Raw genomic sequence first — 111,695 nt, 5'->3', positions numbered from 1 at the left:
TCCCAATTCTTGGGGAGAAATTGGACCTAGGTCTACCAGACGCTGATGCAGTTTCTCATTGAAACAATTACTTAAAAGATGTTATTTCATAAACAAGTTATTCAGCCCATCATAATCATTTACATCACTGCCATTTATCCAACCATCTAGTGTTTTGACTGAGAAGTCAACAAAATCAACCCAGGTCTGGCTCGAGGATTTTTGAGCCCCCCTGAACCTAATCCTGTACTCCTCAGTTGAGAATCCAAAGCCCTCAATCAGGGTAGCCTTCATGAGGTCATAGGATTCAGCATCTTTACCAGAGAGTCTATCCCTACACTTTCCAGTGAACATTTCCCAAAGGAGAGCACCCTAGTGAGATTTGTTTACTTTTCTGGTTGCACAAGCCCTCTCAAAAGCTGTGAACCATTTGGTGATATCATCACCATCTTCATATTTTGTTACAATCCCTTTGGGGATTTTTAGGATGTCAGTATCTTCTCTGACCCTAGTTATGTTGCTGCTACCATTGATGGGAGCTAAACCCATCTCTTTTTTTCCCTTTCTATGGCTAGGAGCTGTCTCTCCAAAGCCAATCTTTTGGCCATCCTGGCTAACAGGAGGTCATCTTCATTGAGGCTGCCCTCAATGCTTCCAGAGTTACTGGTCTCCCCTGTGGAAGAACCAGGTTCTCTGACTATTATTTGTGGAGTCAGGGTTTAAGAGACCCTGTTCTCCCTAGTTAGGACAGGAGGGGGGAAATCATCCTCCTGCTCACTAACTTCCCCCTTTGTAAGATTATCTTCAGAGGTGTGGTCCTTTGCAAACTCTGCCAAAAGCTCCTGGAGCTTTACTTTGGTAGGGTTGGACCCAGTCTTTTTATTTTTTAGCTTACAGAGAGTCTTTAACTCTGACATCACTAGATGCAGGTAAGGGGTGAGGTTGAGTTCCACCACCATCTCATCTGTGCTAGACATTATTTCTCTAAAAGTTGGGATAGCTTTTTAAGGATCTAAAAACTACTTCTAGAACTTAAATCCAAACTTTTACAAACTTTTAAACTCTAAAAGAAATGCTAACAGGGACTTACACAAGGCCCTAGTAGGACTTTTACAAATTTAGAAAAATAGCTCAAAAATCAGTTTCTAATGACAATTTTTGGAATTTAGTCATGTGATCAGGTATTGGCTGAGTAGTCCAGCAAATGCAAAGTCTTAGACCCCACTGCTGATCTACCAATGTAGGAAGTTGGCTCTGTATATACGATCTTAAAGTAAGAGATAGTGTGCACAGAGTCCAAGGATTCCCCTTAGAGGTAACATAGTGGCAAAATTAGATCATTCTAATGCACTATTTTGTGGTAGTGTGGTCGAGCAGTAGGCTTATCATAGGGTAGTGTTAAGCATTTGTTGTACACACACAGGCAATAAATGAGGAACACATACTCAAAGACTTAACTCCAGGCCAATAGTTTTTTATATAGAAAAATATATTTTCTTAATTTATTTTTAGAACCACAAGTTCAAGATTTGAAGTAAATACATAAAATGCAAGGTACTTCACACAGGTAAGTTAGGAACTTTGAATAAGAGCAATAACATATACAGTTTTTTGTTAAAATGGCAATAAGCTATTTTAAAAGTAGACAGTGCAAAAATCAATAGTTCCTGGGGGAGGTAAGTATTGGTTAGATTGTGAGGTAAGTAAGTAAGTAAGTCTCAGTTCCTGGGCATAGGCAGCCCACCGTTGGGGGTTCAAGGCAACCCCAAAGTTACCACACCAGCAGCTCAGGGCCGGCCAGGTGCAGCGGTCAAAGAGGTGCCCAAAACACAGAGGCGCCTATGGAGAACAGGGGTGCTCCGGTTCCAGTCTGCCAGCAGGTAAGTACCCGCGTCCCAGGAGGCCTGACCAAGGGGGTTTTGTAGAGCACTGGGGGAGACACAAGTAGGCACACAAAACTCATCCCAGCGGCACAGGGGTGGCCGGTCCAGTGTGCAAAGCACGCATCGGATTTTGTATTGGTTTCAATGGAGGGACCCAGGGGACACTCTGGAGGTGCAGGCAGGGCACAGGGGGGCTACTCGGGTCAGCCACCGACTGGGCAAGGCAGAGGGTCACCTGAGGCTCACTCCTGCACTGAGGTTCGGTTCCTTCTGGTCCTTCGGGGCTGCGGGTTCAGTGCTTGGTCCAGGCGTCGGGTTCGTTGTTACAGGCAGTCGTGGTCAGGGGGAGCCTCTGGATTCTCTCTGCATGTGTCGCTGTGGGGGTATAGGGGGGTGGTCTTGGGCTACTCACGAGGTCGCAGTCGCCTGGGAGTCCTCCCTGTGGTGTTGGTTCTCTGGATCTCGAGCCGGGGGCGTCGGGTGCAGAGGGTGAAGTCTCACGCTTCCGGCGTGAAGAGTGAAGTCTTTGGAAGTTGTAGAAAAGTTGCAATTTTGTTGCTGGTTGTTGAGCAGAGCCGTTGCTCACGGGAGTTTCTTGGTCCTTATATGCAGGGCAGTCCTCTCCCTGTTGGATGTGTCGCTGTTGTAGGTTTTCGAGTCAGGAGACAGGCCGGTGGGGCTGGGGCCAAAGTAGTTGTCGTCTCCATCGTCTCTGCAGGGGTTCAGGTCAGCAGTCCTTCAGGTTGCAGGAATCCGTTTTCCTGGGTTCTGGGGTGCCCCTAAAAACTAAACTTCAAGGCACAGAACACGAGTCACAAATAAACAAAGGCACAGTAATTCAAGGCACAGAACGCGAGTCACAATCACTTAAGACGGTACAAAGCACAAGTCTAGTGAAGCTTACCAGAGCCCACTAGACACCAGGGATGAGGCGCAGGTGGATGCCTGCGGGTGGAGGAGGGCCTCGAACGCGCGATTGGCAGCGCGTGCAGGGTCAAGGGCAGGGGGACAGCTTGGTGGTGCTGCGGGTGTGGGGGAGCGGTCTCCTGACCAAAGGCTATGGATGAGAGCCTCTCACCCGGTGTCCTACGCAATCGCCATCTTGCCCCCCGACCTCAGTTTCATCTTAACATTCCTCTTGTGCACATTATTTGAGCCACTACATAGCTGTTCCCTACACCTACTAACAATCAGAACTTCCATTCTCATTCCGATCACTTTAGCACACCACATGAATGACCTGCAGGTGCTGTTGTTGCAGCCTCCCTATTAAACTTTTTTTCTAAATTGGTGCAGAGGACTTGGGCTGCCTTCCTGGAAAAACCTTTGTCGCCCTTTCATACCAGACAATTGATAAACCTACCACTCATTTTTGCTGTGCCTCATCCTTCAAAAGAGGAGGTGAAGCTACATCCGCTTGAACTTTAAAGACCCTAAAAGACCTTAAAGACACCGTTATATACATTATAATATGTACAAGGGACCACCACCGGATGGATGACCAGCTCTTTGTTGGTTTTCCTGGCACCAAGAAAGACAGAGCACTACATATGAGGACATTTTGATGTGGAAAGTAATTGGGTGTAAAAATATGTCATGCGTTGTCTGCAAAAGAGCACCTAAAAGGCCTGTTGATCCATTCCACCAAGGTCAACTTTGCAGCAACTGTGTTGGCTAGGGAATTGGCTGCCCTTGACATCTGCCAGACTGCAGCATGGGCTTGGTGCATGTTTTTACAAAGCACTACTGGCACGACAGCCAGGTTTGTGGGGAGGGTCATTTTACCTACTCGATTTTACAAGACTTCCTGCTTTTGGTCCACTCCTCAGACCCTTCATCTTTAGGAGATGATTTGGTATATTTTCTAAAGTTGAGGAATCTACTGTTAGAAATATCCATCAGAAGAACAAGTTGCTTACCTTTGGTAACGTTCTTTCTGGTGGATAATTGAATTACGTTTTTCTCACTTCCATCCCTCCTTGGCTATGTGAAACGGACACCTGCACAGCATAATAAGATCTCAAGCTGGATTTTGTCACATTCTCACCTACAATTTGTGTAAAATTATATATTTCCGAGGATGTGGAAGGAGAAAGGATTATAAACTGTCAATGTGTAGGACCCCACTCTGTCACACAGCAACACATGACAGTGTGCAGGAGACACTGCTGGAAGCATTTTCCGGATCCAGTCCGGTGCCTGGGATATTCTAAAGGTGATGAATCTGTGGTTGGATAGAGTATCCACCAGAAAGAATGTTACCAAAGGTAAATAACTTGTTCTTCTAGTGTTGTTTGACGGCTGAGTATCCTTCGGGTATTATCACCTAACGAGCCGTCATGAACATCCTATCAACGTGCATGGGATTCACCAAAACGATACACCATTGATTCTGCCACACCAATTAATCAAAGGACATTAGGATAAGCACATTCCACTCCCCATGCCCCTATGGGTCCTGGAGACCCCATTCCCCGGGGCCTTTTATCTATTTTTAGGTGGGTGCCCTTGTGTCCACATAAGGCACCAACCAAACTCTATGTTGGGGGTTGCGGGGGAGAGACAGGCCCCTGAAGCCCCAGTCAGCTCCCTGCATGCATGCATCCTGTGTGCATTGGAAGCTGGTATTGTTCTCAGCAGACAGCGGCAGCTATTTTTGTTTGCTCCCTCTTGGCGTTAGCAATTTGAGTTTCTCTGTTCACAGGGAAAACTGGACTTTGGGGGCCATGCGGGGAGCCTGAGGGCCACAGTGGCCCCTAGGTTGCTAGTATTCTGGTTCAGGTAGGACCTGGCTTAGCAGTTCAGGCTGGACTGTTTGCATGAGGACAAGGGTGAAGAGTGATTTACATATAGTTGAGTACAATATGAGGAGGCATGGTGGACGAACAATTATGGTGTGCGATGCAGTCTGTGCAACTGCCAGTGGGTGAAATTAATTCAAGCATTCAAACCATCACCTTGTTGCTGCAGTTGACACCCTAAATGCAACGGTTAGGCAGTGTGTATGTGGTGAGTGAGGGGTCCCCAGGATGGCATAAGACATGCTGCAGTCCTTAGAGACCTTCCCTGGCATCAGGGACCTTGGTACGAGGGGTACCATTTACAAGAAACTTATCTGAGTGCCAGGTCTGTGCCAATTGTGGAAGCAAAGGTACAGTTTAGGGACAGAACACTGGTGCTGGGGCCTGGTTAGCAGGGTCCCAGCACACTTTCAATCATAACTTGGCACCAGCAAAAGGCAAAAAGTCAGGGGGTAACCATGCCAAGGAGGCATTTCCTTACACCTGAGAGAGCATGCCCAGATGTCAGAAGGACTCATGATGGCCAAACCTTTTTTGTCTGCCCAGACTTTTGTCCCGTCACAGTAGAAAGAATATGGCGCCTGAGACAGCTTATTAAATCTTACCAGAATTTGGGTGAAGAGGCCTTTCTATTGAGCCCAGCCTGCCTGAAAGTTACTGTGAAAGGCCTAACATGAGGTCAAAGCCTTAGAGTACTTGAGGGAGATCTCCTGTGGGACTAGGAAAGATATGTATTGTACTTGGAGGAAGTTAGACAATACTTTTTAAGGGGTCAGAATTTCTGATAGATGCACTCTGCTAAACTGTGACCAGGTTGGGCGGTGATATGCTCTTGATTTGTTTGGAAGACAGGGGGGGTGTCAGGGTACTGGGGGAAAAGCAAGGGAATGGAGCAAAATAAGTTGACAAGGAAATAGGGTGCAAGGGGTGGGGTACTTTTTCTATATTCAAGTTGGACGCATGGATACTCTGGGGGATGATAAGGGGTATGCGTTTCTTCTTTTTCTCTCCCTCCGGGGTACGGGTTAAGGGTTAGGTATGTATTGAGGATTGATTTTGGTCAAAGGTGGAAGCACGGGAGGGGTGTTTTTCTGATGGTCATCCCTCAGGCCCTGGGGGGGCCCAACTGCTTCCAGTAGGTGGTAGGCAAAGGTGAGGTTGGGTCGGGTGTTTGAGGAGGCTTGCAGTAACGTGGGCTTTGGTGATGGAGGGATGGTGAGTGGTGAGGTGCGGAGAGTAGGGCTGGTTGGAGTGGGGGTCTGGAGGTGGGAGGTTGGAGGGGGGAAGATGGGGGCAGTACACTGACAGAAAGATGGACCCTTTAAGGGTTTGGATGCGGAGAATATAGATCTCTTAATTGTTTTGCAAGGCAGCATGGGGTTGGGACTAGTGAAGATGGGTAAGATAAGAATAGCATCTATCAATATTGGTGGTCTAAATGACAGCAATAAAAGGAGAAGGGTGGCACTCGATTTGAAGACATTGCAGGCCACTATCCTTGTCTACAAGAGACGCATATTAAGGTGTCTTGGAAGCACCTCCTAGAATATTTTGGCTTTAACTTAGTCAGGAGTACTACGCAGGAGGTGTGAACTTGTGGGTTTGCTATTCTGGCTTGAGGCAAGGCTTATACGTTTAATCGAACAAGTGTGGATAAATTTGGGAGATGGGTGATCAGGTAGTGTCAATATGGGAGTGGTGGTTTTACTTTAGCAACAATTTATGGGTCAATTGTTGATAATCCTACAACTTTGATTGACTTAATAACGAGTTAGCCATCCGGCCTAACCAGATTGTTTGCTGTGGTGATTTTAATTTTAATGGATTTGGCTTATGGCTAGAGAAAGGTGCACGGGCATATATGGGTCGAAAGCCAAGAGTCTGACAGTCTTTGATTCACTTAGTGGGCAATCATGGTTTAAGTGATGTCTGGAGCAAGTTAAAAGCACCAGATACAGGGGAAACGTACTTTTCCTCCCCACACAGTTCCCATAGTCGCTTGGATTATATGTTGGTGTCACATACTTTGCTGCATGTGGCGAATATAGAAAAACTTCCTAGAGTGATGTGTGATCATAACCCCCTGGTGCTGGAATTAGATGGGAGTGGCTTTCAACCCAAAGAGGTCAATTGGACTTTTGACAGGTGCAATCTAACTATGTTATCTGTCTGGTGCCCCAAAAAGGCCTCAGAGTGTCACACCACCAATGACACAGCAGGCCAGGACTGGAGCCACGTTGGGCACCAGGGCTCATATTACAAATGTACCCCAGTGGCGCAACAGGCTTTTGCCTCCACTTTGTGCACCACCAGGGCACTGTGTTGTTACAGAAGGGGCAGCAGAAGCTTGTGCGGCCTCTTCTGTAATAGAGATAGTGCTGGCGCAACATGTGGCACAGTGCTATCTTAAGAGGGTGTTCCCTCATTTGCCTGGGGAAATGGCCCCGTGCAAATGAGGGGATGCCTTTACCTCTGTGCCCGCGCAGTATTATGAACGCAGATGCAGAGGTAAAGAAGCTGTCAGGAGGTGCACTGACAGAGTGCCACAAAATGGTGGCGCATTGTCAGTGTGCCCCCCTGTTGGAAGCTGGCCTGGTGTGTGGCTGGTACTTAAGGTACTTACACCTTATACCAAGTCCAGGTATCCCCTATTAGTGTAGTGCAGGCAGTGTCTAGAAGCCAGGCTCTCTAGAGGTAGCTGTGGATGAGCTGCCAAGGTTTATCTAGGAGACATGGAAAGCTCATGCAATACTACTGTAGTCACACAGCATTTACACACATGAAAACACTCAGTGTTACAAAAATAAAAGTACTTTATTTTAGTGACAGAATACCAAAAAGTACTAGAGAGGCAACCCTCCAATAGGAGGTAAGTAACACACTAAGGGCCAGATGTAGGTAGCAAAAAAATTGCGACTCGTAATTTCCGACTCTCAAACAGGTATCCAACAAGAAAAAGCGACTTCATTTTGTGACTCGCAAATGAAGTCGCACCGCAGATTGCGAGTCCGCTGTTTGCGAGGTCGCTTTTTGCGACCTCGCTAAAAACGAACACGCAAATTGCGAGTGGGTGTCGCAAATTGCGACTGTGTCGCAAATTGCATGCAGGTGCAGCAGAACACTCTGTAAAACACTCCCTGGCTCTTGATGATGACATCACAGCCAGGAAGGTTACAAATACATCTGGGAGGAGGGAGGACCACGCCCATTTCCAACGGCTGAACAATCACCAGGAGGAACAGCAGCAACAATGGAGGAATCAGGCAGGAAGAGGAAAATCAAATTTTCTGAAAAGGAACTCGAGGTGCTGACAGATGAATGCTGCCAGCACCATGATCAACTTTTTGGAAGAGCAGCCCTCAGTGTGCCTGAGTCGGACAAAAGGAGAATTTGGACGGACATCCAGGAGAAGGTGAATGCAATTGGGGTGAGCCACAGGAGCATAGACGAACTGAAAAAAAGATGGTATGACCTGCGCTCCAGGACGAAGGAGAGGGTGGCAGAGCGCCTCCGGGAGATGAGGGGCACAGGAGGAGGCCCATCTACCGTCCCACCACCCACACCCATGGAGGAACGAGTGCAAGAGACCCTGGAGCCAGAGGCAGTGGCTGGAATAGGAGATCTAGACACGTCAGCGCCAGGACCATCAACCAGTGAGTACCATGAAACATGCATGTACACCCATATCTGCCATTCCCCCACCCACCCAGTACACAGCAGCATGCACAACCAAATTAGCTCCATTTCAGAGTAGCAACCACCAGAATGGTGCATTATGGGCAATGTAGTCCAGTGGGCAGCTGATAGGCAACTGTTTATTAGGAAGCATACAACAGATGGTAGATACTGACAGTGTGTTCCCTATGTCCCAAAGGTCTCCAACAAGACACCACCACCAGCCACACCGTCCAGGGTGCAGAGGTCAGCCAACAGGCAGCACTGGACCCAGGAGCAGCCACCACAGGGCCCTGCACCACCCGACCACAGTCCCCTCCAGATGCACCAGTGGCCATAGTCGAGATTGACACAAAACACGGTCCCAGCCACAGTGCCAGCCAACAGGACCCTGATGCTCCACCGCGTCGCAGACAACATGTGCATGTCCCTGCACTGTCCAAGGGAGATGTAGGGGACTCCTCCATGTCCGCCGCTGAGGCAGCACTCATCGAAGGTCAGCGCCTGCAGACAAGGCAAATGAGACTGATATCAGGGGCCATGCGGCGAATGGAGAGGAATCACACAACAGGGCTGGCACAGGTCCACACAGACCTTCAAAACCTGAACAGTCATGTAGGTGACCTTGCACTCTCCATCAGGCAACTAGTGACTGAACTTGTTACAGAGAGAGAGAGTGCAAGGCGCCGTGAACGCCAACTAATCCACCGTTTAGACCGCATGGCTGCCTCCATCGTCCGCCTGGCTGTGAATACTACAGGGCTGTCACGCCGCACAGTCAGTCTACAAGTTGACATGGGCCACTTTGCCAGCGATGTGGCTCGCGGTCTGAGACGGATAAGCCACGCTTTGGACATGATGGAGGCAAGACAGGTGGCTAGGGGCGCGGCAGACACGCCACAAGATAGTGAGGAGGGCTCTACTATCAGTAGTGCATCTGCCACAGACACCAGGGTCTTGCGGAGTGGCAGTGCACGGCAGGGATCTGCAGACGCTCCAGGCACTAGCCATGCTTGGCGTTCCAGGCGTAGGATTTGAGCTACACACTTACAAACAATTGAGGCACATGAGGTTAATGTGTCCTCATAGCAGGTGGACATTTACAGCCCCTGACCAATAGTTCAGTTCTATAGTTTTTTGGTTCACTTAATTAAAGTTCTTGTTTGTTCCACTTCACACCTGGGCTCTTTGTGTGTGACATTTGTGTGTGTGGTGACAGTTACCACATACCTTCCAAAGTATTGGTTTGCAATGTGGTCCCGTCTCTGTCTGCCTTGATTTGCAATGCTTGTATCCCCATGATGGCGATGTGGTAGCTCTTGCTCGTCGTCCTCCAAATCTGGGTCTTCAGGGGTGAGATGTAGCCCACGTCTGGTGGCAATGTTGTGCAGTATAGCGCTTGCGCCAACGATCTTGAAGGCTGTTATTGGGGCATACTGGAAGGCACCTCCACTTCTGTGGAGGCATCTGAATCTTGCCTTCAACAGTCCAAAGGTCCTCTCTTTAACATTTCGGGTCCTCCTATGTGCACTGTTGTATCGCCTCTCTGTCTCATTGCTGGGTGTTAAGTACGGGGTAAGTATCCATGGTCGTAGTGCATATGCACTGTCACCTGTTTGGCAAAAATGAACAATGTTAGCAGGGCATGGATGGGTTCCACATTGACCTGTGTGTATGTCTGCAAGGTGTATTCAGCTATACCTAGGAGATATCCGTCTCCAAACTCCCCACGTTCTAGGCGTTGGTGTATCCCACTGTGCCTGAAAATGTAAGAGTCATGTGTACTCCCTGGAAATTTGGCTACCATGTCAGTGATAACATAATGGGCGTCACATACCACCTGGATGTTCAGTGAGTTGGTACACTTCCGGTTGCGGAACAGATATTCCAGATTTGCAGGAGGGCATATTTGTATATGTGTCCCGTCTACACACCCTATTACATGCGGGAAGTTGGCAATCCTGTAGAATTCCAACTTGGTGCTGTTGATTTCTGCCTCATTCCTGGGTAGTATATGTATCTGGACATGTGTGTGAGTATGGCATCTAGGAATGATCAGAAGAACCGTGAGAGTGCACTTTGAGATACCCCACCTGCCACAACAATGACCCCCTGATAGCTACCCGAGGCCAAGAGGTGCAGTGAGCATAGCACTAGCACATGTGTGGGGATGGCGCTGCCGCGCACATTCTGGCGTTGAAGCTGTGGATTGAGTAGATCTATTAATTCTAATATTGCTGCACTGCTGAGTCTGTATTTATCATATATCTCCTCCTCAGTTTGTTGGAAAAGTGTCTGTCTGGTTCTGTGTATCTTCTCCTGTCTCTGGCTCCTCCTCCTCATCTGCTGTGCGGCGTGGGCTCTCCTCCTCCTTGCGATCACATATATCTCCTCCATCTTGAGTAACCCAGGTGCCTTCTGGGTCTCCTTTTATACTTTGGTTCTGGTTACCACCTGCTCTGAGTTAGTGGTAAATTGGGTGTGCAAAATGGGCTTTTTGCGACTAGTCGCAATTTGCGAGTGGCTTTTTCATATGGTTTGCGACTCGCAAATTGCAACTTCCTATTTGCGGGTCGCACAATGGGGTCACAATTTTTGCGAGTCAGTAATGGCTCGCGGCGCAATTTGCGATTCGGAAATGGGGTTTTTGCATCCCATTTCTGATTTTGCGGGGTCGCAAATTGCGATTCGGGCCATTTGCGACTCACAAAATTTTGCTACATCTGGCCCTAAATATATACACTAGCAATTAGCAATAAGCATAGAAAGTGAAAACAGTGTAAATGCAAATAGACAATACTGACCCTAGGGGGAGCCCAAACCATATACTAAAAAATTGTAATGCGAACACAGGGCCCCCACCCAGGTAAGTGGAATGTGTAGAGGGGAGCTAGGGGTACTAGGAAACCCCAAAGGTAAGTACCACAGTGCCCCTTAGCGACCAGGAGGATGAAGACGGTCAGGATTGCAGCCCTGGAGCAGGTGAAGAGTTCCTGCAGGATGTAGTCAACGTCCCACGCCGGATGGATGATTGCAGTCGGTCAGTGGCGTAGAAAAACCACCAGCAAGCCTTGGCAAAGGCAGAAGTCACGGTGTAGCAAAAGTGAAGCAGATGTTCCCAGAGGTCCCTGTCAACCCTGGGACCCTCTGGAGGAGCTCTGAGCACCAGGACTGAAGGTCCCTGAACCGGAGTAGACTGGTTTGTGCATGAGGGCACCAAATGTGCCCTTCAAAGCATACCAGTGGCTTGGGAGTCTACCCCTCCCAAGCCATGTAACACCTATTTCCACAGGGAGAGGGTGTTACCCCCCTCTTCCAAAGAAAATCCTATGTTCTGCCTTCCTGGGCTTGAGCTGCTCAAGCAGCAGGAGGGCAGAAACCTGTCAGAGGGGTGGCAGCAGCTTGGGCTGCCCGCAAAACCCCAGAAGGCTGGTAGGAGTAATGTTGGGGGTCCTCTAAGGAGCCCCTAGAGTGCATGGAATCATACTTCTAATACTGTCAACAGTATTGGGGTATGATTCTGACATGTTTGATACCAAACATGCCTAGGTTCGGAGTTACCTATGTCCAGTAGTGACCGATGTCAAGTACACACATAAAATGGCATCCCCGCACTCATGAAGTCCATGAAAGTAGAACTGGAGTTCGTGGAGGGACCTCTGCTAGTGCAGGGGTGCCCTCACACACAGGTACTTGCACCATGCATTCTGGACTAGGAGGGCCTGCCATAGGGGTGACTTACAGTGACCTGGTGCAGTGACCTGTAGTGAAAAAGGGTGCATGTACCCTTTCACGCAGGCTGCCATGGCAGGCCTCCAGAACACTTTGCTTGGTTTCCCCATGGGTGGCATAATACATGCTTCAGCCCATAGGGATCCCCCGGTACGCCAATGCCCTGGGTACCATATACTAGGGACTTACATGGGGGCACCAGTATGCCAAATGTGGGGTGAAAATGGTACAGTTACCAAGTTTGAAGGGAGAGAACATAATCACTGGGGTCCTGGTTAGCAGGATCCCAGTGAACACAGTCAAACACACTGACAACAGGCAGCAAATGGGGGTCAAAGGGGGTCCTATGGTCCCCCCAGACATCCCTTTGCAGTTGGGTGCAGTCACTCACTGCACCTGCCTGCAAGGGGATCTCTCTCCCCTCTTTAAAGTGTGGACAGGTCCTGCCTGCACAGTGAAACACGGAGCGGCTCTGAAGCCGGTCTGTATTTCACTCGAATGCAATGCCCCCTGGGCAGCATGAGTTTGCTGCTGCCCTGAGGGCAGTGCATTCAACCCAATACTGGGCACTTGCTCTGTTTGCACGCCTGTTTCCAGGTACGCCTTGGTGCAATCATGGAAATACATCTCATATGCAGTAAGCCCCCTGGGGTAGGGAGAAGTATTAGCTGACTGGGACAGGCCCGACAGGCCACATGTAGTGTGATGGCTGACAGGGAGTGATCAACTTCTGAGAAGACATTGCAACATGTCAGCAGATCAAGACCGGAGTGCAAGAGTGTAGTCCAGTCCACTAACAAAACAAAGGAGGGGGAACCAAGTGTCTTGGAGCCATGGAAAGCCCAAACATGAGGGGATACAGCAGGCAGAGAGAGCTGACCGCAGCAGTGCTGAGGGTGGCCCTGTGCCTCACTCATCCTCCCCTCTATCTGTGGTGATTACTCAACGCAACATAACAAGCACAGCTGAGCCCACAGCAAATGCACCGGGGCGCCCCAGCTCAACAAGTGAGAAACTCCACAATAGGTTGGAGGAACCCTATCTGGCTGAGATGGCAAGGAAGAAGGCAGGTCTAGATCTATCCTCTAAGTTGCACTTTGTCACACTAAACTACTGAACCTAGACTGCAAAATCTTTCTGAAAGTATATATTGAATAGGATACAAAAGGTACTCTGGCACCTGATACATCCAGTTCAAAGGGAGTTTGTCCTGGGGAGAAGCACATCACCTAATGTCTGCAGACTCTTCCATGTTATGGACTGCCCTCCAACTGATTACACAGAAGTAGTGGTAGTCTTAAAGATATTGAGAAGACATTTGACATGCTCAACTAGGGTACTTATTAAAGTCCTCAAGGCAAAGGGTTTTGGGAAAGATGTCTCAGCATGTATCACATTGTTATATACCGACTCTACTACCAGAGTCAACACCTGCAAAATGATTTCAATGTGACATTGGTGTAGAGGGCAAAACGACAGAGGTTCCTGGTCCCCACTGTGGTTTGCATATTCATGGAACCTCTAGCCAACCATATGAGGCACTTTGGAGGCAGGCAGGGGTTGAATGTACTGTTTCATATACATGTTTGTTACAAATTGGGTCTTTGGTTGGCAGTCAGGTTGACCCTGTCCAAGCAAAGACCCTCACTCTAGTCAGGGCAAAGGAGAACCACACCCGGTACCCCCACTCACCCCCTTGGTAGCTTGGCACGAGCAGAAAGGCTTAACCCAGAGACAATGTGTAAAGTATTTGTACCAACACACACAGTAATTCAGTAAGAACACTACAAATGACAACAGCAGGTTAGAAAAATAGCCAATATTTTATCTAAATAACACAAGACCAAAACAACAAAAATCCAACATACACAAGTCAAGTTATGACTTTTTAAAGATTAAACTTCAATATAGCGCTTAGAAAAACAAATGTTTTCATTAGGTGATATCGCGGCGTCGTGATGGAGTCGTTCCCAACAATACAACGCTAATGGCACCTGTCACGGAGTCACACGGACCCCAAGGTACAGTAGCTTGTGAAAGTGAGGAAACAACTCGGTGCATGGAGTCGAGGATCGCGGTGGCGTTGCTTCCGGTGCTGCAGAGCGGAGGCGTCACAGAGAGGCATTGGATCATTGCTGCGGAGCAGTGACGGTAATACGGGATCAGTGCGAAGCGCTAGATACGCGCACTTCGGGCGGGGTCAATATCATGCAGTCACGGCGTGGTGTGGCAAAGTCGGGTGTCACAGACATCGGTGACACAGCACTTTTGGACTCATGGAGTCGTGGACTTCAGCAGGGCTGCTGCAGCATCAGGTCTGCAGTTTCGTCACATTCCAGTGAGGACCACGGCTTCAGGTGCAGGTGGCGTCGCGGAGTCTGGCAGCGGCATCAGTCCGGGGTCGTCTGAAGTCGGTACACTTGGTTTTTCTTGATTTTCCACCAGCTTCTCCTTTCAAGTGCCCCGGGACTGGATTAGGTACCACTTGGCAGGGCGTGAGTCTCAGCAGAGAGTCCATGTGCTGGCAGAGGAAGTCTTTGATGGCCCTGAGACTTCAGAACAGGGGACAAGATTGGTCCAAGCCCTGGGAGATTCTTCTCAAGTTTGAAATATACCACAAAGTCCAGTCTTTGTCCTCTTTCACAGGCCGAATCAGCAACTGCAGGATAGCCCAACAAAGCACAGTCACAGGCAGGGGCAGCACTCCTCCTCAGCTCTTCTCCTTGGCAGAGGTTCCTCTTGGTTCCAGATGCAAATCTTGAAGAAATCTAAAGTCTGGGGTTTTGGGTCCAATACTTATATCCCTTTCTGCCTTTGAAGTTTCCCAACTTCAAAGAAAAGTCTCTGTTGTTTATAGGGTCCTGCCTTGCCCAGGCCAGGCCCAAGACACACACCAGGAGGTTGGAAAGTGTATTGTGTGAGGGCAAGCACAGCCCATTCAGGTGTAAGTGACCACTCCTCCCTTCACTCTAGCCCAGATGGCTCATCAGGATATGCAGGCTACACCCCGGCTCCTTTTGTGACTCTGTCTAAAGGAGATGCACAAACAGCCCAACTGTCAGTCTGACCTAGACATGGAATCCACAAACAGGCAGAGTCACAGAATGGTTTAAGCAAGAAAATGCCTGCTTTCTGAAAGTGGCATTTTCAAACTAACAATCTAAAAACCAACTTCACTAAAGGATATATTTTAAAAGTATGACTTCAGAGACCCAAACACCATTTCTCTATCTGCTCTCAAAGAGAAACTGCACTTTAAGAATATTTAAAGGCAGCCCCCATGTTAACCTATGAGAGAGATAGGCCTTGCAACAGTGAAAAATGAATTTGGCAGTATTTCACTGTTAGGACATGTAAAACACATCAGTACATGTCCCATCTTTAACACAAACTGCACCCTGCCCCTGGGGCTACCTAGGGCCAACCTTAGGTGTGCCTTACATGTATAAAAAGGGAAGGTTTAGGCCTGGCAAGTGGCTACACTTGCCAAGTCGAATTGGCAGTTTAAAACTGCACACACAGACACTGCAGTGGCAGGTCTGAGCCATGTATACATGGCTACTCATGTGGATGGCACAATCATTGCTGCAGGCCCACTAGTAGCATTTGAATAACAGGCCCTGGGCACCTCTAGTGCACTTTACTAGGGACTTAATAGTAAATCAAATATGCCAATCATGGATAAACCAATACACAAAACAATTTACACAGAGAGCATATGCACTTTAGCACTGGTTAGCGGTGGTAAAGTACCCAGAGTCCTAAAACTGGTCAGAAACATTAGGAGGAAGGAGGCAAAAAGTTTGAGGATGACCCTGCAAAAACGGCCAGGTCCAACCTTGTTATTGTGCTATGCACGGATGATATGTTGTTATATCTGCAAGATGTGACAGGGGGCTGATGCCAGCACATGAGGCACCGAACAAGTTTGAAAAAAAGTCTCAGGACTAACAGTAAACAGAGCTGCATGTCTCTTCCTGTTGACAGATAAAGGTGCACGAGTCATTAGCTCAATAGACGCCTGATTTCACTCTTGAACTACACTCCTTCAAATACCTAGGAGTCAGACTTTACAATTAGCAGATGTGACAGCCAGAAACCTAAGCATGTCCTTGGCTCTAGCTATATCATTGGTTAGTTTCTGTAAAAAAGCTGCACATATAGACTTTGATGAGGGTTGCATTCTCAAAAATCTTGCTCTCACCTCTTTTTGAGCTCTTATCTTACTGACAGAGTGCACATGGGGATTCAGTAGACACAGAGTGGTCTTAGACAAACTCTTCCTGCAAGTGGACGAGGCTCATCTGGTCGCACCTGATTTAACAGCATAATACTACTAGGACAGCTTCAGAGGGTGATGGCATGGTCTAGTCAAACCGGAAAACTGTAGGTAAGATAAGTAACAATTCTGCCATCAACTGAACTTTCTATTGCTGAGGTCAGGAAAACAATGTTGGAAAATGTAATTGCAAAAAACTATATAACACAATGTATTTTCCATTGAGGTACCTCTGTGGTGTCTCATCGCGCCTAAGCATACTGAGCCTCTATCAAATTGCATCATATGAGCAAGAGCTTTGATTACTAAGCCAGGGAAAATAAATGAGATTGGTACCCCTAGATCGTTTGCAGATCTAAGGGAGGAGTATAAGATATAGCCTGGACAATTCCTGACATACACCGCCCTTCAAAGAGCAAGCTAAAAACATGGGATAAAACTGCCAATGAGCCAGAAGCTGACAGGGTCACATAGATATTACTGACAAGGGGAAGAAGTGCCAGACATTAACAATTCTACATATGGTGATCAAGGAGGCAAGTAAATGGGAGAGACCTAAGCAAGGAGCACACTGACATTGAACAGGCCCATAGCTCTTCAAAATGCCCCCAAGGACATCCAGAATGCAAGGTTCAAACTCATCCAATTCAGTTATGTATACTGCACATACCTGTGACCACTGTGATTGCACTCCAAGATCCTAGCATGCCACACATAGGCCTCAGAGGTAAGGCTGAGGAGACTACTTTCGCCTAAGTGCTTTATCTGAGAAAGCTGTTGCAGGAAGAGCTTACTGGCACTCAGTTTTGTTGACCGGCGCTTATATTTTCCTCATCAGACTTTGACCCAGAGCACGGGAAGAGAAAATAAGGAAGCAGAGAAAGGTGGAAAAATAGTGGCTATGAAAAAAAGCAGGGAAGAACCTAGAGTGAGATAAAGGGGCAGGTGGTGTATGAAATAGGCATGAGGTGTAAGGTAGACTACAAGGTCTTGTATTCGGCACTACCAACATGTGCAGTGGGCTTCTCATAAAAACCCTGGAGCCTAGCTCTTGTTCTGTCACACATTAAGCCCTGATTCTACCACATGGTTTGGTGGTGCCTGGTGATCCAGAATTACTGGAGCAGGATCACGGACCATGTAACAAACCTAATAGGGAGGTGAAATCTACATTGGTTAAAAGTATATCTTTTAAGACTCAGGCCCAGACCGAAGTCAGAAAATCTAATTTAAATTGTAAAACCTTAGCCAGGCTCTTGACTAAAAGTGAAATATCTAATAATCAAATCCACGATTGTCCTAGAATCTTGGTCATGGAATTTACAACTTCACAAACGGGCAGACAGTGATACAGCTAGGCATCTCAGATGTGCAAAAGAGGAGAAAAAACAGGTGCAGTGTGTAGAAACTCTTTGCTGCTATCCCTCTACGCCAAGTCTGACGACAAGCCATCAAAGAGACATAGCACTGGACTAAACATTTTTTATGCAATACAATATGCCTTACATGGGTATTGCGTAACAAGTTCAGATCCAAGAAAACCGAAATTTGCAATGTGTTTAGGTCTGTAGTGAACATGACGTACCAAATTTATTGTGAATGCAAACATTGACCCCCCACTAAGTTTACACCAATTTATTTCAATATTGTATTACTTAATGCAAACATTGTGAGAAATTGGGTTGCTGATTGAGGAGGGTGAAATCCTACTCAAGCAACAGCCACAATAGTTGTCAGGGTGAACCACAAGTGTCACTAAATTGAATTAACCTGTGCTCAATCCTCTAGTAGCTTGGCACAAAGGCAGTCAGGCTTAACTTAGCAGCAATGTGTAAAGCATTTATGCAGCACACAAACAGTAATAAAGTGAAAACACAATGCAAGAAAAATCCTACTCCAATGTAGAAATAGAGAGTAAAATGTAATAAAATATTTGTCAGAAAAGCAACCAAAATAATCAGTAGAACTGGAGATATGCCATTTCTAAGTTTCAAGGTAAGTATAGAGCCTAAAAGTGCAAAGCACCACTCACGGTTATGTGGTCATGGAAGACCGGATGAAAATCACAAGTTCAGACCTCCACTTATATCCAGCAGGTAGTCATAGTTAGAAACTAGTTTCCATAGGAAAAGCGTTTTTGTTTTGCCAATAACTTTTGGGCAGTTTGACAAATCTTCACTCGCAAAATTGTCCAAACACCTAAGTTCAGCTGCTGTCTTGAAAGTTTTGGGATGATTCATCAAGTGGGAAATAATTAAAAAGCAAGGGGGGTTGCAAAATGTGTTTTCCTCATGCAATATCCCATAGGGATTTTAGATACAACTACAGCCCCACCGCTGGATGGAATTACACCAAATTTGGCAGAACGCTAGCTCTTGGTCCAGAAAGAGACCTTTTTGTGATTTTGTGATGCAAATCGGTCCAGTAGTTTTTAAGTAATTGAAGAAAAAACAAAATTGTATATCTAGGGGCATAGATCCTCTGCGGATCCAACAGATCTCATTCTAATTGGCTACTAACACTTCAACCAGGAATTGTTGGCAGCCACTTTGGCACTCAGACTCAGCCTAGTCAAAAAGATGAAAGTATTGCTCCTTGAGGCTCTCCCCACAGTCCCAAATGATTTTTTTTGGGTGCCCTGGGTTGGGCCAGGGCTCCTGGGAGGAGGTGGCTAGGCCCTGGGAGTGGTCTCTGGGTGGGGCAAAATCAGCCTAGGAGGGGAACCATGTGGCCTCCCACCCATTTGAAAATAATTATTTTGCCCAGGGTACCTGGTGCAGGACAGGCCCCGTATCCAACACCTGCGGGGGTTTGGAGCTTAAAAGGAGTTGCCCACAGGGCCTGGCTGCAGGCCAAAGGCTGCGCGTGGTGCAGGGTTGGGTTTTTATAGGAGGTTGGCTGCAGGGCCCTGCCACAGGCCCTGCCCTGCAGCCAACACCCGCTGCGGCTTGGTTGGTGGGGTAATAGGGGGATGGCCACAGGGCCTAGCTGCAGGCCAAACCCTGCGTCCAACTCCAGCCGCACTCAGCCAGAGGCTGTGCATGGTGTGGGGTGAGTGGTTATTGGGGGCTGTCCACAGGCCAGGCCCTGAGGCCAACCCCTGCCGCGCACTGCCAAAGGCTGTGCGCAACAGATGTTGAATTTACATATAGTAATTAAAATTACTTTACGTTAATAAAACATAAAAATTCACTAAAAAAAAAATGAACGTTACAGGGATGGTATAGTTACGAAATAGATTTTTTTTTTTAAACATAGAACTTCACTTGAAAAAACAAAGATTACAGGGAAGTTATAGTTAGGTTCACATGTAAACCTACAAAACCATGGAAATTCAGCTGTTATAGTTGTAGTTATTTCAAGTAACTATAGCTCAAGCTCTAAGGTAACTATAACTCGCACCCTTGCCATGCACTGCTAATTACCCCAGATACTACAGCACTCACTACATCTTTTATAACACCATTGATAATGTCACTGTAACATCTGCAGTAAAATTATTGATGAGAAAACTAGACATGGTGGGGGCGCGAGTTATAGTTACCTTAGTGCATGAGTTATAGTTACCTGAGATAACTAACTATAACATCTGAATTTCTGTGGTTTTGTATGTTTACATGTGAGCCTAACTATGAAGTACCTGTAACCTTTGTTTTCTTAAGAGAATATATATATATATGTTCTACCTCCCCATGCTTTGGTGACTGGCTCCCTAAAAGCGGATTTATTCTTCATCAAATCCTGCTGTGCTACCTGAACGACCGGAGACATTACAGCTGCTGTCTCTAAACAAGTGAACTTCTGTCTCTGGTTTGATGAGAGGGCTGGTTGAAAAATGAGCATACACAACACTGTGATTAATGTGTTCGGTCAACCCGACCCAGTCTAAAAAAAAAAAAAAGCTAAACAAAAAGGACATATATTTATTTTCAACAAAAAGTTTCGAGATGCTGGAACAGTCCATTATAATTGTTTTAATCCATGACGTCCGGTCACATACCCTTGGCATCAATGGAACTTTACAGACGTCTCAAAGTACAAATGGCAACTATTATTCAGATTTGGCAAGAAAAACAAATCCTGCCAGCCTTACCTGTGTTGCTCGCAGTGCTTAATTTGTGCTTATTGTTTCCGGTGCGGAGCACCGGCACTTATTTTTGAGGGCCGGCACTTATTTTTCTGCCTCAGGCATTTACTGCGAGCAAAAGACACAGATGGGAAAGGCGGAGGAAGAGAAAAACGAAAAAGCGTCACAAAGGGCGAAAGCAGGAAACTGCAAGAGTGAGCTGAAGGGACAGGGAGTGGCTGTAAATGGATTGAAGAGGTCCGAGATGGCTTCAGGATTACCCTTCCTCAGTATTCTGTGCTCGCACATTGAATTGCAGCAGCCGGGTGTTCAAGTGGTGGGCTTAGGGCACCGGCACGGTTTTAGTTACAAATTAAGCACTGGTTGCTCATTATCATTAGGACCCTGGTCTTCGGGGAAAATACAAGAAGACAAGGGAATGTTTGATTTTGCAGGGGGTGGAGGATGCAGGGCTTCCAAAGGGAGTAGAGGGAGAGCCTCAAGCCACACAATGCTCTTTGGGGTGGGAGGGCTCCTTATGTATGTAGTGTGTCCTATTTAAGTGCAGTCATCCATCCATCCATCCATCCTGTTAAAACCCTCTCCTTGAGCTGCTTAAATCAGTTTATTGTGGGTGCACTGCTACATGGGCCTATGGAGACTGTACACTCTCCACCTTCTGGTTAATTTAACAAACCAGTTTATTGGCCAACTCATGAGATTATTGTGGTTTTGCTGTCACTTTCCAGGTAATTTAATACAGAAGTTGAAGGGAACGCAGCTGTGGCCCTGTTTCTAACTAGAATGAGCTCTTCCTAGAGCCAAGACATGCCAGTGATGCAGTGGTACAAAATGCACACCACTTTGCTTTATCATCAGTTGGCATTTATGTGCTATAATCTGTGAATAATTGTCAGTAACCCTTTCTACCATAGCCTAAATGGAACCAGTTTTCTAAACTTTTGGGTCCTGGTAATAAATATTAACTGTGCCTGGTAGCTGAGACTATGAATTAGTTTGAGTCTAGTTTTTCAGCGCAGGTGGCTGGTGATCAGGTTTAGCGGGTAACTAACTGGCTGAAAACAGGAGAATTCATGCGCGGAGAGAAGGTGGGGCAACTGAAGGGGAACCTCAAGACTCATGACACACTATGAAGGCCAAGTTGTTGTGTCTGGAGTAGACATCTGAGAGCCAATGGGGGCTCTTCATGGGAATAACTGTAGGGTTTGAGGTCAGTCAGTGGGATCTCTAAGGGGGAGTTTATGAACAAACCGAAGGTTTCTGAAGAAAGTCCGAGAGTCTTTTGAGGTCATATCCCATTTTATTCTCAAAGCCTGCTATTAGATGTTCCCAACGACAGAATATGTATCACAGCTTTAATCTTGTGCAGAAGACGTGACCTGCTTTGATTTGGGTCCAGCATCTGTTGGAACACTAAATGACTTAAGATAGAACAATCCTACTTGCCAAGTGGCCACCTCATGTTATCTGTGACATGCTCTGAAAATACCAACAAATATGTGGCAAAGAAGCTAACAATTAGTGCAATTCCAATCCAGAAGACATTTTAAAACAGAAAACATTTTATACTGTTTGTGACCACGTTATAGCAGTGATATGTAAAAGGCCTAAGGTTTATCCCCGAAACATGATGAGAGATTGGGTCCATCATATTTCAATTAGGTTGGTATTCAAGAGTTTGAGATTGCTGCCTCTGTTCTTTGCCTTCTGTTTCTTAGTCTGGAGATGTTCATGCTGTGCAGCATCCATGTTCCACCCGAGGCCTTGATTTTGGCTGAGAGCTATGGTGGGGTATTGATGTTGATGGATTAGTAGATGATGCAGAGTGTTCTGAATGTGACACATACTCACAGAGGTCCTTCAAATGTGGGAGGAATTCTATCACAATTGTAAAGGATTTCTAGCAGCAGCTGCTCCTTCAAGTCACTCCACAGAGGAGTTAGGTGGGTCATGGATACACCTCTCAGTAATGATTTGCTCTCACTGAGAAAGGACAAGACCAATATCTGTACAGCGGGACCAGAGTCACTTTCTGATGTGAAGTAGGGCAAGGTGGTGCACGGCACTCTTTGCTTTGGGTGCAATGTAGCTCTTGAGGCTGAGGTTAGAATCAATGTGGAAGCACGTGCACTTTGTAGCATAGCAAGTTATGGAGAAAACTGTCAAATTTTTTCTCCAAGTTTCCCTAACTGTACGGTTTGTTGCTTTGTATTGTTGGAAATGATACGAATTGGGTCTTCATGGTATTCAGTGTGAGGAAAGACTTGGGTATTCAACCTTGGAAGTGTAAAAAAAACAACATTAGGTAGGTTGGTGCTGTGGTCAGAGGAGAACTGAAGATATAGGCTCTGTTAGGTAATCAAAGGAACTCATGTAGAGGCTGAAGATGATAGTTGTGAGGAAGAACCCTTGGTGCACCACAGCAGATTGATCTGATTTCGAATTTGGATGTCTTCACTTGGGCTAACTGGGTTCTGTTCTTCAAGTAAGAGGTAACCATTGATTCTTTAGGCAGGCATCTTCCACAGAGGGTGGTCATCCTGCAAGAAACTGCTTTCAGCATCTTGGCATGTAATCAGGGACTGCTAATGCTTCAACTCATTATCATGCAGTCTTGAAACTCATCTTGGCTACCGTCTATCTAACTCCAGCGGTCACAGTCATGTGGTGTAGTTTGAGGAGACTTGGGATAACATGCTTCGAGTGTGAAACTCATAACATTCAAACAACTTGGTTCCATGCAACCTGAAGCCTTCACAGCTGCCTCCCTTCTAGGGTACTTAGGGGGTGCTTCCTCAGCTCCTCAAGTCAACATGAAGGCATCAAAAATGTATTCTAGAAAACACTTTGTTATGGCAAAAGCCAACTTCTAAATCACCACTAATCAATAGTGGGGGGTCTAACAACAGCCTAAGATGCCTTCAGTGGCTCTAGATTTAAGAAAGATCTTGCCAATAACTAATAAGTACAATGATCATGTGCCACCTGCTTTCCCACTCAGCCCTAATACTGATTTTTTTGTGTGTTAATTCTGAAATTCACATGTTTATTCAGTGATTAAATAGTGGACTCAATCATATAAATCTTATATTTCTATCACTTCACATGAGTTAGTAACATCGTTTTCAGATTCTTACACAAAGGTGAATGATAGGTAAGTTTGACATTACAGATTCTAAGACATAAAAAGGCCATTAACTGAAAATGTGCAAGCGTGTGGACCTAATTATTTTATGATTTATTCAGTCAGTCTCTGAACATATTTACCAACATGGTATTGATAATTTTTTTTAGGAGGAGTTCTCGACTAGGTCTGCTTTTGGTTTTCAAATATTTTGGAAATTATCCCTTGTGGGAACAATCTTTTTTTGTGACTTTGCCCTAGTTTCCAAAAGCTACAGGCAAGTGACCATTTTTTGGTAAGGGCCTTATGTACAGTTTGGAAGCCTGAGGGCTCTGAAGGTTGATCTGTTGTATTTAGAACTGGGCAAACCATCATGTTTCTGTGGGAAGAGACTCCACTGGCTCTGCCCGTGGAAACCTTTGACTGAAAGCCTGATTACCATCAGGCCATCAATCGAAGTACCTCAGACTGTCCACTCAAATTAGGGTGGACCTTCCCACAAACTCTTCCGTGTTTAGGGCCTCAGGGGAAAGCCCGGTGATACCAAATAGGATAATTAATAACTGACCCCCACATGCCAGGAGAAAACTCCTAGTGTAGGAACATTTATTTTTTGTTTTTGAAAAAAACCGACACTTTTGGGATTTGGTTTAGAATAACAACAAAAAAACACACAAAAAAAGGCAGCTTTGCTGTTACGCAATAATGAACATGGTGACCAACCATACAACAAAGCTTCAGTGTCTCCAGGTGATCTGCCAGGCCAGATGAGAACATCTGTCGGCTGTCGTAGTTGAACAAGGTACAACCAGTAGCGAAATAGCTGATTTCTGGTGGATCAGGAAAAGTCAAAACAATAAATAAAGATGCATCTAAATTCTGCATTTACCTTGTCACATTTGCTGTGCCTCACAGACAGAGGTCAAATGTCAGGCTATGTCTCCGCATACATTGCTGCTTACTGTTTTTTAACATGGAGATGTGGTGTTTACAAACTCCTTTGTGGTAAGAGAAAGAAAAGCAAATTGAATCAAGTGACAGAAAGAGTTCCGAAGAAAGGGATTGACAGGTCATGGCGCTCATGCCAGGATAAATTATTGGATGTCAGTGGCCCTTTGACAAAAATCCTGGACTTAGCGGAAGAGGCTAAGGCCTCCAATTCTCCCATTTCCCCAGAGGTCCTCTCGGATTGGGCCGAGAGGGCAATTAATTTCTTGGGCAACGCCAAATGTGCCCTCTCTATGGAGAGGAGGTGCTCCTTCCTTCTGAAGGGAAACCCGAAATTGGGCGATTTAGCATCCACAGAGGCGGGCCTGGTGGAGCAAGGGGAGCTCTTCAGTGAGCCTGTCATCAAGGAACTGGGCAAGTTTGTTGCAACCTTTACCTCCCTCTATAAAGTTCAGACCTCAATTTAAACATTTTCATCAGGCCGGTCGTGGCAGAGGGCGCTCGGCCAGCCGCTTCTTCATCCAGAGCCTTCCCAAAGGGTTTCGTCGCCCGCAAGATTTGCCCTTCCAGGGCAAATTCTTCAATTCCCGCAGACCCTACAGGGGTAGGGGCTCTCAAGGCTCCTTCAGACCACAACTACAGACTGGCTTGTATACCACCATTTCAAGATGGAAGGTATCCACCCTCTTCAGGATCTTCTACGACTTGACGACTGGATGATTCATCTGGATTTGCCGGACGCCTGTCTGGCGATCCCGATTTTTCCCCCCCAATCGCAGATTCTTGCAATTTTGATAGAGGCATCAGGTCTACGAATTCAGAAACCTACCTTTCGGACTGTCCTCAGCTCATTGGTGTTTTACCAAGGTCCTCAAGCCGGTGACGGAGACCCTGAAAGCTCAAGGTTTTCTCCTGATAGTGTACTTGGACGATATCCTTTTAATGGATCAATGTCCATGTCGCCTGTCCGACCAACTGCAAGTGGCAGTCAACTTGCTGGAAGACCTGGGCTTCATCATCAACAAACACAAGTGCCTGTTACTCCCTGCCCGTCAGACTATTTTTCTAGGCTTCATGATAGACTCAGTGGCAAGATCCTTGAGCCTTCCGGCGCAGAAGATCGCCAAGATCCATCGGGAGCTTTGGATGACTGTGACAGAAACCTCCACTTCCCTGTGACAGATAGTCACGATAGTAGGCTTGTGGTCTTCATCCATCCAGGCGATCTTCCCGGGGCCCCTCCACTACAGGGCCCTTCAGCAGCTGAAAGCCTTTCATCTTCGCAAGGGTCTCCAGTACTCGGAGCAGGTTCACCTAACCGACGAGGTCGTGGATAAGATAAATTGGTGGCTACTGCACATGGAGGCCTGGAACAGCCGTGCCATTTTTGGTCTGACCCCGATCTAGTAATAGAATCGGATGCCATCAAAGCAGGCTGGGGTGCGTGTTGCGGGGCTTCTTGTACAGGCAGAAGAGGGTCCGCCGCAGAACAGACGTTGCATATCAACTGCCTGGAGCTCATGGTGGGTGCTGGACGAAAGACCGCATTCGCTGTTCAGTCCTCTTGAAGATGGACAATCGCTCATCTGTCAGATATATCAACAAACTGGGCGGTTCATGATCCAAAATTTTGGCGATTTTAGCCAAAGATCTATGGGAGTTTTGCCTCTGCAGTAATATCTCGGTTATTGCGGAATATCTGCCGGGAGCTTCCAATTCCGTGGCAGATTGGTACTCCAGACAGTGGTCAGATTCCAGTCTGTGGCGGTTGGACACGGTGATCTTCAACCGTTCGAATTCCCAGTGGGGTCCCATCACAATAGATCTGTTTGCGTCCAGGCTGGATCATCAGCTACCACTATTCTTCAGCTGGAAGCCGGACCCTCTGGCGATGGCGACAGATGCTTTCCTCCAGGACTGGTCAAAGGAGCAGGGTTATGCGTTTCCTCCCTTTGCGATGATCACACGGTTGTCAGCACAAGTGCGCAGACAAGGAACCAAGGTGGTTCTGATCACTCCGTACTGGAGGTCACAAGTTTGGTTTCCAGTTCTTCTGGAACTTTCTTGTGATTCTCCAATCCTTCTACCCAGTGTTCCGCATCTCCTTCGAGATCCACAGGGCGGCTATCACCCTCTGGTAACGGGCGGTCAACTGCAACTCACGGCCTGGGAGATTTCTGGCAACACTGGAGAGACCCAGGCTTTTCAGAAGAAGCTGGGTGCTTATCGGCAGCGGCATGGGCCGAGGGAACAAATACATGATATCGTTCAGCCTGGATTGGATTGGTTTGTTCAAAACGGCCAAGATCCCCTGGGGTGCCAGGTGGTCCCCATCCCGAATTCTTGGCTTCCCTGGCATCCAGGGGTTTGGCATATAGAAATGTGAACTCGTACAAATCAGCGATCTCAGCTGGTCAATTTCCCCTGGAGGGTGCCCCGGTTGGGGAACATCCCCTGGTCTGCAAGCTGATGCGGGGTATACTTCTGTCTTTACCACCAGAGCCGCGATACTCGACTTTGTGGGACATGAATCTGGTCCTTAACTTTTTCCTTTCGTGGCAACAAAATGAGTCCTTATCCCACAAGGAGCTATCAGCCAAGCTAGCCATGCTTCTGTGTTTGGTCTCATGTCGTCGGGTATCGGATGTGAGGGCCCTGGATATTTCAGGCCACTCCTTCACTCCAGAGGGGGTGATGTTCACCATTTCCAGACGTACAAAAACAACTCAAAAATGTTTTCTTAGCCATCCTTTCAGGGTTTCCCTAAGCTTTGTATAGTGCATTGCCATAAAGCTTATGAGTTGATGATGGAAGTGTTCAGGCCTCCTGGGGGGAGACAGTTGCTTATCTCTTTTAAGAAACCTCATAAGGCTGTGTTGTTTCCCGCCATTGCAAGATGGGTCTGTTTCATCATGCAGGAGGCAGGAATTAGCACTGCAATCTTTGGGGCTCATTCAGTACAAGGCAGGATGGCCTTGAAAGTGTTCCGCTTAGGTGCCCGATTGGGGGATATTATCAATGCGGCAGACTGGTCTTCGGACTCTATGTTCAAGCGGTTTTGTTTCAAGCCTGCTCTGGATATGGCTTCGCTGGTCGTGAACAATCTTTGAACGGGCATAATCCTCGCCTCCGGTCCTGCCATAGAATGGAAAAGTTCCTAGTAAACATGAAGGAATGTTTCAATTCTATTAAGGACACGGAGGCGAGGATTATTCCCACCTGTGTTTTTTCTTTAAAATCATCTCCCAACCCTTCTCTATCTTATCCTTTTGCTCGAGGAGTGCTTATCATAAGGTCTAAGGAATCCTTATGTTCTTTCCTGAAATGGCATGCCTTCCGGGAGGGGCAGATATATAAAGTTAACAATATGTTCATGCTGTATACCTGTTTCTCGCTTTGTTGTTGTCACATGAAGACTAGTTGTTCTGTTTGTTTGGTCTTTAGCGACAATTAGATTACCAGTTTTTTTTCTTTATCAGGGAACGATGGATCCAAACAAGAGTGACGGATGCCTATCCTTATCCTCGCAGTCAAGAAAGAGGACGTCACAAAAGGCAGCAACCCGGATGTCGTTGATTGGCCCAGCAAGGAATCATGGGAACTGTAGTTTTTCTCCCTTTGTTTATTGGAAGTTGTAGTTCTGTTATCGCAAAGTTGAAGCTGTTGTCGATAAATAAAGAAAGAAAGAAGGCATATTCCTCGCCTCCGTGTCCTTAATAGAACTGAAACTTTCCTTTGTGTTTACTAGGACATTTTTTATTGTATCTTACTTCTGCTAATCACCCAGCAAACCTGGAAAAGCATTTTCTGCAGTATATCATGGTAGCTACAGATCTGCAAGCAGATTGACTCTGTGCAAATTTTATCCTGACGGAACTTAAATATACAATATAGCAGTTTAAGTGTACTTCATGAAAACTAATAGAAGCAATATTTTCTGTCCTGAGTAACAAACACAGGATCTAAGTGTGAGGAGCTCTGCCACCGCTCATTAATCCCTACTGCATGAAGAGGTCATGAAAGATCCTACTAATTAGAGTTGGGCAAGTAAGCTGAATGGTTGCTGTGAGATACTAACAAACAGGATCCTGGCTTGAGGTCTAATAGTATTCGTGGGGCATTACATTAATCAGCAAATGCTATGCTAACTTTATGTGTCAAATGTAATTCAGTTGAATGTAATAGTTAGTAAATTATACTAATGGGCTAGGGATGTGTGATGAGTCATATATGACATGTATTTAGCTTTCACCCTTATTTTACTTTAATTTGCTGAGAAGTTTATAATCATGATGACAATTCTTGAGTACATTATTTAGGTTTCAATAATTGGTATTGTAGTTTTGAACTTGTGATTACGTTATCTATGCAAGATTATCACTACATAAACTGAAATACACTATAAAATACCATTATTTGTGTGTTCTAATTCTAGAGCTGTGGGTGGGGCGCTGCAAAATCAACTACAGATATAAGAGTCTCCGACAGGTTTGTCTTACTGCTAACAAATACACTTTAAATATGCATAATACACTGGAAAGGGTGAGAGACACCTGCTAGTTTTTATTTCCTTTGAAAAGCACATACTCTTTTTGAGGTTTGAATGTGCTCTTAAAATATCAGGGTACACTACAGGTTGTTGCTTTTAGCTAACAGCTGGTGGTAATTATCTGTGTAAACACAAGGTATGTTCAACTCCTAATATAGTTTGCATCTGATTTTTGCAATAGCGTCGAGGTTTAAATAACCCAGTCCTCTGGCAAAACAATGCTCCACAATAGTCCAACCACTTCCTCATCCCACCATTGGTAACAGAGCATGTTTGACAGGCTTCACACTTCCAGCAGAGCAACAAAGACATACACTGATGAACAACTGATCCACAACAGTAAAACATGTTAATCACAAAACGATGTTCACAAATACAACTGAAAGCAACATACTTTCCACGTGCACTCTCAAGAACACACAGTGATTACAAATTGCATATATATTAACATGCAACTTTCTAAGTAATGGACAACCATTCAACCCACTTCAAACAAAATAAGGCAAACTCCTATGGCTCCTTCATTTAGACACAAAACACAGAGCTTAAATACTCAATGCATTTTCAAGACAAAACAGGGCGACTCGTAGTATCTTAATTAAACCAACTAAAACCATTTGTAAGCACCACACCAAAGAGATCCATGGTTAAATACACACTGAGTTAGCAATTATGTCCTAGGTCCTAATGCAAAAAAGGAAAATAGCCCCCATACCCTATGTTAAGACATTAAAAGAAAGTCAGAAATTGGATAGTGTCCGCCCTACACACCCAAGCCCTCCAACTGCCTCACGAACGATACCTATGCCCCAGGTTGGACAATCTGACAGTAAAATGCCCAATTACCATGACTCCTGTACTACATTCAGAACTGCAGTGAGGCACCTCTGATCTGCTAAGAGGACTGTAAAGTAAGAAACTTGAGACAACTCTGTGTAAAGGTGCTCCAAGTGTTAAATAAGTAACCAATTCATTATAAAATCTGCAGCATATTTTAAGAGTGATATGTCTAAGAAACATGCAAATTGGCAGGAATGTGTGATCCTCTATGCTTGCCGGGCCCAATCAATTTAGTTTGTCAACCAATTTTAAACATCTAAAAGTCACATGAAAGATGACTGTAACGCAAACCAACCAGGTAGATCGCCGTTGCTCCACCCTTTCTCCTACCCTACTTTGTCCTCATTCAGGTCTTACAAAAGATCCAGAGGTGTTGACCCACTTGCTTCAGTCAGCACATGGAATGGAATAAAAGTTTGATTAAAACTAGGAGCTTGTGTTAAAAAAAAAAAAAAAATTGTGACTCGCAAACCAGGCATCAACAGGTTTGCGACCACTAAGACACATTGGTATGTTTCAAGTGTAAGCATTTCTTGTTTTAGCGCTGCGACCTAAATGGTTACCAATTCACATTTTTGCGGTCAACATTTTCCAAACAAAAAAAGGTAATCACAAAATCAATTTAGCGATTCGGTATTTGTATGTCCAAAGGATTTGCAACCTGCGATTAGTCACAAAATTCGCTTTTTGCACTCACAATTTACCACCAAGTGGATTCAGGTGGTAATCAGGTGCAAACTACAAAAGGAAGCCCAGAATGCTTCATTTATTTTCAGAATGGCTGCGTTGTATGCTGCGGTGAGGCGGAGGCGCGTTCTGGCGGCAGTACACAGAAGAAGGACCATGCAAGAGGGGATATAGGGTCAGAGTTGCACCAAGGAGGTATCAAGCCTTTGTGGCTGATGCACGAGGCATTTCGGAGTGCCCCATCTTGGGTTTTCAAAACTTTTCTCAAAGCCACGTTGCTTAAAATCAAAACTTACATTGTGTTTTCTCATACAACAGGTGACCTACTAGACACCAAGGTAGCACTTTTCAGGGTAGCAGAATTCACTCAGGTAACTGGCTGCATTGATGGAACACACATTGCAATTTCTGCACAACTCAGTTCTGAATTTTTATACCAAAACGCAAAAATGACCACTCTTTAAATATACAGGTAGTGGGTAGTAGTGATTGTGTACTAACGGACATTGTAGCAACAATCCAGACAGTGCCTGTGGTTCCTATATATTCCACCACTGTGGTCTGTACACCTGTCTGGCTGCAGGACAGCTTCGAGATCCTTTTCTTTTGACTATGCAAAACAATATAGTTTTACAAATATGTATATACCTTCATCATTTATGACATGTGCAGGGTTTCTTAAAATGCATAATGTACTTTTAGGTGACAGTGCAAATGCACTTTGCCTATGGATTATGGCATCCTTCCTACATCCTCATTCAGCCAGGCTGTGAAAATATAATCTAGCACACCGGCAGATCAGGACCATTTTAGAGAGGACATTTGGACTCCTGAAAAGATGCTTCAGATGCCTGCATCATAGTCAGGGACCATTCCAGCTTGCACCAGACGTTCCTTGATAGATAGTTGCATGTTGTGCAATGTTCCATAATGTAGCAGCACAAAGAGGCCTTTCGATGGCAATATTAGAGAACAAGAGTGATGATGGACACAACACATGACAACATCAAGATGCATGTGCCAACAGAGCCACTGATGGTTAGAGCACAGATCACTGACAACTACTTTTAAAGTACATTTTCAACTATTCCTGCTTTCCACAAAGTATCATTTTTAAATTTGAAAAATATTTATTTACGTTTTTTCACAGGCTGTGGAAGAACAAAGTTAGCTTCGCTATCAAGTAACGTGTTGCAAATAAAAAGACAACTATAAACAAATCTTGTTCAGACATTTTTTCCAGTTGAAATTGTATTAACAAAATAAACAATGAGGTAGTACAATAACAGGTATAGCTCTACTGCCTAGCTGTTTTTCTTCTTTCATTCCTGTAACTCTGACACTATGTAATGATGTACTACTTGCATGCACATCTGGGGCTTCTCTACAACTGTGTCTTGGAGTACCCTGCTCTTGCACAAACAAACTGATGTGGCTGATATATCTTTACTTTCTTCGAGTACATCTCCCTCTGAACTTCTTGCGTGTCTATTTTCCATTTCATCAGGCACTTTACTAATTTTGTCTAGGCCATTTGCAACACCTCCACTATAATGTCTTAGTTCTACTTGGAAATTCGGGGACCTTTGAGATAGAAGACTTTCAGTGGTAGCAAGGCCATCTACAGATCTACCATAGCCTCGTAGTCTGGTAGTTAAATGTTTACGCTGATGTTGGCCATCACATCTATCAGCATCCATTAGTCAACATTGTCTGTTTACGCCTCTGGTACACAGACATATAGCCTCATGTGACTCACTAATGTACATGAGACCAGATGGCATGGTTTCCTAAATAGCACTTAATTTTGTCCCAAAATAACGCTTTTACCTTAGTTGCTGTTTTTGTACTTTCAGTACAGATTCTTCAATACTTTGAAATGCATGAGCAGACTGCAATTCTGCTTCTAAATTAAGAGGCATTGCTGTGTTTGGCCTTGGATTGGCTCTGTGATTTTGCGACAATTTGCTACACATAAGGTGTCTTGTTGATGGAGTAATAGTTCTAATTATCTGCGCAGTTGGATAGGCAGATCTTATAAGTCCATGGGGGGGGGTCATCTGGCATTTCCGATGGTTCTTCTGCTTGTAAATTGCTGCTGATAAGTTGCACAGCAGATGTTTCATCCATCTTCTTAGCAACAATATTTTCAACATTGTCGTTTCATTTTCAATACTCTCTGCTGCAGTAGGTTTTTGCATGAGAAAAAACACATATATATATACATACATATACACACACACATATATTAGGTGTGCTGAAAATTGTTTGTTATGGTTTGACTTGTATATAGTAAAACTACACTATCCATAATGCATTGTTGTGCATCCAAAAATACACAGAACGACGTATGTTGAGGTTTTTTTTAAAAATGTTTAGCTTTTTTGAGTATTAATCTACTGAGTAGAAAATTTAAAAAGGTCTATTCATTAAACGATTGCTTTAACATAGCATCATGGGATTTGTAGTTCTCATTTTGTGGATATTGTTAAGGACTAATTGAAAGCTCATTTACATCTCCAATTACGTTCAAAATACATGTTGCACAAAGTGAATAAACATTATTTTATGATAAATCCACCCAATTGTTTGTGCTTTTATATTTTTTATTACGGTGACTTTCTAACCTGTGTTTGATGGTGAAAGATTCCATGTGTGGATGTCTGTTACTCCCGAGACTTCTTTTGGTGCAAAGGTACTTTCTACCATCTCCTTCATCGGATTTGCAGGGTGCGGTGGGATAAAAAACCATCTCCTATATGTCATATATGTTAAGCATCGGACATTCTTTGCATTAGCTTCTCTTTTGTGCAAGACCGTAGATCATACCAGATCTTATAGATTTCATCAATGGTTCACTCGGTCACAACAACAGCATTCATTCCTTCTTCCATTAACACCAAAATTATCTTTTTGGTTGACCCCAGCAGAGTCAAAGATGTTTTCCCAAAAACTTTGTGAATGTTGGAGACACATTTTTTACACCAAAATCTCCAATTCAACATCAGGAAACTTCTGCTTTCATTTGCATCCACCATCGTCCTTGCCTTTATCTTGGCTGCACACCACAACAACTCTCCAATGCTCACCTGCTCTACAGAGTTGCGTGCCTTCAAAGTGCTACCCAAGCAATGTGAGACTGGTAACTCACTTTCTGGTTCCTACTTATGAGGTCATCAAATACAGTCTCTGCGACATTCGGAATTTGGTATTTTCTATTTGCAATGATCGCTATTTGAGAAAACTAACAGTTTCAACGTATGATTTACTGATATGAATTTGCGATTTGTTACTTATCGCAAATAACTAATTTGTAAATTATATTAACAAACATAAAGCCCAGGAAACACAGCATGGTACCTGGGGATTGAATTATAAACACTAGGTAGCTACAATTATGGCTTGCGGGTCTTCCTTTAAAACCTGTTCCCTCCATCACGCTGCAGGTGCTGTGTCACCCCTGAAGACAAGATAAGAGCAAGACTCTTGACTTCCTCACCGTGCCACTTGCTCGATAAATCGCTATGGAGCTGAGTAATGGAATATCCTAATGTAATTGCATTTATATAGTGCTTACTACCATGAAGAGGCATTGACGTACTTTGTGGCGAGTAGCACACTACTCCGGAACCAAAGGTTTGTGGTTAATCCAGTGGTTTTGGTTGGGTATTGGTGTTCGTCTTGTGCTTTCAAGGAAACCATTCCCTGCATTTACCAGAGTTTGTCAGTGGTAGAATACATTTATAGGGTTTAGGTGTGATCATCAGCAGGAGGGTGTGTGAGTTCATGCAGCTGGTTAGTGAAGGGAATAGATGAGCTACAGAAGATGACGTATCGTTAGGATGCAGTAATCTTTCGAAGAAGGAAAAGTGATCCGTGAACTGAGGTGAGGATACTTTGCAGAAACACAATAATAGAGAATAATATATGGCAATCATACGAATGAACGTAGGGTTTATTCAAAGGAAGATGGAGAGTAAGGAGTGGGTCATGTGACAGGAATGAGAGGAAAGGATTGGATAGTTTTGGGTCAAAGGCAATTCTTCATGCATGGTGATATAGCAGGAGGAGGCTTTTCAAGACAGAATGCAATCTGAGAATGTAAAACTGAAGTAAGAAACATTATTTGGTTGTGAGACACTGTACAGCGTAGGGACATTTTTATAGCACACACTGCTTCTACGTGCTTAGCACGCTACACCAGGGGCAGCACCTCTGTTAGGGCATAGGAGCATTGCGCCACCCACTCCCCCACCGCCAGAAGCAGAAATGCAAACCTTTCGAATGAAAGGATAATAAGCTATGTTTATTATCCTTTTGTTATGAAAGGGGCGGGGCCATGGGGGTGACTAGCAGTGAGGGGGATTGCACAGCACTCCCCCTCAGAGTGCATGTGTGTTTGGCTGACTGTCTTGGGCCAGCCAAACACAAATGCGCGGTAGGCTCTCTCCAGCCCAGCAACACAGCTGCCGGGCTGCAGAGAGCCAACACAGGCTTCCAGTCTGCCTGACAGCGCCCTGGCTGGGCGCTCCCAGCCAATCCTGACACTTCTCTCAGCAGCGTCAGCATTGGCCGTAGGGCAGGCTGGGAGCCTGGGCCTGCAGCGATGATGGAAAGGAGAGCGGCGTGGCGCTTGTTGGCGGTCAGATTTTTTATTTATTAAATGTACCACCTGCCCCCTCATGCCACACCGCCCCATCCCTTTTTAGCGCTACAAGCCACAACTGCGCTGCACTATGTATGCATGCATGCGGTTAGAAGTATGTTGTCTTTGCTTTGAGCCTATGTGGAAAGTGGTGCTATGTTGCGCATGACGACCACCGAGTTGTATCGGTTTACGAGGCGCGCCACTTAGGAGTGCAAGGGATGAGGACTTGTGGGAGGTCTATTTGGTGGCATGCTGGTCTCCGATTATTTCTGCAGGTCCCTTTACTGAGTTAGTCATTTTTCTTTACATTCTCAATTCAATTTTCTATGCTGGTTGTGGCAGGCAGTCGTCCACGCTGTGATCTTATGGATGTGGGGGAGGGAACAGGTCTGGAGAAAGAATGAGTGGGAATCAGATCTGCCTGAATAAGTTGGATCGGAGTTCTCTTTTATAGGACTGTCAAAATGGACACCAATTAAGGAGATTTGCCAAGATGTCCTGTGTTACAAGCATCCTTTTGTCATAATAGCATGTTGGTGTTCACTGCACGTGACCTTTTGGGAACTGCAGAATGGACTATGTCAAAGTCCTCTGCTGACTAGCAATGTGTGCAATATCTCTCCAACCTCGGCATCCGTCTGGTTAGTACTGAGTGGTTAGTTAGGATATAAGTTGCTATACTGCTCACTAAAATACAGAATTCAGTGCTCATAACATTATAGTATCATATAAAACTGTCTCGTGTACCTCAATCTTCGTAATTGCCAAAACAAGAGAACTCTGAAACAGACTAAACAGATACTAAGTACTGTACAGTCAGTAGAATGAGTGCTGCGGTTACAGGTGCCGGGAGTTCACACACGTTAGACCAGACCTGCTAGTTTCACTTTCCAACCCGGAAGCTGGAAAAATAAAATCAAAGCGTACCTTGACTGAAGTGAAAAGGAAACACACCCTCCGCATTCCGCAGCACACTTACTGAAACCTCTGGCCAGGATGCCTCGATTACCCCCATGCCCATCCCAGTGCCAGTCGTTGGGGAACCAGCCAGCCTTGGACCCCTGAAGGCGCCCCTCGCCCACCCCGCAGCAATGGAGAGTTTTGTGAGGAAGCATATGGGCTTTCTGGACTGCCTGTGGGACCAGATATGGCTGAACTCTCCGCCGCGGCCGCCTACGCCCCCGGAACCCAGTGGCAGCCCCAAGGTCCCGGTCTTCATCGTCCTATACGACTTCCAGGCCAGGACCGCCGAGGAGCTGACGGTGAGCGCCGACGAGCAGGTGCGCCTCGTCGCCCACGAGGGAGACTACGTGCTGGTCAGCAGGGTGACGGGGCCGCCGGGCATGGGTCTGGTGCCCACCACCTACGTAACCTCCAGCCACCGGCAGGGCTTCTCCGAACAGTAAGTGCCCGAGTTACTTCTAAGCGGTCCCCACCATAGGGTCATGGATCAGCTGTCAAGGGGCCCGCTTCATGCGTGACACCGTCAGCAAGTCCCTCTCCTAACCTGGAGCAAGAGAAACAAACTACTATTCCCGAAATGCAACGTTTTGATGGCTTAGAAATGTTCACACGTGATGCAGGGGCGCTTGACAGCTATGTGGCACAGTCTCTCTGGCTCTGCTGCTTATTTAACATACTAAAGTCATGTTCGCATCACGGGATAGGTGGTTTTTGCCTTGATCTGTGCCCCCCATGGCGACACTTTCCCAATGTACATTTAATGCTTTTAAATCTTACTAGAACACCTGGGAAAGTTTGATTTAGGTCTGCCCTAATTATTCTAAACCCGGAGTTAGAATAAATATGGAATATTTCAGGGAAAGTGGCGCTCTCCCCAAATATTGAGGTACTGGAGTTAGATCGTACTCTTGCCAGCGGTCGCTAAACCGTCCGGAGGACGCGGTTTAAGTTAAGAAACACTCAAGCCCGTGTTTCTATCTGTTAACCTAATGTATTCTGGGAGTTTTCACACCTGAATGGAATGTTTAGTAACAAAAGTGCCCAGGCCTGAAAACATTATCTTAAGCGAGTTAAACATTGTAGTAAAGGCATTGCCTTAAATGGGCCGGTACTGACCACGGACACTTTTTTATTTTGAAAGGGAGAGTACCTACACTTCTCAAGAAAACCGTAATAATTTTAATTGGAGGTTACCGGCACGTCTAAGAAACAAGCAAACATGCACTCTATTTTTCTATTTCAAGCACTGAGTAAACGTCCCTGGTCCAATTAAGTAAAGCACTGAGTAAACGTCCCTGGTCTAATTACATTTACGATTGTTAAGTCCCTCCCGCATCTGTAGTGAGCCGAAGAATTGTCTGCTATCACCAATTGCTACTTCTATGTTGTAGTCTGGTTCTTTGTGTTTTGTTGGTGTGATGTTTTGTACTTCCGCTCTCTTTGTAAACTTAAGTTTTTCCAGACCGGGTCTTACTTAAAAAAAAAAAATCCAAAGCATGCTGGGAGTTGGAGTCCTGGTTCAACTCACTTTAACTATTGGGACTGAAATATTACATTTTAAAGTTTGTGAAATCGAAAACTGGACTGGCGCATGGTGTTCTCAGCGACACCCCTAAACCTTATCTAAACTGTTCTCGGGTTTTGAGCCCACCTTATTTCAGAAAAACTAGTGGCATGATTAAATGCGTAATGGACCTCCTACAACCATCATATGTAACCTACATGACACAGGTTCGAATCACAACAGAGAGCCAAGGAGATGGGTGTAGCAGTCAAGGTTCCCAGGCCTAGTCAAGGTATTTTTTCTTTGAATTCTGGGACTTGTAGTCCTGTTTATAATGGAGTAAAGAAAACTGCAAGCCCCAGAATTCAAAGAAGACGTACTGGATTAGAGCAGCACATCACCTAGGAAACAAGGCACGGCTGTTTGGGGTGCACTACGGTGGCCATGCTCGGCCCATCGTCCCATACAGCTTTGAGCTGGGCTGACTCACTTTATTGTTAGGGGTGTTTTACCACATTTTTTTGGAAGTGCCTTTTTGCATTTTCCTCCAGCAGAGACCAATATGTTATTCTTCCAGCATACACAATAAAGCCCCAGCGTACTGGCCTCTAATTTAGAAAGTCTGATGGGCGATCTAACGTGAATGACATATTTTAAAACTCAGTGACCCTCTGCAGAGATTACTTGTGGGCTGATCAGGACCTGCTCGTGGTTCCCTAAGGCTGTGTTGGGTGGGCTGGTGGGTAGTGAGGATCTTATGACCAGGGAAGCCAGTCAGGTGTGCTCCAGCCCCGTGTGTCCTTTTTTCTTGTTCATGTATCCACAGTGTACCCACACCCCCATTAATGTGATTGCCCCTTTCTACCTGATCTCCACTGTACCCTTGACTATTGTGCAGACGTCTCCCCTTCATGTGAATTGTGACACTTCCTGTTGTGTCCAGCTGCAAACTGCTGCCCCAGGTGTGCCCTTCCCGCCTGTTCCCATTGCTTGTTCGCTCTCAGTGGGTGCCTGGTTTCGGTGAGGCTGTTTTTCCGCTTGAGACCTTCACAAGGTTGCCCCTTCCTTTTAGATGTTGGCTAGCTGCTCTGGCCAGATGCTTCCAGCAAGCTATGTGGCACTGCTCTAGTAAGAAGTCCTTCTCAAGTTCTAGGACAAGTGTCAGCAAAGGACTTTTGTTTTGGTCAGAAAGGTATAACTCCTTAGTATGAAGCCGTTCACCTGCGCTACGACCTGTTTTTGTAAAGATGACCCAATGTCTTTGAAAACACAGGGTCCCAGTAACAGGTCACTGACCTCAAAGAATTGCTTGCATCCAGTTCTGATAGCTCAGCTTCAAGGAGGGGATTTATGTATCTCCTCCATGCTGCCTCCTCCGAGGCCACATAGCTCCAGGCTGTTGAACAGGCTACAAGAAATGTCCCCTGGTAAAAAGTTTCCATGTGGTGTCCTTGAAACCGTTCATGCCTGAGGTCTATAGACACACTGCCAACTCCATCACTTACAGGATGCTGAGCGTAGATATTAGTTGCAGGTAGAGGCCCTCAGGGGTAGTTACTCATGCCAGAATTTCCATTCCTGCTGAAACACAGCTGACTTACACTTTTATTAGTTTTCAACTTTCCTGTGCTCTTACAATATGATTACTCGCAGGTCCAAATTCTCTTTCTTGACTCCCGTCTAAGAGGGCTTTGGTCTGACTTTGCCAACTTTGGTGACTTTCTCCGAGTCGTCACCGCAAGTGACGGACCCTCATTCACATCCCATAAAAGAAGTCTTGGAAATCAATAGGGGAATTAGCTGCACATTTAAAGATCCCCTAGTGGAGGTTTTGGGGAGTGGGGCAGGTCCCACAGATTTGCTCCAGCAGAGGCCGCTGCTTGATAAATTTGTTGAATGAAGGATTGGGGACGAGAACCAGTTTTCAGAAGAATTATAGCGCGGTTAATTGCGCGTTCATTTGTGAAAAGAGAAACATTTCTTTGGGTAAAACGAAATGGGGTATTTGAAGGTCGCACAACGGTGTGCCTGCCCACGCTGCACGATCAGAGACGTTTTAACTAAGGTTTGGGCAACGTGTGCCATGGCCCAGGGCACCAACCTTTCGGGGGGTGGAGGGGTGAGGGGGGATGTTCTAGTTAGAGCCCGCTCTGCTCTGCAAAGTGTCTGGCCCTAATGACCTTGAATAATAGTTAAACAGTCTATTACAGATATTTTTCAGATAAATGCTTATGTTTTTCAACACCATATTATTACATCAATAAACAAAATTATTTTAGATCGGAACAGCACTTCACACATGAGAAATGTGAGCGGTCACAAAAAATACCGAAAATTATATGACTTAGCTGCTGCTGTATTATAATACAAAGACACGTCACTATCTTTGAATATTAGATGTAAACAGATTTAGAATTTGGACCAGGATGCCTGGGCACTGCCAGTGACCTTGCCAAGGAGGGCATGAAAGAGCTGAAATTGGATCATAAATTCAAAGGTGTTCTGAACAGGGCCCCCCAAAATACGCTTGTCCCGGGGCCCCGAAATCCTTAGATGTCCTTTTGCACAGTCTCTGTGCAGAGGGTACAGTGAGATGATCATTTTTGTCCGACAGACTCTGTGGCACAGGCAGCTGCTTTAGAGGATGGGAGGAGAGCATCTGTGACAGAGCCCATGCTCCGCAGGAGTACTGGTACCTATGCAGGAACAGCAGACTGGGCCACATCCCTCACTTAGTCTGCTTGATGCCCTTCCCCAGCACAGGGCACAGCGAACCCACTGCTTTAGCAGCTACAGAAGGCTGGTGCGGTTTCTAGGGCTCTTCTCTCTCCAGCTTGGCAGACAGAAGCTCACCATTAACGCTAGAATACAGTGTCAAAGAAGAGCTAGCAGGAGCCAGGAAAAACGACAGATGGCTAAATAGAACAGGGGAAGAAAGAAGGGATGTTGTAAGAAACGGCGAAGAGAAGGATGTATGGATGAATGGGCGGATGAATGAGAATGTGAATGACTGAGTGAATGATACGGGGATGGACAGGTGGAAGGATGGCAAAGTAAAAGGATGGGTGGATGGATGAGTGAGTGAATGGATAGGTGGATGGATAACTGAAAGAATGTCAGAGTAAAGGAACAGATGAGTGAATAGATAGATGGATGAGTAGCTGAAAGGTTGGCATGATAAAGAGATGGATAGGTGGATGGACAAGTGAAGGGATGGCAGAGTAAAGGGATAGGTGAGTGAATGGATTGCATTATAGATTGATAGATGGCAGAGTGGCTGGATAGATGGCAGGGTGGATGGATGGCAGAGTGACTGGATAGATGGCAGAGTGGCTAGATAGATGGCTGGGAGGGCGGATGGCTTAGTGGTTGAGTATATGGTAGAGATGATGAATGGACAGATGGCAGAGTGAATGGATGAAGGACGGATGTATGGATGGCAGAGCAGATGGCTTGCAGAGTGGATTGATGGATGGCAGAGTGGATGAATGGATGGACGGCAGAGTGGATAGATGGATGGATGGCAAAGTGAATGAATGGACTGATAGAGAAGTGGATGGATGGCAGTGTGGATGGATAGATGGCACAGTGTAAGGATGGATGAATAGCAGAGTGTCTAGATGGATGGCAGGATGGATGGTAGAGTGGATGGGAGAATGAACAGATGGATGGATTGGTGACAGAGTGGATGGGTAGCAGAGTGGATGGATAGTAGATTGGATGGATGGATGGCAGAGTGAATGGATGGATTGCAGAGTGGATTGATGGATGGATGGATGGCTAAGTGGATGGATGGATGGATGGATGGCAGGATGGGTGAATGGTAGAGTGAATGGGAGAATGAACTGATGGATGGATTGATGACAGAGTGGATGGATGGCACAGTGGGTGGATGGGTAGTAGAGTGGATGGAAGGATGGCAGAGTGGATGGATAGTTGATTGTATGGATGGATGGATGACAGATTGCAAATTAGATGGGTGGGTGAATGGATAGAATAGGGAAAGACTGAATGATGGATGACAGACTGTAAAGGTGAAATAGTGTATATTTGCAGGTGGATGGTACGGTAAAGGAATGAATGGATAGATGCATGGATGGAAGACACAAGGAAGCTGTTCTAGCGAGTTTTTGGCTCACGTGCTACACTTGCTTGGTGTCATCAGTGCTTCACTTCAAAGTGGGGGGTATTTTAATTTTGTTGCTACTCCCCTATGCCCCTCTTTGTAGTTATTCCAGGCCCTTTTGTTTGCTGGTCCTGACTGTGCCCTCACCACTCACAAAGGAAAGAGATTCCATTATCGCCCTTCACACTTCCTTATGTTACCTTACCACCACCTTCAATAAATATTGTCTGACAATGAGGAAGGAGAACATGCAATTCATTGTATTTGCATTTATATTGTTAATTATACATAAATCTCGCCTCCTGATATTGCTTGTTCCTGTTTAGGGCGGATGTGGCTATCAGCATCCCATGCCCCCTCATCTGTTTCTTCTTTCCCGCTCAAACTCCCCCTCTCACTCTCTCTCACCTCTTGACGAAGTCACACCCTATTTCCCACCCCGCACCACTCACGTACGACATACTCTTTACCCCACCAATTGACTCATTCCACATTTTCCTTTTTTCCTTTTATTCTTCACCCCGTGTTCATCATCATCAAATTGTACTACGTCTGGTTTATAGGAAGGTTCATGCAAAACATAATGATAACCGTTCAGCGAGTTATAAACTTCCCTACACATTCCAGTCACCATATTCATTGCCTCTAAAATGTCTCAGTAGTATTTAAAAAACACAATTTTTAAAGGTAACACTTTACCTTCTGCTTTCTGACAGAATTAGGTTCAATACACGATCTTACTGACTCGACTCGTGCTGTACAAATCAACACCAGGGCCTCCTTACTTCATTCACCCCGAGAACGAAAAAAGAATGGAGACGTGCAACAAAGATGAATACAAAATTAAAAAATGATAATCATTTTCTAAATTCAAATTCAGGAAGCAATAAACGACATCACCTTATACATAACCCTTACACATATCCTTTACACTTAACCAAAAACAGTGCACTTAACCTTTACTCTCCAGTGCTTTACATGGCAAAAGAGAAGTGCCGGCACTCACCAACTTGATTGGGGTGGGTCTGCAAGGGGCGTGTCTGGGGGGCGTGTCTTCGAGGCAGGCATTTACAGTATCAACATTTTCTTTTTAATGTAAAGTATTCTACTCCCCTTCCGTCAAGTTCAGCTCATAAGTACAGGGCGTAATTGGTATTTGTTTGTAGTTTTATATGGCTTGAACTTGGCCTGAGGGCATTAAAACCTGTTACATGAGAAGCATATTTTTTACGTGAAGGCATGTTTTTACGGCATTGGGAGATTAAGGGGGTCATTCAGACCTTGGCGGACGGCGGAGGCCGTCCGCCAAGGTACCGCCGACAAATGACCGCACTGCGGTCAAAAGGCCGCGGCGGCCATTCAAACATTTCCGCTGGGCCGGCGGGCCCTCTCCAAAAGAGCGCCCGCCGGCCCAGCGGAAATGCCCCTGCAACGTGGACGCCGGCTCAGAATTGAGCCGGCGTAGTTGCAGGGGTGCGACGGGTGCAGTTGCACCCGTCGCGTATTTCAGTGTCTGCAACGCAGACCCTGAAATACTTTGTGGGGCCCTCTTACGGGGGCCCCTGCAGTGCCCATGCCATTGGCATGGGCACTGCAGGGGCCCCCAGGGGCCCCGCGGCACCCCCTACCGCCATCCTGTTCGTGGCGGGTTTCCCGCCATGAACAGGATGGCGGTAGGGGGTGTCTGAATCCCCATGGCGGCGGAGCGCGCTCCGCCGCCATGGAGGATTCAATGGGGCAGCGGTAAACCGGCGGGAGACCGCCGGTTTACCCTTTCTGACCGCGGCTGAACCGCCGCGGTCAGAATGCCCTTGGGAGCACTGCCAGCCTGTTGGCGGTGCTCCCGTGGTCGGTGACCCTGGCGGTCACCGGCCGCCAGGGTCAGAATGACCCCCTAAGTGATTTGCCCAGAATCACAGGATGTTGAGTCAAAGTTTGGACTTCACCTCCTGGTGCCGTAAACACAACAAACATTTGCAATGCAATCGGTCTCCCATTTGCTCCAGTTAAAGCTGTTGGTGTTGTAAATTCCTCACAGAACTTTACTTACCAGATACATTGAAAATGAAAAGTAAAAAGTTAGTTGACAAAAGTGAGCAGATTCAAAGCGCCATGGCTGCCATGAGCATGAGCGCGAAGAAGAGAGACAAAAGGAAAAAGAAGCTTGCTTACAGTCAAACATATCAACAATCGTGCAATTATCCATGTAACAGAGGCAGTCTGCAGGGCGGTAACAAAATCACTCCAAGGAGGGAAAAATGTAAAGCATTTACCAATGATAACAATGAATTTTTGAAAGGCAAGCCCAAGAACGAGTGAAAGTGATGGGCGTGAGGTTGGCATGGTTAAAAGCCCACAATACTAACAACAGGGCAAAGCGCTTGAGCGCTCGACCTAAAAAAGAATGCTGTTATGTAGAACGTATGTTTCTCATGTAAAGCGCTTTAATGCCCTAGTGACAATTTCACCCTATATATGACTGCAAAAAAGTACTAGTTTCTGCATATATGAGTCAAACTTGTCCGAATGGAGTTAGGAGCTCTACAAGATAATGGCAAGTGTATTCTAGTGCTGCAACCTTACACTTTAACTGACAGCGCAACAGTTCCAATGTCGGTAACCCTAGCCCCCGAGCCACATCTCCTTATTCCTGTCGGTCTGTCAGAGTTGAAGGCTGCAGCACCAACCTAGCTCTGTAATACACATGCCATTAATTGTCCGAGACCCTCACCGATGTGCTCTATCTGAAAACTTCATATTCAGCAGTGCCTGCACCCACACTTACCCATACCCCAGAGCCTGACCCCAGCATATACCCTAGGAGTACCGGTACTCTCTTGACACAAGGAGAAGTCCCGATACTCTAGGGAAGAACAGGGAGAAGTGCTGGTACTCAATACTGGTAATTACCGGCCCATTTAAAACACTGACCATAACCCTTACTTTAAATGTTTATCAAATCAGAAATCCTAACCAAACCTATAACTTCACTCATAACTCTTATCACTTTTACTTCCTGAACACTAACCCTAAAGCCAGTATCAAGACTACCTCTTTCACTTAGTGTAAGAAATTGGGTTTTTGGTTGACTGTGGTGTGAGTCCCGGTCAAGCAGCAACCACAATCCTTGTCAGGGTGAGGCACAATTTAACCCAAATTTAATCTGTGTTCAAACCCCTGGTATTTTAGAAATTGGGTTGTTGGTTGACTGTGGTGTGTGCCCCGTCAAGCAGCAAGCACAATCCTTGTCAGGTTGAGGCACAATTTAACCCTAATTTCATCTGTGCTCAAACTCCTGGTATCTTGGCACAGAACACTCAAGCTTAACTTAGAGAAATTGTGTAACGTATTTGTGCAATACTTCAATCAACGATAATGTGAAAAACACCACAAAAATATCTTAGACCTTATTAGAAAAATAGAGTGATTTTTAATCAATAAAACAAGACCAAAACCACAAAAATCCAACGAGTAGAACTGGATATATGCAATTTTATGCATTTTTGTGAAAATAGCACCAAAAATCACAAAGCGCCAACTATGGATGTCTGGTTGCCCCAGACCAGGACAAAGTCACAAGTTCAGGCCGACCGCAATAGAACATGGGCTGGCTAGAGCGATCAAGTTAGGGCCACTGAACAGAGGAACAGAGTACCTTAAATCCTTGAAGCGTGTCGAGGATCTGCTTTGAAAATGCGTCACACAGCTAAAGCAATGTGCCGGTTCCAAGGTACGGCAAGGCTGTGATACGAGTGCCTGAATTGTCGTTGAGGATCCCATGACTGGGCTTGCGATGCAAAGTCCGGCATTTGGGCTTCAGCGCGTAGTTGAGGTGACGTGTCTGTTTCGAGGACCTGCAAGGTTGCGATGTGGAGTCCATCATGGAGGCTGCCATTGATGATGGATGCGAGGGCCTATGCCGGGGATGCCTCACGTAGTTGCGGCTCTGATAGGCTATGATGCAAGGCAAATCTTTGCGATGGGTCCAATCCACGCACCAGCAGAAATGTGTTTGTTCTGTTCAGGTTTCTGCTGTGCAGCAGAGGAGATGTGTCAGTTCCGCTGGGTTTACAGAGGCTGGCAGAGCACATTAAGCCCACTTCCAATGGTCCAGGACTGGGGTGACACCACTTGGCACGGTAGTGTCGCGTGGGCTCTCATTATCCTAAATGAGACTACTGGATTTCTAGGCAGCAGGATCGATAACGGTGTGGGGGACTGAGTCTGACCCACGTGTAAGGAACGCTGTCACCCTAAATCCGGTTTTTGCTCCGGCTAACTAGCAGTGCCTCATTTCTCCCAAGGGGAAGAGATGATTGGGCAGCCGTGCGCATGACATCTTTGGAACTTCTCAGGGAAGTCGTGGTCACTCAGATCAGAACCAACTCTCTCATTTCCAGTATGATCTCATATACAAATGACAAAGACAGTATGAGTTTTATATAATGTTTTAATAAAACGACTATATTTTAGATAATAAGGCGCGAGGCGCAATAACCAGAACCATACAACACAGTAGGATTGAAATAGTCACCAGGAGAGTAAAACATAAGAACAAAGCTATCATCGTGTCTATTAGTTTCTACTCTCCCTCTGCTTGATCTATTTCGAGCACAGCATGTTAAGCTTCTAACTTGCCTTTCTGAATCACTGGGGAGACATCAGCCCTCATACCTGAGCAAAGGCCTGTGATCTTGGTTCAGCATCTGCAACAAGGCAGTCAGCGTCTAGTTGTGGTTCCCTGGTCGGAATCTCCCTCTTGCGTGTATTGGGACAAGGAAGTGATTTTATAACTAACATGTCAGCGTGATCACAAAATGTCCCTACGCAGGAATGCCAAAGACTAAACTCCTACCACGTCTATCGGCAATGTACCAGACTGTATCCTTGACTGAAGCACAGAGTGAACAGGAATGTGTTATGGAGAACTCCAGTGCTGAAGTAGGCTAAACAGTGTGATATGAATAAAAAACAAGACCGTAGAACTGGCTATTTGAAAAATAACAGTACGAAGCCTAATAAAAAGCATTTAGAGCAAAGTGCACAGAGGCTCTAAGCTGCAAGCAAATGAATAAAATACATCCAGGGCAAAGTGCACAAAGGCCTAAAGCCTGAAGCTAATGCGCAAAGGATACGTAAAACTAACCACACTACAGTAGACTCACAGATGGTAGAGTCCAGGTGTAGGTGTGAGGTTGCTGGAAGCCTCTTGTGTCCCTGAGGCTTCAGATAAGGAGGTCAGCTAATTAGCCCTTGGAATCACTTTGGGCTCTGGGTTCAAGAAGTGCAGGTCCAGTCCTTGTCACGCAAGCAAGAGGCCAGAAGGCAGCAGGTCAGCACTGCAAGCAGTGGTAGAGCAGAGTGGCAGTCCTTTCAGCAGCACAGCAGTCCTTCCTGGCAGAGTATCCATGGGTCCAGAAGTGTACTGAAGAGTTGGTGTCTGGAGTCCAGCATGTATACGCAGTTGTGCCTTTAAAGTGGGGAGAAGCTTCTAGAGGCACGCCTTTGAAGTGCACAGGCACCCGGTCTTCCTGGCCCTGGCTCTAGACTAACTATATATGGTATGCAGTCCTTTGTGTTTAGACAGGACACAGCCTAGTCAAGTGTAAGTCGGGCTGGGCCCTGCTCCTCTCTCCCATCCTGCCAGTGATGGCCCAGCCAGGCACACCTTAGCTCCCTATTTTGTTTGGCTATATAGGAGGAATAGACAAAGCCCAACTGTCAACTACACCTATTAATTTGACCCTGAGAGAGGCTGCAGGCACCAAATGACTAAGGCAGAAAAATGCCAACTTTCCTAAAAGTGGCATTTTCAAAATTGTAATTTAAAATCAGACTTCATTATAAGTGAGACTTTTTCATTACAATTCCAAATACACCAAACATGAGTTGGTTACACATTTGGAATTGACACCTATTAAATGTAATGAGGCAATTCCAATATCATTCTATGGGAAAGGTAAGCTTTGCAGTAGTGACAAATTATTTTCACTGCCAAGACTTGTAAAACTTAAAAGTACATGTTCTGCTTTTTAAATAAATTGCACTCTGCCTCTGGGCTGTCCAGGGCATGCTCCATGGGTAACTTCTATGTATTAAAAAGGAATGTTTGGGCCAGGCAAAAGATATATTTTGCCATTTTGAAATAACAGCTGCAATGACAGGCCCGAGACATGTTTAAAGTGCTACTTAAGTAAGTGTCAGAATCAGTGCTACAGCCCCATTTAGTAGCATTTAATTTACAGACCCTTCGCACAGGTACTGCCACCTTACTTGGGACTTACAAGTGAATTAAATATGCCAATTGGCTATAAGCCAGTTCTACCAAGTTGCGAGGAGAGAGCCCAAGCACTTTAGCACTGGTTAACAGTCGTAAAGTATGCAGAGTCCTAAAAGCCCACAAAAATGGATTCAGAAACCAGGAGGGATATGGCAAAATGTTTAGGGGTTTAGGGACGAACTTGCAGAAAGTGCAAGGTCCAACACTTAACCATTTCTGAAAGCTAACTCTAATCCCAGTTTCAAAACTACCCCTTTTATTGTCCTTATGTTTTTCATGTGGGCAATTAGCAGTAGTTATCCACCACCTACATATAACATATTTGTACAGTTGATTTTGTGATAGCACATAATAAGGAACCAGGAAAATTGCTATTAATGGCTAACCTGAAAGTAACAGGTGGATTCCAATTCCTCCATAAACTGTTATCCTAGAATTCCCCGCTTTCAAAAAGGAACATACAATGGTACAATCCTTTTCTGGCAGTGCTACAATTGTCTAAAATTCTCCCCTACCGACCGGCCAACTTACAAAACTATTTCATCATGTCAGGGGGGCGTGGCCTAGGAGGAGGTGGGGGCCTCGTGCCAAGAGTTATCTAAGAGGCATTCTGCCCCTCCCCTCCCAGCCTCCTTCCCAATTAAAAAACAAAACAAAAGCTTGCTGAGGCTGCCTTTGATATTCTAGGGTGTTTTCACACCCCTTAATGGATTTCGGCCGCCTAGAGTCTCCAATAACGAGCTTGAAAACCACTCTGTGTAGTGGGTTTCAATTTGTCTTTCCTGCCATTGTGTGATTTTGGCTCCTCACTAGGTGACCGTTTGAAGGAATCCGATATTGTGTGACACACGGTGGCACCATGCGGGTTGGTATGTCTGCTCCTAGCCTTGCAACAACGCCTCACTACTTACCTTCAAGTACAAGCTGATACTGCTCCTCTTCTCAAGTAACCTGCTGGAAGGTTTTCAATAAATTATTTTGTCAGACCAGCTAGCCTCCTTACGGCCCTTCCATCTTATTCTCTCCCTGTTGATTTCTAACCCTCTTCTACTCACAACTACTCTCATCCTCACTACTTCCAGCAGGAGCCTCCTCTATTTTTTCATCTCTTTTTGATTCTCCCCAAGCCCTTATGAAACTTATACTGCGTAATGAGGTTCATATATTTAAAACTCTCCTGGCTTGTCATACTGTCTCTCAATACGTGAGAGTTTGCTGAGTTTATGATGTTTTTATTAATTATTGCTGTTGTTGTGCATCTTGTATCCTTTGTCCTATTCATCATAATACTTGTTTTTATTTTCATTATTATCTTTAAGATAGCCTTGATTCCTCTGCCCTGTAAAGTGTTGTGAAGCCCAATGGCCATGTTTGTGCTATATATAACCACACTAACAAGAAAGCGATACAATGTACCTACCATGGAAGCTTCGGAGGTGGGGGGGGAAGGTGAGGGACGGGGTATGAGGGGATAGTGGTGAATATTAGTTTATCTGGATAAGTGGTTGGAAGATTGGGTGGGGCACATGTTGGCTTATTTACTTCAGTTGGTCATGTTGGAAATAATGATTGCAAATACTTGCCTGACATGTATATGTTGTTTTATCAACTAATAAAAATACATTTTAAAAAAACACTAACAAATGAAAATCATTTGTTTTAGGGATTTATTAAAACAGTTGACATTGGACCTTGGTATTTTAAGATTGTTGGAAATGGCCCTTTTTGCAGGCTTATCCCCAAACTTGTTGTTTTCCTCCTTTTTTTCTGACCTGTTTTTGTTGGCTTGAGGACTCTGGGAACTGTACCACCGCTGGTCAGTGCTAAAGTGCAAGTGCTCCCTGCGTAAATTGTATTGGTAATTGGTTTATATATGATTGATCTAGTATTGTGCACCAGGTGTGCCAAGGGTCTGTAAATAAAATGCTGCTAGTGGGCCTGCAGCACTGATTGTGCCACCCACGAGTAGCCCTGTAAACATGTCTCTGGCCTGCCATTGCAGTTTCTGTGTGTGCAGTTCTAAACTGCCAGTTCGACCTTGCAAGTGCACCCCATTGCCAGGCACAACCCTTTCCCTTTATTACACTGAAGTCGCCCATGAGTCAGGCCCAAGGCAGCCCCCTGGGCAGGGTGCAGTGTATTTAAAAGGTAGGACATGTACTGGTGTGTTTTACATGTCCTGATGGTAAAATACAGAAAAATGTGTTTTTCACTAGTGCAAGGCCAGCCTGTCTCTCCCAAAGGCTAACATGGGGATTGCCTTGAAATATATTTTAAGTGTAATTTCTCATTGGGGGCAGCTAGAGACCTGGAGTTTGGGGTCTCTGAACTCACAATTTAAAAATACATATTTTGGTGAAGTTGGATTTTAAATTGTAAGTTTGAAAATGCTACTTTTAGAAAGTGGGTATTTTCTTGCTTAACCATTCTGTGCCTCTGTCTGTCTGCTGTGATACACGTCTGGGTCAATATGACAGTTGGGCTGTTTGTGAATTCACTCTAGACAGTCACACAAAGGGAGCTGAAGGGTGCCCTGCATATCCAGATTGGCCTTTCTGGACTAGAGTGGTGGGAGGAGCTGACACTTGCACCTGAATAGGGCTGTGCCTGTCCTTACACAAAGCAGTCTCCAACCCCCTGGAGTGTGCCTGGGGCCAGGGTAGGAAACGCAGGGTCTTGCGCACTACAAAGACTTCCCTTTGAAGTTTGCCTCCTTCAATGGCAGAAATTAGTATAAGTATTGGACCCCTAACCCCACAACTTTAGAATCCTTCTGGACTGAGGACATTCTGCCAGAAAGAAGAGCTGGATGCTAAAGGAGGGCTGCCAGTCTGCCTCTTGTGTTGCTGTGCTGGCCTGCTGCTTGCTGCTTCTGTCCTGGGAGTGAAAGGACTGGACTTTGCTTTCGACATCCTGCTTCCAGAGGTTCTTCAAGGGCTTGGACTGAGCTTGGTTCCTGTTGGAAGTCTCTGGGACATCAAAACTTCATCTGCCAGCACCTGGGCTCTCTTGTTGAGAGTCCTGACTCGCCATGTGGTGCCAAATCCAGTCCCTGGGCCACTGGAAGTGAGTTCCGGTGAAACTAGGAAGAAACCAAGTACATCGACAACATAGCAACTTCGGAACCGGCACCACTGTCCGACTATCTTCTTCTGTCTGCACCAGAGGTGTGATCCTCGCTGATTGCAATGACCGCGACCGACACCTCAGGCCCAACGCCGCCGAAGCGCCTCTGAAGTCCTGCCACAGCGTGAGTCTTGAGTGCCATGTCCCCAACGTCCGAGACACCTGACTTAGACTCCGTCGCCCCAACTTTGGCCCTGTGGTGTGATTGCGACACCACGAAGTCCACACCACACGTTTTGACCTGCTGGATTAGAAAACCCCATCAGATTATAAGGAACCAACGCACCATCACCTCCTCTGCAACCGTAAGGAACCGACACCTCACCTCCCCTGTCTCGCAGTAAGGAACTGATGCCTCACCTGCCCGGTAGCAGTAGGGAACCAATGCCGCCGTCTCCCCGACTCTGTGCAATGTGTTTGTTCCATCCTTTTCAAAGGTACTGTACGTGGGGTCCGTGTGACTCTGTGACTGTTGTGTTGGACTTTTGGGAATGACTCTGTCAAGATGCTGTGGTAGACCCAGTTGGAGCTATTGTGTTTCTAAGTGCTATACAGAAGTTTATTCTTTGGAAGTTTGCATCTTTGTTTGTGTATGTTGGATTTTTGTTGTTTTGGTCTTGTTTTATTCAGATAAATATTGGCTATTTTTTAAACTGGTGAGGAGTGTGTTTGTGTTTTTTTACTCTGTGTGTGTGTGTGTGTGTGTGTGTGTTTTTGTGTACACACACAAATACTTTACACATTGCCTCTGAGATAAGCCCGAAGCTAATAAGGGGGGGAGCAGGGGTTATTTTAGCTGTGTGGCTTCCTTACCCTGACTAGAGTGAGGGTCCATATTTGGACAGAGTGCAAACCACTGCCATCTAGAGACCCATTTCTAATAAAGATCAAAGCAATGGGACAGGTATATGGGAGTCTGTTTTTGTTAGTTAGCAGGCCACCCACAACTTTTAACAAATTACTCAAAGAACATAACAACATTGCATGCTATCGCCGGCACTATTTACCCTTTACATTAAACCTTCAATTATTAAGCATAGTGCTACTCTAGCAATTTCAAAATTTTCTATACACAATCAGTTACATAATGTTAAACTATAAAATCTGGCAGTGCTTATGCTTACCTTTAATGATGGCACTGCTATGAAGCATTTGATTAATCTAATCTTAGATTTTCACACGATTTTTGATGATAGATTAAATAATACCAAAACTAACATAATGTAGTAAAATATACCTAGTCTTCCTCAATACCAAAAGTAATCGATAACATAAGTAGTGATCACAGGAGTTATCAATTTACCAAAAGAATATCTACTTAATTATGTTACCGTATTGAAAGACTTAAAACAGCAACTCCCTATTACCTTGCAAGGGAGAAATAATTATTTTGAAATGTCTATCATAAACAAACTGCTTTACATCTTTCAACATACTCTAACATTCGTTCCAAACCATTTTTAAACAACTTTAGGGATGTATTATTAACTATTAGGAAAGAAGATCCCACTATATAGGTTCCATCTGTTAAGATCTTTCTTTGTTCCTGTGACCAGGAAATATAGCGCGAATGATCAGTACTAGATGAAAGCCATATTTAAAGGAAAAATATTTGGGGGACAAGTAGTCACTCAAATTTGTGCTAATTCGAAAACGACTAGGATTTAACATACCCAGAGCATCTCAAGTCAGATGGAAATCTGGAATTACCGACTTCACTTAGCACTGAACAAACTGACTACATCAAAGGCCCATCCACAACATTGGTACACACTGTGGAAACTGTATTTCACGCCAAAAAATAGAAGGACATTTGGGGAAAAATAAATGTGGTGCCTCAGTTGAAGGTTGGTTTGGGCAGGCCTTACACTTTTGGGGACTGCTCGCAAAACGTAGATTGTGACATAAAGTTAACACTGGGGGCAGGTGCTGGCTGACAGCCAGTACGACAGTGGAGACTTCCACAGAAGCCAAGCGCTGGCTGGCAGTCAGTATGACAGTAGAGACTTCAACAGAAGCCAGGCAGTGGATCGCAGCCAGTGGGACAGTGGAGACTTCCTCAAGGGCCAGGCCCTGGCTTGCAGCCAGTACATCAGAGGTGACTTCCACAGGGGCCAGGTGCTGGCTGGCAGCCAGTGCGACAGTGGAGACTACCACAGGGGCCCGGTGCTGGCTGGCAGCCAGTGCAGCAGTGGAGACTACCACAGGGGCCCGGTGCTGGCTGGCAGCCAGTGCAGCAGTGGAGACTACCACAGGGGCCCGGTGCTGGCTGGCAGCCAGTGCAGCAGTGGAGACTTCTAGAGAGGCCAGGCTCTGGCTGGCAGCCAGCGCGACAGTGGAGACTTCTAGAGAGGCCAGTCGCTGACCCACATCCAGTACGAGAGTGGAGACTCCTACGGGGGCCAGGCTGTGTCTCGCAGCCTTAATGACAGTGGAGACTTCCAGGGGCGTAGGAGACAATACATTTCTGGGGGGGACAGGGACAGCCTTGGGGACTTTCAATCAACCCTATACAAATCGCTCGTTGTTTACGAACTGCAGGCTCCGATAAATATACACAATCATATATATTGGAAGTGAAATAGGGAGAAAGGAAGGCATGTTTTCACAGTCTGAAAGTATCTTTTATTGTTATTTACATTCACAAAGTAATTAGCTCAAATGTGAAAATAACATGTTGATTAACCTTGCATCTTCATGCACCAAGCAAATCAAGGTAGGAGGGTAAAAAGAAAGAACATACCCATTGCTCCCCACACCCATCATGCCCCTCGCCTCATGCCAATTGGAACCGCACTGGAGATATCAAAAGCGATTAGGTACAACAGTTGTAAACTGTGCTCGGAAACCAGAGTTCTAATAACACTCCTACTCCTGTGTGTGATCTTGGGCAGCTCAGCTCCACATCAGTCATAACTAGAAGCATTTCAACTGAAGACGCTCTTGGAGTTACAGGCTATATAAACATGAATTGTCTAATCTCTGTATAAACTGCAGTCACAAATTCCCTTAGAATCGGCTGTTTGTGATGCACCAAGTCACTGCGTATAAAGAAAAGACATTCACTGATTATAAAGAAAAGACATCAGAAAATGACTATGATAGGGTTATTAAAGTTGAGTTCTGACATTGCAATGCCTTCTGCGAGAGCCAGCAGCCAAGGTAAAAGGCAGATCAGGTCACAGAGCATAATTAGTGCAGCTGTTTAAAGCAACAAATGGAATGTTGCTTTTCTTTCTTCTGCTCTACTTTAATAGCTTGGAATGACAAAAGCTATGCACTAAGGGTTTAAGTGGTTTGTGGGAAAGTTGATGGTGTGACCATGTATTATATGGGGTAAAATACCCCCTGCGTACATAAGGATATTGCAAGTCACCTTGAAGTTCATACCTTATAAACAAGCATTGGCAAAGCCAATAGGTCTCGCCTATGCATATTCCATTGCCTTTGCAAGTGTGTTTCAGCCATGCTGTACACTAGTAAGACTACTATTCAGCATGGCTCAAAGTTAATGGCATAAAGGAGAATGATGTGTCATCGACTGGTGTGGCGTAGTGTCATGGAGTAAGTAGAGTGTTCTAGAGTGGAGCAGTAAACTAACTTTAAAGGAACAAGGGTCCCTTGAATAAAATGCAACACCACTCCCATAAACAATAATATTAAAGTAGTATGCAAATGGAATGTTTCATGCATGTATTCAATCAAAATATAAAAGATCAAATGTAGTGGAAAAACATCAACAGGGGAAATCAAGAAAGACTGGTATTCGGGCATTACACAAGTTATCTGGATGACTCAATGTCACCAATAACAAGAAAAATGTAAAAAGTAACCTTTATAGCACAGTGGTTTGGAGGAGGCTGGCCTGGTTTGTAGTTGGTACCTATGGTACGTACACCTTATACCAGGTCCAGCTATCCAGTATTAGTGAAATGTAGGCAGTGTCTAGAAACCAGGCTCTCTAGAGGTAGTGTGGATGAGCAGCCAAGGCCTAACTAGGAGACATACAAAACTCATGCAATACCACTGTAGTAACATAGTACTTGCACACATGAAAGAAAATACTGAGTGTTACAAAAATAAAGGTACTTTATTTTAGTGACACAAATGCCAAAAATACCATAGAGACTATACTCCCTTAGTAGGTAAGTAATACACAAATTATATACACTAGTATGCAGAAATAGGCATAAAAACTATTAGAAAACAAGTGCAATTAGTGAAAATCACAATAGTTGGAAATGGCCCTGGGGGAAACACAAACCATATACTAAGAAAGTGGAATGCGAATGTCGGTTTCCCACCTAGGCAAGTGTGGTGTGTAGAGGGTCGCTGGGAGTATTAGAAAACACTAAAGGTAAGTAATAGAACCCACCTTAGAGCCCAGGAAAGCAGGAGTAAATCACAGTAACTTTCCTAGAACACACATGAACACGAGAAAGAAGATAATGAAAGAACCAGAAGATACTTCAAGACACAAAGGGTGGATTCCTGGACCTAAAGACCTGTGGAAGAATGGGACTAAGTCCAAGAAGCACATAAGAGTCCAGGGAGGACAGGAGCCCCTGCTAACCCGAATCAAGGTGTAAAAGAAGAACCTCTGGTGAAGAACTACAGTCAGTACTGCACCCAAGAAAATGGATGAGGGTTCCTGGTTGGTGCAGATGATATCCCACACCGGATGGATGATTGCAGTTTGGTTTGCATCGCTGGATTCCACCAACAAGCCTTGGGACACGCAAAGCTCACAGTTAGCGGAAAATGGCACTGACCAGGACCAGGAGGGACCTGGTGGACTCTACCCAGGAAGAGGAGTCAGAGGGGACTCTCAGCAACTCAGAGAGCCCACAGAAGACCAGCCAGCGCACACAGGAGTCCCCCAGCACGGGGACAAAGGAATTGCAAAAGGAGGCCCACGCAGTACAAAAACAAAGGATCCCACGCTGCCAGAGAACCACTCAGGAAGCTGTGCATCGCCGGAAGGAGTGCTGGGGGCCGGAGCTACATTGTGCACAAATAATTTCATAGAAGGATGCCAACAAGCCTTGGCAACTGAAAAACACGTGGTGCACAGAGGTACTGTCTTACGTGGGAAGGCAAGCTCTTACCTCCACCAAAGATGGACAGTAGGACGTCAAGACCGTTGGGACCACTTCAGTCCACCACCCGTGATGCAGGATCCATGCAACTCGGCAGGAGAGGGGACCCACGCAGATAGTTGTCGTTAAAGAGAGGTGCCTGCTGAAGCAGGGGAGTGACTCCTTCAGTCCAAGGGAGATTCGTTGATTCTTCTGGTGCAGGCTGAAGACAGGCTGTCCTCTGAGGATGCACGACCGGGAAACAGTTGCTGGCAAGAGCTGAAGATACAATGTTGCAGAAGTCGTCTTTGCTTCGTTGTTGCAGTTTGTGGAGTTCCTGGAGGGTCCAGATGCAGTTTCATCGGTGAGAAGGTGAAGTAACGGATGCAGAGGATTCCTGCTGGAGTCTTGCAATCTGAATCTGAAGAACCTCCCAAAGGACAGACCCTAAATAGCCCTGAAAAGGGGATTGGTCAGCTAAACAGATAAGTACCTATCAGGGGACGGCTCTGACACCACCTGCTGGCACTGGCCACTCAGATGCTCCCAGAGTTCGCTGCCAACTTGGAATCCAAGATGGTGAAACCCAGGGACCCTCTGGAGGACATCTGAGCACCACCCCTGGGGTGGTGATGGACAGAGGAGTGGTCACTCCTCTTTCCTTTGTCCAGTTTCGTGCCAGAGCAGGGACTGGGGGTACCTGAACAAGTGTGGACTGGATTATGCCAGGAGGGCACCAAATGTGCCATTCAAAGCATTTCCAGTGGCCTGGGGAAGGAAGCTACCCCTCCCAAGCCTGTAACAGCTATTTCCAAAGGGGGAGGGTGTAACACCCCTCTCCCAAAGGAAATCCTTTGTTCTGCCTTCCTGGGCTTGAGCTGCTCAACAACAGGAGGGCATAAACCTGTCTGAGAGGTGGCAGCAGCTGTGGCTGCCTGGAAAACCTCAGAAGGTTGGAATAGCAATACTGGGGGTCCTCTAAAGAGCCCCCAGAGTGCATGAAAACATACAACCAATGCTCGCAAAAGCCTTGGGGTATGATTCAAACATGTTTGATACCAAACATACCTATGTTCGGAGTTACCATTATGTAGCTGGAATAGGTAGTGACCTATTTCCAGTCCACGTGTAAAATGGCATCCCCGCACTCATGAAGTCTGGGAAAATGGTCCTGGAGGTCGTGGGGCACCTCTGCTAGTGCAGGGGTGCCTTCACACACAGGTACTCTGCACCTTGCCCTCGGGGCTAGAGGGCCTGCCATAGGGGTGACTTATAAGTGACCTGGTGCAGTGTAACTGGCAGTGAAAGGGTGCATGCACCTTTTCACGCAGGCTGCAATGGCAGTCCTGCAGAAGCCTTTGCATGGGCTCCCTATGGGTGGCAAAAGAAATGCTGCAGCCCATATGGATCTCCTGGAACCCCAATGCCCTGGTACCTAAGTGCCATATACTAGGGACTTATAAGGAGGCACCAGTATGCCAATTTTGGGTGAAATACTGGGTTACCAGTAGGCAACAACCATAATTTAAGGGAAAGAGTATAACTACTGGGGTCCTGATTAGCAGGATCCCAGTAGACACACACAAACACACTGGCAAACAGGCCAAATGTGGGGCTAGAAAGAGGCTACTTTCCTGCAAGGTTAGCATCCACAATAATGATTTACAAGCTCTTATACACCAACTTTTACAAGAATGACTCAAATAGTAAATCAAGAAGTAATTAGCTCATAGTACCTATGCTCATGCCAACTTATGTACAATATCACAAATTCAAGTCAAGGTACTTTGGCCGACAATATTTCGATCCCCTAAACAAGTATCAGGATCATCCTAAGCCTTCGTTAAGCTTGAGTTAAAAGGGTTACAGAGTGCTTGTAACCAAAACGGCGAAGATAAATCTGACTCACGTCTCATGAGTGAAAAGGCAATCAATGGAGATCTGAATCTCTAATCAAGCGCCAATGCCATAAAGTTGTAGTAGAGTGGAGTAGTGTCACAGTGTAATAGAGTGTCATAGAGTGGAGTGTCGTGGAGTGGAAAGGCATAAAGAAGAGTGTACTGGAGTAGATTGAAGTAAAGTAACGTGAAGTTGGGTAGAGTGTTGTTGAGCATAGTACATAGTTGTATAGTGGAGTGGCATAGAGGGTTGTGCAGTGGCGTTGAGTAGAGTATCGTAGATTGAAGTGGCATAGAGTGGTGTGGAGTGGCATAGAATGGAGTAAAGTGAAATGGAGTGGCATATAGGGAGTTGTGTAGGGAGTTACAGAGTGGAGAAAGTGTTAGAGTTTAATGGAATAGAGTGTCAGAGTCTAGTATCATGGAGTGTAATGTCAGAGTGAAGTGTCAGGGTGGAGTTGGGTGGTCTAGAGTGAAGTGGCATAGAGTACAGTGGTGCAAAGTAGATTGGTGTAGAGTGTAGTGGTACAGAGTGCATTGGTTTTGAGTAAAGTGGTGTAGAGTGCATTGGCGAAGACTGCACTGGTTTAGCGTACAGTGCAGTAGCGTAGAGTGGCGAAGAGTAGAGGGGAGCAGAGTGGATGGCACATCATAGATTGCAGTGGTGCGGAGTGCAGTGGGGCAGAGTGATGTGTCATAGAATGATGCTGCGCATGGTAGAGTGGAGTGGTGCAAGGTAGAGTAGACTGGTGTAGAGTGCAGTGCTGGAGTGCAGTGATGCAGAGTAGAGTGGCATAGAGTGTAGTGGCATATAGTGCATTGGTATAGAGTGCAGTAGAGTGCCATATAGTTGGGCGGTGCAGAGTAGAGTGCCGTGGTGCAGAGTAGAGCGGAGTATAGTTCAGTGGCAGAGATGTAGAGTGATGCAGAGTAGAGAAGAGTAGCTTAGAGTACTGTGGTGCTGAGTAGAATAGAGTTGCATAGAGTGCCGTGGCATATAGTATACTGCTGCAGAGTACAGTATAGAGGTGAAGAGTAGATTGTTGCAGAGTGGAGCATAGTGATGTAGAGTGCAGTAGCATAGAGCGGTGCAGAGCAGATTGGAGTGGCGCAGGGTACATTGGAGTGGTGCAGGGTAGATTAGATTGGCATAGCATAGAGTGGAGTTGCGTAGATTGCAGTGGCATAGAGGAGATGATTTCAAAGTAGAGTGAAGTGCCCTACAGTGGAGTGGTGTAGAGTAGATTAGAGTGCAGTGGTGCAGAGTAGAGTGGCGTGGAGTTCAGTGGCAGAGAGTGCAATTTTGCAGATTAGAGGGTCGCAGAGTACAGTGGTGTATTGTAGAGTGGCATAGAGTGCAGTGGCATAGAATGCTGTGGCGCAGAGTACAGTGGTATTGAAAGCAGTGGAATAGAGTGCTGTGTTGCAGAGTAGATTGGCATAGAGTGCAGTGGCATAGAGTGCATTGGTGTAGAGTGCAGTAGAGTGGCATATAGTTGAGCGGTGCAGAGTAGAGTGCCGTGGTGCAGAGTAGAGAGGAGTATAGTTCAGTGGCAGAGTGCAGTGTTAACAAGTAGAGTGTCATAAAGGGCAGTGGTGTAGAATAGGGTGGCATAGAATGCATTGGTGTAGAGTGCAGTGATGTAGAGTGATGCAGAGTGGAGTGCCATGGTGCAGAGTAGAGAGGAGTATAGTTCAGAGGCAAAGTGCAGTGTTGCAGAGTAGAGTGTCATAAAGGGCAGTGGTGTAGAGTGGCATAGAATGCATTGGTGTAGAGTGCAGTGATGTAGAGTGGAGAAAAGTGGTGTAGGTTGCAATGGCAGAGGGTAGATTGTTTCAGAGAAGAGTGAAGAAAAGATAGAGAAAAGATAATATACTTCAATATGCTGAAGTATGTAACAATAACAACAACATAAAAAATAACGCTAGGCATAATGGCCCAAAATGAAATATAGCCACGCTATAATCAAGCCCTTCATTGCCTAGATGACAAAACATTAAACATAAGTGTTAGAAAAATATACCCTTCTAATAGCCAAATTGCTGTGTGAAAAGGTAAAATCTGGGCTCAATCTTGACTTCACTGTTTCACCAACTGGTGTGATCTTAGGCAAATACAAATATTGTGTTTCACTGAGTCTCCTTTCTAGCCTGCAGGCGTCAGGATGAATGGGACTCTGTTTCCTCTTTAAATCTTCTTCATTGTCTTGCAGCTCCTCTTGAAGGCCTCCTGCAGTGCTCCTCTTCAAGGCGGCAGCAGGTGATGCAGACAGTAATCATCCAAAACTCCTTTCTCCTCCTCGTGCCCTTTGTTCTTATGAGCACCCTTAATGCCCACAGCTGTGAACAGGACAAACAAAAGAGCAGAGGGCGCATGGGGCCTCCGGACTCACCTTCATTCTGTTACCATCAGATTGGAGGATGGTCAGTATAGGGCTATTATAAATAGCCCTTTTGTGCGCTAATGGCCCTCTGAATAATAGATGTGAGAGGGGAAATAATTTTGTCCCCTTGTCCCCCCCACCTTCGTCCCCCATGTCCCCCACCCTCCGAAATCTGGGGGGGATACATCCCCCGCGTCCCCCACACTTCCTACGCCCATGGAGACTTCCACCGAAGAATGTAGGCGCCGGCTCGCTGCTGCTGTGGCAATGGATTCAGAGGTTTCTGAACAGCGGACTTTCAGGTTTTTTGTCTCTGAGAAGTACAACCGGCTAAGAGAGAAAAAAAATAGGCAGAGAATATGTAACGCAGAACAAAGAAATGGCTCCAGGGCAATCTTCAAGATGTGCTGCACGTCTTTATCCACCTAGCTGCAAACGGGTGTAACTACCAATGGAGCAGCACATGCAGGGTCACAGGGGTTAGGGGAGTGAGTCTCCCCCTCGAAAAAAAAATATCCCTCTCCCCAGCAGCTCAATCAAAGCTGCGTGGTACAAACCAACGAAGGAATATGGGGGTACCGTTCTTGCGTGCTTTAGGGCCCACGCCTATGGCCACAAAATGTAATGTCTGCCTTTCAAACTTCTTGGGCAGTGCGTTTGAACAGGGGCGCATACAGCAATGCAAAGAGTGAAAATTCAAGTTACAATGGCAAGAGGGAGGTGAGGATTTGAAGATATGAACCTGGTGCTGTGTGCACAGTTTGACAATTGAGGAGGCACTGCATTTCATTTCCCACCATTAACCTGCAAAGCAATGTATTTGCCATCCCCATGACAGGGGGATTTCGGGGCATATACCCTGTTTGTGCGGAAATAGCGTCATTTATTTTTTTACGCTATTTCAGCGCAAACTTAACTCTAAATTTATATTTTGACGCTAGACCCGTCTAGCGTCAAAATATTGAAGTTTAAGTCATTTTTTGCCTGCGGAAAACGACCTTGCGTCAATGAGATGCAAGGTAGGCGTTCCCGGGCAAAAAATTACTCTAAGGCCCAGGTGCCTTATTTATCCTCCTTGCAAAAATGGTGCACGGGAGGGAAGCGGGCCTAAATAATGGTGCTAAGCTTGCTTAGTGCCATTATTCAACACCTGGGTCAGGGCAGGCATTAGGGGACCTGTGGGCCTTTTTCCATGGTCAGAGACCATGGAAAGAGCCCACAAGTGCCCTTCCCTGGCCCCAGGGACACCCCCACCCACACCAGGAAGACACCTAAGGATGGGGGACCCCATCCCAGGTAAGTAGAGGTGAATATATAAAAAAAAAATGTAAGTGCCATAGGGGGGCCAAACTTTGCCCCCCCCCATACATGGCACTGGGCCCAATGGCCATACCAGGGGACATAAGTCCCCTGGGCATGGCCACTGGGCTAGGGGGCATGACTCCTGTCTTTACTTATACAGGAGTCATGTCCATAGGGGTCGTGCACCAAAATATGACGCTAATCAGGTTAGAGTCATTTTCTTGACTCTAACCTGACTAGCGCCATTCTTTGACGCACAACCTCCAGTTTTCCCTATGCCTCCCCCACCCGGTTAGCATCAGATATTTTGATGCTAACCGGGCCTTACCGCCGGCTAACGTCATGCCATATATATGACACCCAGCCAGTGTCTTGGGATGGCGCTAGCTGGTGGTATACTTCTTGACGCTGAACTGCGTTAGCGCAGTTTAATGCCAAAAAGTATAAATCAGGGCCTTGGTGCATACTTTGAGGCTGACAAATAACAAACAGAGCAAATTGACAAGTATATAACCATTTAGATAGGCTTGGGTTTGCACTCTTGCTAACAGGGTATACTGTTTCCTAATTTAAAAGTACACTATTTGCCCACCTCATTAAGACAGAAGGATGAGTTTCCGTTAATGAGATTCGAACTCTTGACCTGCACCGCAAACATCCAACTGCGCGAGTCACCCTTGATGCTCTCAATGGGTTTCAGTACAGCCCGACTCGGTGGTATTAGTTATATTTAAAAGGAATGAGAAATAGCTGTGATGAGTGTGCGGTCAATGAAACCTCTGCCCTGCAGATGCGCAAAGATCCCTGCAGAGGGCACAACACCCACTGAGCATTATCACTGGTTAAGAACATTTTGTGAGTAAAAGTTGCGAGTCCTTGAAGTCTTGGATATATTCGAGGTCACGGCAAAGCCTTATTTTGGTTGAACTCTTATGGGACGCGTGGGGACTTCCATAATATCTGCCAGGAGTGACTAGTGTGATGGCTAGGTTGCTGCTGTTAGACCCCGTTATCCCTTTGCCCCTTTCTTGTCACACTCTGTTGGGAAATGAGAAAGTACCAAAGCCAACCCTAGCTGTTGCTTCAAGTCTCAACAAACATCCAAAGGCCCTTGGATGTGGAATTTATTGGACATAATTCAAAATAACAACAAAAACAAATGGATAGGAGCCACTTTAGTCTGAAAGGGTTTCCAAAATGTGTGACGGGAGGCCCATGAAGTTGTCTCATGTCCTTCCACCACTACAACTCCCCTCACTTTGGCTCTGGGGGCTAACCAACCTCTTCTCGAGCACAGCGCCCAAGAATATTGCCAAGTGAACATATTTTGCCAGGTCTGTGCCATTGAATTCACCACCTGAATCATTCTGCTTAAGTTTAAAATGGATAGCTTGCGTCAATTTTTAAGATGCCCGGAAAGTTACATGTAGAATCTTGATATTCCTGAAATCACGAGTTTGGGACACTTTAGTTTATGCTTGGTAAACATTATCCACGTCAAAGGTAAGTTCTGAAATAATTGATAGTTCTGTTATAACATACACTCCCTTGAGATGCCAGTAAATCAGTATACATAGGTATGTGTCCTATAGATCCAAAGTGTGTGTATTAAGTTCGGTCAGACCAATGAGATAATCCTTTATTAAAAAATCATCTTAAATTTGATATTTTTTTACCTTACCCAATTTTGGCCAGTTTTAAATAAAGCACTGCCTTAAATGGTCCTGACACTTTCTCCATTATAAAGAAAGCAGAATAAAACTCACCCACATTCATTCTTCGGAACAGGTGAAAAGTCTTATGTGAGCATGGGGTCCCTCATAGATTCCGGATGTCTTTGTTGCCTGTTGGGAGACATTGGTCAAGTTGTAACTACTGTACTAGAACCCGGAGGCCAACCAATGTTGTCTCTGCGATAACCAGGTCATTTGATGGTACTCACTCATGAATACAACAGATCTTTTCCAGATGTGAACGGATGTCCTGATTAAACTTCGGAATCTCCAATATCCTAATGGTCCAGGCCTTGAATAGTCAGAAATTCTGGTGTTGCTGCTGGCCTTATCCAATGATGAGTCAGGTTTAGCGGATTTTTTTTTAAATATTTTATTTCAACAGGTTTTTAAAAATGCAAACCAAATAACCTGTTACAAAAGCCAATAAACATTTTCAAGTTCTTGAACTGAATTACAGTATTGTTTCTTAGTTCATAAAATTATTCATTCTGCCTAATTCTTATCAATTTAAGAAGCCAACTAATGTATAGCAGAGACTGAGGTGATTCCACTTAGAAAGTAATGAATCTGTGTGCACCCAGGCTAGCTGTGTATACCAGGTGTCCCACGTGAGTGCTCTAGAATTGTTAACTGGGCCAGTGCCTAGGAACGCAGTCTTTGGGGGACAACATAATCAAACAATTGCACTTATCAGTTCGAGAAGAGAATATCACTAGTCAGAAAATCTCCAAAGGTGGCCATGCCCAAAAAAACATAAATGCCCAACACAGACATTGAATTTAGACATCTGGGACAATCACCAGTGATGGCAGCTTATAATTAATGCAGGTTTTTAATTGTATAATAAACCAGTCGCATGCCTTAGAGGTGCATTCCCTACAAACCAGCTATATGACGGTATTTCAGGAGCATATGGCGATGATATTGTAACTGCTTGGCTGATATCTCTTTGCCTTTTCCCCAGTGCTTAATTTGTAAATAAAAAGATGCCGATGCCCAAAGCCATCCTCTTAAACATGCGGCTGCTGCAATTAAATGTGCGAGCACAGGATACAGGGAAAGCGTAATCCTGAAGCAGCCTTGGGCTTCTTTAATCCATTTACAGCCACTCCCTGCCCCTTCAGGTCACTCTTGCAGCTTTCTGCTTTCTCCCTTTGTGGCACTTTTCCATATTTCTCTTCCGCCGTCTTTCTCAAATGTGTCTTTTGCTCGCAGTAAATAATGGACGTAGAAAAATACGTGCCGGCCCAAAAAATAAGTGCTGGTGCGCCGCACCGGAAACCACCGGCTCAAATTAAGCACTGCTTTTTCCTCAATTTATGCAGGGTGAAAGAAATTGAATCAGACAATGTATTTCCTAAATTCTTGTACCACCACCCAGTGTGATACACTTTTGAATAACCAGAAAATAAGTACTAACAATCTGCTCGGAATTCAAAATATCCATTTAGGACAAAGTGTCTCAAATTTGAAAGTACATACATTGAAGATTGAGAAAAGCTAAAGAATATTCAGAGCAAATCATTTCACAATTTACATGCCTTTACGTAATGAGGTTTGCATGTTTCTCTATCTTTGCCACATTTGAACTGACCACTCATGAAGAAAGAGGAATTATGTTGAACAGTCACTTAAAATCAATTCTCTGGTTATATCTGTTTATTGGATTACTTTACAGAAAACATTATCTTAACATGGTCAGATTCACCCACCAAGAAAAGACCCTCCTTTTACACATTACACTCCATTACTAACAATCAGTTATTTTATGAGTCTCTATGAATGAATGAAACAAATAAGTTGCATAGCCAAAACATCAAAGATGCAACTTAATATACACATTATATACACAGTCAAATTAATTTCACAGCTTATTCGCTTCTACATATTTAGTTGTTGCAGAGATAAGCACATCTGACTTCATCCCTGGGGATGGACCCTGCCCGTCTCCAGTGCTCCTGGAATGTTTGGTAGTTATTCACTATACCTGCTCCTTCTTTTTCCACATTTTGAAGCATAACTGAATTCAGAAGATGTCCTGCCCTGCCTTAGACCAAGAAGGGATATTCTTTTCCATCATAGGCAACCTAGAGCTTCACAGGCTAGAGAGGACTAACCGGTAAACCCCGAGCCCGAAGCTTCTTTTCCACATGTTCAAGTTTGGACTTTATGTCATTGTGGCCGACATCTTGAAGTGGTGGAACAATGTTTGAACAAACCTGCTAAATCCTAAATCTAACTTCTATGGAACTGGGTAAGTCAGGTACATTTTTGTAATTCATATAGTGTATTAAAGAGAAATGGTTAAAAAAGAATTAAGTGAGCCCGAGAGACGAACTCGTTGTAGAGAAAACGCAGTCAAGTCACAGTAGCTGAAACCAAATAAACTGAGCCTACCCTCTTCATAAGGCATGGTTAGGCATTGCAGGCTTGAGCAGGGGTTATAACCCACCAAAATGACACTAGAAAACTTGGAAATTACCTTTTAAATATAATTTTGATTTGAGGTAACCAGTGACGTTAGTAAACCAAAACATAATGAAAGCACAGACATTTTAATTAGCGTGAATTTAACTGTTATGGATACGGTTAGGACCTACAGTGGTAACCACATTTTCAAATAATTTGTGGGCGGTTGAAGTGGATAAAAGTAATTCAGTTTTAATTTATTTGATTTCATAGCCCCTATACCGGTGAAGCATTGCATATTAATAATTATTCTTTTTGTTATTTTGTTCTGAAGAAATGGCACTATTTTGTCCACATACAACTTAATGATGGCTTACATTAGGAACTGGGACATAAAGGTCTGAAGATCGATGTATACAGTATGAATTGTCCAATGCTGAATAAAAAAAGCAAAAAGGTTAGGTTCAATAGGACACATTTGACGGGTGCTCTTTGAGACGATGACTACAATAAAATCTGTTGAGTTGATTATAAAATGGATTTTGAAGTAGCTTTACAGCAAGAAGATTGGCATTGGGAAATGGGAGGGGAAATTAATAGGCTTCAATATGGTGGAAAAAAAAATCCCAGATCACAAAATCAAACACCCTTTCTGACTTCTGAACAAAATCAGTGACTTCTAACAAGTAGTTTATACCTTGCTGCCTGGAATTAACTCATTTTGGCCAGGGTGATTAAGAGGAGCCACCGTTAACACTATGATTTTGGATAATATTATTGTTAGGATCTTACACTTAGTAGTGCAATGGGTCTAAAAGGCCCAGGTGTATGGTGAGGTGCCGGGTTTTAAGAAAATGATTAGGATGCCCAGATACAATTATTTTTGTCACCGGTTGTTACACAAACGAATAGTTAAACAATTTCGCTAGCTGGGTTGAGTTGTTCTGAAAGCATTTCATAAAGTTCTGACCGCAACTCATATTCCAGCAGTTGCTCTGATGGTCTCTATCTATTTCTCAGTGGAGATGACATGTTCTGTAGTAATCTGACAGACAAGATTTAAAGATGCCCTGTCTTTCACTCTTTGTACTTCTATACAAAATGTCACTGAATTTATGTTGAGGAGTTGGATTAGGACTTGATATGTGGTTTGATACTCTGAAAGAAATGACTTCCCTGAATAAAAGTATACCATCAACACCAGTTCCAGGCTGTGTGTTTTGTTTAACGAGAATCTGTTTTCATTCTACCTTGTGAGCATCCTGCCTGTGCCTCCTGTTGGCCTCCCGCTAGCCACGTTTCCCACCCCCTTTTCCTAACCTTTCCACAGAACAACCTACAAATTGAAGGTGTGGCCAGCTCACTGGACCTTAGATCATCAAGAGAAAACCTCTGCCCACTTTGCCCTATTTAAACCCTCCCCAGAGGCTGTCCAGCATGAGTGTCCAGGTAAAGGGTGAAAGGTTAAGGGGGTCTTCATGTAGCATTTTCACTATTTAGGCATGGAAAAGGCTTTGTACCAGAACCCTTGCCCATCTACCCATTGGCACAGTCTCTCATCTTCTTCTCCTTCCTCCTCTTCACAACACCAAACACCTTCTCCCCCACAGTCATTTCCATGCAGCACCACTGCCAATTACAGTATCAGCCCAAATAGATTTATGGCCCACAAATCCACCACCACAATAGCTTGACCTGATACATTATTTTTGTGGCTGTACAGTGCCTTCACAGGTCAGGCTCCCTGTTACCAGTGCAGTAACTAGAGTGTGTTTATTTTTAACAGGTGGTTGATCTGACTTCTCCTAACTCAGCTCAAGAGCAGGGGCTGCCTTGCATGGGGACTGTTGTTGTATTATGAACTCCTTGCTAGTTAAATAGTGGCTCCAATTAGTTTCTAATTTGTCATTCCTGGGTAGACTCCACATAACAGTCCTCAGGGTTTAACAATGCATTGAATGTGTTGCTTCTCCATCGCTTCTGAGTAGACTCAATTCAATACTCGTTGGCCTCCAGTGGGATGCTCATCTGTTGGTCCTGGACTGACTTCAGCTAATAGTTGCTGGGGATTTCACTGCACCTCCAATAGGCTGCTTTTCTGTTTCCCCTGAATAAACTTCTACCTCTCATGGTGAACTTCAAATGTGCTTCCTGTGCATGAAACTGTCGACCCAACATAAGTACTACTAAGGCTACGTCTATTCTTACAACTTTTTCTAACATAAGCGTTTATGCACCACAGCTCCCAAATGTATCGCGTGCCGACCAAGCTGTCAGTCCTCATGCTACAAACACCATATCTCATGCAGGCCAATCCCCAAGCAGCACCCTGAAAGGCACCCAGGAACTTGAGGGACATTGAAGCACTTCATGACCTTGCCAGAGGCATAAAACGTTGGAAGAAGCGCAACCACAAAACTAGAAAAACGCTTCACAAGGGTCATGGAATGTGCTGTTTAACAAAACATAATAGGTGCTTCTTTGCTGCAGGTTGCTATGGACTTGCTCTGCTTTAAATATTTCTGTTTAGCACCAGTGAACCGGATGCAACTGCCTTAGGTCATCCACACCCAGATTTCATTTGTCTGTTCCCACTCCTTCAAAAGAAGACGGTTTCATTTCTGACGCGGAGATTAATAGTGCAAAGTGCAACAAATGCGAAGTAAAGCCTTTTGGCCGGTCGAGATTTTGGTTCTCAGAGTTAAGGTCTTTATAGATATGATTTTAAAACAGAATTTACTTGTTCCACTTGATTTGTCTGCTCCTAGGTAAGAATTTGGTTCTTGTTATCCGTGGCACTGGAGGGAACAGGCAGAAGGGGAAACTAAGGAGACCCCAGAAGCTGATGGATCAACTGGTTAGATTAGATCCTAATGTCATATTTCTTACCAAAACGGAAACTTAAATGCTGCAGAGCTGACTGGGAAGATTAAGATAATACCTGAAGAGGTCATTACTTCTAATCTTAGCAAGATCCGTAACTAGAGTGATGTGGGGTCGCTCCCGCTCGTCTATTGAAAACCTTATGCTTTACAGCAAAGATTTGGGATCTTTGAGAAGACCATCCTCAAATGGTTAGAGGAAGGTCTCAGCTTTGCCCATCAATTTGCTGACTTGAGGAGCAGAACCATCTGAGGACATGTCCTCTAAGTTCTGCAACCCTATTGGGGAAATCAACCTGCAAGTCACAGGCAACCGTGTCAAAGGTCGCTGAGAGGTACAGTAGGGCTGGAAGCCTGGGGTATTCCCTAGGGTAGATTTGTCAGGTTTTATTTTAATTATTTTGTACCACTTATGGCTACATATCTGCAAGGAAAGAGGTTAAAAGTGTAAGAGATTCTTGGGGAACTGCCTGTCACTGAGAGCCCAATCGAAGCACTTTTGTGGTCATGGACGATAGATGTTGCCAACAGATAAAGTGTGACCGGCAATACCAAGTGACCTTTGTGTCTGTGATAGGGCTAGCCACATTTCCCACATATTTACAAAGCCATTGTTGCATCTGGTATAGGTTTTACTGGGTCTATACTAATGAAGGTCGCCGTCTTTGCAGGTGGTACGCAGAAGGGGTCAGTCGAGTGGATGCAGAGCGGATCTTGCGTTCCCCGCCAAATGTGTATGGCTCCTACCTTATTCGCCCCAGTGAGACCAATCCATCCCAGTACTCCCTGTCAGGTAAGTGAATCCTCACATTTATCTGTAAATGGGTCAAAGTTATCACACAGGCAATGCTAGCTACCCCCCAAATAACCTTAACTTCACATAACAAGGACGTAATTGAAGCAGAACATGAGTTTTCTGGGTGGATTAATAATAACCCTGTCAAAGCACATTCCTGCTCTAACTCAAATGTGTGTGCAAAATGGCCCCCGTGCAGTTCCATGGTTCCAGTATTTAATTTGTAATAAAATAAGTGCCAGGGCCCCCTTCAGGAGACAAATGCAGTTTGCATCACCCATTGCCAATGTGAGTGCTACCAATGACAATTCAGGCTTTTTATACATTAAAAATTACTACTACCTGTCGCCCAAGCTATTCTTTTATGATTTGGGTGGCAGGTATTGGTCATTTTAATATATACAGACTTATTCAAAACTGTTGTTGTCTTCACAAATTTAGACAAACAGCACCACCATGTGGCCGGCTGTCAAGTGCCGGTGTTGACAAGTAAGTGCTGGTACAGAGCATCAGAATCCACTGTCTCAAATTAAGCACTGCAGGGTTTTCACCCTAACTGAAATATGACTTCACTGCTTGGAAAACACTTGGCATAGAAACTACAACAAGTAAAGCAGAGCTATGTTTTAAGCAGGATTAGGGGGCTATAAAATAAATCTGGCTATTACAAAAAACAAATATTACTCCAATAACAGAAACCAGTAATAAACAAAAGGACATTTTTACCATGTTAAATTAACTCTAATTTTCGGAAAGAATTAATGCAAGTCCTACTCTTACCCAAGAACTTTGTAATACTCTTAATTCTTTTCAACTAATATCAGGATTAACAAAGACAATATAAACAATGTGTCCTCAGCAGAAGTGGACAAGGAAGTGGTAAGGAACCCAATTTTCTTTTCACTTTCTGAGAAATATAGGAAAAACCCCGTTGGGAATTGATGGAGAAATTTAAATCAGGCTCGCTGCTTCCTCCCTGTCCCCCTTCAGTTTTCAAATGTCTGGCTAAGGCATTAAATAATCCTTTTTAGAAACTTTTTAATTATTCTTTAGCGCAGGGCACCGTGGCTGACTTGTTTAAGCATGTGGCGGTATTACCACTTTTAAAACAACAGGGAGAATGCCAATCACTGCTAAACAATTACATGAACATATACCTGCTCCCTTACTCGCCAAAGGTACTGAAGGCTTATGTTGCATGCCAAATTTGTAGACATCTACAATTGTCATATTTTCTCCATCCCATTCAGAGTTTTGTCCCATGCACAGAACAAAGTATGTCATCTTGTCTGTAATTGCCAATCTGAAATGGGAAGATGATGAGCGACTGGTCTCTATCTTGGTATTGTCTGACCTGTCCGCTGCATTTGACACGGTCGACCATAAGATCTTGGTTCTCCGTGTGGCGGAAGCTGGCATCCATGGCAGCCCTCTGTAGTGGATCAAATTCTTCCTATGATACCAGATTCAGGCAGCACATCTTGGTTAGTTGGCGGCACAATCTGTGGCAATAAATTTTGGAGTCCTTCAAGGCTCTTCTCTATCCTCCTGCCCGACTCCCACTTATTTAACCTAAACAATAAAGCAGTGAACAAGAATCTTTAGCAGGGAGAACTGACCCAATAAATGTACCAAGGATACTCAACTCTTGATGCATCTAGAAGGCACACTGGCTTCCTTGCTGGAATTGCAAACTGTTACACACATCATTGGAAATTGGATGATAGCCAATTTCCTAAAGCTCTGATGAAACAGAGATTGATATTTTACAGAGTAAGCTGAACCTTTGGCATCACTTGCACTGTCCTGCAATGCGAAGCAATCCACAGCCGGAAACTTCAGCAAAAATCTTTGGAGTGATTGTTGATAGCAATCTGTTGAGGAAACCACAAATAAATTCAGAAGCATCGAAATGTATAGTCCTCCTTGAGATGCTGATTAAAATTCTCTGGACGCTCGCAAAATGATTGTCATGGCAGTGATAACATCTAAATTAGACTATTCGTACTCAGTCTATCTTGTCCTCCCTGACAGCATGTTTTCACTCCCTCGCTGGATCCATGTGACTTCTTTAATGCAGCATCTCCACTGGCTGCTTGTAAAACAGCCCGTCTGATTTAAAACATGTTGCCTGGCATCCAAGGGCCTTATTGGGTTGGCTTCCATTTTTTTAGCTAGAAAATTAAACATGTATCTCCCAGCACATCATTAAGGCTCCCATTTTTTAGTTTTTACAGATAAATACAGGCAGAAAACCTTTTTTCCTGTCTATTTATTTCTAAATACAGAAAAATATGGAAAATTGGCCTTCTTTGAATGATTATTTCTACTGTCAATCATGAGTGTTAGGTCTGTGGGTGTACAGACTGAGAGTAGAGGAAATGAAAAAACACAATAGATATCCTAAGTAAGCTTAGTTAAGTGCATATCTAGAGTTATTTAAGCTATTCTACAATGCAAGTGTTGTCAGATAACGCATTGCACTGTATACTGCTGAAACCTTTTGCAAGTTCAAATGCGAGTATACATTTATCAGTTAAATAAATGTGGAAAAATACCTTTTGCAGTTTCATTTACACAGTAAGCACAAAGTAAAAATTGATAAATACAGAAAAAGTGAGCAAAAAATACATATGGATAAATACAGACAGAAATGTCGAAAAACTAAATACTTTAAAATGGGGGTACTACACATAATCTAAGATCAGCGTCATCTAAATGTTTGTGCAAAGCTGGAGGGAGCTCATTTGCAGAGAAAGCCCGCTGTGTGGACTGCTCGTCCGGCTCACCTGCAGCTCAACATTGATTTCAAATTATTACAACAAAATCTCATAATGTAGCTCTTCACGCAGCCTTACATAATAAAAAATTAGGCTCTTGCTCTTACTGGTGCTTTTCAGCTTAACTTTTTCTCCAAGACTGTTTGCGCCACAAAACCAGTGAACAAGCTCTTTATAAGTCAATTTAACCTAGCATAACATTGATGATGTATTCTGCTTCACTGCCTCTTGTTTGATTTTGCTGAAAAAAAGGAAAACCTACATTAGCACAGAAACTCTTTACAGTATCTGCACCCAGTGCTCCACTTCATAAAGAACAAATTTGAATGTTTCCCGTATTGACAAAAACTGGCATTTTAAATGGTAAAACTGCATAGAAGAAAATTGGATTTCTAGTGGATTCTGCAAAGTGTCTTAAATGATCAATCTGATATACAGTAGCAGGACCCTGTTTTGTCTGATATTTTCCCAAATGTTTGCCTTCCTTGGCAGAAACCATTTTTGTTGGCCATAGGACTCTCCTCATTTTACTCCTGCTAATCAGTGGTAAAGTGCTGCTGCTGTCCCTTTCAAACATGGCAAAATTGATATACATGTAATTGGCTCAGTTAATGTACTTATAAGTAGTATATGTGTTCTGCTTTACTTCAGTCTGAGACAAAATGAAAGGAATGTCAAGAATGCAGCACTCTTATTCTGAGTAATACATTTATTAAGACGCTCCTGAAGTCTCATGCACAGACAAAAACAACCTGAGCTTTTATTTCAAAGGCAGTAATGTAAGTGCAACTCTGAAAATAATTACAGCAGTGAAATAATAAAGATCACAGAACTCAACAATGGTTATTACATATATATAGATTACGTATGCGTGAGACTGGCCAACTCGTACAGTGTTTTTCCAAGACCGAGCTGTTCCTTGCCTTACCATAAACATTCTCAGCCTGTTCGTGTTCCTCACTCCTCCGTGTTATGTATCCATCCTTCAGTGAGGAAGAGTGAAAACACATTGCACAAGTTGTGCGCAGAAAAATACCTGACGGTGTGTGAAGCTAAGCTAAGCACAAAATAGAGCCAATGGTTAAGATGGAGCTGGTGATTAAATACCAATAGCATTACAATATGGTACTACATGTTCCTAGGGCATGTAAATTAAATGGGATAAGTGAGCTGCAGCACTAATTGTGCCACCCAAAAAGGTAGCACTATAAAATATGTCTCCATGCCTGCCCTTGAAGCCTGTGTATGCAGTTTTCAACTGCCATCTGGACCTGACAGAATAAACCTTTTGCCAAGCCTAACCATTCCTTTTTAATACTTATAGTTCAGCCCTAATGCAGGCCCTAAATGCCCAAAAGCAGGGTGCAAGGTAGTTAAAAAGTAGAACATGTATAATTAAAGTTTTAAATATTCTGGCAGGGATAACCTCAAAAGTCGTTTTGAACTATGCAAGGCTGACTCTCCCATAGAAAAATACTGGGTTACATCATAACAATTTATTATGCTTCATGTCAGTTTGGAAGCAGCTAGAAACTTTATTCAAAGACTCATTTGAATAGTAATTTAAATCCAACTTAACGGTAAAGTCTGATTTTATTGCATCCAGAGCAGATATCAATGCCTTTTGTGAGATTTTCACTAATACAATAAAACATGCCTGCACCTCAGTGAATATGGTGGCAGTGGGTCATGAGTAAGTAAAGAGCCCTGTCTGCAGAGATGGAGTTGTCCCTGCATGCTTCCATCATTTTTGTCTGAGGCAAAGGACAGGCCCTTGGCAAAAGTTGAGCTTCTCAACCCGGTAATGCTCAGAGGGCTGAGCCTAGGACTATTTAAGCTCTGTGGAGCAAGGCCTGACTCTGGGCTCTCCTGATACCTGAAATAATCTTTTTGGTTTTGTCACTTTTAGTACTTGTTTGTGAATTCATCCTTGTCAACCGGTTGGCTCACAATTGAAGGTGAGGCTGAATGTGCAAGACAGTGAACCCATGATAGGGGATTGGAGAAAAACAAATTTGGTGGGTGATGCAAGTTTGCAAAGAGGGTAACATTACAGAAGTCTATGAAGGCATGTTGCATTTTAGGAAGGTGAATGTAATTGAAAAGAGCGTGAGTAGACAGACATATGTGAATCACCATTGCCACTGAGACGGGTATTAAAATTAAAGAGAAGTATTTGAGAGGCTCTGGTTTTTTTCTCCTAGAAACCGGAGTGATGTTCTCCAGCCAGCCATGTTTTGTCTCATTTGTGCTGAGGCTTTAGTACTCATATGGTATCATTTGCTTCCCCCTTATTGTCCAGTTCGAAGCGAGGAGAGAGTGACGCACTTCCGGATCTTCAGGACCCCAGCAGGCGAGCTGTACCTGCAGAAGGCTGTGAAGTTCTCGACCATGCAGGCCTTACTAGACTACTACAAGGTCAACTGGCGGCAAGTGCAGGCTCCCCTGCTGCAGCCCTTTGTCAGAGAGGTGCGTGTGTTCCCTCGGGAGGGGAGGCTGGGAGTCTCTAATGTCTTAAAGTACATGTGTGGGTCAGGTGCCATTTAAATAGCGCTTAGTAGTGTAGGTTAGTGGTGTAGAGGTTTTATACATTTTATAGGACAATTGAGACCAAGTGATAAAAAGTGATTTGCTTTCTGTCATGAAGTGATGAATCCCAAGGCCAAACTGGGTAACCAATAGCAAACCTTGCAAATATGCTCAAACCAGCCTGCTCCCTTTGTCTCCTCATGCAATTTCTCTTTGGCCATTCACCCATTCTCCCTATATGGTTGCTTTCTCTCTGCCTTCCCCCTCTCTTTGTCTCCCTTGAAGCCTCTCCACACCTGGTGGATATAATCTCAGGGAGCTGGGGAGAGTGACGAGGCACCAGGCGCGTCCCTCTGCTTTCAAAACCGTCCTGTAAGGGCTCCAACCCACTAGAGAAATTCCGGTGAAAAAGTGCTGTCCAGGCATGATAATGCCCATGTTTAGAATTGTTTAAGGGCCTTATTTAGAGTTTGGCAGATGGGGTTACTCTGTCATAAACATATCCCGTCCGCGGTATTACAGATCCATTATATGCTATGGACATCACAGCAGACGGGATATACGTCACGTTTGGGATGGAGTAACCCATCCGCCAAACTCTAAATCTGGCCCTAATTCTAGTTTCATAATCATTAATTCACTAAGCCTCACCATTCTTCTTAGAGAGAATTAACATTGTGAAATAGCCCAATGTGTTCAGAATCTACTGCAGATATTTGAATGTACAAACATCATAATAATAGATAATGATGAAGCATCTAATTTACAAATCTTCAGAATAGGAGAAGATTGTTGATTGCTTCTTTTGTTTGTTTCTGGACATTGAAGGTCTTGCCTCTAAATTACTGGGCTACTGGCTTTGCAGATTCATCAATGTGTAAACATATTTGATCATTTCTCTGCTTGCTAAGGCCGCTGAAGAGTGCCAGAAGCAACTTCTCTACATCTTTATCTTCTGATGTGACTCTAGCAATTAGTTGGCCAAAAGCTCGTAATAAGCCCATTTTTATATCGGAACTGGAATTTGGCAAACAGCCAGTCCCTGGAGCAGCCTCAGACACATAGACATATATAACTCAGCACAACCATTTTCATGAGTGAGATTTGGAAAAAATATCATTAGCACTTGAACAGTCTTTTGAAGCCATAAACATGTATTCACATATTTGTCGGATGCAACAGACTTCCCGTGAAGACAGTCCAATACACCATCAATCATACATGGATGGTGGCACACATGCCCATCAAAGAGAGAACATTCATTCCGTCGACACCAGTGTCCAGAATGAGCTCCGTGAGTTCATCATCTTCAATCAGAACACTGTCCATTGTGGAGAAGACTGACCCTCCAATTACAGGAGACATTGATCTTGAGCAAGAACTATGGGCCTCATTACGACCCTGGCGGCCGGAGGAAAGCTGGCGGTAACACCGCCAACAGGCTGGCGGTGTTCTGCCAGCTATTATGACCGTGGCGCTATAGACACGGCCATACCGCCGGCCCATCCACGATACCGCCAGGCTTTTGCCTGGCGTCATAATCCCCAGATTATGAGTCCCCGACCACCAGCCTGGCCACGGCGGTAAACACTGCCATGGAAAGGCTGGCAGTAAGGGGGGCTTGGGGTGCCCCTGCACTGCCCATGCACTTGGCATGGGCAGTGCAGGGGCCCCCAGGCATAGCCCCATCGCGCATTTCACTGCCCAAAATGTGCGACAGGTGCTACTGCACCCGCTGCACATCAGCATTGCCGCCGGGTCTATTACGAGCCGGAAGCAATGTTGATGTGACTTTTCTGCTGGGCCAGCAGATGGTAACACTGTTACTGTCCGCTGGCCCAGCGGAAAAGTCGAAATAGGGAGCCAGGAATACTGCCAGCACTGGTGGTATTCTGGCGCCCGCTGCCTCGGCGGTCTTCTAAGAAGACCGCTGAGGTTGTGATGCGGGTCTATATATCACAAACATTTCTCTTGCCTTTGTGTCATGGTCTGGACGTGGCTTGGTCATTACATCTGTGTTGTGAATGTCAATATAGGACCCATTTCTCCACAAATTGTTCTATTATGTCACATCGTCTGAACACAGCACTGAAGTGACCAGGCTTTTCACCCACATTGGCCATGGCATTTGCTTTCTGCAGCAGAGACAGTGCAATCATGCCTGAGATGGCTGGTTTTCTTGGTCTGATGGTCAACTGGTCACACCGCCTGGAAACAACAGAGTCCTACTTGTTTTAGTCTGATGTCTACGGCCAATTATGAATTTCAGGAATATATTAGGATCAAATCATGGCGAGAACTTCATCCAACTTGCAAGACTTCCACAGCAGCCAATGCTGAGAATTAACTTATAGAGCCCAGAGGTTCCTCAGAGTTGAACTTCTCAAACTCACAGTGCTGGATACTGACTTTCAAGCGTGTGACAACGCTGCATAGGTTTTTGTTGCGTTGAGTGTAAAATTTAACATTCTTAATCAAAATTATTCTCCGCTAATCAATAGATCAAGAGGCACTTTTGTCTGTCATATGTTAGCAACATTTCCAATAAATAGAAGGACTGTGTTCCTTGTGGCAGCCCCTTGCAGTGCTGCAGAAGACGTGCCAGTCTCTTTTTGATATAAAATCTGACAGTTCCCCTGTAGAATTCGTGGATACCAATGAAGTGGATAAAAAGAACACTCACCTTTTACCACCGATTGCCAATTCAGTTTGTGGAGATCACAAGCCACTAGGAAAGACAGAAAATAATTGCTTACAAAGAGTACCTGCTGAAAAACAAAATGACTTTACAATTTCAGTAATGAATGACCCCACTATAGATTTAAAACATTATAACACCTGTCATTTATTACTACTAATTATGGGTTGCCACCTGCAATGCATCTGCAATTTTTTGGTTCATCGAAATTTAGTTTATTATGATGTTTAGTTGCAAGGTTAATAAGATTGTAAACCACTGCATTACCCTATGGATATACAACACTGCAGAAAAGAGAACAGGTGGGAATGCCATGGTGGCAACCTGCAAACACCAGAGTGAGCCATACTTAAAGATAACTACCTTGTTCATCCACGTCACTACTTGGTGTGTATAGGTTTGCCTTGTATAACCTCACTTAGCAGTGAGAAATGGATTGATATCAAACTGCAGAGATCCTTTACAGGTACTGTACACCTTCTCCGCCACCCCCTGCAGCTCTGGCACCCTCAGTTGCAGGCAGGGACAGCTTACCCATCCCAGGACGCGGGCCCTGAAGCTCCCTTCATCAGGGTCCCTCCGGTCCCTCCTCAGAGCACACCTTAGCTCTGTGCCCCTGCTTCAATTTGGGTCGCTGCTGCCAGTCACAGAGGCCCAATTTTGTGGAGCTGTGCTAGGGCAGCCCGAGGCACCGCTGCAGGGTCTTGTCACACCGGAGGAACTGGGCACACTGGAGGCCACCTTTAGTCACTGAGCTCTGTCTCTGCCACCCCTTGCAGCAGCAGAGCATTCGAATGAAGGCAAGAGCAACTCACTCGCCTTGGGACCAGGAACAGCTCCTCCATTAGGACAGAGGAGAGTCGCCCCTCCGTCTAAAATGCCCCCCCAGGGATGTGAAATAAAATAAAGTTAATTTATTACCATTTTATTTCCCATCCTCCTGTCCTGAACCGAGTGTAAGGATGAGGCGAGGCCCGTCTGCTGAGTGGTAGCAATGAGGTGTGCATAGTTTAAAGTGTGCATGTCTTTTTAGCCGGCTGTCTTGCAACGGCCAGCCAGATATGGGCATTTTAATCTCCTGTAACTCAGCTGTTTTAAAGATGGCTGGGTTAGAGAAAGCACAGGCCTCCAGTGCTCTTGAGAGTGCTGAGAGAGGCCACTCCCTCCAATCCTGGCATAGCTCTTATGCTGATACCAGCATCAGAGCAGCGTCAGGATTGCTTTGGGGAATTTACTGGAGCTCGAGGAGACCGGAGCTAGGAGAGCATTGGATGTTATGCAATGAGCAAGGTAAGTGTTTTTTTTCTTTTTATTTACACACACCACTCACCTTGCACGCACCAAGAGAACATTTGCCCGCCACTCTACTCTGCCTAGATGGCAGCGTCTGCTGCTTGGGGACAGAGCCCCCTGAAGGTCCCCCTGTTGCAGACCTTCAAGTCCCACAACAGTCCACACCTGGACTCACGCCTCACTCTTCCTCCCAGACTTCCACTACCAGTCACACGTTGGAGACATCACTCTGGGTCTCGGTGCACCCACAGCAGCCAGGATCATCATCTGGGCAGTTGACCACAGGGATGGGTCAAAATGTGTGGTATTAGTATATGGAGCCTGGTAGGCCAGGCCAGAGCTCAGCGTTGCACGTCCGCCCGAGCGACGATCTTGGTCAGCGTTACCTAACACCTTATAGTGGTTTAGCAACATGGCCGGAGTTTTTAAATCAAAAGAAATCAAGCAAGACTTAAAAGCAGCAAAAGCTTTGTAGATAAATGAAAATTACCTTCGCAAAAGTAGTTGGGAGTGGACTAATGCCTAAAGACATAACACTAAGCTGCCTAAAGACATAACGCTAAGCTGCCTAAAGACATAACGCTAAGCTGCCTAAAGACATAACGCTAAGCCACCAAAAGGCTTTGCAAATATGCCTGAGAAGTAAAGGCACAAGGCAGAGGGATGTGTTCAGAGGTCCTCATCCACAGAAAAAAATAGGTGAAGTGCCTCCAACACTCCACTGCCATTCATGACTTTGGAGCACATGTGGCCTTAAAGAGATCGCATTAAACTTCTCTTTTACCGCTGCGCTTCAGATATGATCCAACTTCTTGCTGTGTGTGTTTTTCATTTGAAAGGGAAGAATACCTACCAAAAATGAGTTTAGAAAATGCCTGAAAAAGATAAGTTTAAGGTCACACTGCATTCGGATCTTGGGATAATCCTCATCTGATCTTCCACGTGAGTTTGTGACCAATGAAGGGAAAATATGGACTTTGCCTTTATACTGAGTTACAAAGGGGTCTATTTAGTACTTATATGGTCAGGGTAAATGTAATATTCATAATAAATACAGCTGTAGTCCCCAAGTTATCTTTTCCATAAATAATTAATACTTGGGAACGTCTTCGTAAATGATCCGTTTCCTGTAATATGTGTTTTTGCAGTAAGTTTAGTTTTTACGGTCTCCTTCCTTGAGGGCCAGTGTAAGCCAAAAATTATGCAGGGGCAAGGAGCACGCTGCAGGCAGCTCAGCTAAAGTTGTTCATTGTATTCTAGTGAATGCAGTTCTTGATAATTTCAGAGACGGGCAAGTAAGAAGGTGGTACTTGCAGACACTGCTGGTATTTCGGTGCATCACTGGACACTTATTTCTGGGTGGCTGCCCTTCTCCAGCAGGGAGTAGCAGGTGTTTTAGGGGTGTTTGAATTGCTGCTTGCATTTCTTCAGGTCACCCCCACTCCAAAGCAGGCAGGTGCATCCAAGTAATTGTCAGTTCTTCAGAAATCTCAAGGCCCTGTGTATTTTAATATTTATTTTAATGGTAAATTTAATTTTTATTTTCTCATTCCTTGAGGACTGGTTAGGTACATGAATCTCAACCCCTACAATTTATGAGCTGTGGGTTGGTAATTTAGTCCCACACTCCTCATTTTGCGTAATTTGAGAGGAAAGCTGTATACTTCACCTACATCAACCACACGCCTGCTGCAAAAATGAGTTGCCTTACCATAGAACAGTGGTTCTCAACATTTTACCTTCTGTGGAGCCCCCGCTTTATCATTACCTCACACGGGGACCCCCATTGAATCGTTATTGGAATCTGGTACCCCCCCCAACTCAGTTATTGCTAGAAGCCTGGGACCCCAGCCTAAACATTGTCAAGGATTTGGACCACACAACAATACACAAACAATACCGAAACAAACATTCCATCAAACACATACAAAAATGACAACAGAATTTATTTAAATTGCAAACAAATATAAATAAAAAAATAAAAAAAATGAATAGGCAGGAAGGAGCATTTCTAAATGTAACTGAACTCACACATTGTCCATATCATAGTCTGCTTGATGCACCTGCGCCGCTCCCACGAATCAATCCGAGGATACTAATTTAATTTTTAGCCTCCAATTTTAAAGCTTTAGTTTTGGATAGTTCTGCTTGGAGCCCAGGCTGCCCTTCTGCTAGAATCAGTACCAACTGGATCAGTACAAAAGTAACGTTACAGTACCTTTTAAAATTTACAATTGTTCATTTAGCCACTTTATTTATGTACATTGTATTATTCTGTTAATATTATAGGGGCGGCCGAGAGTCATCCCACTGGCTGGGCCACCAGATAAAACATAAAACCATAGCTTACTATTGTTTTATTTTTCATATGCTGGCTCAGCCAGCAGTTCAGGGAGGGGCGGGTGTGGGCCACGGGAGATGAGAGGGTGGAGGAGGAGGGAGTGCACCTAAGAGGACATGTGTGTTTGGCCAGCTGTCTGAGGCCGGCCAAACACAGATGCACACTCAGGTTTCTCAAGCCTGAATGTGTTTAACAGCCGGGCTGGAGAAACTGCACAGAACCCAGGGCGCTGTCTGAGCAGCCGTCCGAGCCACTCAGACCAATCCTGACACTGCGTTAATGCTAAGTTTAGCATGAAGGCAGCACTAGGATTGCTGAGGAGCCTGTGCTGGTGTCCCATTGAATGCTGGGACATCACAAGAGGAGCAAGGTGGCAGGAGACAGGCAGTGCGACAAGAACTGTAAGTTTTTGTGTTTTTTAAAAGTTGTTTCCCCCCATTGTCTCACCTACCCGTCTTGACATTTGCGGCATCCGCCGCTGTAATATTATTTAATTTTCTAAGCCGTCATGGTCCCTCTGAGGAAGCTTCGCAGAGCACCAGGGGTCCCCCAACCACAGGTTGGGAACCACTTCCATAGAACATGAGAAAGCTGGAAGGAAGGTTATCTTACATCAAATTCCCAAAATCAATACACTGAGTTCAATAGATGCATTTTGAACACAAAAGTGCAGGAAAAGATCCAAAAAGAGCATCTATTGTACCCAGGGTGTCACCATCCCTCTATCTGAATGACAACTGAAAATATTATCCTACAGTCTATTAGGAAGGGGAGAACATTGTGCTAGGTAGGAGGAAAGGACACTTATTGATGAAACAAAGAAGGTGATACCACATGAAAGAAAATACTGTTGACAGTCTATGGAACTGAGGGACTTGAATAAAGGGGACAGCTTGCATGCTTTACAACGACATGATGCATAGAGCAGAGGTGGTATCTCATATCTGGTAATTTCACAATCTGTTAACTATCCAACTTTCCATATATTCACCAATTGACACATTTTGGATTTCTCTTGTATTCTAGGTACATGAAGATCAGATTTACCAGCCTGAGCCAAGACCTCCATCTGCGCCGGTAAATATTGACTTCTTAAAATAATTCACATAAACCCTAGAATGTTACGTGACATAAAGAGCCTATCCAGCACCCATCTACAATGTCCATTTTGATGTCTACTCTTCACACTCTCTGTTTTGTTGCTGTTGAGACGGGAATGTCCTCTGCATAGTAAACAGACATGTGCCCATGCCTTCGGTGCCCAAAGTGAAACTAGTATCTTGACGTTTTGTTTGACACTGGTATCACGCTAATCTCATGTGTGTGGAGAGACCTAGGCCTTTCCCTGGTAATGTGAAGACCAGTGCCTGTTCTGTGACATGGAGGGGCACACCAAGCAAGCCCTGATGACGGGTATTGGACTATTGTGCATGTACTGGATGTATCACCTAAAGGGCTGGTGGAAGTTTACTGTGATTTGTGAATCAAACCTTTTTCTCTGTGTGAAGGAGAGGGGTGTCTACTGGCTCCTAATGTTTGGCTATTAGGTGAAACTCAGAACCTTGCACTGATACTCTACGCACGTCAAATGTGTGTTTGGGCAGTGAAAGTAGCAGGACTGTGTGTATTGTGTGAGTCTGAGTACTGGGGCAAGTGGGGTCTCTTTTGCATGCCCATGGTTTATCATGCCACTAGATGGAGATTGAAGACCGCTTCCCCAGCCAGTGGAAGTGTATTGCCTGCTTTTCTGTGGCTGGAGGGTGGAGACCCAGGCGCTGAAGTGAGGGAGGATGGAGATGAGGCTTCCTCTGGAAATTCATTTTAGACCTAGTTAGCTAAGGGCTGCTAATTAGTTCCTGCTGAGCACTGCCAATTGGTAGCTGTTGGTTAGGTGTGGGGCTGCAGTTCCTGTTGTAGGTGAGGAGGTTCGTAGGCAGGTTCTGGACTTTTTGCTTGTCACTGATTGCTGCTTGTGGAGGGTGGATGACAGCCAGCTCTTTAGAATGTACACCTGATCAAGCCCTTGTTTTGGATATATCTGCTTAGAACCAAACCCTGGTCTCAGAGCTATCATTAAGCACCAACGCTGTGTCTACGGAACAGACAAAACTTACATTTGAACAAAAACAAACCTAAGCCACCTTTAAAGCCTTACACAGTGGATCCACTCTCAGTGCTTACAAAATGTATATAGAAGTGGAATCCACCCCCCCCCCCCCCAGCCTTGGTTCCAGTTCCAAGTTCTTTATCACCAGAAGAGGGCTCCGCTGATTACTCAAAGAGCTGCAGAGTGAACAGAGCTGGTGTCTGCCTGACAGCCAGTTTTGCAAAGGTGAAGAGAGATCACTTCAAGTCTGCTTTTTCTGCTGAAGAAACTGAGGATCAACGCAGAAGTACCAAGATGTAGGAATCTGTAAATGTGTACTGTCACAAAGAAGAAGTGAAAATACACTCGTACACCCAGCCCCTTATTCAACTACTTTGTTTGAGAGGAATCCTGTAAGATGTCAGATCTTCATTAATATTAAATAAACGTAGTTTTTGTCTGGGAAAAAGTAGACGAGTCATACATGCTAGAGAGAAATTGGAATTGTTCATTCAGTAGGCCCAATTGGTAATATTCATTTCTACTTTCACCGCTAAGCCATAAACCTGGTATGAGACTCATTGCTGAATCTGAAAATACTGGCTGCTAACACTTCTCTGTATCTAAGATGGGAGTTGACATTTTACAGCCAGGTCTAAAAAGTACCAACAAGAAATTAATCTGAGGTCAAAAATACCTGGGGGAAGCAGTGATTTAGCCCTAAACCTAGTGATATAATCCAATTCGTATACTCTCACAAAATGGACGCATGGTTGAAGCAGGACCTCCCAGAAAAAACACAAACGTTTTGTGTGCTGGATGCATGTAGCAAGAATGTATATACTACCACAGCAGTAAAAACAGCAGATCTTCCAATTCCTGGTGGGGATATTTCTACAGAGAAGATACTTAAGGTATTTTTTACTGTTGAAGATCTACCTGAACTCATTCGACTAAAGAACCATCATTCCTCTTAAGAGAATGACATTTACAGATCCTTTTGTACTCGGTAGCTAGTGGGGTAGAGGTGGAAATTTAGGAGAAGGACAGTTAAGTAATGGGGAAGAACAAATCAATGAGTTGTGCCAGAAGAAACTACAATCAGTACCCCCCAGATCAGTGCCTGTACAAAAGCAACCAGCAGATGATATTGTCAGATCTCTTCGCTCCCATGAATAGGATGGTGCATGAAATTAAACTGTTTCCACAGCACTACTCAGAACTATTGCACAAGAAACCACAGCCGATTCTATGAAACTCAGTAATCCTCTATATGCAACCAGTCAGTTTTCAATTCTTTAGCTCTTGCCGTAGCGTGGTCAAGCTCTACATAAAAGCTTGGAAAGTATTAGATAGGGTTAAGTGGAACATTTTTCATAGCCTCAGCTCTGGTTTCCTGTGCGGGTGGTTCTAACTGAATGAGCAGTCAGCCAAATGTGGATTCAGTGCTGATGGCAACCGTGACATGGTGATGTCCTAAGCTCATCCTTAAGCTTGGTTTTTCCTGACAAGGATGCCAGCTGTCTGGATGCATTTGTCTAGAAGATTATAGCCACAGCAGCTACCGTGATGAAGTCAAGAAACATATTCACAACGAAGGAGGACATAGCAGAACACAGTTCCTGTTTTAGAACATAGCTCCACAAACAAGAAAACAGAAGATAATGCTAACTTCAGATAAGGTGGATGGCTCACTTGAAGAGGGACATATCACAAATCTGGTAAACTATTTGTTGCCTGTGGCCAGAGCAAAACATGTCATGGTCTCACCAATAAAATTGTGGTTTACCAAATTGGATTTCAGCTTTCATGTTCTCTCTCACATGACAATTAACAGACTGTGTGAAATAATAATGGCACACTCCAGAGGATTACAGACAACTGTGGTCCTCCATGGGGGGCAACTATTATGGAACATTTAGAAGGCAGCTAAATGATGGATGCTTCATACCGTCACCAAACAGGATTTCCTTAACCTTAAATTCTGATGAGCCGCAAGTGTGGGTCATGCAGTATTCCGGAGGGTTTTTCAATAAGGTATAATTCACTTCTGCTGTAAATTTACCAAGACAACAGGGAACAATTCAAAGCATCTGACTAAGCGAAAGATAACAACTTTGTATGCAAGCTTTCCACTTTCTCTTTGCACCATCTCTGACATATTCCACATATTGCTCCTTAAGTCTCTCTAACTCTTCCTAGGACATCTGATGGTCTTGTTGTGATAAAAGTGCATATTTTCTTTTACACAAAATACAGAAGCCCTTCTGGAAAGAGGCCTGTTGGTTCCTTTCTCTCCCTTTCCTCAGCACTGCAACTCTTTTAATCTTGGAATGCTCTGTTCTCTCCATGCAGGGGTTTGAGTTTGAGATTGATATTGATGAGTGGGAGAGACCCCGGGCAGAATTTAGCCTCCTGAAAAGGATTGGAGAAGGCTTCTTCGGAGAGGTCTGGGAAGGCCTGTGGTTGGAGGACCACATGGTCGCCATAAAAACAATGAAACAAGGTGAGTCAATTAGAAGATTTAATAACAAATCATTAAATTCTTTCTATCTGCTTTTTCTGCATAGAATAAAACACTGCTTTCATGTTCATTTTTTTAAATATCCTCTAAATATATTGTAAAGCAGAGGAGCCATAGAAAGCCCGTTAGAGCTCTCTTGCTCACCGGGCACATCTTATATATTATAACATATTTTATGTTGACGTAGTTAAAAGTACAGATTTACAAGTTGCAGTCTACATTGCCCAGGATGTGCTGACACAGAATCATATCTTGGAAAACCAAGAGGTGCTCTGTAGAGAGTAAACAACAGTGGGCCAATTGTAGTATAAAATAGTAACATTTTGTTGTGCTATAACAAAGCTTTGCAGCACATGCTAGAAAGGAGGATTTAAAAGGACAAGTTACTTACCTCTGGTACCACTTTTTCTGGTGCAAACTATATCTAATTGCTAGTTCCTCGCCTTTAGAATATCCCAAGCACCAGACTGGATCCCGAAGCTTTTCACACAGCTTTGCTTCTGCACATCAATATGTGGAGCAGCCAGGCTTCATATTACTTTGATCTACACAGAAGTGACAAAAGAGCCCAAAAACAACTCGGAGTACCACTGTGCGGATTTCCAGTTTGAGACCCTTTTAGATGGAAAAAGAGACCATTCCATAGAAAGGGGAGGCGGGAGGGCAGTCATGATTCTGCAGTTAGACTTGGAACCAAAATGTTGGTGGAGCACCTGAGGGAGGCTCTGCGGCAGAGGCGGTGTCCTGGCTTAGCCTGATTGTATATGGACAGTATGCATCAAAGTAGGTGCACTATGCGACCTTGGTTGACGCAGAATCAAACTCTGCTCGGAGTCCGACACCAGTATTGGGAGAGGTCTTTTCTTTGATGCTGACGGCATCGGAACGTCATCAAAGTCGAAGGGAGTAGCCCAGATTTTTCATGTCTGATTGGAAGTCAGCAGCGAAGCCAGTGCTGAACCCAAAGGGGGTTGAGAGGCACAGACAGCTGTGGTACAGATCCACAGATAACTGGTGCCCAATGTAGTCTATTCTTCTGTCATACCTGAGGGGCGTTCTCACTGGAGTCTAGTCTCCGATCCCCCCAATGGAAGGCCAGCACATTAATGTGTGGTTCTTTTTTTTACATAGCTGCAGATGAAGACAATATATCTCCAACAAATAGGACCATGAATTATGAGACCCTGGTCCTAGAAACAGCGATGATCCTTTTCTTGAAGGTTAGGGAAAGCTGATCTCTTTTTGGGACAAAAACTAGCTAATTGGTTTGTAAAAAGTCCTTAAGAAGAGCACTGCACAAGAGAGGTATGCAAACGTATTTAACATGCGAGTTAGTTAAAAGGACCTTTGGAGGGTATTGTATGTACATTTCCATAGGGTGGAGTTGTCGATTTCTGGATACTTTCATGTGCTATTCATAAACAATTAAGTAAGACTGATCTTTTCCAAGTCAAAACGGTAGAAGGGTTTGGAGAGGTCTTCAGATTGACAAGTGACTGTGTAGGCTAATTAAGGACTTCTTTCAGTGAAAATGAGGAATGGAAGATCACACTTTACTGTATTTTTACTTTGTTCTTTTTTCCATATCAAAACGATGAAGATATTCGATTGTCGTCAGTGGAAATGTTATGATCTGACATATAATCTTATCGTTTCTGGAAACATTTTAAAATATCAAATGCGGATTTTTAAACATTTACCAATATTTGTCGAAGAAATTATTAAAATGTGTAGTCGTTTCTTTCTATGTTTATAAGGTTTGAAAAAAATTAAAATAGAGTAACCATTTGAGTGGCTGGTAAAAGTAGAGAACTTTGTGACTTGTGTGATGTTCTAGTAGCAATGCAATTATTAATGGCTACAAACACATTACTGTGGTTCTGGTAGAATTGCTATTACCAATAGATACAAGCACAGATGGACCAGCAGTACCTTGTGTTTTGCGCCCAGCTCAGCCGATCATTAGAAATATAATTTCATTTTGAAAATTCCATAAGATAGCTTTAATTGTCCAAGCTTTCTCGGAAGATGCTTGACCACTAGTTGAGTAAAGGCCAACATCTCAGAACTTAGGGGGTTATTACAACTTTGGAGGAGGTGTTAATCCGCCCCAAATGTGACGGATATACCACCAGCCGTATTACGAGTTCCATAGGATATAATGGACTCGTAATACGGCTGGTGGTATATCCGTCCCTTTAATGTCACTTTTGGGACGGATTAACACCTCCTCCAAAGTTGTAATAACCCCCTAAGTGTCTGAAGAACTTTAAAACAGAGGTATCTTGAAAGTTTTCGTTGTTAATGAGTCCTTTTTTGTTCCATAGCTGATATGAGAAATGATGAGTTTTTAAAAGAGATAACAGCACTGAAGACCCTTAGCCACCCGAATCTAATTCAGCTCTTCGCTGTCTGCACTGTGGGAGAACCGGTGTACATTGTCACAGAGCTTATGAGAAATGGAGACCTGCAGTCTTACCTCACAGGTGAGTATGAGGTCTTATAGGCCACAAAACATTATGGAAAAGCAGTGATATCATGTGGGCATCCAGAAAGCACATCTTCGGAAAGGTTTCAATATTACCGACTTTAGTTCACCTTATAGGGAGACACTGATATCACCCCAACGAAGGCCTCTCAGTACTTAAAATAAGGGCTTTGTGATCAAACTGAAGTGCTGGGTGATGCTACAAAATTATAGGTGGGTATGACGTCACACAGGCAGAAGAGCCATTAGGGCTTGTTAATGGGATTATAGGGCATTTTCATCAATGCACCTGCAGCTTATTTTTTTCTTTATGTATGGTATTAACAGGAGAGCTCAGAAATCATGTCTACCACGTAAAATGAATGTTGCAATAGTTACACTTGAAGAGTTCTTAGAAATTGATGTCTCACTCCTTAGTGCTTCCATAGAAGGTATTATACAAAGAACTTCTACACTGTGAGCTTTTCTTGGGGCAGCTTGATACTATGCCCCTTCAGGTTAACCTAGGTAGGACCTGAAAGATGCTAGCAAGTGACAGCTGGAAAACGTGGATTGACAGAAGTAAGAAGGTACATATCCAATAACATCCTGCAGAGTAAACTCTCCTCTCTGTTACTTGTGTGGCAAGTGATGCAGGTTAAGATTTAAGTTTACGGAATGTACTGTATGTACATACAAGAGTATCATGTTAAGACTGGCGGCTCCTCCATTAGGGTGGAAGAGCTTTGCCCCCGCCAGCAGCGGCAGCTGCAAAACGTTTAAAAGAACACAATAATAAATGTTGTTTATTATTGTGTTCTTTTAAAGGGGAGGGGCCACAGAGGTGACGAGCAGTGAGGCGGAGTGCTGTGCACTCCGGCCGTCTCGGGACGGCCAAACACACATGCACAGTAGGCTCTCTCCAGTCCAGCAACACAGTTACCAGGCTGGAGAGAGCATGCACAGACTCCTAGTCTGCCTGGGAGCGCCCTGGCTGGGCACTCCCAGCCAGTCCTGACGCTGCACTTAGCAGTGTTAGGATCAGGATTGGCCGCAGGACAGGCTGGGAGCCTGTGCCTGCAGCGAGGAGACAGATGAGCGGAACGTCAAACAGCGTTAAGGTAAGTGTTTTTTTAATTATACTTTATTTTAATTTCCCCCGCCCCCTCCCCTGCTCGCCGCCCCGCCCCTTCTGCTTGCCGCAAGCCACTTCTGTGCTAAGATAGTGTATGTTTACAATCATGTAATCCCAGAGGTGAACACTTCATCACTCTTTTATCTCTTGGTGGCAAAGAGGTAATAGATGTCCCTCTATGGTGAGTAACAGAGAAACACAAGGATAGGCTATACACATTCCATGACTAATGTATCTCCTTTACTCAGCAGACATTCCTAAGACACTGGACAGCTGATCTTTGGAAGAAACAAGCTTACCACAATTTACTCCCAAACAGCAGGAGGAGCTGGTGGCTCTGATTACTTAAACAGAAGTGGCTACTGCAGTAAAAGCTCCCAGGGTTAACAAGGCCTTCTGACCAAATGGCTTCACTAGCGGCACCTAGAAAGCATTAACAAAACATAACATAACCCTTATATTTATTGCAATATATAACGTCTTTGCTGAGGAGGAAAGGATCATCCACTTGGTGGAAGCAAATACATCTCTTATCTCCAACCTGGGAATGTCCCTACATTATGCGCATCATACTGACCAATCACCCTTGTCAATCACTATGTAACATTGTTTACGAATATTCTAGCATCCTCCTTGGATTTTTTTGTTCGTGGAAATTGTCCATCCCGACCATTAGGTTTTAACAAGGGCCACAAGTGTCATGATAATATAAAACATGTGGTCCACCTGGTCGTGAAGGTCAAGAGGAAATCCATCTTTGCCCTTTGTGTTCAATTAGACACTGGGAATGTTTTTGATTGGGTGGATGTGTGCTTTCTCATGAAAATCCTACGGAAAGTCGGTCGTGGGTCTAGATTAATCTAAAGCTATAATGCTGCTTACTATGCCCTGACCTCTAGAATGGGCTTAACCAGCAGGTTTTCTTGCTCCTTCTAGTTGCTTATAGCGACTCAGTGTGGCTGTCCTCTCTACCCTCTTCTATTTGCCCCTAGCATTACACCATTTGAGACTCTAATTAGTAACAGCCATTTCTGTTGAGGGTATCCTGGTTTGTCCATGCATACATAAAATGTCTTTATTTGTGGACAAAGTCCTCTTTTGGGAAGTACCTATCTAGGCTGGTGACACCATTGGAAGGCTTTGAGGAAGTGTTATTATCAATCTATCCAAATCTGAGATCCCTAATCTGACTTTGCTTCAAAAGAAGGTGTAGTTGTAGAGAGTACAAACAGAATTCTTTTTTTTTATAAAGAACTTTTATTGATTTTTGCAAAAGAAAGAAAACCATGATACAAACATCAAAACACGATGCCAACGGGCACCCAACATTGGTCGAACCTGTGATCCCAGACAGCACTAATATTAGAGATGACATGTTATTCAGATGCCTATTGCGGTCTCCCATTTCCCCCATATCCTATTATATTTATCCGGACATCCTCTAGCCTCATATACAATTTTTTCACTCTGTGCGCACCAATCCACTCCCCGTCTCCATTTAGCCAGTGATGGGGCACTCTTGGCCTTCCAATTTGCCACTATATCCCTCTTAGCCACTAAGCACGCCACCCCGAGGAAGATTCGATCCGGTCTCCTTAGCTCGGTGTCACCCATGATCCCAAGAAGGAGGGGCAAAGGCTCTCTCTCTATATTCTCCTGCAAGACCTCAGAAACCTCCCCCAAAACAGCCCCCCAATAGGCAACCATGGCCGGGCAGGTCCATACCATGTGAAAGAAGTCGGCTGTGGGATTTCTGCAGCGGGGGCACTCCGCAGTGGGGCGGAGGCCCGCTCTGTGTAGTTTGTCGGGTGTGAGGTATGCTGTGTGCAAAAAATAAGTTTGTATCAGTCTAAGACGGGTAGCAATCGCCAGGGCACGCGGGGCCATTAGCGCCTCACCCCATTCCACCTCTTCCATGGGGCCCACCCACCCCTCCCATCTCCGGCGAAGCACCCCCAGGGAACCCGAGGTGCCGGAGACCAGGGTGCGATATATCTGGGAAACACCTCCCTTGCCCAAGCTCCCCATCAATGCCTTGGCCTCCATGGGGCTGCACTCAGGTATGGCCTCTCCCACTCGGATATGTACTGATAAGGCATGTCGAAGCTGGAGGTATCTGTGGAACTGTGTCTTATTTAGTGAGAAGTTTTTCTGGAGATCTTCGAAGGATTGTATGTGTGACCCGTTCCAGACATCGCCTAGTGTGGAGATGCCAATGTTATCCCAATTCTGAAACCCCTCCAGGCCCGCCACCTCCACCAATTGCCTCCCCTGCCACAATGGGGTCTGTTGGGTAAGTCGGCCCCACCACCCTGTCGATTTTTGAGCCGTCCGCCATCCCTGCAGAACCACCTTGGTCACGTCTGGGATGTCTCGAGAGATCGGACCTCCATAGAGGGTGTCCCAAATCCGTGGGTACCCCATCGTTTGGAGCTCCAGTCGGTATGCCGGATCTGTCCATCCAGTCATTAATTACAAGTACTTGTGACGCGAGGTGGTAGTAATGGATATTGGACATGCCCAAACCTCCATCATACACATCTCTCTGGCAGGTTTTGAGTGCTAACCGTGAGCGGGCTCCGCTCCATATAAATTGGCGTGCCAATGAGTCCATTTCCCCAAACCATTTCCTAGGAATGGGATGGGGAAAATTTTGCAGGAGATAGAGGAGCCTAGGAAGGATCATCATCTTGTAGAGCGCTATTCTACCAAGCAGGTTAAGAGGGAGTGTCCTCCAGTGTAGGAGATCGCCTCTAATCTTCCTGGTTAACGGTGTAACATTAAGTTCCCATGTCAGCTCAGGGAGAAGTGAAATAAATATTCCCAGATATTTAAAGCTGTTTCTTCGTACTGGAATATTTCGCTGCCAGTCCACACAGTCTCCGGAGCGGTGTAGGGGGACCAACAGGGACTTGGCGGGATTCAGGATCAGCCCCGAGGCTTCTGCGAAAAGGCTCAGGATCTCTAGCACGCGGGGGCCACTTTTAGCCGGGTTGGAGATATATAGGAGGACATCATCTGCGTATAGCGCCACACGGTCCTCTGCGCAAGCGGGCCAGGACCAGCCTTCGATCAGGGGATCTCCTCGCAGCAGTATCGCAAGAGGCTCTATCATTAATGCGAAGAGCAATGGGGATAGCGGGCAACCCTGTCGGGTTCCGCGGCCAATAGGGAATGGGTCGGAGACCACTCCATTCACCCGGACTCGAGCTGTCGGTTTGGAATACAGGAGTCTCACTAGGCCTCGGAATTTGGGGCCAAGTCCATTTTTCTGCAGGACCAATTCAAGGTAGGACCAATCCACTGTGTCAAAGGCTTTTTCAAAGTCCAGTAAGAGTAATGCCAAGGGTGTGTGTGACAGAGTCCTGTGATGTGCAGAGCCAGATGCAGCCGCATAATGCAGTGCCTGGTGCTACGAGTGGGCATAAAGCCACATTGATCAGGGTGCACTAGTGTGGGCATTATCTCTTTCAATCTAGAGGCCAGGGTCGAGGAAAGCACTTTGATCTCAATATTCAGAAGTGAGATGGGTCGGTATGCCGAACAATGCCGCGATGGGGGTTGGGTTTTAGGTATCACAACTATCGTAGCTTGGTCAATCTCGGTGGGAAATCGGCCTAGTTTCTCGGCTTCTCCATACATATTGAGTAAGTGGGGACCCAATATATCACTGCATTTGTTATATAGCTCTGCCGGGAGTCCGTCAGGGCCTGGGGTCTTGCCCGATGCCAGGCCGGAAATTGCACTGGTGATCTCTGCGAGGCTAATAGTTTCATCCAGTCTATCTCTTGCCTCCAGGGAGATCCTGGGGAGAGTGACGTCATTCAAGAGGGGGGTCTCTTTCTCAATGGCAGGGCGGGGGTGCATTGCATAGAGGCAGGCATAGTACGAGGCAAAGCTTTGTGCAATTTCAGCAGGTGTCCTGGAGAGGGAGCCCGAGGGTTCTAAAATCTCAGGTATAACCCTGCCGGCCAGAGGGCGAGCCGCCAGCCATTGTAGGAGCTTCCCATTTTTATCCCCCCAGCCATATATACGGGCTACCGAAGCTCTCCAAATGCACCTAGCCGAGTCTAGCATTATGTGTTTAATTTCTTCTCTAACCATAGTCAGCTGTCTCAGGGCAGTGGCAGACGAAGAGGTTGTTTGTTGGCGTTCCAGTCTCAGGGCCCTAGCCTCCAGGTCAGAGATCTGGGAGTTCCTGTCTCGCTCGCGGGAGCGGAGAATGTGCTTGGCATGCCCTCTAAGGGTAGCCTTACAGGCGGCCCATAATGTTCCCGGGGACCGGACCGACCCCAGATTCAGATCAAAATATTGGGTTAGTTGATTTCTGATCTCCTGGGTATAGTCTTTGTCTTGTAAATACCATGCCTTTAGACGTCATACCGGGCGTCTGGAGGGATCTGCTCCACCCAGGCGGACCCTCACTGGTGCGTGGCCGAAACTCCCCGGGGAAGTATCTCGGTCCCTGTGACGCTTGAGAGGTCCAGAGCGGACATGAATACCAGATCTATTCTGGATTGCGTCCAGTGGGCGGCCGACGTGTGAGTGTACCGACGATCCCTAGGGTGCCAGGTTCTCCATACCTCGCAAAGGCCAAGGCTCTCGGTCCAACCAGTCAGAGCAGAAGCCCTGGCTAATCTACTGGCCGTGATCTCGCCGGATACATCTAAATCGGGATCGAGAACCGCGTTGAAGTCCCCTCCCAACAGGGTGGTCCCCTGGGGCAGTTCCACAACCACTCGGCGAAGCGAGTGCAAGAAGGCATCAAGTCTCGTCGGGGGGGCATATGCAGATATAAAGTTTATCGGTGTTCCATGAAGAGTCCCCGTGGCCACAACAAATCTGCCCTGTGGGTCGACCTGCGTGGCTGTGATCACCACAGGCAGAGAGCAGTGAAGTAAAATGGCTACCCCTCTAGAGCCCCTGGAGAAGCCCGCGTGGTATACTCTGTCATATCCTCCCCGCATGAGCATGGGGCACCTAGTCCCAAGGAGGTGAGTTTCCTGTAAGAGGACCACTGAGGGGGAGTACCTGCGGAAAGTGTTAAATACTGCTGACCTCTTAATCTTGTCCAACAGGCCATTTACTTTCCAGGAAAGGACCTGGGTTAATGAGTGCCAGGCATGAGTTGCGTAGGTGTTACATAGGGCTGAGTGTCAGGCTGTGGACCCAGGGGCGACCATTCCAAACATAACAATGAAATAATAAGAGACCTAACCAACTTATTCCTATCTAAACTAACTTCAAAAACCCCAGCCCCCAACCACCCCCCTCCCCATACTACCACCCCGGAAGCATCTGTCGCCCAAATACCCAACCAAAACCAGACAGCCAGCAGGACTGTCCTTGGGGTGGAGTGGTGGACCCCTCCATATAGTCGGATCAATTACAATTAGTGATAGCCTGCCAAGTCTCGGGTGTCATATATTAGAGAGGCTTGGCGCCTTCTATAGTGACCCTTGTAAGGTCTGCATAGGTAAGTCTGACATCCCAAGTCTTTTGGACTCCCATCAGTGGGTGTCAAATGCGTCATATTAACCGAGGGCCGGGGATTGGCTCAAGTTGTTATCATCTATTGGTTGGCTTGAGGCCTGAGGCCCCAAGGGGTCCACGGGTTCCCTCTCTGTTAGTGAGCCAAAGTCTTGGATTTCCTCATTATTTTCCAAGGTGCTTGTGTCTTTCGGTCTCCCTCTCCGGGATCTGGTGTGCCTCCGGCTCCTCCGGGGGCCTCCCGGGGCGAGGGGACCAACCCGAGGGGCCCTCTCTGAGTTTCCCGAAGGCCCCCCTCGGGCTCCGACGCCCTCCTCCGTCAGCCAGTCCCAAGCCTCTTCAGGTGTTTCAAAAAACTGCGCTCGCCTGGCCAGGAGGACCTTGAGCCGCGCGGGGAAGAGGAGCATGTATGAAAGTTGCATCGCTCTAAGTTTCTGCTTAACGTGTTCGTACGACCGGCGGCGGGTCTGGACCTCACGGGTATAGTCTGGGAAAATTAGGATTTTATGGTTCTCCCATTGAAGAGCTTCCAACCTCCTAGCCTCTTTCAGGATATTGTCTCTATCCTTGAAGTTGAAGAAGCGCGCAATCATTGGGCGCTTTGGGCCGCCTGGTGGGGGGCGAGGAGCCAATGCCCTGTGTGCTCTTTCGATCGCGAACCAGGGCGAAAGGGACTGCTCTGGCATCCAGGTTTTAATCCACTTCTCTAGGAACTCAGATGCCCCGCCATCTTCTATGCCCTCTGGGAATCCGATGAAACGCAGGTTATTACGTCTTGACCGGTTTTCTGCATCTTCCGCACGACGGTGAAGCTCGCCGGTTCGGGTCTGCAGCTGGGCCACTTTACTTCTGAGGTCAGCTAGGTCGTTTTCGGTCTGGGAGACTCTAGTTTTAACCTCAGTGATCCGGTTCACTGCGTTTCTGAGGTCCTGTCGAACAAGACCCACGTCTTCTCGCACTTCCCCGATCTTAGTCTCTACCGCAGACTGTGATGATTGAATGGCTTGAAGGATGGCACTCACTCCGTCTGGTGCGGGGCCTCCGCTGGCTGTGTCTCCCTCTCCTCGCTGGCCCGCCAGCGTCGTGAACTGGTCAATCTTTTGCTGGGAGGGTGGGGGTTGTTTGTTCGCCTTGTCTCTCCCCATCACAATATCGGAAACAGGAGTCAGGTAGCTCACTTCTTGCGGTCTTTTCAAGTCAAGCCTAGGTCCCCTGCACGCTTGTAGTTACCACAGTTATAAAGAGGGCGTGGGAAGAGGTGTTCAGGCCCAGGTTGTGGTCTTCTCCACCTTTGGTATCCGGTGACTCCACGATGGGTCCAGCTCCGTCCCGGCCCAGCCGTTAACCGCCATTAGGTATTAAATGTTAAGGGGGGGGTAGGGCATCTTCTTTCCCTAACTCCTCTCCCCTCCCCCACCCTGTTGTCACTTCGTGCCGTTACCTTCAGTAGGGCCTCGACCGGCCCTAGTGTTGATCACGCTACACCCGCGACGCCATGAGGTCACTCAAGGCCTTTGCCCTTCGTTGGGCCGGATCGCGGTGTGTTTCCCGGTGTGGCAGTGGTCCGCGGTGGGCCTGTTCAGAACGGGAACCCGGAGAGGGTGGCCCCAAGTCTCTCCGTTCAATTTGGTTATTCGGACATGTCAGTATCCTCGGAAAGGCCTCGTCCCATCCCGGTGTCTCCGCCACATTCCGTGGACCCCCAGCATACCTTTGTCGTCACTCACGACACCAGGAAGTCCCTCTCCGCAAACGCCTCTCCGCCGCTCCAGCCCCGGCCAGCGGGGTCTCCCCCGGGTGCAGAGCAGCCTCTCAGCTCCCCTCGGCCGATGTCCTCGAGCCGGCGCACGGCCGCAGCGTCACCCACACAGCGCTCTCTCCCTCTGGATGCAGCAGCACTGCTCCTGCATGCCGCGAGGACCACGTTTGGAGCGCAGCCTCAGCTCCCTCCAGGGTTCTTTCCTCATCCCGCCACACCTCCGTTCCAGCTCAGCCGCACCGGGAGGGATCGTCGGTCCGGCCCCGACTCAGCCGCGGGAGTCAGCCCCGGTCGCCATTTTGTTTCCAGGGACGGATCGGGAGCGGCTCGGGAGCGGGGCTGCTTTCATGAAGTTACTCGCCGCCGGAGATCCCCAGGGGTCCAGGGGTCGCAAGGATCGTCAAGACGACGTCTTCAACTCGGTCAGGCCACTCTAACTACGGGCGGATGACGGAGGGGTCCAGAGCACTCTCAGAGTGCGACCGCCATCTTGACGCCCGAAGCCACACAAACAGAATTCTTAACAAGCTATTAAATACATGATGATGAACATCACAGAAAGCCTTGGATGGTAGATATAAAGTGTTCTTCTACATTCAAAAGCTACTGGGGGCTGGACCTCCTGGACCTGCTAATGTATTATAGAAAAACACCATAAAGGGTACTAGGGCCTGATGCAGAAAGCGATTTTATGTTTGTAAAGTAAAATTTGAGCCTTTGCAACCACAAAATGTTTTTTTTTAAATGTATAAAACCTAAATTGCTACCAAATAGCAATCTGGTTGTCAGACAAAACACAGAATCGCTATTTGGAAGGGACATGTAATGGGCTATCCTCAAATACAGATTCCTTAACTTATATATTAATGTTGTGCAACCGAAATCCAGTCACAAATATGAATAATTTACCACCAAATCCAATTTGGCGATAACCATTACAAATGCTTGCTTGCTCAAAAAAAATGTTTGTATAAATATATATTTTTTTAAACTTGTCCTGTTCTCTATTTAGGAAAATAGGCTGCATTCAAGTAAAAAAAAGAAGAAAATATGGCTTTATTTAAAAGCCATCACAGACATTCTGGTTTGCTGATGCCAGCAGGCCACCATGCCTATGACTCTAACCTATCGTAGTGAGTTTTTATTTGCGACCTATGTAATGCATATTAATGAGGTACCTCAAATTGCAACCCCCTTTGAACAAGTATTTTGTAAACCAGCCTACATAGGGTGGTTCACAAAATGCAAAAAAAATCTGTAGAAGTCAGTGTACAAAATGCACCACTTCTACAGAATCCATTTTAGTAGACAAAGAAATTGCAAATTGTTATTTGATGCAATTTACGATTTCTTATTAGGAATGTTTGTACATCAGGGACTGGTCCCTCCTAGCAACAGACAATATTGGAGCCAATATGGAGTCAGTCATAGTTGTCGTGGTTGGGGGATGGGGGAGGACGCTGTAAGATTTAGCATGAAATCCAAACCAGGTAGGCGAGATAACATCTATCAAAGTAACCATACTAGAACAGTACCTATGACCTGGAATTCGATAAATAAATGGCTAGGACTAGCCACATTCCACCATAAACCCCATTTCACTTTAGTCCCTCTGCTTCTCCAGTATTCACACATGTGCCTTTCTATAAGCAGAGATAATATGTTACAATAGGGCACATGTTCAACAAAGATAAGATCAAACTATTTGAAAAGTATAAGCTCTTTGGCCTACATAGATAGATGAAATAACATAGCAGGAAGGGAAATGGTGGGACAAGTATAAAGACCACCTATGTTGTGATTTAGGAAAGGGCTCTTCCAGACTCCATGAAAGAGATGCCCATTAAAAAGTGATGCTTGATTGCTATCTCCAGCTGTTGAAACTCCACCAATTTTACCTGAATGTTTGTCCACTGTCCTGGCAGGATATGAGGTTGTGGGTGACTTCTATCACATATGGTATGATTGTTCCCATATTAGACTTTATTGGAAGGAAATTTTAGCTGCATTGAAGGGCACCCTGGGATATGCACTAGCAACTGATATTTTTTATCACTTGCGCGCCCCCTCCAAGGACACCAAATAAAGGTTTTTGATCTGGAATCATTTAGGGCTGTGAAGGTTATCTTGGGCATTCAGTTGAAGCTAAAGAGGGCCCTGTAAGGGTTTTCCATTGCCTTAGTCATTTAAGGCAGAGTTGAACTGTAATGACATCTCTCAACGTGACTACCACTCGTGCAACAGCCGCCTATGGCTGTCTCTCCACTACTGGCTCCCGCTCACACTAATGCCTTCCTCCAGCACAAGGCACTGCGTTGTCCACGGCAGCCATCTTGTGTTTTCCTGATGCATGTCGACTCAATCAAACCACCAGCCTGGATCGTGGAGCAATTTCCTTGTGCGGGACGGATTCTTTCTAACGTTGCATGCAGAAGAATTTTCTACTGTACTCTTCTTGCAATGGAGTTATGAACTTATTATAGTGTACCATCATGTGTAATTTAAAAGAAAAATTCACTATGGCAATTACTGGAATTTGTTGGTTTTACTCCTGCTCTTTTCCTAATCCAAGATGGCCAAACCTATTCCAAGAATATCTCATATCCTGTTTGGCACTATGAATGTGGCATCCAGTTTAAGCCCAGGTGTTTTGCAATAGTTCTTGATTGATTGCACACTCACTGGATTCTGTGGGTGCTCTGCCTTTTCCAGGTCATACTTGTTGTGCATGCCTTTACCTTGCCCCTTGTTCTGGACAGCATGAAAGATTTTTTTCTGGTCCCCAGTTTCCCTTCCTGCTGGATATTACTTTCTGGAACAACTCTAGACTCCCAACTCAATCTGGCATTTGGGTTTGTTTCCTGGAATTGTAGGCCATTCATACGTACAAAGTTGACCCTACTCCCTGCACCAGTAGACCTGCTGTTGACAGCCCCTTCTTAGGCTCGGTATCGTATCCATTTCTGGAAAACTGTGGTTACGAAACAGTTATAATGTGTTAAGCAACTGCTACAATGATTTTAAGGCACATGAGACCTACCTCTGAACTATCTTTCGTCTAGTCTACCCAGAAATTCCGGCCCACCCATATTAAGCTCTCTGAACTTGTTTCCACATTAAGATAGTGGATGGTGAGCAGTGCTTAATCTGTGCTTGTTGTTTCAGATGCTGAGCACCAGCACTTAGCTTTGAGGGCCGGGGCTTATTCTTCTGTCTCAAGTATTTGCTGCGAGCAAAAGACACATATGGGAAAGACGGAGGAAGGGAAAAACAAAAGTGTCACAAAGGGAGAAAGTAGAAACCTGCAAGAGTTAGCTGAAGGGGCCGAGAGTGGCTGTAAATGGATTGAAGTGGCCCGAGATGGCTTCAGGATTACGCCGCTTCAGTATTCTATGTTCACCCATTTAATTGCAGCAGCAGCACGTTTAAGAGGAGGGCTTTGCGCACGGCACCTTTTTAATTTTCAAATTATGCACTGATGGTGAGGATGCCATGACTTTGCACTCTTCTACTTAGGAATCAATTATGGTTTAGCACTTTGGGTTGCTCCGCTCATATGACAGCCTTCACTTTTAGATGTCAGGTGGTGGAGGAGCTTGTCTGCTGTCACTGACTGAAACTGTACAGTTAACATTATGCTTATATACTGATGTCATAGATTTTGGGCCAGATGTACCAAGGGGTTTTACCCATTCTGTGTCTATGGAAAAATACTTTAGTACATATAGCCCTTTGTGTCTCATGTTGAAAATCAATGAAAAGCAAATACATAAAAAAGAAAACCTTTCAGTGTATAGTGGTATTCTGCAGTACATGTTTTCTGTCAAAGCAAGGTCCTGGTAAGATGTGATTGTACTCGAGAGGCTTTCATGATCCAGCTGCGCTTGTGTAATGTAGATTATTTGCCTCATCTTCTTTCAATGGTTTGTGGTCAGTAATTTTTTAGATGTAGTTCAGCGACAGCACCTGAAATAGGTAAATTAATAAACAAGTTGCCTGTTTCCTAGACTGCGACCAAATAGTGGTGAACAAGAAGTGCTTGATGCAGTTTGCCTGCCACATTGCAGAGGGTATGGCTTATCTGGAGGAGAGAAACATCATCCACAGAGACCTGGCAGCCAGAAATATCCTTCTGGGACACGACCTGGTCTGCAAAATCGCTGACTTTGGGTTGGCAAGGCTCCTGAAGGTGAGTTTTACAAAAGTCTCTTCCAACCTTCTAGATTCCCTGACATGCATCATTCTGTTCACCGCATGTGCACATTTTGTAAAGCATGGAGAAGAACATGGCTGAGAGAGATAGATTCACATATTAAGCAATCAGAGCATTAGCTGAATGATTGGCAAAGTGATGGTTTCTGGAGTGAAGTCAGAATTAGATCTCAAAGTGATGCCAGAATTTAGGAAAAGACGGTCATTGGGGTCATCGCCGGAAAACATGACAATACACCAGTTGTACAGTTTCTTCGTGCAATGTATGTTTGTAATATAATTTTCGTAGGATGGCAATTTAAAATTGTCTGCATTGCTAAAGGGATGGAAGAGATTGAAATGTGTTCTCAATGTGTGCCTTAGGAGAGCATCTGAATGAATGGCCTGGATATGAGCCTTTCTAGGGGTGTCAGGGCGTAAAACTGACAGTAAAGCAACCAACTACATATGGACATCATGATTTACAGGTACTGGGATTACAAGCTGGCATGACAGGAAAGCCCGCTTCATCCACTTTCCTCCCTGGGCCCCACTTTACCAGTGCTTTCGAGTACGATCTTTCTCTGAGAATACAGGTACTTCCTTGCGGTACTGCTATGCATGGAATTGGCAGTGACAACACATCTCTGCTGGCCAGTCAGACCTTTGTTGGGACTGCACACGCCAGCCCATAGGGTTTAATAGTTAGAGCGCCTCAGAGCATCTCGTATTGGGCATTATTAAGGCAAGAAGATGATGTCAGTATCACCATTTTAGGGTTCAATACTGTATTTGTGGACTTTTAGACTGAACATTACAATTAAAAATACATTAACAATGCAGTAAAAAATGTCATTCTGTTCCATAAAATATTTTGTAAACACTATAATTCTGTCCTCTTCAATCAGTTTTACTTCACAGCACCCAAACACCAATAAATCCTTAATTTAATCAACTAGAAAAGCACCAATGAAATTAACCAAAAACATAGTGAAACAGGAGTCGTGAGTATTAAGCAAGGGAAATTGACTTCCTATAATTTGTAGGCTATTTGATAAAACAATCCTTTTTGACATGAAGAGCCATGTGCCTGTAGTCTCTTCCATGTTCAGTTTTGAAAAGACTTGGGCCCTGATTTATACTTTTTCTGCGCCACATTTGCGTCATTTTGTGACGCAAAAGCAGCGTAAACTTACAAAATACAATTGTATTTTGTAAGTTTACGACACTTTTGCGTCATAAAATGATGCAAATGCGGGGCAATTTTTTTTTTATAAATCAGGGCCATGGTACACTAATTGAGCTGTAGTTCTGTGTATGTTACAGTATCCGAAGTAAATAACTTGATTTTAAGAATTCTTCAAAATAACTTTTTGCACTATATTAAAAGAAGACTTTTTCTGAAGATGAGGTTTGGGATAACTGATGTAAGCTGGGATTTAGGGAGCCTAATTGTAAGGGCCAGGCCCCCGAAACTTTGACTTGTGGTCATCGGAGGATTTGGCTCCTAGATGTTCTCTATATGGATTGAATGAATTCCTTAGTGCTTTGTTGATCCAGCTTAAACTGGAAATATGTAGACAGAGACATCTAAGACACTTAGGCCCATATTTATACTTTTTGACGCTAAACTGCGCTAACGCAGTTTAGCGTCAAAAAGTTTTGCGCCGGCTAACGCCATTCTGAAGCGCCATGCGGGCGCCGTATTTATTGAATGGCGTTAGCCGGCGCAAGCAGACCGGCGCTGCCTGGTGTGCGCGAGAAAAACCACGTACACCAGGCAGCGCCGGCGTAGGGGGAAAATGGCGCATGGGCGTCTTAAAATGGGGCAAGTCAGGTTACGTCGAAAAAATCGTCGTAACCCGACTTGCGCCATTTTTTTTCGACGCCCATCCCCCATCAACATGACTCCTATCATTGTAAAGATAGGAGTCATGCCCCCTTGCCCAATGGCCATGCCCAGGGGACTTCGGTCCCCTGGGCATGGTCATTGGGCATAGTGGCATGTAGGGGGGCACAAATAAGGCCCCCCTATGCCACAAAAAATAAAAAAAAAAATACTTACCTGAACTTACCTTAATGTCCATGGGATGGGTCCCTCCGTCCTTGGGTGTCCTCCTGGGGTGGGCAAGGGTGGCAGGGGGGGTCCCTGGGGGCAGGGGAGGGCACTCTGGGCTCATTTTGAGCCCACTTGTCCCTTAACGCCATGCCTGACCCAGGCGTTAAAAAGCGGCGCAAATGCGCCGTTTTTAGCCACGCCCACTCCCGGGCGTCTCTTTTGCCCGGGAGTATAAATACCACGTAAAGGCCTGGGAGTCATTTTTTAGACGGGAACGCCTCCCTTGCATATCATTAACGCAAGGAAGGGGTTCACGCTAAAAAATGACGCACATTCCGGGAACTTTGGCACTATACGCCTCTAACGCCATAGTATAAATATGGCGTTAGTTGGCGTTAGTTTAGCGTCGAATTTGCGTCGAAAAAAACGACGCAAATTCGGCGCAAACGGAGTATAAATACGCCCCTTATGCCCGTATTTATACTTTTTTTTAGCGCCGCATTTGCGCCGCTTTTTGACGCAAAACGGCGCAAACCTACAAAATACAATGGTATTTTGCAAGTTTGCACCGTTTTTGCGTCAAAAAACGACACAAATGCGGCGCAAAAAAAAGTATAAATACGGGCCTTAGATGGTGAGGACTAAATTTTGAACTGTCCCAACTACACTACAAGGTAGCTGATAACATCGAAGATGACTTTGTTGGATGCCTCTCTAATTGAGACAAAACAAACATTAGTATTTTTTAAAACTGAGTTTCATACGAGAGATCGGAAACACAGATCAGATAAAATGGCAAACGGATCAGATAAAATGGCAACAGAAAAAAGTGATTATTACAATTTACACAGCTTTTTAGTGCTGGCGGCCATCTCAGTGTGTCTGACAGTTGTGGATTTTGGTATAAGTGTTGGGGGGCTTCTCCACCTTTCTGAAGTTTTTGAAGATAGATGCTTCAGTGCTAATGTGTTGTCTGGCAGCTTGATTATATCCCCCTTTGGATGTGCATGGTGTAGTGTGTACTGAATGTCTGGGGTAGGGTGCTATGCTGTATGTGGTCTTTATGCTGATAAAGTGTGTGTAGGTTTGTATCACTGGGTAGCAGGTGGCACGATAGCCATTGGTTTATTTGGAACTGTTTTATCCTCCATCCTGGTGGAATTGCCTGTTAGTCACTGCAAGATTTTACCTAGAGATTCGGATTGGAGGAACAATTGTTTGAAAATATCTGTTTTAGTTGAACATTTACTCTCTTTTCCTTTCTACTATGTGCCAGGATGACATTTATAATCCAAGCTCCAACACCAAGATTCCGGTGAAGTGGACTGCTCCGGAAGCAGCAAACTTTCATAACTACTCCTTGAAATCAGACGTGTGGTCCTATGGCGTCCTGCTCTACGAGGTCTTTTCTTATGGGCAGCAGCCCTACAAAGGTGAAGCAGAGCTTCCTTATTTTCAGCCTAAAGTAGAGGTATTTAATGTCCATAATTTAAATGTTAATGAAAGGACTGGGTCCTGTTGAAAAACCAAGGGTCAGCAGAAGTGGTGTGAGGCAAAGAGAGCAAGGGAGTTTTAACAGAAGCATCAGAGGATGCACACAAGGAAAATAAGATGATTGTAATATTGATTTCAGTTCTCATGGTCCTTGTACCCACATCCTTCCCAAGACATAGAAGATACTTTGTTTGCTTTGAGAGGTGCAAGGTTTGTACCACGTCACTAAAGAGAGTGCATGGTAGGCTCTTGCCCTTACGACAAGCAGTGCTCTCCAAAAAACGCCCCCTCCCCACTTCAGTTCCCTAAATTCCACCAGCTTGCGATGCATACAAAGATAGAGGGCATAGTGTCCAAGTCGTAAAGTAACTAAACTACAGCAAGTAATGTGTTCTTATGTTTATATCTGGTTATAAATCTTTATACGTACGAAGATAACAAAACATAGGGCTTGATTTAGAAGTTGGCGGAGGGAATACTCCATCCCAAACGTGACGGATATCCCAACCACCATATTATGATCTCCATAGGATAGAATGAGATTGTAATATGGCAGACGGTTTTTTCATCACGTTTGTGATGGAGTATTCACCTCCGGCGACTTCTAAATCAGGCCCATAGTCTTCTCCTCATTGAAATGACCACTGCTGAGAATACAAGCGGTGACAACACTGCTCCACTGAATAAGCTAAGTGCAAGGGTAAGTGTGGTCAAGCCAGGCCCAACACTTGGGGCCTGGTTCAGAACTCAGCGGATGGGTTACATCAGCACGGTGCCGAATAGTCGATCTTCCAAAATCTAAATCCCATAGAATATAATGGGATTTAGATTTCGGCTGATGGGATATCCCTCACCGCTGTGACGGAGTAACCGCCTGCCAATCTCTAAATCAGGTTCTTAGCCCTAAAACGTACCCTCATCCTAAATACCCTAAACCTAACCGTTACTTTAATCCTAAACAGTACTCTAAGCCGAAATCTTGCCTTTAGCGTAACCCAAAATGTTATCCTAACCCTAAACCTAATCCAAACTTTAACCCGAACTTCAGGGCTAAACTTACCACCCCACCTAGACCAAACTTTAACCCTACTCTATACCCTGAACCTAACACTGCCTCTTACAGTAACCCTAACAATATCGCTTACACTTACCCTACTACTTACCTCTCTTGATGTTGTGTTATACTCAGTAGTAGCGTTGTCATTAGTGGTAATTTTGATGATTTAGAATCTATGTAACAGTACATAAACGTAGTGAATTCTCAGTAGTGTGTACACTATTTTCTGCCTTCTTTCTCAATTTGCATATAGATTCTTAAGTTTCTTACAAGAATATCATTCATGACACCCAGAACAATCGAAGTCGGACTTTCCCTGAAACATGGTTTGGATACACTGGTGACAGCTTACTTGTAGACAGCCAGAGCATATTGCAGTTTTAAAAAGAATTATATGGATTAGCTCAAGAAGGTCTTTTGCAGGTGAGATCAAAAGAAGTGCATATCTGAGATGCGACAGAAGCAGTTTTAGCACTAAAGGGCCACTAATGAGTCAGGTAGAGCTGTTTCCTCAACCGCCTTGCCAGACAATGAGTACACCGCTACAGACTCATACCCAATGCCTTCGACAGAAATTCCTCCTGTTAAAGCCAGGAAGAATGTCTGTACAATAACGGGCCATGAATCTGGATTCCACAGGTAGAAAATGGCCCACTAAATCCGGGCACATCATTTTAGTTCGTACTCCAGATCCCCAAAGTCTATAATTGCATGGTGCAGGGGGGAAATTACCAGACAGAATCAGTGATTCTGCTGCCTTTAATTTTGGCAGCCCTGCAACATGCAACTTGAATTCTTGATTTAACTGCATTAGTGGGGGTGTTTGCAGCGGCTAACTCACCAGTATGGTAAAGCATGGCACTTTTGTGGGAAAAAGAGAACGTTGGTGTCACTTTCTCTTTTAACGGACCACCAAAACCGAAGACTTTCCAAGAATTGAAACAGCTTTGTGAGATACAAGTTAAAATTTTAGACTTCCTTAAAATCCTAATTACAGAGAGTTATGGCTGTATTTTAAGATTGTTTTAAAAAGAACAAAGGGCCTGATTTAGATATTGGCGGTGTTATGCCAAGCCGTGTCAGTGGTGGACCCGAGAAGACCGGCAAGTCAACCCTGTTCCACCCACCATATTTAGATGTTACAGCTCTGCAAGCGGAGGACTAGAAACGGTTTGCTGATGGAGGGAGACAGTGGCGGGACCCAATGGACTTTGTACAATGGTGGGGGCTATGGAATAGAGGTAAATGACACACACATACTGTACCTTAGCCATATGTGTCCCCCTGCACTACACATTACACAACACACCACATACACACCATCATCCATTACAATTCCAACACAGCACAACCCCTACATGCCAACAACACACACTGACATACATCCATGACACAACATACACACACCATTGACCCTGCACCCACACATGCCACAGCAACCTTCACAACTACACAAACACACACACAACTGCACACATCACGTCCGCCACACAACAAAACTCGCCTGAATGTGTCACATGGCAACACAACATACACAACAAAATTGGTCTCACGTGAAACTGATACACATACAAACACAACAACATCCCCCACTCCAGCTCCCTCCACCTCAAACAGCCAATCCACACACACACTCACACACACATGTACTGACTCTCATACACTACAGATAGCACAAACCTACCTGTACAGGTCCCCTTGTGCTGCACACACATGGAGACTGTTGTCCATTGTGAGTGACCCATCATTTTGGTGCCAGCATTCATTTTGCAATGAATGATGACACCACAATGACAGTTGTGTATATGTGCCATATGTGTGTTGTGCAAGTGTGTGCTTATCCATGTGTGACACAGTTGTCTCTCCGGCCGATGCATGTCACAGTGATTTAAAAAAATTACTGCAACATGTATATGCCTGCAGTGGTCCCGACCTCCTGTGCAGTGCCCACCCAACGTACTCTAGCAATACAGCGTCCCTACCTTTGAGTCCGGATCCGGGTGTGTTGTGTTTTCTTTGTGAGTTGGTGGCAGAATTGATGGCTGTCGTGTCCAATCGAAGATGGAAGTGGAATGGGGAAAAAAGATGAGTTTTCAGCCTTTTCCCCAATAATCCGCCAACTCAGAAGTGGAAGTTTGACCACCACTTTTTGCTTGGTGGCAAGGCACATCAAAATCTGCACGGCAGTAAGAGTGGCTGGGGCCCGGCCAGCATCCACTATTCCCTCTCCCTCTGTTGATGTGGGTGGTGTTTCTTGGTGGAGACGGTGGTTCGAATGCAGGCTTTCATCTTTAGAACCACCAACATCTAAATACGGTGGGTGGACAGTCACGGCGCGTACAGGTTTTCAATCGAAAAGTCAATGGCGGGACCATTACCGACAACATCTAAATCAGGCCAAAAGAAAGATTGTTTTTCTTCGTCGCATGAAAATTTGTAAAAACCTTACACTGAAATGAAAACTCATTCTATAGACCTTATTGGTCTCACATTCGACAAATCCAGGATGTCACTGCCTGTGATCCAACTTAAGAGCTGTTATGAAGTCTGTTTTCCATTTCACCAGTTTAGCATCACTAGTGACAGAGGGATTAAGGTGATAAGCCTTAAAACTTCTTACAAAATGTTCTAAACAGTCCTGTGCTGCACCTGTACTGTGGAGTAGTTTTGTACTGCTGTTGCCTGAGTTGCACCAGTTGTACGACAGAAGCTTGCACTGCTGTTGGCAGTCATGTATCTATTCTGTATGAGTAAAAAGGCTTGCACTGATGGCTGCACTGGTTGCATGCACAAAGAGAAACTTGAATTACTGATAGCAATATTGTACCTATGATGTGAATAAGGAAGAATTGCACAGCTGAAGCCAGTTGAGTAACTGTTCTGTATGTGATAGGCAGTTTGCACTGCTGCCACTTACCCCATGTTGTACCCATTTTATCGTTCATTTATAGTCTTTCTTTATGTGTTACATAAAAAAGAAACACTAAATCCGCTGTTATTTTTCCCCTAACCTTGCCTAGGTTGGAATAATCGAGAAACGATTGATCAGATCTGCAATGGATACCGTCTGCCGCGCCCAGAGATCTGCCCTGTGGACGTGTACAGCATGATGCTGGAGTGCTGGCGGGAACTCCCCCATCTTAGGCCCACTTTTCAAGAACTAAAACAGAAATTGAATACTGTTCTCAAGCACATGTAGTAGACGTCCTTGGAATTAGAGACAGTTCTTCAATGGAGTAGGAAAGGGTTCCTCCTAACCTGTTTTTTGTACAATGTGAGCAGAAGTTGCATTTCAAATGGCATTTTCTCAAATGCACCTAACAACATATTTTCCTCTTTGACTGGACACTGGACTCCTAAGCCAAATATGACATAGGAAGCAAAAAGCTGCATAGGATCAGCCCTGCCTGGATTGGATTTCAAGAAGGCCAAACCCAGATATCTGTCTACAGATCAAGTGTGCTGCTGGTAGTTCAGGGACAGGCACATGAGCAAAGAAGGATGACTTCTACTTTTTGTTTGGCAGAGTCCCATGTCGGCACTACCTTACTGGAATCTGTAGGCTTTGAGGGACATGGGCAATGTGAGAAGCTTGCTTTGCAGTGCTGGAGTATTGCCTCTAGTTCTCTCAATCCGACAACACGTGAATGCCTAGTGACTTCATTCATAATAAATACTGGGTAGGCTACACAAACCAACTTATTATTTAAGGCTGTTACTGAACAATGCCTGGGTAAAGCGTACGAGTCTGCTTCTCATAAATGCATTCCAGAAAATGTATGTCTCTGAGGAGCTCACGTCACCCCGAGAACTATCTGCGGTGAACCCCAGATTAACTAGATTTAGCCAGAAAAGTGTATTAAGTAGTCTTTTTTGGGTGTGGCTTTGAGCCTTTGAGGTTAAAGGGCTCTGAACATTGGAAACAATTGTCAATTTGTGTAGCACATACTGCAAACTGCATTATTGCCAAGCACTCTTGTAGCAAGTCCTGGATTAAGGACTGATAGCATTAAGTTGTACTGGGTCTGGAACTCAAGAACTGCTTGTCAAAATAACACTGTTGGCTCAGTGGGATGGGCATCCTCCCTCTTGTAGCTGGCTCAGGGACCTATATAGCATCCTCCATATGAATTCTTCTGTGCAAGAAAGGGATGGAAGCCAGTTGAGATGGGGCAGCACCAACCAAAACCTTAGCAAAAACCAGTTGTTGTATCATCAAAGTAGCCTTTAAAGTCAGAGGGACAGGCGTCTGCAAATAATGAGGCCCCAAAGCATAAGGAGGAAATCTTTAATTCTTTCAGAAAAGGTCCCGCAAGCAGCAAAGACCTCGTTTTTTATGAGAAACCTTATGCACTCCTTAGCACCACGGGGAAGCAGCATTTCAACAAGCGGATCTTTGCGGTGGGAGACTGAGGAAGGAAGAGGGGAAGAGTCAGAAAATGATATGCCAGAGACGTTGTCCATTATTCAGACATTTCTCCTTGTGGTGGGCATGTGGCTGTGAAAAGGATGGCACCTGTGGCTGATGGAAAATGGAAACAGCCACTGAGGTTTCAAGTAGATGACTGCTGGCAGAGTTAAAATATGAGAAAATATACCCACAAGAGAGGAAATCAGAATGTGAAAACTGGAATAATGATGGAGCCTGTAAGGTGTAAACAGATGAAGTAAGAGAGAACCCCAAAGGAGGGTAGAAGCAGGTACCTCCTACTCAGAATCTGCCAATGTTAACAACACCCAGCGTAGAACAAGCGTTACTGCAGCACTCATAGCGGAAGGGATATTGATAGATTCACCAGTGTTGAGCTCACTGCAGAGGACTGACTCACAGCCAAGGCTCTTGCAGGGGTCACAGGTTTGGAATATCTGCACTATACTCTTCAGGCTTCCTATGTTCATGTGATGAGTAAGTATAGATAGTAATAACCCCGAGCCCACTTAGTTTGTGAAGCAACCATTTTCCATCATGGATCCGCGTTTGATACTTTTGTTTCATAACTTATCAACCACCTGACGTATAGGTACTAGAGTTCTTGGATCTATCAGCCGAGATTGTGCCGGAGCTCGCCCAGCCTGTGGAAGCTATACGAGTGACCAGTGATCAGCTCGCGAATGAGTGGGTGTCGCTCACGGATTGTGGCAGCTCTGCTCCGCGTGGGACATCAGAGATTTCATCCATGCTGTTGAAAACTAAAAACAAAAAAGTGCTATGCTAGCCGTAGGGTCCAAAACTATAAAACAATAAAATAAAGGTTAAATTATGAGCAATACTGTTTAATAGCAACAGTAAAAAAAAAAATATGAATTGGAAATGTTTTTGAAGCAAATGGGGCGGTGCTCTATGACACATAAGTGGAGTAGCATATACTTGTCGTAATGGGGTGGGGGTGGGGGTGTTCTCACTCATTAGTTGCAGTCAGGGGAATTGAGGTGGGGTGAGGATAAAAAAAGAAACATTGATCCAGTAGCCTTGTTAGTGGGCTCCCCCCTTGTATGAAGGCTTGAAACTCTTCTATGTTGTATTTAATTAAACATCATGTTGGCTGTTTCTTAACATTATGAGAAGATCAGTGCAGAATATTACTTGACTTGGTAGCCTGATCTGGATTATTCGGAGGATCACTCTTCAGTACTTCCTGATCTAGAATTTTGGTCTATTAACTTTTAAACAAGGGCAGAAATGTGCTGTATTTAAGGCATAGAGCACATTCCTGTCTTTTCCTCCTTAACTGGCAATGGTCTGCCTAGCACCAACACGGGCACCCTAGCACCATAGTGCAAGGGTGCCTGCACTGCATGCAGGACTGTTTTGTGAAGGAAGAGGCACAAAAACAATCTTGGGTGGCTTTTTTCCCACTTTCTATGTGTGCTGAAGATTGCAGCACACATAGAAAGAGCTAAAAACGAAGAGAAATAGTGATATTTCCCCTCGCTGCACCTCCTTTGGGGAGGCGTAGGGTTTTGGTGCATGCCCAGGTTTAAAAGGTCTTGTAAATTGGGGGATGCATATAAATCTATGGGTGTGGGAACAACCACTGCAACTCCCATGGAACACCTACGCAGGGCAGAGTAGTTC

General features: G+C 45.1%; 1 protein-coding gene across 1 annotated transcript; it reads left to right on the top strand.

The window, feature by feature from the left end:
* The first annotated feature begins 36,143 nt into the window (after positions 1 to 36,143).
* Positions 36,144 to 111,178, top strand: SRMS (src-related kinase lacking C-terminal regulatory tyrosine and N-terminal myristylation sites). Its single transcript, XM_069243210.1, has 9 exons — positions 36,144 to 36,634; positions 69,592 to 69,713; positions 74,799 to 74,965; positions 82,384 to 82,434; positions 85,799 to 85,949; positions 88,295 to 88,453; positions 100,826 to 101,007; positions 104,345 to 104,501; positions 108,640 to 111,178. Exons 1-9 carry the CDS (start codon positions 36,246 to 36,248, stop codon positions 108,816 to 108,818), a joined length of 1,557 nt encoding a protein of 518 aa, XP_069099311.1. The 5' UTR covers positions 36,144 to 36,245; the 3' UTR covers positions 108,819 to 111,178.
* Positions 111,179 to 111,695: the final 517 nt, after the last annotated feature.

This window comes from Pleurodeles waltl, chromosome 7 (assembly GCF_031143425.1).
Source record: "Pleurodeles waltl isolate 20211129_DDA chromosome 7, aPleWal1.hap1.20221129, whole genome shotgun sequence".
In the NCBI taxonomy this organism is placed as follows: Eukaryota; Metazoa; Chordata; class Amphibia; order Caudata; family Salamandridae; genus Pleurodeles; species Pleurodeles waltl.
This window is presented reverse-complemented; position numbering and strand designations above follow the sequence as displayed.

What these genes read in the sequence shown, in the direction of transcription:
- SRMS (XM_069243210.1), top strand. Translation starts at nt 36,246, where the DNA reads ATGCCCATCCCAGTGCCAGTCGTTGGGGAACCAGCCAGCCTTGGACCC. An exon ending in CCTGCAGTCTTACCTCACAG is followed by an intron (nt 88,454 to 100,825) that starts GTGAGTATGAGG and finishes CCTGTTTCCTAG; the next exon opens with ACTGCGACCAAATAGTGGTG. An exon ending in TGGGCAGCAGCCCTACAAAG is followed by an intron (nt 104,502 to 108,639) that starts GTGAAGCAGAGC and finishes AACCTTGCCTAG; the next exon opens with GTTGGAATAATCGAGAAACG.